Source organism: Barbatula barbatula (assembly GCF_947034865.1).
Source record: "Barbatula barbatula genome assembly, chromosome: 18".
Lineage (NCBI taxonomy): Eukaryota > Metazoa > Chordata > Actinopteri > Cypriniformes > Nemacheilidae > Barbatula > Barbatula barbatula.
The window spans coordinates 6,932,798-7,045,244 of NC_136781.1; the positions used below are offsets into that span (position 1 = coordinate 6,932,798).

A 112,447-nucleotide genomic window follows, 5' to 3' on the forward strand; every position below is an offset into this window, starting at 1 on the left:
CTTCACTGCATCACATATAAACTTTATCAAATGATCAGCTAAATCTCTAAAAAATATAATTGACAGATGCATGTACACATATGATGCACATGAATCATAGAATCGCATGGAATGATATCAAAGAAAGGAATCAATCAGGTCATGATATTCTGCTAGTGGTGTTATTGCATTCATTATGATTATGAAGGATTCTGACTCACATTATGTGACCCTCAGCTTCCTTCATGCACACGGCATGCGTGTCTGCCTATAATCTGTTGTCTCTAGAAGAGAAGCAGAGAGACTAAAAAATGACTTAAATATTCATAAAGTCATTCTTTAAATAATACATCTCCGCCTCCATTTGCACACTCCCCTGACTTTACCGTCTCCACCTGTCAAGTTACAAGGGCCCCAGTCATGATTAATTAAAACTTGAAGAAACAGTTAAATCTTCTCTGAGTATCCTGTGAAATACACTCTGCAGTCTAAACCGCAGTGCTTGGTGAAACTGAGACTATAAGCTGAGGAGATGCCATCTGCAGAACAGCTGCACATTCTGCATAAATTTGCGAATAGCAAAATGTGAATAAATTAAAACACAAATGTCTGAATAATTTTGAATGGTTTTAATTGTTTTCTTAATATTTTACCAAATATATAGTAATACGATAGTAATATGTTACGCTCGCATCCGCTATTCCAACAAAAGCACATCCCTTAAAGAAAGGCCATAAAACTCCAAATCAATCCATTCTCTGAATATGAACTTAAAATAAATGATAATGAAAATGCATTAGAAGAACAGTTAAGTCCTAAGAGTAAAACCGGGAGAAAAAATGAATTGTGACAAAATGTGTATTTAAGAACAGTACATTTAAGTGTGTCTTTGTAAAGGTGTAAGATTTTCATTCCAGCCACAAGGCTACTGACTTTCTTGGAATAACTAATTTAGTGAGCTAGATTTAGTATGTTCTTAAAGGGATAGTTCCCCCAAAATTTAATACATTACTTTGTTCTGTTAAACACAAAGAAAGATATTTAGAAAAATGTTAGCAACTGAGATTTCTGGGGTATCATTGACTTCCATAGTAGGAAAAAATACAATGGTGGTCAAAGGTGCCCTAGAACTGTTTGCATTCCTATATTCTTCAAAATATCTCAGTTTGTGTTTAACAGAACAACACAATTTAACAATATTTTTTCTACTATGGTAGTCAGTGGTGCCTCAGAAATCTCAGTAGCTAACATTTTCCAAATATCTTTCTCTGTGTTCAACCAAACAAAGAATTTAATACAGGTTTGGAACAACTGGGTGAGGGTGAGTAACTCATGACAGAATTACATTTTTTGGGTGAACTATCCCTTTAAGATTTGTACTAAATGCAGAAACGCTTTTTGCAAAAGTAGAATTACTTGCTCTTTTTGACAGACTTTTACAAAATGGCTCGGGGCATTCTTGGTTTTGGGTATTTTTGTTCAGCGAGATGTTACAGAGTGCTATGGCCTCCAGGGCTAAATGTTATGGATGAATGACAGTTTCGACATTGGGTCAATGTTAGGGGCAGCTAAATGTTCAGACTGTGCCCCGTATTGTGCTCTGACCCAGCATGGAAGAATTATGCATAGAGGGGATTCAATGATTAGTGCCCAGAGCCTATAGTGCTATATAAAATGTTTCAGGTCTGAAGTTCTGTGATGGATTTTACGAACTGCTACAATTGTTGAATAAGTGGGTTGTCAGATGAAGTCAAAAATAAGACTGTGTATTGGGGGATGTGGAGCAAAAATAAACGGCTATTTTGTGCTGTTGTTGTGTGTTGGATTGAGATCTGTATCTGTGTCTCTACAAATCATCAGTGGTGGCTGTGTTATAGCTCTTGAAGAGTGGCTGCATAAAGATGCCAATGGTTCCAGTAACACACACTAAAACAAAGATCCACAGAAACAGGCGGTCGATCACCATAGCCACATACTTCCAGTCTTCGATTATCTGTGAAAAACAGAGACAAAGACATTACATACATATCTTTTCTTTATTTGTGATACAACAAATAAATTCTAACCCTGCGAGGGCCATGTCCTGGAAAGTTTTGTTCCACCCCCCATTTTTATTGCATTAGTTCCAAACCTGTATACATTTCTTTGGTCTGCTAAACACAAAGGAAAATATTTGGAGGAATGGTTCAGCAGGACAAAGAGATTTATACAGGTTTGGAACAGCCAGAGGGCGAGTAAATGATAACAGAATTTTCCTTTTTGCGTGTTTAAGGTTAAACTCTACACAATCTTACAGGAACAAAACTAAACATCTAAACCTATATTTAGAGGTACCATATATAATTTCTGTGCAACGAGGGTCACCAAATGGAAATGTTTTCAAATGGGATACAATTAAACAACATTTTAACACTGTACAGATTTATAACACGTTGTTGAGCTGCACGACTCATCTACATATACTTTCCAAGATCAAAATTCAATTAGCAGACATTTATGTGACACCTGAATTGTAAATGCCCTCACCCCTTCATCATCATCCTCACTCTTCATCTTGTCAGCGATATATCTGACGCCCTTCACAGCCTCCTCCATATCTGCAGAGCACTTCACTGCCTTTCGCTTCCGAAACTCTGTGCTTTCACTCGGTCTCCAACCAATGTGCTTGGTAGAATCTTCATTCACAAAGAAGGTGGAATCAGTCTCATCTGCCTCCCGCTTTGTTGGTGGATCAGATAAGGAGCCATGCTGGTGCTTCCTGCTAAATTTCTTGCGTTTATTGGCCTCTCCTGGCCGCCGCATGAAAAGGAAGCCAGGCAACTGGGCCAGGAAGTAGTATTTGACCCATTTCGGCATATTGTGCGTGCTTGGGGATCGATGGTGCACATTTAGCACGCACACGCTTGTCACTATTGAGAAAGTCACCAGCACCATGGTGAACATCAAGTACTTTCCGATAAGGGGCACGGCGAGTGATGTCGGGGGTACAATTTTGGATATCAGTAAGAGGAACACAGTTAAGGCCAGAAGAACGGATATACACAGAGTCATCTTCTCCCCACAGTCTGATGGTAGGTAAAACACCAAGATGGCCAGTGAAGTGATGAGAACACAGGGGATGATCAAGTTTATGGTGTAGAACAACGGTTTGCGTCTGATGATAAAGTCGTAGGTTATATCCAAATATGTGACGTCATTAGGGTCCTCGTTTTTACGTCCAGGCAAGGAGACAATATCCCACTCTCCACTTGGCTTGAAGTCATCTCGGCTGGCAAAGTCAGACAACAAAATTAGGTCAATTTCTGTGTGATCATAAGTCCAGGAGCGGAACTTGAGTGTGCAGTTTTGCTGGTCGAAGGGAAAGTCCCGCACTTCAATTTTACAGGCACTCTTATAGATAGCTGGTGGCAGCCAGGCAACCTCACCATTATTTGATATGACCGCATTGGAATAGAAAGACACCTCGTATGTCCCGTCAGCACTAAAAATTGACAGACACGTTGTTGCATTAGAATTAAGAGAAAATAATCATATTCTGCTTGTGTGCACCAAAAAGAGAATAACAAAGGTGAAAGTCAAAGCAGATAATGTTGAAGCTCATTATGTGAAAAAAACAGCTATTTTAATCTCAGTCTCTCCGGCCATTTCCAAGATTAAGACAATAACTCTGTCCTTGGATAAGGTCAAATCCTGCCAAAATTCAGCAACAATGTATAATCTTTTTCATAAAACATATTTGGGTAGTTGACGGATAAACCACACCAAAAATCTTATGGTATTTTATACTTTAAATACTATATTAATCATATAAGATAATATATTATTAACACAAAAGAAATAAAATACCAGTATCTGATTAAAACTTACTTGTTGTACAGTACAATGTCAGGCAGCCATATATGCTGCGAGGGAAGACGAACTTTCCTGATTCCTTCATACTCCTCTGGATCCCACATCAACCGGTAATCATTCCATACCTGCAAAAATCATACACACACTTCAGAAAGCAGCTTCGTAGAGCAAAATGCAATCCAACCCCACAAGTTCCACAAATCATACCTGAGTGAGCCAACAATTTGTGGTCATAATCTGCTCCCTCTCATTCTGAAATGCAAACATCAATTTAGTCACGTACGAGCTTAGCAAGATCAAGCACTTTCATATATACAATATTCCATGCATCTTTCAGTGCAAAATACTGACCACGCTGATAAGCTGGGCAAGTGACACTTGGATTGCAATGGTGACCTGCTGGCTCTTGTTGACTGCTGGCCGGATCAGCTTGTTGTATCGATCAGGGGAGAGTAGGTAGTTCACCAACCGCTCTTCCACCTCTGCACACCATACAGCTGAAAAACAAACATTATTGAATAGACCATATTTTAGTAGAGATAGATTCAAATTTGAATAGATGTTTATTTAAAATATGGACTGGATTTATGCGATGTGAACTATATACCATCAACACATTTTAAATGTGGATGGAAAAAAGATACCAAGATGTGGTAAAAACATGAATAACAAAACCAAAAAGTTGTGTTTATGTGAACTGACATTTAGAAGAGTCTCTGAAAACCCCAGTAATACCATTTTCATGTATAGGTAAAGAACACATTATGTAAGGTGATATAATACTCTGTAATAGTTGTTTGCAAAAGTATTGCAATAATCATTTATGCTAAACCAAACAAAGACGGAAAAACAAGTTCCGGTATAAGAGAAGTACTCCGAGAGGGAGCTAAAAACTCTAGTGGTGTTTCTATGCTACTCTCTCGAAGGGACAGGAAGTCAGGACAAATGACATCATGGTGTTAACAAGAAGTGGAATGTGGGGACAAGGAGCACAGAGACAACCAGATTTAAGTTGACAGGGGAAGGACTGAGGCAGCAGTCAGCATTCATCACACAATCACCCGGCCTGAGAGTCTCTCTGCGCTCACTGAGACATACTGCATCTGACTAACAGCTCAATAAGTTTAGCTGAAACATGAGACTTAAAATTAAATATGCTCACAGGCAGAGGTAGCACAAAACTAATTTTCTTGAATTATTATTACTTAATTGTTGTTTTTTATGTGTTGTGCCACTGTAGCCACTGTTATTAAACAGTATTTATTACAGTTTATCTATTATAGATATTATTACAGAATAATGTAGTATACATTTCAAAATTAGAGCAATTATTATAATATGCAACAATATACTACAGTTTACTATAGTAAATACTGCAGTAAGTAATAGTATATAGTATGTATACTACCGTATTTACTACAGTTTTCAAACTTTTTGCTATCACACCTTAAGACACATCGTACAACTACCTATTTACAAGTATTAAATATGTTATTGTATTGCATTGCATTGCAATACAATAAAATATTTAAGTTAATGCTAGAGAATAATATACTATACATTAATCAACAGTAGTAATTCTTATAATATGCTACAATTTACTACAGTTTACTATGCAGTAAGAAGTAGTCTGTATGTATACTACAGTATTTTGTGTGGGGCTATACAAAATGAATCACAAAAACCTACATGCAATAACAATCTTAATCTAATTCTCTAAAAATGCATGTTGACGTTTCATGTCAACTTTCATTATGCTTCTTAAGGAATTAACATCCATTATCATGAATCCAGACAGTTATATAAACAGCCCCATTCATCCGTAAAACAAGATGCATGAAAGCACCAATCATCATGACCCACAGACAGTATGCTGAGGGTCAAATGAGCCTTATGCCGAATCCCTCAACAAACCCTGAGGGTATGATCATTATTTAATGGCAAGGATGAGTCAGCAGTTCAGCCCATCACTGCCCCATCAGCACACATCCCCTTTCTCAAAAGCTCTCATATTACAGCATATGAAAGCACTGTCTGAGAGTAATTCCAATAATGAAAGTTTAGTGAGCATGTCCATGAATGAACACTACACACACTCCTCATGTGGATACATACATCAGAATTCAATTCAGCTGCGAATTGACATTGAAAAATAGGCAATAAAGTGGAAATCTCACGTCAATTTCAAAATACACACTGTAAGCACAATTTAAGAATTAAAGCACAATTTAATGTGACGAATTCTGTCTACAATGATGACTAATATTTAAGGAAAACCTAAAAGCTTACTCATACAAGGCCCATCAAAATGTAGACAAAGAGTAAACATGCAAACAAAACCAACACTGGACAGACGCTTCAACCACACATACGCACACTCTCCCAACCATGGTTTGGCAGACACAAACAGCAGACATCCCAGACACACACAAACAGTTGCATGCACTAAGCTTTTCCACCTCAATGCACTTCAACCCCTTTGAATAATTCAGCAGCACTAAAATAAAACCTGCCTCATCAAACAGACAGTGCCAACACAAACACACAAGGCGCTAGTTTAACTCTAACACACACTTACACACAAGTGAATATTTTCCACCTAAGTGAGGTCTGAGTTACATAGATGAAAGCTCTTTACTGTTTTAAAGAGAAGTGCTTAATCACTGAGTATCAGCAAATGAGTGTTATCAGTGTGGCATAAATATTTGACAACAAAATTATTAAAAGCTACACTATCTGCGGTCAAGCTCTACAGCATCAAACAACTTACACATACATATACACACATTCAATAGCTGTAGCCTTACAGCTGCCTATTGGGGTGGAGTTTCAGTGCTGGAGTTTCTTCACTTCATCCTAAACTCGAACTTTTCTTTCTCTTGATTTCACATGCTCTTTTCCCTCAAGGCTTTTCCCTAAATTGCATCTTTCCGTTTGCATTTTCTTCAGCATTAAATTAACAGTGTTTGCCGATTTCAATTACAGTAAGAAAATTGATTAAAATTGACTATTTTATGGTACAATTCTGTAAAACTGTTGACAGTAATTAAGATATTTTACAGCAATATTTAATTTAAAACAATTATAATTTATCATGAAGCAACACAACAAGTCCCTGCGCGATGCATTAAAGGGCTCCTATTTTGCAAATCCGTTTTTTTATATAAAGTGTATAATGTTGATGTCTGTGTATAAAGAAACAAAACCCGAAGTTACAAACCCAAAGATCACTGCAAAGAGAGATATTCTCTTTAATAGAAATCGCTTTTTAAGGACTACAGCAAACGGCTGAAACGAACTACAGCTCTCTTTTCCTGGTAATCCATAAGTAACGATGCCCGAGAATTTGAATTACCTCCGCCCCAGGGAACTACTCTTTCTATAAAAAAGACTTAGCTTTGTTTACTGTGCTTGGCTATATGAGACCAGATTTTACTGCACTTAAGCATTTTGTTGTTTAAACTATTGTTTACCTCATTTGTAAATTACTGTAAATGTGCGTTACCTCTAAAAACACTTCTAAATCCTTTGAAGGATTTGCAAATGGCCCTGGTCAATCTGCTTGTTTTTTATCCATTTCTGTATCTTAACTGACGCTACTGTTATTACTGTTCTTGTAACCGGTCTAACAAGAAGCCCCTCCGCTATCGCAGATAGGGGCATTGCGTCCTCATCTTAGAATGAAATAAAATCACAATCACGGTCTCGAACAAGGATTTACATTTACACATGCACAGTTTCACACACTAGCAGGCCTCCATTACGTGATCAATTTGTGTGTTGAACTGATGAGGCTAAAGCAGTGGTTCTTAGCCTTGTTGGAGGTACTGAACCCCACAAGTTTCATATGCGCATTCACCGAACCCTTCTTAATTGCAAAAATAAAATATGATTTTTTTCAAATTCAAAACATAGGTATATATTTTACTGGTGCACAAAATGAACCGTGCATCAACATCACTGTGTTTTAAAGAACAAAACCATTAAAACATTTTTCCATCTTCATGCAGCTTAATGAAGTGTTCTCTTAGTTTTGCTGGTGCTAGACTAGAATTGCTCAATTTGGCATTGCAAATCATGCAGTTAGGACGCTGACTCCCATCACGTTCCATTATACACGTGAATCCATATTGTACATATTCGTCCGACCAAATTCTTTTTTTGCTCGACATATTTAGTATGAAAGGATTAAAATATTAAGAAAGAAATCACACGACATACCATCACGACAGTCACAAGTCGACTACTGGGCGCACCAAATTCCCTGCAGCACAGATAGGCCAAGCGATGTTGCGTGATCACCTGCAGCCAATGATGGCCAATCGGGGTGTGTCATCACGAATCATATGAGTTGGGTGTGTGTCTTGACCTCCACCGAACCTCTGAGACTGACTCACCGAACCCCTGGGGTTCGATCGAACCCAGGTTAAGAACCACTGGGCTAAAGCCATTGTTACTGATTATTTATTTTACTGTTTATAGCTTTAGAATATACCGGAGCACATGCAACTAATCTACCCGTTATGGTAACACACTGGGTTAGCTAGTCCATTGCATATTTCACTGGGTTAGCTAGTCCATTGCACATTTCACTGGGTTAGCTAGTCCATTGGGTATTTCACTGGGTTAGCTAGTCCATTGGGTATTTCACTGGGTTAGCTAGTCCATTGGGTATTTCGCTGGGTTAGCTAGTCCATTGGGTATTTCACTGGGTTAGCTAGTCCATTGGGTATTTCACTGGGTTAGCTAGTCCATTGGGTATTTCACTGGGTTAGCTAGTCCATTGGGTATTTCACTGGGTTAGCTAGTCCATTGGGTATTTCACTGGATTAGCTAGTCCATTGGGTATTTCACTGGGTTAGCTAGTCCATTGCGTATTTCGGAGGAAGAGGCTTCATTGAACAATCTTCATTGAGCGTTTAAGGTCAAATAAAAGGTAATGGTAAAATATTTGCCAAATGTTGCTTTTATATACAGTATACTACACACAAAAACCACAACCAGGATCAGGAAAACATGAAAAAAGGAACCCTTTAAATTATATTTCATTAACTGATTATATTTTTGTAATTCAAGTATTGATGGATTTCCATTTATTGACCAAAACATTGGCCAAACGTTCATTATGTGAATCATGACTTTATTACTCATGTGTAACTGTTCAACAGGAGGAAATACTTTAGAAATAAAATCATAAGTGTGAACAATGATCAATACTGGTAATGACAGAGCGATCAGTCAAGAGAATCCAAAACAGTTGAATGATTTCTCATTTGACCTATTTACCGCTGTTTTAACCAACAGTTATCAAAACGTCAACATTTTTTAAATATTGACAAAATCTTAAATGTTATATAAGTTGCTTTGGATAAAAGTGTTTGCTAGATGAATAAATGTAAGTGTTCTTCTATATGGTTAGCCATCAGGTTTTTACCTGCTGCAAAAACCTTGCAAGTGAATGGAAAAGCATTCACATCAACAAGCTGCTATGAAGTTGTCCATTTTTTTCTCTCCTCTGTGTGTATTCATAAACGTGTTTGATAGATCCTCCGGGCAGCTCTGCCTCACCGAGGAAAAGATCTTATCATGGATATGACCGCTTCGATGCCTCAAGAACTATAACATACGTGCACACAAGCTCACATCATGAATGCACAATATAGACTCAAAAAGTGTAAATCCTAAACATGCCCTTATACTTCAATATAAGAGCATGAATATGACCATGCCAAATGTTTACAAATCATACTTTCACAATTGTATATTATGCAGCGTAGATTACCTCCAATAAACTGAGTCTGATCAAGTCAATGATTTTCTTTTTCATTCTTATGCACAATGTAAACTGCACAATACACAATGAAGATTGTGTGGCAGCTCACAATTGTAGTGTTAATAAAACAGATCCGTATGTGAAGCTTTGAACGTTACATGATCAGCTAAATGTCCCCCAACAGATTAAATCAAGAATGCATTTCTCATCAGACCCATTAGATCAGGTTGGTTAATTTCAATACTCGTTCTCTGTGGTTGCAGACATTAAACGGTGTAAATAAAGCACAATTAGACTTGGTTTTAAACTATCTTCTGTACAACAATTGAGATTGCACACTTACCCGTTACAGTGAGCGCTACAAGACAGAGTCCTGAAGCCATCAGAGCTGCCATATCTCCTTTACGATGCCCTCCGTCAACACTTAAATGAACTGAGAGGTAAAGATCGTGCATTCAGATCCGATGACCGGGGCCTCTACATATGCATGGTCCCCATAGACTTTAGGACAACGTATCTGATTCATTAAAACAAAAGCAAGCATATGGCAACGGGAGATCCGGGTTTACTTGCTCGGTTCGTCTGAATATAAGCGAGTTTAACGCCGCAAGAGCTCTTCGGTTCCCTTTCAATGATAATAATCACCCACAAACACGAGAGTCATGATAGAGCACATTGGGCTTTTCGCATCTCTAGACGAACTGACTCGCGCGCTCTCGGGAGACCTTTCTCTTGCGCGCACGGCACATGAACTGGGAAACTTGACATTCGCGATCGCACTCAAGCCGTCTACTTGAGTAAAACGTGTTATAATATAATCTCATAGTAGTTAAAATCCTGTGTTTTAAAAAATATCCGAGCAATTTGTTTAGACATTCCCGAACATTCAATATTTTCAAAAAAATAACCAAAGCGCAAATGACGAGAGTATTGTGTTTTGTAATTGCTGGCTGAGTTGCATTTGTATAAATAAGTGTTAATAACTGTCTTGCATGGGCAATTGGTGTGCGTCGTGAGGGAGGAGAGTGTCTGTGCGTTCTGCACAATGGAGAATAAAAACAGTGTAATAAATACAGATTTCAGTTGGTTGTTTGCTTTGTCACTTTCCTGAGCATGGGAATATAAATAGCAATAGGCTATCAAGATCAGGGGTTTGATTTAGATGTCATTCAGATACATAGTCATAACATAGAGTTTGAGTTTCACTTGAAGTAACTTTGGATAAACGCATCTGTCATGCAACAATATTGAGGAGTTAGAAAATATGTGTTCCATAATAAATGCACAGTTCTTTTCTCATGTCCACACACCTTCTATTGATCAACGATTCGTTTTGTCTTTAAAATTATTAACAATGAAGAGACTCTGAAGTTTGCTGCAATTTGTGCAAGTTATAAAGAAAGTTCAGTAGCTGAACTTAAAAGATAGAAATGTTTTTCTAGTAATAGAATGTTTTCTCAATTAACTTTTAATGACCTTAATTAAGCACAAAAACCCCAAAGACACACACAAATGAATCCCTTACACTCCATCACATATAGAAATACAAAAGGGAATAACTTCACATAAAATAAAGTAAAGCAGTGGCCACTTGAGGTGAAGCAGAAACCTTGCCTTGCATTGCCGTAATTAATGTGTGCGAGAGATCAAATGAGCAATGAGAAAGTATGCATGCAATAAAGAAAAAGAGAGAGAAAGAGAGAGAGAGGGAGAGAGAGGGGTTTAAACTCAGAGACATCTATGCATACTCATACATTACTATACATGCATCCTATGTTCAAACACTCAACCATACCCAAATGTTACAGCAGTAGTGTTGGGTAAATGGCTGTTAATTTAATTTAGTTTGAGTGAAAGAGGATCTCACATAATGTTTCCCGACACATGCACAGACGCATTTTAAAGGGATAGTTCACCCAAAAATAAAACTCTACTAAATCAATAAATTGTCATCATAAACTAAAAACTACAGCTGGTCTAAGCTGCTACTGTTTTATTTAATAAGAAATCTTTTTTATTTATTATATAAGTAACATGTGACAAACCTTAAATGTGAGACAGTGACCACACTACACAATCACAATCAAACTTACATATGTACACACACATTCACTAATTTCTTTGCTAAATACAAAACGTTTCCAGTCATTATGTTCCATTTTTTATTCATTTAAGGTGTTGTGGGACTGAAGTTTACAGATTTTAAAGGCGGGATAACATGCTTTGTCATGCATTCTGACTTATTTACACTGGTTCACATGGTTAACATGGTCAACTTGTTAAAAAACGAGTTGGACGTATATGACGTAGTATTTCTGTGCTTGATACACTCCCCCAGCACAACTTGTTTAGAAAAGTCTGGATCCCTTTTCGTAACAGAGATGCTATTCCTTTTACTGGGCAATTCCCCCGGAAAAACACTCGAACGGCAAGGCATAGAAATAGCCCGTCCACGAGCAATAGGATCTAAACCATTCACCATTCTGGTGACATTCAGTTATGTTCAAAATAATAGCAGTCCAACATCACTTACAAGATCAGTCTGTTTTTAGTAGAAATTATTTTTATATGGCAGATATTTTACAAGCTATTATTTTGAACACAACTGTGTGTGCATTTAACAACCTATATTGACATATCACTCACTTCCAAGTTCTTCTGATGTCCTCTTGTGAACAAGTCTCTTGCGTCAAACTCTTTGTCTCCTTAACAACTGCACCCATCAGAGAAAACCATTCATACTTAAAAATGATGTATACAAAACACGTAACAAAAAAACAATTGGCCTACTGGAACCAGATATCTAACACAAATAATAAGATAGCATGCGAAATATGACCTTCATTTGAAAGATTACCAGAGCAAATTATGCAGGCCACAAAAAAGGTATCTAAAAATAAAATGCAGTGAAAAGAATAAAGGGACATTATGTCGTTTTGTAAAGAAGCCACTTCAAAAGTCTGTCAGGTTTGATGCGACACTTTGTTTTACACCGCCATCTTGTGGACATCTGACCAAATACTGTCCAGCAGAATTAAATTTCTCAATAAGTAATTTTGTGCTGAAAATTAGTATTGCTCCAGAAATCTTGGCGTCTTACTCGATACATTTACATTTAGGCATTAGGCAGATGCTTTTATCCAAAGCGACTTGCATGGCATTATCCTATACATTTTACATAGGTATCTGCAATACCGTGGAATCGAACGCACAACCTTGCTTCGTTAACACAATGCTCTTACCACTGAGCTAAAGGAAAGCTGTAGTACTGAGAACCAGGTCGCCAACACCTGTAAATGTGCATTTTTCCATCTTAAAAATATATCTAAACTACGTCATGCTGTCACCATCAGATGAAGAGAAGCTAATTCATGCCTTTATGACATCAAGACTAGATTACTGTGATGCACTATTAGGTGGTTGCCCTTTAGGCCCATTACAAAAACTCCAACTGGTCCAAAATGAGTTCTTACATGTACAAAAATGTATGAGCATATTAGCCCGGTTCTGTCAACCTTGCACTGGTTACCACTACTTGAGTAAACTTCTCTTGTATTTCAGTCCTTCACGTGCACTATACTCTCAGGCATCCGGTCAGTTGGTAATACCTAGAATTTCAAAATCAAATGCAGGCGGCAGATCCTTTTCCTATCTAGTGCCTAAACTTTGGTACAGTCTTCCCCGCACTGTCCGAGAGGCAAACACACTCTGTCAATTTAAAATAAATTAAAAATGTAATCTTGCATACACTACACTATCATGATATATATATATATATATATTCAGAAGGTTTTGGCCGCACTAGTTTTGGCTGCACCGGAACCAGGAACACTTCCAATAACAACTGATGCATTTGTTGCATCAAAGAGTGCACGAAGACTGACGAAAGCTGTGACGATAGAGCTGGACAAAGGAAGTGGCGACTCAGCCGCTATTAGATTATTAATGATAATTTTAAATCTAATTGTTTTTATTTTACCTTGTTGTGTAAGCACTGTCAAGCTTGTAGCTTTTGCCAGAGGGGAACTGGATCCCCTGGTTAGGCCTGGTTTCCCTCTGAGGTTTGTTTTCTCCTCCAATGGAGTTTTGGGCTGCTAGAATTGTATAGTTTTATTTTATTAACATTGCATATAGGAATTTATAGTTTGTCTGATATTTGCCCTGTGTTTTGCAACAATGAAAATTGTAAAAAGCACTATATATATAAAGCTGACTTTACTCCTGTGATACATCGCTATTGTTTTATAAACCTGCCATTCTTTAAATAATACGGGGTTAGTAGGCCTACCCTAAAAGGAAATCTCCGTTATACTAGGAAAAAATATAGGCCTACCATATTTCTATATATTAGCTACCACCACTTCAAGAACACCATTTTTAAGTTACAATAGTTTTACACAAATAAACTGCATACAAGTACATGGTGCAGTAATGCTATAGCAGAGCTACTTTCTGAATGATAAGCATTGTTATATTTACATGACATTCCAGTAAGAAAAATTTAGTAAGCCTAAGCCTACCCATGATGTCTGAAAGGTATTGTTGAAAAAAATAAAAATCGTACCACGTGCAAACAACATGATATTTCCATGGCACATGGATGGTGATCATTGCAGCAACTCTCTAAAATACGGTCCCCAGTAGCGTAAGGCCTTGACATACAAACACAAAATTTACGCTTCAGATCAGATCGTTCCGAAACACGCCACTGCGTCTTCTCTTTATTTTCTTATTCTAATATTCCCCGTTAATCAACAAGACATTTTTCTGAAGTTATTTTTATACATCTAGGTCATCCTCGGTCATCTATGAAAGAGGACTTCCTGTCGAGAAAAGCGCTCAATCTGACTCTACAGCAGCCCCCTTATCATCATCACCCCTCCGCTACCAAACAAACTCACAACAACCAACCAACACACACAACTTTTCTTCTCCAGTAGTCCCTTCACTGGAAAACCCCGTCGCCAGGCTGATCCGCTGGAAAAAAAGCAGAATGTCCCCTCCATCCGCACGGCTGCAAACCAAACCCGTGATAACATGTCTGAAGACGTTCCTCGTCTCGTACAGTTTGATTTTTTGGGTGAGTTTTCATCAGATTTGCCGTTAGCTTGCGGCGGCTATCCGCACTGCTAACTCACGCTGAACAATGGGCTCAGTCTACAAACAGCTGTTACTGTTGATACTTTTCCCTGATTTAACGTTAGACTTTATTTTTCTTCTTACAAATTAAAAACACATTTCTTAGCTTTGATGCTTAACTTAGATGATTCGAGTTAATGCTTTTGGGTTTTGCTTTTATTAGCAACAAACTTAAAAGACTTTGTAGAAGTCCTACAAATAACATTTTATTGTTACCGGCGTCGTACATTTGCCGTCAATGTTGCATAGTTGCAAATTTGCGATGTTACATTTCAATTTTAAGATGTTTCATTTCGTTTCCGGGCAAATTAATGAATTTAAAAAAAAATATTATTACAGATGCTAAGGACACTGATACGCAAAGTTTATCATACGTGGCGTTATTGCGTGCAAAGTTCAAAGCAATAGTTTTAACTTATCTAGACCATTTATTGCTATGGAATTGCACTGGGAATTTTAGCAGGCAGGAGACATATGGCCAGATGGTCATGCTCAACCCGTTGATGGAGGTAACTTGGATGTATAAAGAAAAGTGATAGTCCATGATTCCTACTCGGACATTGTATTTGAGACATTTTAAATAGTTCTTAAATGAGACATTACTAACACCCATTCAACTTTCAATTAAGATTTGTTTTAATTTCTTTTATATATAGACTTTCAAAGCTTTCCAACTGATGTCTACGTATGCAAGGGTATTATCAAGAATTGGGTTGGGCATCTTGCGACCTTGTAATTGAAGTTTCAGGCAAATCCGTAAACACCACACCTACAGAATATGTCTGAGAGATGATGATTGTAGTTCACAGGGGTGATCCTGTTGGCTGTTGGAGTATGGGGAAAGGTTAATTTGGAGTTCGACCTGCTCCTAAATTCAGACAAGGGGACCAATGCACCGTATGTCCTCATCGGGACCGGAGCCATCATCATCATCTTTGGACTGTTTGGTTGCTTCGCTACCTGCCGTGGAAGTCCATGGATGCTGAAACTGGTGAGTTCTATAAAGATATGACAATATAACTATATCTCAGAGCTGAGAGTGATAAGTATTGTTGATATGTAACATGGCGAAGAAGGATGACCTAAGTACGGTAGACATTTTGCCAAAGCACTGTGAGTCAATTGTAACAGTAACCGAAGTGGATATTTTTTTCCTACGATCTACTTGGGAAACACGGTCTTGTGTTTATAAACACATTTTAATAAATGTTTATAAACATTTCGTATTTATTGTGATCATTGGCATTTTCTCATTTGTTTTCATCTTCATTAGTATGCCATGTTCTTGATACTGGTGTTTCTTGCTGAACTAGTGGCGGGCATATCTGGATTCATTTTTAGACATGAGGTACATTTCAAATCTTTTCGTAAACATATTTGATGACATTAGCCATCTGCTGACGAAATGTATGTGTGTAAACTTTCTTTAGATTAAAGCAGTACTTCAGGATGTTTATAAAAGTGCGGAGTCAACCTACAATGGAAAGGACACAAGAAGTGAAGATCTGGACAGAGTCCAGAGAACAGTAAGCATGACTTGTTTTTTTAGTAGTAGTAAATAATATCAGAATTACACAACAAATTTTGCACCAAAGATTTTGTCTGGTTCTTCGAGAAATGCACACAAGATAAGAAGCCGTTAATAATGTAACTGTCTTTGTAGCTGCAGTGCTGTGGAGAGATGAACTACACCAGCTGGGCAAACACAGATTACTTCAAACAGGAGGGACTACCCAAAAGCTGCTGCAATGTGACTGCTGTTGTTAACTGCACTACTACAGAACTTAAGGATCTCAAGTTGGCAGCATCCGTGGTGTATCAGCAGGTAAGAGCTCTGCTGTTGCCAAACACTATTTATATTCTATAAGCAACATCTATAGTTGTAAAATAAATGTTATATATTTTTTGTAGGGCTGTTTCTCTCTAATGACTATCACAATGGAGGCCAATCTTGGAATAATTGCTGGAATTTCCTTTGGAATTGCGTTCTTTCAGGTACTTCCCAGTTTTCTTTCACGATTTGTTTGGCTTTGTTCCACAATAACCTATTCAAATGATGAAAGTTATACCTATACCTAATTTTTTCTTAATTTGATGCTGTTTCTCTTTAGCTTATTGGGATATTCCTGACATGCTGTCTTTCTCGCTATATTACCAACAACCAATATGAGATGGTGTAATGTCACTACACCACAGGTATGGGTCACTACACCACAGGTATGATATCTGGTTCCATTTAAAGATTGTATTTAATATCACAAATACTTTTGATACAAGAAGCAATGCAATGCAGAAACATTACTTACTGCCACTTCTATCTGCTTACAGGATATCAACTCGAGATTCCTGAGGAGTAATTCTGACACAAAGGGAAACCCATTTAGTTTCAGTATTTTGTATGTCTGCCTTAGTTAAACATTTCATTTTATAGAATTTCTGGCTGCTTTTTAAACATTATTTTTTGTTGGTAACTAAACTGAATGGAAAGAACCAGTTCCTACGGTAAAAGATTGTTTTGCATCATTCCGGTTTTTTTTGGGGTCTAGTGTAAATACTAAAACAAAGATTAGATATAACGAAATTTGTAGAATATGCATCTGTTTTAGCCAGTGTTAAATCTGGAAAGCACAGTTATGCCGTACATGCTGTACTTGTACAGCTTATCTGTGTTTTGTGGCAGTTAACACATGCTAAAACTTTGCATTTAGTTAAAACAGTTAAGTTTCATGCAACCTGAAAGTGAACATTTGCAACACTTGCCAAAAGGGCATTCTGTTTTATTTTAATTCAGGATGCTTTTTTTATCACCGTTTGAGCCACCAAATATGTATAACATTTGGAGTTCTGTTTCTTTAATCACCAGATCATTTTCAAGAAGTAGTTTTAATACAGAAACCTGTATGTCCATATCCATTTGAATTGATTTTGTGAAAGTAGTTGTCTGGTCTTTTTTGATGTAACAGTGTTATGAAGTGAGTTGTTTAATGTAATGACTGTAATAAGCTAAAAAGAAATGATGTAGTTTCTCTTTAACTTTGTATTTCTACAAAAATGTGATTTCAACACAAGTTGATCAGGTAACAATATTTAAATTGTACATACAAAGAAAAGGCAGAAATCTCAACACTATCAAGGCATGGGTATTAACGTGTTTAAAAACATCCATCCATTGATCCCCTTTAAATCCCAATTTTCTTCATTATCATCACTACAACATATTCATACTGCACGTACCATAAGGCAGATAGACCATCCTCTGCAATTTTTAAGCATATGGGATTGCTTTTTTGGGCATGTACACCTTTATATCTTTATAAGATAACAACAGTGTCAATAGGCTGTTCATTGTGCAAACTGTATTATTCTTTAAAAAATAAACTTGTGTTTTATATGACAAGACTTCAGACCACCAGATGGCGCAATCGGTTTGTTATAGGAAATGGTGCGCTGCATCTCACGTTCAAGCTTATAACTGCAAACACGGAACTAAGCAGTAATACGGTTATTTTATTTTAAAAGGTAGCTAAATATCATTAAATCTCGTATTGTTGACGTAAATATACGACCACAACACTGTGTAAAATCATCAGTAGGCCAAACACAATTTCAACAAGTTGCAAATCTGGGCCGGTAAACAAATAGAAGGTCTAAAAAACAAGCGCATGTAGACAGACAAGCGCTAAATAAAATGGTGACGGTCGATTGGTCAGAACGCCTGTCATTCAGCAGCAGCTCTGTACCTCATTGGACGTGCGACTCTCCTCGTCTGACGTCCACAGTATAAGTGTTGCCGGTCTCCGCCTGTATTCGCAGAAGTGAATTTTCTTCTCTGTCGCGTCGTTGAGAAGCTTTGACTACGTCACCAAACCTTTGTCGTCTGTTTAATCCGGTCCAAATACCAATATCATCCAGGTTAGTCATTTGTGTATGGTGCTTGTGGACTCTTTGTTCGGTTTTATTGCATGACCATCGCAAAGGCAGATGCGAGGCGTTTGCTTTATGTAGATATTTGCATCCGTATTGCCTTAACAACGTAATGCATTAAACTCTTAATTCGCTTTTGTGACTGTTAGCCAACGGCCTGTTTTGTGCTGCTTGTAACGCCACCGAGACTGTGCAAACTAGTACGCTCCCATCGAATGACCTGTATCGGTTAGTTCAGACTGGTTATGATATTATTCGCGTATGTATTAATCGTTAATCTTTCAACTTTGTTTTTAGCTTCGTCATGATGCAGCTCAACGACGCACACTGCAACAAACACTCGCTGCTCAACGTGATGAACCGCTTCATGGCTGCTGCCAACAACATGAACGAGACCATCATGGTGCCAAGCTTGCTACGAGACGTGCCTCTGGAAGACCACGCGAGCGAAGCCTCTGTTAGTCACAACAACAATAACGAGCCCGCCTACCCCAAACAGAGGGACATGTATGAGCACTACCTGCTCCTAAAGTCCATCAAGAATGACATGGAGTGGGGCCTGCTGAAGAGGGAGATGGGCGGCAGCTTCCTGGAGTTGACTGTGAAGCAGGAGGAGCCACAGCAGCAGATGAGTGGAGATGCTAAAGACGACCCTGACCTGGAGAGCCAGTTTCACTATCACCTTCACGGACTCTTTGGGGTTCTATCCAAACTCACGGTGCAGGCGGACCACCTCACAAATCGTTACAAGAGAGAAATCGGTGGTGGGAGCCTGTTGAGATAGGAGTGGGTTTGGTTTTGATTGTAATGTGGACAATTTTTGAACGGTTGGACTGGGAAATGGGGCAGCAGATGACTAAGGGCTTTAGATTTCTCTTTGGCATCAAAAGGGTTTTTTCATTTACGAGAGAGGTGTGACCTCTCTTGGCAGTTACGCACAAGCTCTGGTGCTTTTGTGACGGTTCCACTGCAAGTTAAAGGGCTTTGGTGGTATTAGGGGTTTTGAGTCACTTCAGTGGAGTGTATGTATTCCAGTTCGGCTTTAGTATTTGGTCCTCCGTAAGCCAGGTCAGAAAGCCCTTGATGTGATCAAGCTATGGGAGAATTGGAATGCTGGTAATTCTGTTCTTCATTTAGCCCATGCCTTTTATTGAGGGGATTTTATGTATTCATGCTGCTCCTGTGCACTCGTCCATGTGTAATGGCGTGCCTTCTACTTTCATTTCCCACATGTATGCTTGCCATGCATGGTGTCACTTTAAGATGGCCCATTATGAGTTGTAATGCCACTTGTCTTCAAATTTTGTTTGTCCTAAAAGATTTCAGATTTTATATTGTTCTGTAATATAGTGACTTATTAAATAAAGCATTAACTTAAACTTGTGCTGCACTGTCTACCTGGGTATTGCACTTCATGCAGATGCCATTTACTGTTGAGGTGGGTTTAAATATCTGCTCCTAAATTTATTAGGTGCATCACTTCAGGTTTCATGTGGAATTTGTTTTGCACTGGCAGGTTTGAGCCCGAGTATTCTATTATGTTGGGAATCTTTTCACCGTAGTGTTTGACGCACCCTGAACTGCACAAACTGGATCAAATTGAAGGTATTCTATTAGGCAACATTATGTATATGTAAAAGCGTCTTTTTTTCATAAAACGTTCAAGTCATTGATGACCTTTGAATGTATTTGTGGAAGTGTGTTGTTTGTACCCTTGGTAACATGTCACAAGGTTGTATTTGTTACTATTGATGTATTATATGAACTAACTGGACTGGGTTTTGGCCTTATCGCCAGCTGCATTCATGTCCTTCTCACACGTAAAACACCAGCGAGTTCAATTACCCGATAATGCACTCGCATAAAGTAGCCATGTTGACAAGTTTTGGTAAATAATGGTAAAATGCACAATATGTAGTGCCTTCGCTGCCCTGTAAATGGCAATATTGCTTCTGTTGCAGAAAGAAACTGCTGCAGAAAAAGTTAGATACTGTGTGTAATTGCATTAGTCATAAAAAATATAGTTGAGTAAAAAGTACATATGTAGTCAAGTACACAGTAAAAGTTTATAATATCTTAAACTAAGTTCAACAAAGTAGCCAAAAAGATACTTGAGTACAGTAAGTAATTACATTTACTCCAATACTTTACATCACTGATGTTATCAAAGCCTTTATGCCTGTACTACACTGAATGGATCAAAAGGAATTACAATTTTGTAGATTACTCCTTGTTTTTCCAAATATTTTGTTTAATTTGTAATAGTAAACTGTCATAATTGTGGTTACAGAAGCAGTTGTTATTTGAACTATGTATTTTGGTTAAAGCATAGGAAACCCTCAAGACCACACTCACTACCAGCATCAAATCAGAGACCACATATACCTTGTATCAAAAATCGCTCTTTGACTAAGGAGGGCCATTATGGTATATCGGATTTAAACCATCTGTTCATTCAAGTAAAATAGGTCAGTGTGAAGCATGCAAACCAGGCCTGGCAGCCAAAGAAACAAATCTGCATGATGCATGAGCAAACAACTAAATGACTTGCTTATAAATGTCAGTTTAAAGCGTAAATAATCAATATTCAAATTCTAGGACATGCATGACATACTTGGCATAAGGTTAAAGACTAAAATTCATAAATCAGTTTCACAGTCTGGCTAGATCACATTTTCACATGGACTACGTGTTCAGGCAATCTGAGTTGGCCGGGCACATTCAGTGTGCATGCAGGCTGTTATCTGTTTTTATGTGCCCTCCTAATGCATCTTGGCACCTATTAGGGAAAGTTGCTCAACAAATACTGTACCTATGAAAGCCATACGTGTGACAGTGGGCGTTTACTCCATATATTCTTATTTATCATTGTTGTCTTAAGGAAAATAATATGAATTTTTTGATAACTGTGCAGTGATGCCCAGGAACCAGTAGAAACTGATAAATATTTGTCCAGTAAAAATATTTTCCAGGTGAAAGATTTAGATCACTTTGCTCAACTGAGCTGTTCAAACAAAGAATTAGCATATTTGAGATGTGGGTTCCCCCCAGTCCGGAATTTCAAACAAATGGTTAAAAAAGCTATTTTCAATTATGAGTAAATTAATGTTTGTTAACATATCTTAAATGGATTGTTCACACAAACATAAAATATCTGTCATAGTTTAAAATAATAAATTTCATAATGGAAGTCAATGCAGGATCAATGTAACTTGTTACCAACATTCTTTAAAATATCTTCTTTTTGTGTTCTGCAGACATGATTTGAATGATATTAAGGTGAGTAAGTGATGAATTTTTTGTGTGTGTGTAAACTGTCCCTTTACAGATTCTTTTCTTTTTTTGAAATACAGTGACAGTCTTGCAAACATTTAAGCTGGCAACGAGCGTATACTGTATATAAGGACTGCAATGGTTGGATTATTCATCAATCCTATAATGCACAGTTTATGGTAGATTTTTTTTAACTTCACACTTATCAATTTGTACTTTGTTGTAGAATAAAACAGGAAATGGTCTTTGGGTAACGTTAACCCCACATTATATAAAAAATATCAAAAACCACTAGAGGAGACCAGTGGTGAATTTTCTTATCAGGATGGCAAACAAATTGATGTTTTAAGATGTGCAAGACATTATTCATACTGGCACAAATTAAAAATTAAAAAGAACAATGTATACTTATTATACAGAATTCTTTGAAATCCATTGAAAAGTGATGGTTGATGTCACTCTTTTGTTATGGCAGGTGCCTGACAGCAGTGAGGCTTTGGTGAGGTGATCAGCTGGTTTGGCTAAGGAGATGCTCACCCCACTCATCCGCACAATATGAAGCCTTGTGTGGTATAATGAGAGCCTGTGCGTTTCATTACAACATTACCAGTCTCCCTCTGTACGATCTCGCAGCTAAACAAGAAGCTACGTTTTTCACTATACCATTTACTTGGCATAAAAATCAACCACTGATTTGTTGCTTGATCCTGTTTCTTAAAAAGAAGACTGTGTCTGGTTGAAAGTGACTTATGGGGCAATTTCCCTCGAGTCTGCAATGTCCCTGAAAGCAATATAGAGACACGATTGCAATAAAGTAAAAGGTTGTTTTTATTGCATCTCTCGTTCTATGTAGGTGAATGCAAGATCTGAGTTTTAAGGTTATTAATAATTTCTTTACTTATTGCATTCACATATTTGTTTGCTGTTATCCAAAGTAAATTCCATTGCATTATATATACACATATCATTTGCATTTGGTATACATACATATATTTATCTCTAATCAAACTAAATTGTTTAATGAGTTTCCTTGTCCTCCTTTATGACAAGTTTCTTTAAATTGGACGCATTTTTGTAGAATATTTACACTTATTCAATCCATGATGAACAACACAGAGATGTATTTAATATATAGAGTAACAAAGTTAGACTCATACAATATCACCAAATGTGAAAAAAGTCAACTGCATTATAATTCCCCCAAACTAATCCACATGTCATGCTTATAGGGATACTCCACCCAAAACGAATGAACACGAAAAATGTTAGCAAATTACATTTGGGACATCATTAACTTCCATAGTAGGAACAATTATTGGTGGAGTATCCCTTTGATCAACCTTCAGACGGCTAGTGTGAAGTCAGTGTTTAGATTTTCTAACATCTCTTCTATTGAGCTCTTTGTGTACAGTGCAAGGCCGAAGTGCAACCTATTCAACCATCTATCACAGGAAACAAAATCTGCAGAAACTCTAGAGGTGTGTCAACACAGAGTCAGTAAAGAATGAGTGTCCCTGAAATGTCCCGGTATTGACATTGCATAGAATTTCAAGGTAGCTATCTTATCGTGTAATGTTTGCCTTGTTTAGCAGGACAACTGCAGTGTATAGTGTGAATATTAAAAAACACAAGACGTTCATATCAAACACAATCTTAAGGGCAGGGAGGTAATTCTGGCTTGGCACCAGCTATTTTGTGCATGAGCTGTGCATGCAGACTGCATATTATATGTCAGTGTGCGCCATGCAGAGCGAGTGGCTGAAAGAACGTGCGGGGCAAATGAGGTTGCATAATAGAGAAGGCGAAGTGCTCAGCTGGAGCCGTTTACAACCCAACACACAGTGTTGTCTTGGTTGCCTCCGCCCAACTCATGTAGTGCTCGTGGAGGTCTATATATACTTAGGATTATAATAGCCTTATATGTTTAGTTCGGCATGACTAAGATCGGTGTGCTCACCCATGCATTGTGAAATTGATTACTTTACAATGCAGCATTATGCATAAGAATTCGTCTTAAATCTTTGAATTATAGGAGTATATCACCTCAATTGAACAATATGTTTAATGGTCTAATGTGTCATTTTGGGGGGATCTATTGACAGAAATGCTAAATAATAGGCCTATACATAACTATGTATTTTGTATCACCTTTGAATGAGCTATTTCTAACTACATACACCCGTGGTCCCTTTGTATTCAATTCACCATGTTGTTTCTACAGTACCCGTAAACGGACAAACTGCTTTACAGAATACGTTTCGTAAATATATTATCGCACAGATGCAAAACGTGAAGACATCTTAGTCCTGTGTCAGCCACCATGCCTTGAAAGGGAGGGGTGGAGTGAGCCGTTGATTGCAATTCGCAACCTCACCGCTAGAAGCCACTAAATTTCATGCACTGAACCTTTAAGATTTTAAATCTTGATGACTGGTCTTCCCTATAAATTACCCTTAAAACACACCTCATGAATTGGCAACAATAATGTCTGCCTTTGCATATTCTTATCGCAATATTCAGGCGCGTGATCCATGCGTGATCAGCGATCCAGTCTGCCAATGACCAGTTATATGTGGCACTGGGTAAAACCAGTCCTTCTAAACTTAACTTTAAGAGTATTTCTCTCTGGCAGAGATGTGCACTGTTCAAAGTAGCATGAGATTATCTTTCCCTAAAAGCCAAGCTAAAAATATTTGGAAAGCACAGACTTAGTGACACTGATCAGTTCTCAGTCATTACTCAGCATGTGTAGATAGTTAGGCTACATTAGAAGAAGGTCAGAACCCCAAACGGTCATGCAATGAAAATAAAACCTCTATAGTAAGAACAAATGTTATGAGAATACATCTCTGCATTGTTTTAAAACACTGTTTAATAATACGGATTTAAGAATCTAGGTTTACTATGAAGGTTGAATATTAATGAACATATGAAAAGTGCCCGCTCAGGTTGTCTGGCTTTTCAACCTGTCTCCGTGCCTTATAAAAGAGGTGTTCAAATGGGAAATGCTAAAAGGGAAGTTCTTCTTGTGTTTGAGAGAAGCAAAACTGCCGGGGCCGCCCCTTTGTGAGAGTACTCTTACATAATCTCAACGTGAACAAAGACGAAAAACCCACTGACCCGTTTAGCACAGATCTTAAAGTCAGGGATGTAATCAAACTTCCGACTTTTAGATTTTTGTATCACTCAATTCTAAGTGTTATCTGCGCAGAGAGGTTCACAATTAAAAAAATATGCATTTGTTTGGCCTAGTAAAGAAGCAAATACCAAAAGGGTTTGGTGCGAAACTCTCATTTCACAACTAGCCCTTTTTGTTTCCTCGTGGTATTTAAATCACTACAGTTATTGCCATATGGTAACAGAATTACTTGAGCATGCATAACTGTCGGTATGTCACGTTGAGACTTGCCCTAGTTTTAGACCAATTGCAGTGAAGCTCCAAAAGAGCCGGCCAATAGCAGATGGCAGATCTTGTGGGTTTGGTGAAGGAGTGGCTCTGAAACCAGAGTCCATACATGATGCAATGGTGTTTGTCTCGGAGTAAGAAACAAAGTCATGAGGGTTCGTCCGGGTTAATTCAATCTACATATAATGGATGTCATGTCAGCGACCCGAGGTTCAAACTGTTATTGGATGACAATATAAATCACATTTTATAGTGATTATTGTATTCTTTAAAATGTTATGATATTTGTTTGTTTTAAAATATGATAATGTTTACAGAGGGGATTCAGTTGGTAGCAGAACCAGGCACAATAAACGGTTGTAACCTTAGTTCTTTCATACCATTGCTCTGTAAAACAACCCCAGATGTTTGCTTGCCAGGTGATTGTAGGCTCCTGGGTACCTTTAGTTGTAAGTTAAAGATTACAGAGTTGTTTACGAAAGCGATTTTTGATGGCCTGTTTTGGGGTTAAAGTAACAGTTCCGCGAAATGTAATTCTTCCGTCATTTACTCACCCTCAAGTTTTCCAAATCTGTATAGATTTGTTCTGTTGAACACAGAGAAAGATATTTGGAAGAATGATTGTAAACAAACAGTTCTTGGCCACCATTGACAACCATAGTAGGACAAAATGCTTTATACATTTATATGCTCTGTTAACCACAAATGAAGATATTTTGAAGAATGTAAAGCTGACAGTTCTGTGGCACTATTGGAATTTTCCCTACTATGGTAGGCAATGGCCAAGAACTGTTTGGTTATAAGCATTCTTCCAAATATCTTTCTCTGTATTCATCAGAACCAAGAAATGTATACAGAACTTTTATTTTTGGGTAAACGGTCACTTTAATGCTTTCAAACTCAATCTGTCTGTATATGGCTTTCATTTTTAGTGAGTTACAGTCTTTTAAGTTAAGTTATTGTTAACTCAAGCATGTCTTGCTGTAGTCTACAGTCTGCTTTGGTCTCACATTGTACTCATGGGCAACCTTAACTTATCTTACTCACAAGTATGTCTCACATCATTGCTGTACGGTGCAGTAATTCCTATTAGCTCTTTTGCATATAAAAGCCCTCCAGCCACTCAGCATTCTCTTCCATCCCAGTGGTTCAATTCAGCGCCGGGCAACCAAACTAACCAACCAACTAGTGAGACTTGAGTCAAGCTAATGCTTGCAGCAATGATTTGTGTTTAAAATACATCTGATTTAATTACATGGAGATATAGGCCTATGGACAGGAACTTATAGACATTCCAAACTAACTTAATGCATATGCTTTCAAAATCATAAATGTAAACATTTTAAAATGTTTTATTAACCAGTTTAAAAAAATCTAAACTTAACTTATTAAGCATATTGATTAACTCTTGTATATGTAAATCAGACCTGACACTTCTTGTAACGTGTATATTTTCCTGTTTTGTACACCAAATCAATTTTTTTGAACCGATAAACCTATGGCAATAAATGTGATTCTGGCATACCATACAGACAGCTGTTATCTGTTACATGTTGGGTAAACACATTCAAAGTCTGGGACAGGTTTATTGTTTAATAACTTTGTAACAGTTAAGCATGCATACGTGTTGCAGAAAACCTGACCTTTTTATCTGACCCAACATTTGCTCCTCCAGTGGCCTTACGCAGACAACTAAGTTTCAACATTATGTCTTGCTTCTTTTCCCATGAGCATTATCCGTTTCTCAACTGTGCACACAGAGTCTGTAGCTCCTACTCACGTCATCCTCGTTGAAGGACACAAAACTACAAAAATAAACTGTGACAACCAGCTACTGTATGTAAATTGAATATTTATTTTATAATAACGAAATAATTTAACAGATTTATTTAACAGAAATAAATGAAATATCCTGTTCAGCTTCAAAGGTGTGCTTTGATTAACTTCTCGGGTCACAGCGCAGTTACAGTAATGTTACTATCTAGTGCCCTCATGAGGACTATATTGCGCTCTTAGCGCAGGACAAATGAGACTGTTGGCTGCCCTACTGAGGGATCTTTGATTAAACCATTTCTATTCTGATTAGAAGCAATTTGGATTTATTTTTCTCCATTTTCTCTGTTGTTCAAGAAGACTTTTATAGATTTATAAAAAAAATATAGATTATTGAACATATTTTGTTGTATTGCAGCTGCTAGGTTATTTAAAAGAAATATGCCCCTTGAGGCCGTGTGCTATTTAAGAAATACAACAGATGACAGGCAAGACTTGACAATCATGCTTTATTCTGGTTGATTTCTTTAAAAAAAAGAATCAAATAAACAGCTTTCCTCTTTGAACAGAGATCACTTAAGCAATAAGCCTTCTTCAAAACCAAGTACTTTTTTCATGACTTTCCCTATTTCCATAAGTAGTGAAACTAAACTCTATCTTTACATCTCTCTGTCTCTTCATTTAAATATCATTTATTGGTTTCAGTTCAAACAAAACTTCATTGATTGTCAACACAAAATCTAGCTTAGCACCAGTACAATAAAACTGTACTTTAGCCTGTTAAAATACTGTTTGCAGTGTGGGAAAACAAAACAACCTCAGGATAAAGGGATCATTAATTGTACATTTCAAATAAAGCACCAACCACACAAAGCAATTTTCAATATATCATTTGTCTGATACACACAAAAAAGGTCAAATATATTAATGACTATTAAATTAAGCACATACAACGATCAGTGTAAATAAAACACACCACGCGCCACAAAGCACGCCAATATCTGCTATACCAGGAAAGAATGAGGGAAGATCGGAGAGGACTTCTTCCATATGTTGAGCACTGGAAAGTAGACTCTAGAAACGGCTCTAGAAAAAATACAAATAAAAAAGCACTCCACGGGCTTGTTTTTTAGATTACCACTTTATCAGTGGATAAAACTAAAGTAGCTGGCGATTTAAGAAATGAAGCAAGCAGCCGATTTAGTATCTGCTGCAATACAAATGAAACAGAATAAAGAGTGAAAGGCAGGTGTAATGTTCTAGGCAGAGCTGCAGTGCGATGAGTGTTGTGGTGCTGAGGTATGGAGAACTGTGGTGAGGAACATATGCTGTATGTTGGGGGGCTTCATGAGGCCGAGAGACACTCGAAGGTTTACGTAGGAACCATCTGGCCCAAAGGCATTCCTGCCACTGTTAGCTTGACATAAGCCTCTTAGCTACACGCGTTTAGTTAACCAAGATAAAAAAAGACTTGGATTACCTCCTCCTAAACGGCTCGCACACCATCAACGACAAACGAAAGTAAAAGCATGTTAATGATAAATTACATCATACATGTTCACCCTGATGTCAAGATATACATATATTTACTTATACATATAGGTTTGTTAAAAAAACAAAATTATTTAATAGTGAAAAATACCTACAGAAGTAACCTGAACGTTGCTTCCCAGTGGAGTCCGTCCTCAGCCTGAAGTGAGGCATGGCAAAGCGGCCCCTTAGGACCCTTTTTTTGTTACTGAGAGGGAAAGTGGCCTGTGGTAAGAGTGTCTGTGGGGGTATAGGACCGTTGACACTGAAGATACAAATTGCTGGTAGTGGTAACAGGCCATCAGACGCAATGGAAAGTACCCTCACAAGACTGGACGGCACCTGGCTGCTCCCCGTTCAAAGACAGGAGGGAGCGAGGAGGGAGTGTTGTTGGAGGCCAGGGATCGATGGAGGGCAGGTGTCGCTATCGACTGCATGGCCTGGCGTTGACCTCTGACTTTTCATCTTCATCTTCTCTGAGAAGCTGTATGGACGAACCCAGCAGTTCTTGTAACTCTGGCACGCAACGCACCAGCTCCACCGTCTCCTCCCCTTCGTGTTCTTCAGCCGGCCGGAGCTCATCTGGTGCTGTGCACGTCTGACTGACGGAGACCTGCTTCCACAACTCTGCCAGTGGGATGCCCGTCACCTCGAAATGAGGGTACCGAGCACGGAAAATCCGTGCAGACATTTTTAGCCGCTTTAGCACATCCGCTAGCAAGAACCAGTTACAAAAGCTGTTAAGAGAAACACAGAGTTGAGATATGGAGCAGATCATTTAGCTTGATTGATTTACTTTCAATTTGAAATGCTGCCATCATCTACCTCCCTCATCCCCTATAAACCTGAATGACTTTTCCCACATAAAAAATGTATGATGAAAACTGGCTGTCAAACTTTGTTCATATTAAATAAATACACGTACAAGTAAATACATGCTAAAACATATCTTAAACTTACAAAACGAACTAGCAGTAATAAAATGTTCCTTTGGTCTTGTCTATGGTACGAAGTAAACTTAAAAGCCATTAGTGCCCCCTTTAAAACAACATGGCCGTCACTCACCCCTGCGTCAGTGATACTTGAACGTGATAGCAGGGAAGCAGGGGTTCTGAAGAGAACTCAAAGACAAGACAGTCAGCATCAGCATCTCTCTCTTTCACCTGCACCCTCGACTTCTCCCCGCTGTCCTCCTCAGACTGAGTCAACAGAAAGTCCCAGCAAGGTTCCTGCTCTGTCTCTGTAAGACGTATTAAGACATTTATTACAACAGAGGTATCACACTTAGGTGGGGGAGGTAATTTACAATTACAATTAGGGATGTAACATCATATACCGTGGTATGGTATATCATAATACAAACACTAAGCTATGGATTGTAGGCTATGGCTATGGTGATTTTCTAATGACATAATGTCTGTTTGGTCCCATTGGTTGAGCTGCTGAAACATGTCCTGCGGTACCATTCAGTATCTGATTGTTTTCTTCAATGCTTAAGTTTTCTTTCAGGGTTTAGCTTTCTTAACTCCTTTATTAATTTAGTATTTATTTCATAAAGGAGTTTTATTTTTCATGGATCGAACAATTCAGTTTTTATGAATTTATATTTGGGTTTAATTAAACCTTGAATGTTGTCAAGATGTATGTCTACAAAAAAGTGATAATTGTTCATTATTTTTTAAATAAACCTGTTTTAATCTATATCTATATGGCAATAGTTTTGTGAATCCAGTATCTTGGATCGTATCAAATCATGAGATGGGTTTATCATTATACACCTAATTATAAAAACTATTTTGAGACAATGAATAGGATAGAATAAAAGTGATAATTTACGATGTCGGCTGTTATTTTTAATATTTATTTATTATTATTTAATATAATTTCAATAAAGTCTAAATTATTTGCAACCACTAAAAAAGAGACAAAAGAGTAGCAAAGGTCTGTCATTTTATAGCAGAATCTTTTATATTACGTTCACCTTTTGGCTGAGATCAGTTTCATGTAGCAACTTCATTGAAAGTAAAGTGCTTTACGCTTATATGTTTGAGTGTAGATCAGGGTCTAGAAGACCATTGAGGATTGACCATTTTCGTATAAGTTTGTACCAAGAAACACTCTCTTCTTACAAACAGTTAATGTTTTATAACTCTGATGAGGCATTATTAACATTTATGTTTCCAATGATTTTATAAAGGTATTGCTGTTATTACTAAGGCCTCACCATAGTGTGATTATAGTAGTTATACTGCCTTCTAGTGGACAAGTGTCACTAAATACTTGCTTTCAGCTTGACATTAAGGATACCTTGACAACACATTTGATATTTCAAAACTATCATCAAGACATTTACAGGAAAATCTTTTGCCTAAATGACATTCAATTAAAGCTGGATAAAAGCATCAAATAAATCAACCTAATGTCTTACCAAACACAGAGCTACTGTAGAAATCCCACTGTACACTTGGATCTTGATCTCTTCTGCCCTCTAAATCAGTGAAGTATTCTGTGTAAAAGTGATACAAAAACAAAGTTTAAGAAAATATTTACAGGCATCACATTTATGATCAATGATTCCTGTGACTTTTCCAGTTGTTTGTGACTCCCATAATAAAAATAAATTTAAACCACGCAAACTTAATTTGACACCATTTTCTAACCAGTATTAGATCAGAATAGAACTAGAAATATATTTACTTTAGAAATTACAATCAGGCCAGGAATAAATAATTGATTTAATTGCCATGGGAATCTAAAATAAAAACCAACATGAAGTTATATAACTGACCAGGGCCGGCCCAAGCATTTACGGGGGCCCTAAGCTAATTTTTATTTTGGGGTCCCCCTGTGCCCCAATACAATAGACTATTGTTAATGTTTGATTATTTGCATGTACACTTTAAACCTAATAACCAATCCTATTAATTGTAGCTGTGTTTGGGATGTAGGAATATCAAAAACATAAACCTTTGCAATACAATTGTAATTTGTATAGCATTTCATAATCTCATTACTTCCAATTTTAGGTGAACTGTTACTTTAAATTAGGAGCATAGAGCATTCAATGCATTTAACTATTTACAAAGATTATATTTTAAAGATCATTTTTAATTTTGTTTAACCGCAACCTATAGACACCATTTTAAAGCCACACAGCCCTTGAGGATGATTTTAATCTTTTTTTAATTAAATGTATTTACTTGATAGCCATAACATTTATTTACAATATGCACACAATTATGCTTATAAATAATAATTTATAAATAAAACGCTGAATTGACAGATTATGAATTACACGAATCACGTTAATGACATATTTTTTAATCTAAATCAGCATTTTGTCATTTGGATCAGTGAGTACTGTCGATTGTTCAATATTTCTATCGTTTAACACTAAAACGTTGTCAAATATTGAATGTTTTTAGTCATTTACAGTATGTTGTGTGTTGTACCATACTCTTTCAACTTTAAAACTGAAGTGTTTTTGCTGAACAGCTGAAGACGTGACAGTTCCGTTTTCTTTGATTTGATTGGTCACTGCTCGACTCTGTCACCAGTCACTCCCGCCTACGTTTCTTGATTGGCCACCTCACTTATTAGGATATTGCAATGTTGTGTTAAGTCCGTAATTTCAAAAAATTTGACACACATGGCCCTAAGTGATAAAATGGATGTATGTCGAGAATATATCACAAAAAAGCTGTAATTTAATCTGTTCTTGGGGCCTCCTAGTGGCGTCAAGGCCCTAACCAGCTGCTTAGTTCGCTTATAGTGAGGGCCAGCTCTGAATCTGACTAATATCACCTCAGGAAAATAATATGTTTGAAGAAAATCTTTAAATAATTAAAAGAAGCCAAGCTGAGGACAACTGGGAATTGCTGATGAAGCGTGTTTACAGAGAAGCCACAAATAACATTAAGATCATCTAATAATGAGATAATGAAACCCATATACCTTTGAGGAAAGTTTTCATCCCGGGACTCTGAGCTAGTTTAACTGCCGTCTGACCAGAGTAGGTTGCCAGCGTAGGATCGGCCCCGTGATTTAATAGCATCCAAACTGCCGGCAGATTATCAGCTGCTACTGCATCATGAATAGGGCTGCGAAAGGTTAAAACAAAATTAAATTCAACAACCTCACATGAGCTTTTGATTCTATCTGTATGGCCCTGAAACATCCATACTGTAACCCTACTCACCGCGTTCCATCCTGTGCACTGCAGTTGACATCTGCACCGTGCTTCAGCAACACCTGTACTATGTGAGTCCAGCCGCGCGCACAGGCCTCGTGCAGTGCCGTGTATCCTGCGTTGTCACGACGGTTCACCTCTCGTATGTCTTTTTCCAAGCAATATAAAACTACATCCTGAAAATGCCAAAAACACACTATTAAACAAACCAAATAATGAAAGTGAATGAAGACTGGGCTGTTCTTATATTGGTTAACTATTTCTTGAGGAATAAAACAAGACACACATGTACGACTTAGTATGAACAGTGCGGTGTGAAAGCTCTACCTGGTAACCTAGTCTAGCAGCCCTCTGTAACAGCGTCTCTCCCGCATTCTTATTCACGATCAGTCGACGGACTTCTGGAGGCACTGGACGGCTTGGAGTAGATTCAGGGATATTTGATTTCCCGGCTGTTCCTTTCTTACCAGACAGGGGTGAGGTGGACTGTTTAGGAGAAACATAAGAAGTTGCGGGTTTCTTGGGGGTCGGAACATCCGCATCTGGCATGAGTGTCCCTGTGCGTTTGCCCAAGCTGCTTTTCTTAGTCTTGAGCTGAAACAAACATAATGAGAACGTCATGCATGAAGGATGTGACATTGAGAGGACAGCAACTGGTCTGTGTTCCCACTCAACAGAAACAGCTGTTTAGTGTTTTTGGTCACCCAAAATACCACTAGGAGGCAGCAATAGCCTAACTGAAAAAGAAAAAGAATAGTATGTATGACAGTACAAATCAGTCTTAAAGTATTGCTAAAATTCAGCGTTTTCCTAAATAAAGCATAAGTGCCCTTTAATCCAAACCAGAAATGTTTCCTTTGACCAACATTATATTCATCATTTAGCAGCATTATCAATTTGATCAAAAAGGTCATTAGTACCATGATTAAGTTTTAAACTAAAATCAATTTGATACTGCAGGTGAAAAACAACCTCATCAGTTTGATAACTCTCAAACTAAATGAGTTTTCCTTCCCAAAAAAGTTGTATTTTAGACATGCTTTAAAGGGGTGATTCAACGCTGTTTCATGCATTCTGACTTATTTACAATGTTAATATTCCTCATGCTTAACCTCATCAACTTGTCAAAAAACTATTTGGACATATTACGTAGTATTTCTGTGCTTGATACAGTCCCCCAAGGTACATATAGATTTCGGGAAAAGACATTTGTACATGAAAAACCGATACGTAACAACTTTCATTTGTCGCTTATTGGTCAATTCTCCTGGAAATGTATGCCCACGGCAAGGCGAAAGAAATAGTACCTATACGTCAATCAACGAGCGATAGGAAGTGGATATAACGCTGGATTTGCAGATCGTTTGAAGCTAATAGACAAAGCGGCCCCAGCGCAAAAAAATGCCGGGCATGAACCGCACGCAGCAAGTCAAACTAAGTCATGTGTCGGTGTTTTGTTGGCAATCGGTGCATACGTGCATAATGTAAACACAAACTTATAGTGAATCAACAGTAATGAACCCCTAGTAGGTCGTCTGTTTTCGGAAATTATCGTACAGCTGTAACTATCTTTAATAAATGTGATCATACTAAATACTCTTCAAAAACAGAAAGTATGCAATACTACTCTATAGGTACTCAAGATTAATATGAGATTGGCAGAAACTGCGCGTTCAACCAGACCTTTAAGTTTTATATTGGTTTGACCAATATAATGTAATATATGGCCATGTAAATAAAATCTATAATATTCGGACAAATGTCAGTAACCAAACAGATCTCATCCCCATTGACTCCCTTAGTATTTATTTTCCCTACTATGACAGTAAATAGGGATGATATAGGTTTAGTTACTGACATTCTTCCACAGGTTTGAAAAGATGCTTTAGCTCACCTTCTTCTGATCTTCTGTATCACACAAGTGTTTACTTTTGAACTTCCTCTTTCCTGAGGGTTTGTCGTTGGGCAGTGGGGCAGGAGGACTTTCTTGAGGTCGAGTTGATCCTGAGCGTGTGAACAGTGTCCTTCTGGGGCTGATATCTGGGCTGGACACTCCGCTTGTCAGCGTGGCACTGAGACAAGGATACACACCCATCTTCTCATCTGAAACATCATAGACTGACTTAACTGATTCGCTAGATCATACTTATTTCAACCTAGACCTTTTTAACAATGGATGGACAAATGGAAAGCTCAAGGGGAGTGCTGCTACAAAACATATTTAACAAATAAAATCTGCTAAACAAAGAAAAAGTCATATACAGCCATGTAAAAAATTTATAAGAAACCATTTCCAATTTTCAAAACAGTTTTCTGAACGGACTGGACATCTGCCGTTCCCTGCGTTTTCCCAGTGGGCCACTATCGTTTTGGGCCTGAACGAACACTTTGGCTGCTCAGACAGACGTATTATAAACACAACACGAATGCAAAAGACACGTATACATGCCACCATCTCAGACACCGCCCCAATCCCCAAAGAGAGAGAGATGCACGCTTTATTAATGCAGCAAATATTTCGGCAGTGTGTGGAGCATTATAAAGTATCAGAGAAAGACACAGAACGGAACTTGCTGCGCCGGAGTAAAAATCTGAATGAACGCGCCTTTACCGGGCGGTAATTTGTGTACTTCAGACTGGAACGGGCGGTTTGAAAGTAGCCCCGCCGCTCACGACATCCTTTGACATCATACAGTGGTCATGTGCACACCGTTCCCTGTACTGAACAACTTGTATGTTCTGTGCATCCCAGCCACGAGTGCACCTTCTGAGAGAACATTCATCTATTGTGAGCAGATTTTGGAGAAGAGACGTCTACTGAAATAGTTGTCAATCAGAATTGCGTCCATGGATGTTTTTTTTAATCATTTTGCATTGTAGCCTATAATAATACAACAGTATTTGTTTATTCATATTTCATATATTTATGTTGAATGACACTTTTTAATGAAGTGTTTTGTTCTTTTCACATTCTTTCAGCAGTCAGTTATAGGCATAATGTAGGCTCAAGAAGGGAGAGAGCTCTATTTTTGTTTTCATTTATCCTACTTGTTTTGCGCAATTTTATTTTAAGTTAAGTTTTATTATATTGAAAAGCAAGACAAAATAAAAAAGCACATTTTTGACCATTCAATTCATGCAATAGTGAAATAATTGGCAAATACAAAAAGCCATGTTCGGTATTCGGCCTTCCACCAGAGTATTTCTTTTTTTTTCAGCTTCGGCCAAGAATTTTCATTTCAGTCCATCCCTATCATATTCACTTTAAAGCAAAAAAAACTGTAATATTTGCACATGTATTTAGGAAAAAATTCCCCCCAAAAAATATTTCACAGTGCTCCTGGGTGACTTTGTCACAGTCCTGAGATTTGATTAAATGAAAATTTTGAATGGTTTCCTACATTTTTAGCGACTGTATACTGTTCAGTCCCCAAAAAGAAAATATATATTTTTTAATTAAGCTATTTTCACTTGCAAATATCAAGTTAATGCAACTCAAGTGACATCTCTCAAAATCTCAATGTTTATCAAGCCTTAAACATCTCTACTCACTAGTCGTCTCACCATCTTCCACACCCAGCTTCTCCTCTCCATCTGCCACCTTATCCTTCTCTGTTATGTATTCCCCATTCTGATATTTACGATTCTTGCAGCGTTTCCTTTTCTTTATTGACGAGGCGTCTCCATCCTCACCGGGCCTGTCCTTGTCCGCATCCACCTCCTCAGGCAGAGGATTGATCCGCGGCCTGCCACGCGGCCGGCGGATTGGTACAGGGGGTGGTGGGGTAGGAGGTGGAGTAGAGGGGGCATCAACAGGGGGAGGAGTAGGTGGAGCAGCGAAGCTCCAGTCTCTGAGCAATGCTTCATCAGTTCGCCTGCGTCCTCGCCTCAGCCGAGGAGAGGCCTCCTCATGGGAGTGTGATTCCTTACTAGGCCAGCCTGTACTGCTGAAAGAACTCGAGTCTCTCTCAACCGGAGGACTTCGGCACGGACTGCTCTCAGAATCTGGGAGAAACATCCATGACAGAATTCTAGGACACCTCTGACTATTTCATTTTCTAAAATCATTACTTGGTTATGTGACAAATAGCAAAAGCATAGCATTTAACACAATTTTTATAACTCTTAGATCAAGTGGGCTGTTTCAGATTAGTTTTAGGGAATCCTCTGCCCCTCTGCCATTGGTAAAACAAACTTATAGTTCTGCCCCCACACTAACACCATTGGCTAAAACAATGTTGCTATGCTGAGCAGGTCACTTTTTTGGCAATTCAAAAAACCAATGGCTTACTTATAGTTGGTGCTGCATATTAAACTGGGGTATGTGAATGTATTTAACAAAGAATTACACACTTCACACTTAAATACAAGCTGGGTCAGTACCTATTTTGTTCAAGATGGAGTGCTCTATATTAGCTGGACTGCTTTTCCTTTTGCGAGTCTTCCCTGTGACTTTGGGAGCTGGTTCCGTTCCATCCTGCAGAATACTTTTTCCCACTCCAGTTGATGGATCTTTCTTCTGATGAAGTACAAAACACTGTAACTCATAACGTAACTCTGCATTTTGACTTTCAATAACATGCATATTATTAATTAAGATTACTGGCTCAGGAAAATCGAATTTCCTACAATCCCATCACTGGCTCATATTCCTAATGCCACCATCTCTCACCGAGCAGTTTCACTGGGTTTAGGCTCACGCAGTTCCTTTGCACAGCGGAGCTCTCGTCACAAAGTTACTCCCACAATACTGGCAGGTAAACCATTTAAATTTCCCACCAGAATACTATCCAATGTTCTGTTATGTAGCCAAACTGTGCAGGTTTCAGTACTGGAAAACCATCTGATGGTGATGAGCCAGTAGTAAGCAGACCAAGTTAAAACCGGTTCTGAGGTAAAATGAAAGAATGTTCTGCTTTAAAAAAAAAATGAGACTATGTAGACAGCATCTGTGAAGCCTGTTACAGAGAAAATTATTTTCACCTGACCCTCAGTTCATAAAAACAAAAGAGAAATGTGTTTACAGTGTACAGTAAGTAAGTGTAGCCACGAGACATACATTTAACATGACACTAGGGTGATACAATCGCTTATTAACCTTATCTGCTTAATAAAAACCTTCGCAATCAAATCCAGTTAATTTAATAATGCAAACAACATTCCCAGAAAGATTTATATCTAGAAAAAACACCCAAAGAAATTACTCATAACCAATACTAGTCTTATATTACTTAAACATCTGTATGACCTCCATTTTTCCCAAAAACGCTAATTAAGGTAGTTTTGGAAGCTTTCTGACTCCTCCTTAGATTGCAACGTAACCAATCTTCAAAGACTTCCTGATTTGGGAGTTCATTTTTTTCATTTGGGACCTTATTTTCTCTGTTTAGTTTCTTAATTACCTACCTTAATTTGTGTTTTGGGGGAAAATGGAGGTCATACATATCTTAAAGTACTTGAGGATGAGTAATTAATAACAGAATTTTCATTCTTCGTTGGAGTTATTCTTTAATGCAGAGAGAAATGGGAAACTGAGAAAATAGTTACATTTAGCAGATGATGTACGTTGCTGACACTTGCTGACACCGCAGTGGTATATAAAAGTGGCGTTCTACCGTATTTTAATGATATAATGACATGTAAACACATGAAAGTATCATTTCAAATACGGTAGAACAACACTTCTATATACCACTGCGGTAAAAAATGCAATGTATTTTTTTATAGAAAATTAACATGGAACGCTCCATATACATATATTATGTAAACACAAACTTTCTAGAGGCGATTAATCCTGACAGCCCAATAAATACTATATTGTAAGACCACCCCAAAATTGTATTATAATTAGTCATAATGTGCAGTTGAAGCAGATACACAACAAACATTGGATCTTACCTTTTTATGAGAGGAGCCTTGCTTGACGGATGGACTCTCTTTATCTTTCTGCTTCTTAGTAATTGCCACAGTCTTTTGAGTCTTCTCCTTGGCTGGCTTTTTGACTTTTTTCTGTTTGACAGCTGATGTCTTTCCTTTGGAAGGTATAACTTCTTTGGCTCCATTCATTTTTGCCTCTCCCTCTGCCTGTACAGTCGGAGGGAGACATAAGGCCTCTTCCTTAACATGTTTCTTTTCCGATGCCTTTTCCTCTTTTACCATTTCATTCTCTAACTGTTGAGCCAATTTCCTCTCCTTCCATTCTCCTTTGACACCTGAAGCACTCTTTTTACTAGGAGTACTGGATTTCATTTTTTGATTACCCTCAGATGGCAGATTTTCACTTGGTTTCATTTGTTTCTCTCTTCCTTTTTCTCTGCCAACAGAAATACTTGTGACCTCCTGTCTACTCAGAGCTGCTGTGGTATCCGTGATGGCTTGTCCGTCTATGGCTCTGAATGTTGGAGAGCCAGTGGTAAGGGTCTGCTGCAATGTTGAGTCCTGACACCGGTTCTGCAAGCTGGCGACCTCAGGCCTTTTGGATCCCACAGTAGACAGACTACAGTAGTTCTCACCAGTAAGTGCAGTGGTCTCGAGAGTTTTCTGCTTTACGATTGACTCTAGGTTGGATAAGGGGGATTTGGCTTTCTCCCACTGACTATCTTCTACTTTAGTTGCGTTTAACTGGGAATTTTGGAACAGAGATGTCTCACAATTAGGTGTATTCTTAGTCTTTGGAGTATGAGTCTGACTTGGCCTCTTTTGCAATGATGCCCCTTGGGAAACACATGGTGGTGGCCACAATGATTTAACAGGAGATGTGAACAGGGTACCTCCTTTTCCAATAGCCGACTTTTGGTGGGGTTGTGAATTAGCTGTGGCTGACAATGGATTGGATGATATAGCTTGTGCTCCAGGTGAGCGAGTACTGGTTGAGAGCTTGCCAGCTTTATTATACTGCGCACCCTTTCCAGCAAATTGTGTTTTCCTGTCTTTGCAAACAGGCTGCTCTCCTTGGTCAATGATGGATATAGTTTCCTGTTTAGCAAATGTCTGGATGTCTTCAACAAAAGCAGTGCTTTTTCCATCTTTGCTACGTAGCGTGGATGCTAGAATGGGACTTGCCACTCCGACATACGTACCAGGGAGGTTGTTCATAGACCCGGGCGATGAGACTTTGGTCCAGGATGCCGTCGGTTCCAATGCATTGTGATTTGTTAGTTTTGATTTCTGAGTTGCGCCATTTCTCTGAGTCTCTGGACGTTGGGCGTGCCTACCGGTTGAACCGAAAGATGCTGAATGACCCTTTTTTGAACCAGTCGTGCTTTTCTGATGAGATTCGACAGAATGATGTTCCGTGGAAACAGTAGGGTTGTTCTGAGCGTCTTTGATGCTTTTTGGACGTTTGGACTTTGCGGACAGATCAAGAGGCACATCTCTTGACTCAATAGGGCAGGAAACATTGTGTTCCTCAGGAGTGGACAACGCTTTGGGTTTTAAATATGCCAATGAGGTCTTTTCAGCACCTCTGTACGTTGAACCTTTTTCGACAAGGTTAAGCAGCCTGCTTTGAGTGGTGATATTCGCTAGAGCTGGGCTGCAGCAGATGGCAGCGGTGGGAGAGATAGTGTACCGGCTTGGTTGAGCCGAGCCTTGTGAGGACTGCTGTACTGGGAGGGCTATGGCTGGTGCTGCTACAGACGACATTGTGGACTTATGTTCAGCTCCACTTTGAAAGCCCTTAGTATTGGACAAAGAGACTTTAGATGCTGCAGACTGGGATTTCTTCTCAGCGCCCGGCCCTCTCCCCACTGAGAAGTGATACGGGTATGTTTTCAGCATAGGTGCCGTGCTTGAACAAGGGTTTTGCGCTGAGCAGTCTTTTTGAAACTGGCTAGCTGTAGCTTCTCTCAGCGCAGCGATCTGACCTAACGCTGGAGGCAGGGTGATCTTACAAAGAGGAGATGAAAAGTTGGAGGTGGGAAGAAAAGCAACAGGCTGACCTGGTTTGAACAGCGTGGAACACTGGAACCCTAACGGTACGCTTATCACAGGTTGGGTGGGTGCTGGTGTATTAGTCTTTTTATTTGGGTTTACACTACTGCGACTGGAGTTTATAGGCTCCTCTGCATTGACCTTTTTACCACAAGTCCACTGGTGAGCAGAGTAAATTCCAGTACTATCAACTTTGCCTTTGGAAACCTCTGTCCTGTCAGACAACAGTGCGCTAACAGGAGCAATGCTGCGAGGTTGCGATGGTGGAACTTGGGTACAGTTGCTGGCCTTGCTGGCGTCTGAGCAGGCGTCGGTTGTTTTGCAGTCTGTGGTCGTCCTTAGCTTGTTCTGCTGACTTTGAGGTACATCACCTCTGAGTTCAAGAGGCAGAGTCTGCTGTGGATTTCCCACCATGCTCTCAGACACCTGGGTAGGGGCACTGCTCTCTCTACTCACCGACCCTCCATCCCCTACATTCATTGGTGAGGGATCCACCTGGAAAGAGATAGAGAACAGAGGCTTTGACTTAGGAGGGAAAAAGAGAAATAATAAAAAAAGAGTCAGAGGGGGAACTATTACAATGAAATGTTACCTGCATAGGCGTTTTCTCAACACATTACTCAGTGTGTGTGGACAAGTGATTTTTCACGGGATTCGCCTTCAAGCATGCAGTGCTGTGGCGAAAAAAGACAAGTGGAACAATTTTGTACTTCACCAAACATGTTAATTTTGCACAAACTGAGCATTTACACATATTCCAAAACAACAACCCTGAAATTAAACCACAATATAATTTTTACTTTAAAAACGTTGTAAGTAGCCACGGCACATTTCGAAAAATAATGTTACGCTCTCTTGAGGTGGCTTTTCTTTTTTGTGATACAGTTCACGTTTGGATGGAAACCCAGCTAGTGAAACTTTAGAAATGAGGAACAAATAATATATTAATCAGATAAAAATGTTACACTGTATTGTTACATTTCAATTGATACATTTAATAATATTAAAAAAACATTTTAACTTTTAAATCAATTAAGGCACTTCTGTGAGGAAATTATAAACTAAATATAGCCTTAACCCACCTCTTATAAAATAGTCAAAAGCAACTTCATTAAGTAACATAAAAGGAAAGATACAGATTTCACTCTAAAGGTCTTTGCACATACACTTCGAAATTTTCGTATGCGTTTTTTCGTATTTGGTTCTCGTTTGTACAGTTTATCTGAATTGTTTAAAAAGGCCACTCAAAATGCTTGAAGGATGTGAAAAACGCAGAAAATCTAACCTGGCCCAAAAAATTTTATGACGGACGAAAATATTGGAGGCAGTGTGTAAATGTGATTGACACAACGTGAGGCCCCTATTTTTGAGTGGAAATTTCGGAGCAAATTTCAGACTCAGTGTGCAATGGGCTTTACATTGTACACTAATAAGAGACATCTTGTTAACACATTCATTACGTTTCTAAAAAATGTGCTTAGTTGATTAAACATTTATCTGACATTACTACAAGATGTACAAACATCAATGATAATTCCTATTAGTGCAGAACCATGCATGTTAAAACTTGTAAATTATTCTGGATCATATCATATTTTCCAAATGAGACCACTTGAAATGATTCAAGCAAACACCTCTATAATGAAACTTGGCAAAAATTAAAAGGATGATTCTGATAAAATCTTTTTGTTTCATGTGTCTCTTTCCCTGTAATTTGACAAAACTGACACTCTAACCATAAAGCCACAACATCTAGTTCTCTTGTTACACACAGTGATATGAGACAGGCTGGAAACTTCCTGTGAGTAACAGAGGTTTCCTTAGTCAAGATGTCACAATTTCCTTCAGACCATGACCTGAGTAGGAATAGAGATGATACTGACTGCGTTCAGATGCAACTACGTAAAATAATACACTGATCTACTGCTCAGTGTCCCAGTAATTTACATTTTTAATTACACATTTGCAAACACATGCTGTCCTCCTCTGCCACTGATGACACTTGGTGATATTAAGAGATGGATTTCAATTGGATGCACAAACTCACTTAAAGGGATAGTTCGCCCCAAAATTAGGAATATATTTGGTAGAAAGTCAGTAGCCGGCGCGGTTCTTGCCCCCCTTTTGATTCCCATAGTATTTATTTTCCCTACTATGGCGGTAAATGGGGGGCGAGATCTGCTCTATCACTGATATTCTTCCATTGTTGCCCTTATGTTGTTCCAATTACTTCTATTGTTTACCTCATCTCTTAGTCGCTTTGGATAAAAGCGTCTGCTAAATGACTAAATGTACATGAAAATGACATTTAACAATAAATGTAAATGATGACAGAATTTTCATTTTTGGGTGAACTATCACTTTAAAAACTCTCGTGCAAGCAACTGCTCTAACGCACACAGCTGAAGGGACAGTTTCAACTTCACCAACATTGCAGCAGAGCTCACAATGCTAATAAGATCCCAAACCTATAGAAAGGGCTGGTTGGCAGAGATCACATGTTTTCAGCCATGCAAAAGTTGATGCTTGTTTGTCTCATTACTACCTCAATGGGACAAACCACAATACATCAAGAAAACAGCAACAGTGTAGAAATAATAGAACCATAACAAACATTTGGTGTCTAAACAAACTCAACCTAACTGACAGAAGATGAAAGCGAAACATCTTCTGTCCACAGACAGACTGTGGAACACTATAAATGTTTACTTTTAATGAGGTGGTCAAGCTGGGATTGAATCTAATTCCAATGCTGCTGTGATGAGTATTCCAAAACTTGCGAAAAAACAGATAAACATGCTTATAATAGCCAAATCAATATCGAATCAGATCGAATGCTCTGAACTTAAACTGAGGTTGAAGTTGTTGCCTTCAATGTCGACACAGCACTCAAAAACCTTGTTCTTAGTTAGAAGTAAAGCTGGAAATTATTCATTTTACATAGACGATGAAATTAAGGCAAACCAAATAGTCAAAATTTCTATCACAATCGACCAACATCTTCACAACACACACACCGTTAGCTGCTCGATTCGCATCAGAATGCGGGTGAGCGCAGCAGCAGCACCATGTTGTCGATACAGGTGACAGCTGTATCTTAAAAATGATGGAAAAACTGAAACTCTCAAATAAAATGTTGAGAACTTGTCTGATGTGAAAGTGCCTGTCTCATATAGGCCTTTAAAGTCTGATGATTAGAAAGTTTATGCGAGGATTCCACGTGATGCTGCTGCTAAACAACAGAGCTGAACAACTACTTCCATAAATACTTAATCTTAATGAATTCGGACTATTAAAAGCGGAAGATTAATCGCCTAAAAATTATTTTTCTCTTTTGACTGTGGTTACCAGCCAAATGAAAGACGGAAAGGCAAAAATAAGCTTTGTCTCCTCTCTCCAGACAAGAGCTCGGCACACTCGCGATCCCCCGGTCAGACTGTCGGAGCTCCGCAGCCCGAAGCTCATATGCACAAAGGAGACAAGTCTACCGTAGATGATGCAGAATTGCCTCCATAAAGCAGTCGATGACCAGCCGATGTTTACGTTTTCACGTATCAAAATAAAGCACTTATTAAAATATTATTCCAAAGCATCGTCCAAAAAATGTTTCAACTCCGACCAGCCCACTCGTCCGTTATAGCTGGAGATACCAAAAACCCCGTATCACACAATACAAGTCTCTCAGGTGATTCGAAACGCCCCGTTTGCAGAAACGAGAGCAGCCTAAACGATAAATATCGTCACATTTCCACAGGTACAACACGACGTTTAAACCCACAAACAACACGATGTATGTCCTCTTAGCAGGGATTAGCCGAAATAGACATTTCCTTCGCACAAGCGAAGGCTACACGGCTGATACCCCGTGCGGCCACAATGTAGCCAAACTAACCGACACGTTCGTGCGGACGCATCGCGCCGGCCGACAACATTCACAGCTCAACTGGCCGAACCGTGTCAAACTCAAGTGACCGTTTATGTTTCAGTGGCGCGAGGCGAGCTATGACGTCTTTCCCGAATACCAGCTCTAGAAATGCACGGGGAGAGAAATGTCACACGCACGTTTAGGGGGACGATATCTCCTTCACGAGGAAGCATCGTACTTTGACTGTCCGCGCACGTTTCCCCTCACGGACTGTTTGGAAACTAATAGCGTCTGCGAGTTGTGAAAACGTTTCCCTGTTATTATCGTCACTTCTGCTGCATGGCACGAGGAGCGAGCGTTGCAAGGTGTACTAAACTGAAAGAGCGATTTTGAGATCCCTGCGCAGCAAAGTCTCCCCTATAAAGCAACTATGGGTCTGCATTACTCTCCTTGGAAATGTTTAGACCAGCCGTACGACACTAAATGTTTCCGAGACGGTCTGGCATCGGCCCGTGTCAGACCAGTTCCGACCACCAAAATGTTATGACATGCCACAGCCCCGGAACCGACTCCTTGGTCCGTCTAACACTGAATTATTGCAAAAGGTAATTAGCGAGCAGGATAACGATGTCAAATCGAACAAACGTGCACTAACCCGTTTGACCGACATTTGGAGGATATCTGCGCATCAAGATAAATGCTTTAATCCCTTCTTCCGTTCTTGTCGGTCGCAGTTCACTAATCTCGACGATTTTCGGTTCTGAAAGTCCGGGGGGGTTCGTACCGTTTCTCTCTGTCTCTGGTCTGGTGGGAGAGAGAGAGGGGCAGATGGAGCTGCGCTCGTTTGGGAGTTGTAGTCTTCCGACATCCACGCCCTGAGCTCGTACGTTCGGAGAAGGGAGGAGCGAGGACTGCAGGTCCCAGCACGCACCGCGGGAATCCAGCCGCTCGAGGGGAAAGGGGATCGCAACGGTGCGCTAAACTGAAAACCTGTACCCGAGTAACAAAGTGAAAATACACCCTCTCAATTAAACCCTTGCGTATCTCTGGCGCAACACGCTAGGGCCAGTGACTAACACTTGCATATTGGCATGATATCGCTGTAAAATGCACACATTTAAACTACGGCGGGCAGGCACTAAAAGAGTTGGACACGGCGTCGGTAGACAAACATCGCAGCGGAATTGATACACGGCACGCGGAGTTGAGACCATAGCTGGCGGGTGCGATGAAAACTATTCAGACAGAACCATAGACTGATATGATAGGTCCTGTATGTCCACCACAGGTCAACGACGAAGCATTTGGGAAAGATCCTCAACAGTTTAAGCACATGGACAGAGATAAGATCTGTAACATGATGGGTTAAAATGTCTGTTCCTATTTTCGAGATATACAATGCTCATCGTTTGCCTGTTTTTAGCACAATGGGAAATTTAAAAACAGTTTAAATACAGTAGAAACCTGTGGCATTCTTGCAATATTTAAAGACAATTTTAAATGAAAGCAACCAAGCCAACTGAGAAAAATGTCCACGTCTGTGTTCGTAGATGATTTGTATTAGAGAAATTCAATAAAAATAAACTGTAGACTTCCACTAACCATTCTTTCTTTTCACAGTGCTTTAGAAACCTGCTACCAACATTCACCTCCAAGTTGTATGTGTACTAAAACCAGCATTAAATGTTGCAAGCTTTCTCTGGAGCCTCAACATATGTTTGAACTGGTGGACAGAAATTCTACTCTTACTTTTAGGCAGTGGTGTAGTCTAGTTTTTTGTAGTGACTATACGCTGATGCCCCCCAGCTTACTCACCTGTCCCAGATCGACAACCAATGCGCTCCACCACAAATGCATAGAGTAGCTGGGGGGACTTGCTGGTTTGGTTAATCATGTCCAACTCAGCCAGTTAAGAGTTTAATTTACCCTTCGATGGTATATGTATACAATCCCTAAAGCACAGATTTGATCAGCTGGCAATTTTCAATGCACATTTGTGATCCATGTGAAAGTCCTTTATTTGTGATATACTGCTTCTACATAAACATATCCTGCTAAGAAAAGTATAACATAAATTATATTTCCATTAAAGTACCATTATAAACCACACATTTTTCTATTACAAAATAAAGGAAAATGTCTTGGGCATTAATGGGTGATCTATTGATTCCCATCTGCATCTATTGTGTTTTGGGCAGGGTTCTAATATTTTTTTCAGCAGGGCAACCAAAATAATGTAAAGAATGTCCTGTGAAAGTATCTTTTTTAGATACTGATTTAGTTTGATTTTTACTGACAAATGCAATGTTAAAGACTTACAATAAATCATATTGAAATAAATGGTTAAAATCAAACACTGATCCTCTTCACTTATAACTAGATTTTCAGACTAGTGTTCACACACTGGGTCACACTTATGTGTTGCGGCTATTATTGACATTGATAGTTAACTATAGTAATCAACAATGAACATTTGTGCAGTTTTATCAAGCACCGTTGCACTTATAGATTGCTGGCAGTGTCTATAGCCTGACTTTCACAAAGCTGGCCAGTTCTCTTATAATCGAAAACAATTATGAACATTGTAGTACGTTTTCTCTCCCTTTCTCCCTTATTATTGATTTACCACATAAACTAACATTTGTGAAGTTGGCTAGTTAGATACAATGTAACATCCCAACAATCCCCTTACAGATATGTAAATGATAAATATGCTCATTTTATTAAAGAGTGGTGGTTTTAAAAGTGGAGGTGAGTTATCGGCAGAAAGTATATTATACCGGCGAACCGAAAAATGCGATTGTGACCCTGAAACACTATATAGGCTGGGGACTCCACATACAGCGTAGCATGAGCCTCGTCAGGTTGATTTTCTGTAACACCGGCTGCAGCATCACCCGAAGCGGCAGTAGCTTAACGGGCAGGCCTACGAAAACACTGAAATAGTGTAATTTCACAGTGTACATAGCTTTACGCTTTTAATAAATCAAAGTGTAACAGGTCTCATCTTGCTTAAATAGGACATCTATTCTGAAAATCAAACATGGTCTCCTTTACATAGTATTCAATAGCTAATGCTCAAATATTTTATGTGTAGATCTTTTCAATCAATTCAAGAAAACGTTCTCTCCTGTTACGCATATCTAACTAATCAGTCACTTTATCAACAGCGAGGCACCTACATCTCCCTCTATCTCCCTTGTAATAGACACGATAATAGCTAAATCAGAACCATCAGCTGTCCAGTAGCCATTCACTGGCTTCTTTGATCTCAGATCTATCAAACAACAATTACTTTTTCAGTCTCAGACATTGTATCGTTAGCTACCCAGCCAAACAATCTTTATTACATCCTAATGGTCTTTCTTTCTTTTTTTTCTTTATTCAACCTTATATGAAAATATGAATTTAGGTCCGTTGCCTCACGTGTTTACGGTAGTACATTTTCACATGGGATTTTGTTTCAAAATAAATGCCAACACTACTTGTGATAATATATTACGTTGGCCTTAAATTGGCCTTTTGTGTCACCAAACAAGGCAACAGACTTACGAACACTTTTAACAGGTTAAAAAAAATAAGCACCACAGGTGGGCCAAGTTGATCAACTTCACTTAGAATGTGCATTTTTTGTGATTCAAATAATATTTATAGCCTGATCTTGTAGGTCACATCAAAGAATAACTAACCCTATCTGCCACTTCAAACCCTCACATTTCTTGCCACAGGTTTAAGTTCCATGTATGAGTTGCATTACATCTGCACTGTGATTCTATCACTGGAATATTTTACGGACTAATCGCTGACAAATCAGTGTCATTTCCCCCTCTATCATTCACATCTAAAATCGAGTCTTATTTTCCGCAACGTCAGATTATAGCCTACACTGACTCTCAAAGTTGACCAACAGACGAGCTGGCATTTGAATATGTTTGGCATCAGGGGGTTAGACGTCGACAGACACTGGCATCATGAATCAATCTGTAGATTTGCACAATGACGTTTTCATACTCTTACTAATTAGAGATAACGAGTTTTTAGGTCGGACAATTCATCAAACTGTTCTTCAGCATTGACCCTCATGAAAAAACATCCTTTGTAAACAGATGTGAATTTTCATATTTTCTGAGCTGCTGACCTATTTTTGTCGTAACTGCTCCAACGCAAACAGACCCTGTAGATTGCGATGACAGCACGGCTTCTAACAGCTTTAAAAGACTGGAAAGAGAGACAGGTTGTGACGCAAAAATGAGAGGGCACGAATTGTAAAGGTAACGTATGATTAAGGCAACTGTAATGTTTACATGGTCACAGATGCAATGTCAACGAAACCAGGACAAAACCCATCATTCCACCATCAGGCTAGAGCACTAAGGTTCCCAAGCTCGTAAAAACGAGACGTAACGGCAGGCTCATTCGCCTCCTTACCTACATTTAGGCTATCTAGATAATGGCAGGTAAGAGAGATGTTAGTGACCGGACCCTTCCTGTTACCCACGAAAGAATCGGCTATGCAAACTGATGGTAGAGCGCTCTTTGGATTCGACATCGTTTGTAATTAGCGGGCCAAAAGAAAACAAAGCATAATATGGAAATGCACGGAAAGGTCAATTGAGCTCGAAGGAAAATGAAAAGTTTGACTTACGATCCCAAATTACAACCACCATTAGCTGCTTGGAAACAGGCCCGCGATCAGACCGCAAACACACATGAAGGAACGTCACTGCTTAGGCAACTTAGTTTCAAAACACAATAAAAAGAAATGGCAAGGGAAATGCCAACAGAAAGGCCGTGGAACTTCGTCAACGATGCAAACTGAGGTGTTACGCTTCACTACATGAGCGGGGTCGTGTCGCCAGAGAACGAGAGCACACGAAGTGGGCAGGTTGAGAGGATGCACACATCAAAACTTATTGAATAGTGCATTGCGCTGTTTCATGCGTATATAAATGCGGCCCATCACTTTCGTAGGCCTTACAGCATATAATGACATTGGTCTTGTAATCGCGTGAGGGTGGGTTACGAACAACATTGTCCACATATTTTAAAATGTTTGTGAAACTACATTAATGCAACAAACCGTTTTAGACAGTTGCGCATATCCTCGTGCTATGCTATTATGACTTTAATACACTCATGTACAAGTGCAAAGTTTAGAGAGTTGACTGTCGCCCTCCATTGCGTTGTGCAATGCCCCCTTTAATGCCCCCTCGCTCGCCAGTATAGCGCCTTTGTTATTAATCGCATGGAATCGCGCCGCCTTACCTTAACGCCCCCAAACTGCTTTCCTGTGCCTTTGGACTTGACGTACTCTGCGAGGGGCATGGGGAAGTGCCTGTGCCTATGGTCTTTGTTACCGTCCAAGAGTGTGATTAAGTGGAGGATTTCACACTGTGAATTTTGGATTTCTCCTCGCGATCTTCCCTCATCGCCGCAGCAGCTGGAGAGGAAAATCGCGCACCCTGGGTCCTAAAGCCGGCTGATTCGCACAGGTGACAAGGCTCCGAAGCCGCGTGCACTAAACTCTTCTCCCTTCAAAGTCCTATCTGGTCACCACCCATACAGACAGGTGAACAGGCTTATTGGGGAAAGGGCATATTTTCCATGAGGTGAATAGTTCTATTCTAAAAATGGGGTTTTTACATTTGTTTGCTTTCATGTGTCACCCTTAATAAATATAATATTCCTGTCAAAAAGTTAGTTGTTGGTGACGTGTTTGTTTGCATGTGTTCTTGTCCTTTGCGGCAAACATGTAGCCTAAGGAACTGTACTGCAGGTTAATTCAACTGTACATCTTGTATTGAAAATTAAGAAAATGTCTCAATCTAAACATATATATTTTCTTAATATATGTATGCATATCAAATAAATCTTGTTAAAAAAATATTAATAACTCGAACAATGGCATAATCAGTTACATGAAAAATATGAACATAGTGACTAATGGTTAGAGTTGTTTTTCTGGTGCATTGAGATTGCATTCTACAGCAGGAAACAAAGGAGAGAGAGACATTAAAGGAGTATTTCAAGTCAAAAGTAATTGTTATTCCTACCATGGAAAGTCAATGTGAGGCAAGTTTTGAAGTGAACTACTCTTTTAAAGGATCCAAACACTAGTGGTGTAAATGAAATTAATTGCCATGATCCTACGAATGACTAAGGCAGTTTTTAAACTCTGGTCTAGCTCTTCTGTTTTAAATAATGTCTCAGATAGCACAATACTGTAGCCTACCTTCAACATATAAGGGGCAATAAGCGGCCTCATCCGATTTTTATTTGATTGGGAGGAGTCAAAACACCAGAAGTCTATATGCTGATAGCAAAATAACTGAAAAGGAACAGTAAAAGAACTGTGATGTGATTTTAATTAAAAGCTTTTCCATGCTTTATGCACCCAATTTGCTTGTAACAATGAACAGAATGTATTGAGTTGTTTGCATATTAAGCCCACATTATTATTCCTGAAAAGCACAGGGATATTTTCATCCCATCAGACAGATAGATAGATATATCATGTAACATAACTGCTGTAGAGTCTGGGTTGATCATGCATTGATTGCATTGATACAATTGTTTCACCAAAAGTAGCTATTTTGAGGAGCCTACAGAAAATGATCACACGGTACCGAAGAGTATGCTACACTGGCATTAACAGTCAAATACTTCAAATGAAAGCAATGAAAAGCGAACGGACTTTTTTACACCAAAATCGTACTGTGGACATAAGGTGGACAGACTGCCTCGGCTTTCTCTTGTCATAGGACAATGGTTAAGACCTTACAGGGATAACACACAAAAAAATCATTCATCGCTCACCATCAAACCCTGTAGGACTGTCTTTCTTCTGCAGAATACAGCAGATGATATGTTGAATGTTACACCGTGTACACCAGACGCGGCGCGATACAATGCGACGTGACAAAAGAAAATGTAACGCATTAGAACCATTATATTTAACCAAACAACAAAACCACGAAGGCATGGTTTGAATGAAATGACTGTAAATAAAGTATGACAGAATTTTTCTTTTTGGGTGAACTATCCCTTAAGAAGTATTGCGTTTTGGTCGAATATTTGCCTAATTATGTTAACGTTACCTCTCCTCATTAACCATTGTTTTAATAAAGCAACGTTAAAAGTGTAACTGTAGAAACCATTTTTATTTGTACTGGTTTTACGAATGATAGCCAAATGTACAGGCTAATGGATAATCGTCGTTTAAAAATCAGCTGAGGTTAGGTTACCGCAAAAACACATAGACCATTGCCAATACGTTGACTCCACTAATCACGTCTCGTCGTACTCCAAGCGGTTCCATAGTGTAGTGGTTATCACGTCTGCTTTACACGCAGAAGGTCCTGGGTTCGAGCCCCAGTGGAACCAAGAATTTTCCTGCAGGCGCGATAAATAACATTTGGCGTCTTAACAACATCGTGGCAACTAACTACCGTCATAATGTTTCCTGTTTGATTACACGTTCAAAATCCGAACAGTATTACCGAACAGTACGAATGAATGACAAGCGCTCGCGCTATTTGACGATATAGGCCGTGGATATGAGCAGATAAAGCCTATCGCGCGACCTCACTACAGTGTGCAGAAGGTGTGTCTGCATCCTGTAAGCAGATATATGAAGAGACTTGTGAAAGTCTAAATGAACACATCAACCATATTTGTGGCATTTGTTGGAATAATGAGGCAGAATGCCACGCCGTTGACCAAACTGTAAATAAAATAGTTAATGACGGTGAACATGGTAGCGGAGGCAACAACGACGAGGTCAAAATTAAGGTTTGTGCGACCCCTACTGTCAACTTTAATATATGCCGACGCAACATATTCTGGTTAATCACGTATGCCCATACAGCAATCAGTGACAGTAGACTGTAGTTAAAACAGATTTATTCAGTTATATGTGTTTATTTATCTTCTTTTTCAGCAAAGCAAATAACACTGTTACCGTTTTTCAATGCTTTTTGTGTATTAACAGCTGATTTATTTCTGACTGCACATGTCCGTGCTTGCTCATATGTGCAACCATGCATCTCATTTGGACAGTTTTGCAATTGAGAAAACATGACCATTAATTGTCATGGATCATATGACATTCTGATTAGGTCAGAACGCACATTTATTTATTGTATATATATTTGAAGCTGTAAATGTGTATTAAAGCAATTTTCTCATAATTGAGCAATATCGAGATGAACGTATGGGGCAACATGGGTTAACCTATATTTGTGAGCTTTTTAGTACATTATGATATGTCATATATTTTTTTAAATGTCCACTCACCATAGTGATAAGAAAATAAGGTGTTCAAGAGCCAATTCTGATAGTATTCGTGTTTTCTATATTATTTAAAGAAATTGACCTTCACAGAAAATGAGACTCCTTTCCTTAAATTGGTTTCATTATAGGCAGCGAAAATTTGCCTTTTAATATAATTGAAATATCTTTATTTTATATCACTGTTGGAGCTGTCCAAGGTTCTAAATGAACAAATATTACTTGATCTAAAATATATGTAAACAATAAACAACACAACCAAAATAACATTACCATGCTCTTGGTCTTGTTTCTGTTTCCTTTTAACTACACAAATGTGCAAAACCACATTAAACCACATGACAATTAGAGGCTGATAGATTCCTACAAAAGAATAAAGTCAAACTTAAATAAAAAACTTAAATGACACAGAAAATAAGAACATCCTGAGATAAATATGATTACATAACACTTTTAAAGACAAAGTTGTTACACAGCTGATTTGTTTAGGGCTGGATGTAGAACATCCTGAATGATTGTCTAATGTGTACGATATTCTTATAGATATGAACTGTTCATGCACAGATTCGATTTATGTACAGTATTAGTTATCAAGACTGTTTCGCGGCCTTAAATTGCTGTGGTAATACATTTGTCTTACAACATCCAGTGAATAATGTTTCTTTTAAAGCTATAGGTAATGCACTATATTCAAAGTCTTATAGCCTGTTCATTTAAATAATTAGAAATTCACCTATCCTGATATCATTGTAAATGTGACCTATTTAGCTCACATCAGAAATGACCAAACAAATCTTTCCCTAGCTCAAAGTCTGCAACACAGCAATGCAAATCAGCGCATTAGAAGTTCGGTGGTTGATGAATGAGGGGTTGTATTATTTCCTAAAATTGTTTATTGTGATCACTACGTTGATTACGAAATTGTTTGCCATTTCAAAAGCTAAAATGTCTATAGATCAAAACCCTGTAAAATGATGTCACATTTTTTATATACATAAATGAAAATTCCAGGAAATGCTTAGGTTAGAAAATTAAGAGCTAAATTATTGGATTTATATAGTTTGTTCAAGTATAAACTTGTAATAAACCAAAATATATTAGTTGTTATTTACTTAACATTATTATTTCTTATTGTTTCATTATTGTACTCCTGGTCGATTGGTATACCATTGTGAAGAAGAGCAGTGCATACTGTGCACAAACTAACGCTTGTGTTCTAGAAAATACAGAAAGTCGAACGAGTAGACGGTGAGTTCATTTCTACAGATCGTGGAGAAAGTATTTCACGTGTGTAGTGACTTTTATTTTGAAGGCCCGTGTGCCGCCGATTTGTATTTTTTCTTACGGTTTCCGGATTCACAGCGGTCTGTGTGGATTATTTTGTCGTGTTCATTGTGACTGGATTATTAAAGTTATGGCGAGTTTAGCAGCCGCGGCTGCAGCCGCTGCAGCTGCACGGGATCCAGCAGTAGATCGATCTTTGCGTTCAGTCTTCGGTATGAACGAGATGACTCGTTTAGTTTGTGTTTGTTATTCTGTGCTGCATTAGTTGCTAAGCTAAACACACCTAGCATGCAGAAATGTTGATCTAACATCATGATTTGTTTCTCGACAGCCAAATAATCAGTGGTTTGTAATATTTGCATCATGTTCACATTTTCACAACAATCGTCAGCTGGTTTAATGCCCATATGAACACACGAGTTAACAGAAGCTAACAGAAACGCGTGATGCCTTCCTTCATTAAGCATATGGACGGATTAGTGTTGAAGTCTGAGAATAATTTGCAGTAAGAAGTTGATCGTCGTGTAAGTCATTGAATTTAGTTTCTTATTTCTTTATTGTTTTGTTAACAGTGGGAAACATCCCATATGAGGCAACGGAGGAGCAGTTGAAGGACATCTTCTCAGAGGTTGGATTGGTCGTCAGTTTTAGGTTTGTATGGGCAGAAACATGCTGTGGTAATGCAGGGGCTTTCTGGGCTACTGTTACTGTAGGGGGTAAAGTTTCACACATAATTTTGTTAGAAAGATACAAATTAATTTGTGTCATCATTAAGGCCACGTTTACTATGGTTGTTTAGGAATGTAGATTGTGAGATGAGATGGTAAAATGCAGCCAAAATATTGTCTTCTCAGACATTTGGATTGTGTTTATGCCATCAATCTGTGTGTACTGTATAAACTGACGTTCATTCACATAATGTGCTCATGATATTTTCTATAGTACCCCTTAACCTCACATTTGAATCACACAAACCTGTGCATGTACCGGTAACTACATTTAATGGGACTGTTTAGCCAACTTTTTCACTAACGTGTGGATTATGTCATCGGCTGCTGTGTTCGACAGCAGCCACAAAGTTTCTGATGCTTACACAACTTGGTCTAAATTGGTTGCAAAATTATTTTGTATTATTGACCATTTTGCATCTGTTTATAACCATGAAATTCATCACAGATGACTACACGTACAGTTTGTAGCAGACTCTCCTCACACTCAACCCTTGGTTGAAAACCTAGAGCTGATCTAGAGAAAAATCTTTATGCAGGTTGGTGTATGACAGAGAAACGGGTAAGCCGAAGGGTTATGGATTCTGTGAGTACCAGGATCAAGAGACTGCGCTCAGTGCCATGCGTAACCTGAACGGCAGAGAATTCAGTGGAAGGGCTCTCCGTGTTGACAACGCTGCCAGTGAGAAGAATAAAGAGGAGCTGAAAAGTAAGTTTAACTTTTGAAGTATGCCATCCTTCCCAGAGGAAGCTGCTGCTTTTGTTTGATCTCTTTACATCTTGAGAAACGGCAATGACTTCAGGGATGTTGCGCGATGCATGCTCATTTCACAGGTTTGGGAACTGGTGCTCCAATTATTGAGTCCCCTTATGGTGATGGCTGCATACCAGAAGAAGCCCCGGAGTCAATCAGTAGAGCGGTGGCCAGCCTGCCCCCTGAACAGATGTTTGAGCTAATGAAACAGATGAAGGTGAATATTTTTTTCGCAATTGATAAAAGTTCTGTTGTTCAGAGTTAATGGATTTGAAATGGTAAACTAAAAGCAGTATCATTATTCTTGTTTCCCGTACAGCTTTGTGTGCAGAACAGTCCACAGGAAGCTAGGAACATGCTGTTGCAGAATCCTCAGCTAGCTTATGCCCTGCTACAGGCACAGGTCGTCATGAGGATTGTGGACCCTGAAATTGCTCTAGTAAGATCATTAAATGCAGCTGATGGAAAGCGAGTGAAAAATGGAGATTAAAGGGATTGTTCACCAAAAAATGACAATTCTGACATCGTTTTTTCACCCTCTTTTCATTTCTAACCTGTATCATTTTTTCTTCTGCAAAATACAAAAAAAAGATAGTTTGAAAATTGTTGATTACCGACACCCATTCACTTGCATTAGTTTTGTGTCCATACAACACAAGTGAATGGGTGTCGGTGGGAATTTCTTCAAAAGATCTTCTTTTGTGTTCTGCGGAAACGAGAAAGTCAAACAGGTTTGAAATGAAAACGAGGGTGAGTAAATGATGACAATTAAAAAAAATGTAAATTACTTAAAGTGTCTTAAGTATTTCTATGGAACAGAATGAGGATTAATGAACCTGCACACACATTTAAACTGTATTTGAGGTTATGTAAGGTAATCAAGTGATAAATGATCTTTTCTCAGAAAATGCTTCACCGTCCGCCTGTGGTTCAGCCCGTAAACCCAAATTCTCAGCCTGGGGCAGTGCCTATTTCTACCCAGCCCCTGCCTCAGCCCACTGCCCCTGTCTCTCAACCTCAACAGATGGTAAGCACTACAAGTTTCACCCTTTAAAATCCACAAGCCGCTTGTGCTTTTTCCTCACTGACTCTGACAATTCATTTCAAAACATTTTTATTAAAAATTAAATATGTATGTGTTTTAAAGTCAAATATTTACGTTGGAATATGCACAATTTTATGAAACTGGTATTTAAAGGGACGGTTCACCAAAAATAAATTCTGTCATCCTTTACTCACCCTAAAATTACAATGGTAGCCTTAAGTGTTTGCTTTCCTTCATTCCTCAAAAGCTTATTTTGCCTCCAACATAACAAAGATATTATAAAGCAAATTTTTCCTACTATGGTAGTTAATGGTGGCCAATAACTGTTTTCAAGCATTCTTCAAAGAAATATCTTTCTTTGTTTTCATCAGAATTTGGAACAACTTGAGGGTGAGTAAATTGTGGTATACTTTTTGGGTGAACTGTTCCTTTAAGTGTACACCTTCAGATCCAAAGCTTTTAAGATTTTGAGAAACATATGATTTTCTGTGTTTAGTATTAGTAAGTGTTGATTTGTTTTAATGCAAGTCATACACCAGTTATGACAACAAGGCTGTTGTTTTAACTGTTTTTTAAACAGTGTTGTTATTTCGGGGTTAAAGGAATAGTTCACCGAAAACGTTTGTCATTTCAAAACTGTATGGCTTTCTTTCTTCTGCTTAACACAAAGAATATATTTTGAGGAATGTTGTAACCGGACAGCGGTGGTAGCCATTGACTTCTATCGCATGGACACAAAACTAATACAAGTGAACGGCTGCCATCGCTGTCAACAATTTTTCAAAATATCTTCTTTTGTGGTCTTCGGGAGAAAGTCATACAGGTTTGACATGAAAAGGGAGTGAGTATATGATCACAGAATTAAAATTTTTGTGTGAACTATCAAAACCACATTGACACACCCAGACCTTGCCTTATATTTGTATACAGTATTAGCTTATTTAATGGGTGTCTGTTACTATATTGCAGTGTATTGCATCTGAACTCTCTAATCTGGATCTTATCATTTGTATAATTGTGTTTTGTTATAAATGTGAAGGCTCTTTAGATCTTATTGGTAGAAATGCACCGCAGTCTTTCTGTGAATAGGAACTTGTTGTGGATATTGAAGGGTCATGGACAGTTCACTGTGCTAATGAATCATCTGTGATTTACAGCCAGGCATGCATGTGAACGGAGCTCCACAAATGATGCAGCCTCCACAGATGGGAGGTGGAGTACCTGGACCAATGCCAGGACAGGGACCAATGGGACCAGCTGGTAAGCTTAGCTGTCTCTACACTGCTTCTGTGAAGGTGTATCTGTGTCCATAGCTCTTTTCCTCTGGTCCCCTCCCTTACAGGCGGGATGCAGGCTCAGATAGGAATACCACCAGGAGGTCCTGTGCCCATGGATAGGGGACCAGGTACTCACTTTAGGCAGATAGCAGGATCATGTTATTTTAGTAATAGTGTTTGGTTAAATGTGATAGTTGTGTGTGTTTTTTTTTGCATTGCATAGTACATTTACCCAAAAAAACTGCATGATTCCTACTTATTGACTGCATTTCCAAAACCCTCCACAGAGGAGTGCTATTGGCCAACAGCTATTATGAGATATTCCACATTAGGCAATATCTGTATTGTTGTTCATTCTCTTTTCAATTTCATAAGTTACTGAGAGCTTTCTTCTCATCTGCTTTGAAAGGTTTAGTCAATTATGAGTAATCCTGTATAAAATGTCTTATTTCAACCAGTTGTGCTAACATTTAAAGGTGAAATATGTGTTTTCACATGTTGATGCTATATAATAGTGAAGTTACAGTCATAGATATCTGTCTGCAGATGTCACATTCAACCACTCCACTCCAAATTTGTGAACGTGTCTGCCATGTTGGAACTGTCAACCTTTCAGTTGCTCAGTTGATCATCAACTACAATATAAATCAATGAGTTTTACAGCTTCAGGATTTAGAAACAAGAGATTAAATTTCCTGAAGAAATGGGATAATAACCTTTCACAGGTGTTTATTTTACTTAATATTCATATATGCATATAGACACACAGTGTGCTTCTCTTGACTGCTCCATCATGGCGGATGGCTTGCTTATAGCAGCTTATTGGAAAAAGTAGCTAATAAGGCATATATACATCTATTCTAACCAGCTAAACTGGTTTCTTGAAAATTTTTCACTGGTAGAAATTATAACACAAAGTAATGGCAATAGTTGAGCCTGCGTTGTGTGTTTTTCTGGTCATGATTCTCAAACAAACAGCACATTAATTTTCTTTTGGAAGAATTGGTTGTTTTTAGTTTTGTCTGGGTTTAGACCAAGTTTTTAAACCTAAGAAATGACACTTCACCTTTAAATTTTAGCATTAAAATAGCCCCCTTGATCTTTAGATATCACTATTGACACATTTAACAAAAACACACACGCACCACTTTCTTAAAGGAATAGTTCAGCTGAAAATAGAAATTGTGTCTTCATTTATTAACCCTCATGTCATTCCAAACCTTTGGATTATTACTGCTGTGGAACACAAAAGAAGATATGTTGAGATGTCGGTTGTTTGGCCAACACCGTTTTTTCCAAATGGCACCTTTTGTATTGTGCATAAGTCATTTGTATTGGAATGACATAAGGGCGAGTAAATGATGATTATTTTTAACCCATTACCATCAGTACACAAGTCTGTCCCTGGGCAACATCAGTAAGTGCTGCTCTGCACTCAGTTCTCTCTCTTTCTTTTACTCAATGCTGACGTAGGAAACCTTCAGGACTCTCCTGTAGGAGCAGCTGGGCAGGCTGCTATCGAGCGGTCTCCAGGTATCTTGGCTGTACTCTGGTCTGCTCAGAGCAGAACTGTCAACACTGTCGGCCGCTTGACACAACTCTGCAGATCAGTTTAACAGCAGCATGAATTAGTTGTTTTTTTGGTGTTTGCAATGAATAATGATGAAAATGTGGCATGAACTTGACATTGTGGACCCCCACTTGAGAGATTTTGAAATGCTGCAGACATTTGGGGCGGAACAGAAAAACCTTAAACCTGCAGTTTAGACTTATTATATAAAACCTAGTTAAAAACAAAGTAAGGAAATAATAATGAATGATGGTAATTTACCTGCCGAACAAGCACTGTCTGGATTCCTTAAACACTTTTGTTTCGGTTTTATACATTTCTTGTAATGCATCCAAATCTCAAACAATGAAGTTTTGTTATCTGTTGGGATGTGTCAGTGCAGCAGAATAGATCCAAGTATTAATGAGATGTTGAAATCGTCTTGCAGTTATCAGTGTCAGACGAAACAATTTCCTTTTGTTTGTGAAACTGAAGCTTGTTCCAATGTTCTCTTTCCTTGAGGGTCATGGAATTTTTGTATTGTGACATACCTGAAAATCGGTATTCACAATAGCCTTTGGCTGTGTAAATGGTTATACCCAAGTATGCAATGTTTGTCTAATACACTGAGATGTTTTAGTTTTTGTAATCTCTTATGCTGTTTTTCCGTGCACAGTGCCAATTGTAGACCCACGTGCACCAATGCGAGGGGCCCCACAAGGCCCTCAAGGGATCCCACCCAGAGGTCTTCTCGGCGATGGCCCAAACGACCCACGAGGCGGATCATTGGTCAATGTCACTGGAGATGTGGTGGAACCAGGGTAATGCATTCCAAAAACCTTTGTTGTTTTGCCTTTATATAAATATTCTTGGATTGCTTTGCATTGATTGGTTGATTTACTTATAGGCGTGGTTATATTGGAGGTCCTCCGCAACACCAGGGGCCACCTATGCATATGGCACCCCCAGACATGCGTGGCCCTCATGACATGAGGGGAGGACCAATAATGGGAGAGCCTAGAGGCCCTATGATGGAACAGCGTGGCCCACCCATGGAGGCAAGAGGTATTTGAAGACTTACCTGTAGTACAAAAATCCCAAAACAGATTTTTTTTCAGGCTCTGATTTTTAAATCTATTCCTTAAGGTCGTGATCCACGGGCTGTTGATGCTCGAGGTCCGATTTCAGGTCAGAGGGTTCCCATTGCGGCTGGGATGCAAGGTCCTCCCACCCACGGCATGGGACAGAGTGCACCTCCCGCAGCAAGACCAGTAAGATAAAACGTTGCAGGCTTTTGTGTCGTTGAATTCAATTTGCAGTATTTAATTCATTATTTTTGCTCACCTTAATCCTGTTTAATCTTTGTAACAGGCTCCTACATCGGATGTATCATCGCAAGACCACGAGAAGGTACTCTTGTTTTTCCCGTATACTATTGGATAGGTGGTGGTGGGCCGTTCTTTACGTCATAGCCACACACATCATGATATGTCGGATGTACATGTATCCGCGTATGCTCAAAAGAACATGTTGTCATGCTACATGTTGTATGGATTTCTCCACGCTTTAGATGCTAATCTGTCTCTTGTGTGTCTACATTCCCAGGCTGCCTTGATTATGCAGGTCCTGCAACTGACTCCAGAACAGATTGCCATGCTGCCACCAGAACAAAGACAGAGCATTCTCATACTAAAGGAGCAGATTCAAAAGACAGCAGGCGCACCGTGAGAATGTGAGTGTCAGTTTATTTCTTTAGCCAGTTTATTATGATAACAACAGGTAGGTGATTAAAAAGAATGTTGTTTTTTCAGTGGTGTAACAGATGATGACCACGTGATGGATTGATTTGTTAAATTTTGCTCATTTTATTTTAAGCTGTATTATATTTAAAAGCAAGACAAAATATAAAAAGCACTTTCTGCTTATTCAGTTTATGCAACAGGGGAAAAACTGGCTAAATAATAGAAGAAATGCGAAAAGCAATGTTCTGTGTTCGGTCTTCAGCCAAGTATTTAATTTTTATTCGGCTTTGGTCAAGAATTGTAATTTCAGTGAATCCCCAATTTTCTTTGAGAACATGTGAGGAATCTGACTGAACAACTACTTTTTGTCATTCCAGGAATGTACACAACCAAATGGGTAACCATCACCCAGCTCTGCCAGAATCGGACTCCCACAGCTGTAACTTTTTGTTGTTGTCATGTTTTGTTTATACAGTGGTATTTTCATATTTGAAGTAAAAGCAGTTTTGAATAGCAGTGGTACAAAACAAGTTTATTGCAAAACAAAGAATAAATATGTACGTTGATTTTGAAATAAACAACTGAACATTTCATCATTGCAGATGTTTTCTTTTCTGCTCTTATATATACTTTATAAACAAAAGCAAAACGACTTTGAAAAACATGAAATGCAATGGTTTTGTTCTTATGTGATAAGTTTAAGGATTGCACAACCCTACACAAAAGATTGTTGTGAAAACTACTGTAACCGTTTTGCAATTAATACAGAGGAAATGTTTTCCTCCCTTTACTTTGTGCCACGTTTGTTTTAGAACTGGACACATTTGCACAAAGGAGGCATTTTATAGACAATACATACAGGTGTAATTGTAATTTCCGTGAACCTTGGTGATTCATTTCTTACCAGGAACTCCACGCCAAACTTGATAGAGTAAAATGATTGGACTTTTGACTCTGCACTGGAATTTGTCTGTCTGGGCAATAGCATTTAATTTCATTTTTCAGTCCGTCAGTCACACAATAGCATATCATTTAGATATGAAGATTTGAGGAGGAACCCTGTCAGCTGGTGAAATTGGTCTCAAATCAGGGTATTATATTGATACCCTGAGAGTGCACAATCGGAAGAAGTCCTAGAATTCAGTTTCTTTCAAAAGTTCTCTTTGTTAAAGTAAAACTTGATCCTCCGTGGGTCCACGTCGGAATATTTGACACATTTATTCTCCAAGTCCTTTGCTAAGGCTTGTGGGCCACACAAGAATGTTCCAACCACTGACCTGAATATATTTACAATACAGTTTTAGTGTAAGCAGGAGCAAATTTTATACTTAATTTACAACCCAACAAGGAACATTCTTAGAACTTAGATTAACGTTCCCAAAAGTGTTCTTGCTGTAACGTTTAAAGACCATTTCATCAACATTGTCTTAGCTAAATGTTTTAAAACATTTGAATATGATTATTTTCACAATGTAATGGGAATGTTAGCACAACGTTTGTAGAATATTAGCTGGTAAAACTTACGAGGGGTTGTCTTTGCTAACTTCTTCAAATTCCTTATCCCAGTTCGGTCGGCCGTAACGAGTCTTCTGTTTTAGACCAGTGATGATATCTGTATCCTTATCAAAGTGCACCATTGCATGGTCTGCCTGTAAACACAAATTAAATGGCATACGTTCTCATGAGTTCTTGTTTAATTCATATGAACTTGTGTTTAAAATCACAACCGGTCAAATTTCACATACGTGGCTCTGATCCCAGCCGGTTAGGTAGAGTTTGTAGGTAAGGAAGTCTTTCATTCCCCTCTCTTCCATTTCTTTCTCAAGGACCTGGAGAAGATCTGCGAACCACTCAAAAGCGTGCGTCTCTCTACACAACCAGTAGAAGTAAATCTAAACACAATTCATAAAGAGAGAAAGATCTCAGACTTTACGTGCATCAAGCTGACTTAAAATATCTGAGGAGCAATAAGTGCCACTGTACTAAGTTTATGCACCTACACTTACATTTAGCAACGTACAAATTAGGGGAACATCTGAGTTTCAACATTTCTGAAAATCTTACCCTCTTGGTTCGCAGATTGGGGTTGGAGTCTTTAAACTTGTACCAGATGGATTTGAGAATAGATGCAAATGGTGTAACTCCAATCCCAGCACCTACAAGCATGCTGACCTCGTATTTAAACACGTCCTCACTAGCAGTTCCTAATGGGCCATCCACACTAATGCTAAAGCAAACAGTAAATGCCCACATATTAGTTCTCATTTTGAACTACGGTGCCATTTTAGGAAATCCGTTTTTTTATGTATAGTAGATGTATACTGATGTACATAAATACAGGGCAAAGGGTACTTACCTAGGTCCTTGTGCACCCTCTGGTAAATTTTCAACCATCTTGATAAGCTTTTCAGTCCAGTCTCCAGCTAAGCGGATGTGCACACTAAAGAAATCTTCTTCGGGGGCTGATGTCATGGTGAAAGGATGCCACTCTAGCTGGGAGATAGCTGGGCAATTCAGAAAAACGTACTGGCCTACCTCCATCTTGAAACCAGCCTTTACCAACTGAAGTTCTAACACTCTGGATGGGCGGATTACAATCTAGATTGCAAAAAAAGAGTGTCATTACAAATGAGTTGTTATGCTGAATAAATTCTTGGTAATCTCAAAAGTCCCTTGGAAATTTACCTTTCTATAACTGACAGGCTGCGTGTAGCGAATGAAACGTAGTATCCGTTCACAAATGTAGATTATCATTGGTCCAATTACCCACATCCAGGTCTAAAACAGGATTTTGTGATATAAATTCAAAAGAAATATAAGTTTCTTTATTTGTAATCAAGTTCTTAACTCTTACCTGAGGAAACCCTCCTGCAAACTGAGGAATTGGACATTCAGTTATTTTTCCCCAGTTCTCTGGTTGATATTCGCAGAAGGAATGATTGTGCGGCGGGTCTGTAACTTGCTGACTTCGCACAATGCGACTGCATGACAGCAAATAATATACATAATTTTAGTAATCCAGTAAAAACACATATTAAAACTGAGTTTAACCAGAACAAATCTTAAACAATTTGAAACTAATCTTACCCTGCACCATGAAAAACTAAGCCGGCGAAGAAAATAATGAAGAGGTGGTGAGTGTACCAAAAGACTTCAAAGAAACTTCGACGGATGACTTCCATAGATGAAGTGATAATGAGAATGAGGGCGAGAGTAATGATGACTCCTGTGAGACCCGCTATAGTGGTGAATACGAATAGAGTTGGAGTCTGAGGAGTACAAGGAAAGGACAGACCAAATCATTTGAAGTAGGATGAATATTAATGTTAATTTTAACTCAGACTCTTAACTGAGGCCATTCAAGGACTCACAGTAGAAGTAGACCGAATGGGATTTAGGTAGGTGGTATTCAGTTCAGTGGAGTCCCCAAGCATGGACAGATTACCCGCAACAGGTCCATATAGACCCGCTAAACTGTTGCTGTACCATTCAACATTCAGCAAATGAGCAATAGTATGAACGGCTGTGGGAAAAAAGGGTTTTAAGAGGTCACGATCAGTTTTAAACCAAATGCTTGCTGATTTTATAATCTTCGTTTTTAACAAGCAAATCATTAGCTACGTTAAAGGGATAATTCACCCAAAATAAAAAATTCTGTCAGGAATTACTCACTCTCTTATTGTTCCGAACCAGTGTACATTTCTTTGTTTGGTTGAACATAGATAAAAATGATATTTGGAAGAATGCTTGTAACCCAACAGCTCTTGTACCCCATTGACTAGCAAAGTAGGAACAATTACATTGGTAGTCGAAAGTGCTCCAGAACTGTTTGCTTTTCTTCTTTTGTGTTCATCAGAACAAAAACTATGATACTCAATGGGGTCCAAGACTGTATGGTTACAAGTATTCTTCCAAATATCTTTCTCTGTGTTCATCAAATCCAAGAAGATTTGGAATATCTCAAAGATTTTTTTGGGGGGGTGTACTATCCCTTTAAGACATTTCACAATCATTTAATAACTTTTTTTACAGAAAAACTTGAGAGAGTTTATATTAAAGAAAAAAAGGCTGGTTACTAACAGGTGTGATAACATTCACATACTGATAACTGTAACTTAACCTTCGGAATATCCACAGCGATTTCCTTATCAAAGTAGGACAAACATTTGGTTTCATTTACCTGTCATTAGGGCAATCATATAAGCAACCAGCTTGTGGAAAGTTATATTTTTGTCCAGTTGTTTCCTCATAGTTCGTCCGCAGCACTAAAACATTTACATTCATTAAACATCTGTATTCTTGCATTTAAAAGGTAAGTGGTACAAGAGGTCAGCAGTCATACATAAGATGGTGACTCACCATGAAAGAGCCACGGAGCAGAGACAGCAGGTTGCGGCATACTGGAAGCAGAATAAGCATGCAGTTGAAGTTGAGCACAGCAGCAGGAGCTCTGGCCCAGGGCAATGCGGCCTGATAGAGAATACATTAGTGCCTTCTTTAGCTTTATTGTATTTTTTCAACGCATATTTATTTAGTATTCTTTTATCTCTTATTTATTTATATTTACTGTAGTTATTTTATGATTTACATTTTCTTTCTTCAATACATCAAATAATAAACGTTTATCAATATATACGCATTAAAAATTCTACATATTTGGACAAACCCTCTACCATATCGCTTATTGCTCCCCGAACTCTTTGTAAGTCACTTTGGATAAAAGCGTCTGCTAAATGACTAAATGTAAATGTAATAAATAGCTACAATAAAACCATTAGAGACAAATAAATGGAAAAAAGAAAACTTTATGATAGAATAAATGAATAGCTTATTTCCTAAATTAGATAAAAACCATGTTTTTTATTCCAATTAATATCAATCAAACTGCAGTTGGTTTGTTTTAAATTTTGATAACTAACTAACACAATATAAACATGAAAACTGAGTTATCTCATTTTGGAAACAAACACTTTAAATAATCTATAAAACATCAAATATAAAAAACAAACAATATATTATTATTAATATATCACTCACACATATGTTTTTATAAAATGACACTTATTTATCCAATTTTCTCTTATAGACATGCATTTTCTCAAACTTACCCCTAAGAGTTCTTTAGTGTATTCAAATTGTGGTCCCAAATCATATAACATGTAATGGTAAGCAAACAGAAAGATGTTGATGCCCATCCACACCACCTACAAATTCAGGAAGATTAATAACCTGTCAACTTATTTAGCCAACACGTTTGTAATACCCTGAGGAAAAAACTCAATTGCTAAAAGAAATGAGGTCTTCACTATTTTTCACTCACCACTATAAAAGCGCTCAACCCATCATTGATGATCCAGTTGCCCATGTTCACGTTCAACGTGCCGTTTCAGAATAAGCACGAGCTCCGCGCAGATGAGCGATATATTCCTCACCTGTCAGGTTTCTGACTCCGCCCCTCTACGTCACCAGGAAGCGGGTGTGAATACACGAAAACAACTCCCAAGAGGAAACGATTTTAGTGTGTAAACTATATAAGCCTTTAGTTACTTGACGGGAAACGATTATATAAACATTGGGCTTGGCTGTTAAAACCGGGTTATGTCAATTAATAATCATTTTGCGAACAAGCAGTTCTTTCAGACAGAATGTCAAGATTAGGTCAACAGCTGAAACATTACGCATTTGGACAGTTTAAGTATTTGTGTAATTCATGTTTTGTGAAATTTTAAAGACAATTGAGTTCTCATTATTTTACACTTTGTAATATAATTTGATACGATTATAACTGATATATAATAGTATAATATAATAGTCATTTTTATTGCATTGCTCTTAAGTCGATACAAATATTTTCATTCAATTTTCACCTTTTCATGCATAGAAACTATCAAAAGCTATTTCTTGCGTTTGCATTGGTTTTAATGGAACAGTCAGATATCAACCACTACAGGGGACACTGGAGCATCATAGTGTCACCTCTTCAGATGTCCACCCAAATGGAAACTTAAAAATGTGTATTCAATTCAATTTTATTGATATAGCGCTTTTTACAATGTGGATTGTTACAAAGCAGCTTTACAGGGGAAAATAAGAAAAACTGAAAAACACAAAAAAGGTCACACAAAGCACAGTGCATAGTGTTTATAGAACAAGTTTAATTATTCTAGTAAATAGTATCTAATTAATGCAGTCTCCTGGTGGTTTATTTAGCATATTTTGGATTAATTGAAATGTGTGAATTCTTGGCTGAAAAGCTGCGTCTTTAATCTAGATTTAAGTGTGCGAGTGTGTCTGACCTCCGAATATCAGGAAGGCTATACCAGAGTTAAGGTGCTACGCACGAGAAAGCTCGGCCCCCCTTTGGTGGATTTAGTTATTTTAGTTGTTATCAAAAGTCCTGAGTTTTGAGATCTTAGAGAGCGTGATGGGTTGTAGTATGATAGAAGCTCTGTTAGGTAGGTAGGGGCTAAACCCTTTAAGGCTTTATAAATGATTAAAAGAACTTTAAAGTCAATAAGATACTTCATGGGTAGCCAGTGAAGGGCTGATAACATTGGTGTTATGTGATCGTATTTCCTCAAATGCATGAAAACGCATCTCTGCGTCAGCAAAACATATGATATATTTCGTCATTTGGAAACAGGTGGAAAAACACTGTTTTTGTGACATTTGAGATGTGATTTCGAAATGACAGGTAGCTTTCTAATATAACGCAAAGATCTCTTATTGTATTTGTTGGGTTAACAGTACATCCTTCAACTTGCTGGTTATAATCCGAAATATTTAATTTACGTGTCTTTGGTCCGATAAGTAATATTTCTGTTTTATTCTAATTTAAAATAAGGAAATTACAAGTATTCCATTGTTTTATATCTTCGATGCAATCTGCCAATTTGGATAGCTGGGAGGAATCATCTGGTCTTGATGAGATATATATATATATAGCGGAGAATCATCTGCATAACAATGGAAGTTAATTCCATGTTTTTAACAATGTTTCCAATGGGTAGCATTAATATGGAGAATAGCAAGGGTCCTATAAAAAGTGAAAAAAAGCCCTAAAAGCAATACAAACAAAGGACGCTAATCCTGACTGAGGTTTTATAATTCATACATGAAAGGGTTAATATGTAAATGTTACATGAGATTCACCGAAATATCCACAGCATGAATTGTGAGACGAAATTGATAAATGTAAGCTTTGCTTTTATTCATATATTCCAAACCAGTAGTAAAGAAAGACATCAAGACTCAAGACACAGGTAAACATATTCCCACACAAAATAAACAACCTGACTGTTTTTTCAGCTGAAAGTTAAGAGCACGGTTTATTTTAATATTATATTTAGCCACAATCTCAAAATGTCTCTCAATACTAAGGCAAAAGCATTCCAGAGTTAAGTTAGCAAGTTAAAGCTCTGCCAATTAAAAATAAAAAACATGGGTCTCGAGGCAAATTCAGAAAATCTTTAAAGGCTCTCTGGCTTTTCAAGTCTTGTTTTTTCCCTAAAAGGAGTAGTGCAATGGGTGCCAGAAATAGCTTCTTTCAGCTAGGCACGCTTGGCACATTTCCCACACACCTGGTCTACAGACTGGCCATGCAACTGTCCACTAAAGCCAGCCTTTGTGAAACATTATCAACAGAACACATTCTTTGGACTTCGGATCAGCGCTCCACAATTAATAAATGATGAGCTACTCTCTCTACACCACTGTTACATATCTCCTTGAGGAGCGTTCCAAACAACATAAAAGATTCCTGAAGCTTTTAAGACCTTATAAAATCAAATGTTTCTTCACAAAGTACAGTAGAGAGTCACTATGATACACCTGAGTCAGGATATGTGCAAATACGACTAGCATGGACCAAAACAGCGGTGCGGGAACATAACACACATTTCATGCTGCATCCAAAATATCATCCACAATATCTGTCTCTCTATCTGTTAGATGGCTAGTGAGGTCAGGATGGGCCGGGTCCTGAGAAGCAACTTCAGGGTCGGTAGGTGGCAGCGGTTGCCTTTTCTTCCAGCAGCACGCACATTGAAGACAGTCCTCGACGTTGTAATGGAAGAGTCTGCGGCATGGATGGCAAAACTGATGGAAGACTAGCATGAAAAGCACGGCTAGGCTATAGCACACGATGAGTTGTACCACTAGCAACGGCGTGCACACGTATTCATAAAAGTCTGTTTTGAATTGGTACCACAAGATGATGAGAGTCAGGTTCTCCACGAAACGCAGGGTGTAGTAAATTGCCAGGCGTCTCCAGCGGGGCTGTTTCTCTACAAGGTCATAGTCTGAGAGGTCCAGCTGCACGGCCGACCAACAGAAAATATTGATGCAGGCGTAGAGAAACGTGACCATGCAGAGGACCACAGTGGTGCCCAGCTTGCTGAAATTCGTCTCTACGTTCTCAGGCAACGATGCCCTCCTTGCCCAAAACTCCACCCAGGGTTGGAAAAAGAAGACAAACAGGTTGATCAGGCCCACTAGGACCACCCAGAGTGTAAACACTGTGCTGAAGAGCACCAGGGTCGTGATCCGTGTGGCGATCTCTAACCCCCTCCAGAGGATCATGCACAGGTAGGCAATGGGTTTCATTCTCACTTTGTAGTCATCATATTTGATCTGTATGGCCAGCACACTACACACTAATGCCCCGTATGTGATGGATATCAAGGATATGATCATCAGAGCGACTGTAAAAAGAAAGTGTGTAAGATTTTGTGAAAACAATAAAAGGAAATATCTTGAAATACAGCATACTTACATCGTGCAGGAAGGATGTATTTTTCCTGTATGGTGGCATAGAGCTGTAGTGTAAGCTGAGGGGTGGACCCCAGAAAGGCCTGGATGACAGCTGTGCGTTTGAAGGCATTGCGGTGGACGGCCAACTTGCGCTCGGAGTGTCCGATCTCCCATTCTAAAGCTGGGCCCAAACCTGTCCCGTGCTTTAGCTTTATCTTTCTTGAAATGGTGACATATGGCTCCTCTTTCCTTCCTACCTGACAGTAAACAATCAGAGCTTCAATGCACCTAAAAGGGAGGAAACAAAGAGGAATCAGTCAGATGAGTAAGAAGATTGGAATTAAAGGTGCGCAAGTATGATGACCATTTTACTTTTTCAGTCAACTGTCTCTGTAACGGAGTTCACTTGTCAATTTAAGAAAAGAAAGCACATTTTTCTCTCATGAAACAAATTGTTTTACGACAGTAACCACAGTTTAACAATGGTATTTGTAGTAAAACCACAGTACACACATTTTTTACATCGTCTTACTATAATACCCATATTTCAACCATGAGAGTTGTATTACAACTATGGAAGGCTTTCACGATTATGAACTTAATAAATCATTGCGATTATGACGATTAATTGTCTGTTTCAGGGCTTTGACATTTATTGATTTTTATGGTATATATATAAGTTTATGTGTTTGTTAGTCTGCCAAATGAATAAATGTAAATGTACATTCGACGAGTATTATCATACTAAAGTTACAATATATACAAGGGCTGTGCACTTAATCGAAAATGAACCGTAATCGTAAATTTTGGCCTTCATCAATTACAAAGAAAAAAAAAAAGAAATTAAATTGAGCAAGGATCCTCTCTTCTTGTAGTATAAATCCAAGGGCACACCATTCCTTCATAGTGGTTCAGCAGTGATATTTCTTTGCTTAAGTTTTTTATTTTCAGATAAATTCAATGTTGTTTTAAAGGTTAATGAGTAATCGTGTTAAATAATCAGGATCTCAATATTGACCAAAATAATCGCGATTATAATTTGTGCCATAATCGAGCAGCCCTGACACTAAAATATGCACCTTGCAGGCACTGCAGCTCCCCCTTGTGTTTTCTATAGAGATGTGCAATAATCACCCAGACATAAAAAAAATTGATTTCTCACTCTCGTGTTATTTCAAATCTGTATGACTTTCTCTCCTTTGCAGAACACAAGAGATATTTTGAAGAACATTGTAAAACAACTTTGGCCCCAGCCAGCTACTGTCTTCCATTGTATACACACAGTGGACGCATTTCTTAAAATATCTTCTTTTGTGTTCCACAGAACAAAAGAGTCATGTACAGTTTTTAATGACAATGCATCGAATAAATGATTTTTGGGTAAACTATCCCTATAAGGGTTATCTGACATATCCTCAGCTTCCACAAGGTGGCACTACCATCTAAGAAATGTAACCATTCCAAACCAGTTTACCAACATACGTTTTTCAGAAACATGAGAAGCGTGTCAGTCAGAACCCAATCCATTGTTCATTAAAGATATGTTCAATGCGAAGTCAAACATGAGTTAATGTTGTTAATAAAATAAATATTGCATAGCAAAAATCACCTTTGAATATTGTCATGTTGTCTTATTGTATTTTAATCCTTAACTTGTGCCTTTCCTAAAATGTTAAATGGATCCAATTCATGTTCAGTAAAAATATCTAGTATTGTAAAGTACTATGCAACTGACCAATATCGGTATCAGAATCGAACGATAGTTGTTTGTTAAAATCGGTATAAGCCAAAAGAAATCCTATCGGTGCATCCCTACCTTTTACTACTCTGCTGCAAACAAATGTGCGTTTTATATTAGTCCATATACAGCCACACATTTATGTGCAGTCTTTTACTCCCTCACATTTAGAGCTTCTTTGTGTTGAGCTAAAACACTCAAAACATTGCTTTAAAGCAGGGGTGTCAAACATACGGCCCGCGGGCCGTATCCGGCCCGATAAGGCGTCCAATACGGCCCGAGGGAAGATTTGAAAAATAATACAAATATGAAATAAAAGTTTATTATTATTTTAATTAATTTAAAGTTTATTAATACAAGCAGGTTTTCGCTGCCATATTATGTTTTGTTTTATTACATTTTTTATTTTATCATTGATCATTTAATTGGGCTTCTGCCGGAACCCCTAACAAGCATGCGCATTCTAAAGCGCCGCCTACATTTCGAAAACAAAGTTGGCTAAGTTGTGCGGCAAGGACTAGTGATTTTAAAATGTCCAAATAAAGAAAACTGACGGAAGAAGACGTATTTCTTCTGTCAGTTCAACGGTAGGCCGGTATGTTTAATCTGCTCACAAGCCGTGGCTGTGCAAAACGAGTAGAATATTAAACGTCACACACGCAGAGAAATATGATAAATTCACTGGACAACTTCGAAAAGTCAATAATTTAACTTTAGCCTCGGAAAAAAGCAGTCAATGATCACAAAAACAACAGGGACTGATGAAGCTGTAACGCTATTTGATTGCCAACGAAATCGCAACGGGATCAAAGTCGTTTTCAGAGGGAGAATTCATCAAGAATCGGTAATGAACATTAACAAGTCCAACCTGCGCTCTCGACTCACAAACAGACAGCTAAATGACATCATGAGATTGATGTGGTTGAAGAAAAGAGATGTCAGGAATTAAAATCATAATGCAGATGTGATCTAGATCTTTTGTTGTTAAAGGGAATTTCTAGTATATATTTAATGTTCATATCCAAAGTGAAGTTGTACTACTGTACTAATTGTTAAATATGTTAAGGCAGTTTTTCCTATTAGTGAATTATATTGTATAGCTTGTATGGTTCATATTTAATGTGACCGTCTGTACACAAATAGAGTCTGTTGCATTTTTGTCATTACTAGTTTAAAAAGTATCTGACAAAAAATATTCATATTCAAAGGAAAGGGTTTTGATTGCCTTTACCTAAACAAAATAGTTTTTTCAAAGAGGAATAAGAGTGTTATTGAACCGTTCTGAGGATTTATTAAATGCACCTTTTACAGAACAGTATGTCTTTCTAGTTTTTTTGCTAATTCATTTGTAATTTGGTGCAATATTGTTTAAAAAAGGTGCTTCGGCCCGCACATTGTCACTTTTCTCTCCATCCGGCCCTTACCCTAAAATGAGTTTGACACCCCTGCTTTAAAGGCTTCATGTAAAACCTAAAATTACAATCCCATTATTACATAACACTTGGAATGTGCTACTCACAAAAGAAAAACACTTATGACAGTGCCATAGGCAAAGTAATATTCAAATGGCCAGTTTACAGTGAAATGATGAAATCACATGCGGTTGCAAAGTCACTGTACTGCTGGTTATAGTTGTTGCTACTACTCAACTGCAGTATCAGGTGCTTTACGAAGCACTAAAATTAGTCATTCAATATGTACTGCTATTGTATGGAATCCTGTTATCCTAGAAGAAAGTCATGTGTTTGGAACATGATACAACTGAACATTTGTTTAAGGTTGCATTGGAATCACAATGAAATCACTTTAAACATCTTTGAGTGATGATAGTGGAAGAGTAAATGCAGTTATAAAATCGCCATAATAAATGTAACCCAAAGCATTCACAGGTATTATTCAAATAAGAAGCTCTTTGGAGTAGGTTATAATTTGGCACAATCTGAATTAAACAATGTGAGAGCTTTCTGGCTTGGCCTGAGTTGCACAAAGCAACCAGATCCAGTTAAATGTTATTTACAGCATCATACACATTCTCCTAAGCAACAACTAGGCAACTACGTCCTGTCATTTCAAAGACACGATAAAGGTGGCTATTTTGATCTTGATATGTGATGCCTGCCAACGGATAAAGCTTTTTTTCCATCTACTGCGATCAATACACAACCTTGGTGTATGCAGCCAAACCAAGATGTTATGTAGTAACAATCTGAAAAATGTGAACATGAATCCACAGATTAATTGGAATTCATTTAAATATGCCAACATTATCATTTGTCAATTAATAAAGAATCATCATTTAATCACACTTCATAGTCAAGAGTCTTTGTGAGATAATATTGGACAGGATGGAGTTTTGCCGAGGAAAAATACATTTCCTGTAATTGACCAGAGTTTGACATTGTGTAAGAGATTTATAATGTCGTTACTCACCCTTAACCCCCAGTTTCTCTTTACAATGTACTGCTAACTTACTGACCTCAGCACAAGGAGTTACATTACATACTGGGACTCCAAATTCCTCCAGCATATTTTAGACTGGGCCAAAAGTGTGGAAACAGATGTCTTGTTGCATACAGCGTATGCAGAACATCAGTAAAATCATTTTAAAAGAAAATAACAAACAATTTACAAAACAAATACTTTTCAAATACTGTTTTTGATGCGAAACTTGATCTTAATGTTTTGTCTGCAGCTGGTGAGAGATAAACTATGTGTTCTCAGAAAGAACACGTGCCAAGCAAATTAATGTAAACTAGCTAGCACACAACTACTACAAGTGTACATTTAAATGTACAGCCCTTATGTTACTACACCTACACGAAAAACCAACTGTAGTGCAGCGATGGATGAATGAATGGGTTGATATTGAACTTGATATTGATTTATGCTGTACAGCCAACAGCCTATCAAAATATCTGAATACGTTTCAAACATGACTGCGGCCTAGATAGTGTTTGTGCTTAAATGACCACGCACAAATCCCTAAAGTACAGTGTAGTTTGTACTGAGGGTACAATGACATCTGAATACAGAGTGTGTGCTACACCTGTCGTTTTCAAATCCAAACTACAAGACTTTGTTTTCCACTCACATTCAATTCCTTATCTCCACAAACTCCGCCTTTCGACCAGGAAAATATGTTTGCTCAACAAGACTGAACACATTTTGAAATTCAACACATGGGCGCCAGAAGGAATGGGAGTATCCAAGTGTCTACTGGGAGACTTCCAAAGTACTCACTAATACTGTGAATACTGTGTACTTTGAACTCATATCCTCACAGTGTATTCTGAAATTATATGAGGATGAAGAACAAAACTACAACTGCTGGAAACATGTTGTGAAATAAACTATTACAAGATCTCTCTGGCATTTGGGTGGTGTACACCGAGGGGGAAATTTCCACAGTGCTTAAAATGCTCAAAGATTTCATTCATAACAAATAAGAAAACATTACTGTTCAACTTTATAGGTATGCACATGATCTGTCAAAGGTCTAGGTCTTTGGACTTATCCGTTCATAAAATTAAAAATGTTCAGGTTTTAGAACAACTTTTTATTTGCTATCTGCATTGGCCAACTCTTCCATTGAATTATCAAATTACATTAAAATAGTCCAAACCAATTATCAATATTGTAAGAAAAATGTCATTAGAAAATCAATTATTTAATTGATATTAAATTTCTAATGTTAGACTATAGCTGTTTAACACACAAGCATACATAAAATAGATTGTACTACATAGTCAACTATACTAGAATGTTTCCATTTTGCATTTTTCTAAATTGATAAATGTATTTTTGCAATGCAAATTATCTTCATAACAGAATTTTCTAGTTTAGTTAATTATGGCACTTCATTCTTTCTTCATACTCTTTAATGTTAAAATGCACTTATTCTGACAAGTACGCAAAGCCGGATTCATTTTATCTCCTTATTAAAACCTGATAATGTTTTAACTAGACCATCTTGTGTACAACACGGAAACAGAGTTATCATGGTCACTAAATTTGTTTACGATCAGTGGCCTTGATTTAATGCAAAAACCAAAACATTTCCTTCATTAAATGTACCAAAACATCTAAAACCACAGGTTTAAACAGCCCTGAAAAAGACGAAAGATCATTTTAGTGATACAAAAACTATGAATATAATGGTTATAATGGGAATGGTATTGGTTCCCATTTATTTAGTGAATGGAACCAATTCAACACCCTTAAAGGAATTGTCATTAAAATTTATGTCGAAAGTGAACAATTTACTCACCCTTGTCGTCATCAAAGATGTTTAAGTATTGTTTTCTTTAGTCAAAAAGAAATTAAGGTTTTTGATGAAAACATTCCAGGATTATTCACCATATAGTGGACTTAAATAGACTCCAAACGGTTGAAGTTAAAAATGACAGTTTCAGTGCAACTTCAAAGGGCTTTAAATGATACCAGACGATGAATGAGGGTCTTATCTAGCGAAATGATCTGTCCTTTTCTAAAAAAGGTAAAAATGTGTATGCTCTATAAACACAAATGCTCACCTTGCTCTGTTCTGCTAAGCGCGATCACGGCTTCACGTATTACGTAATTACGTTGAAAAGGTCACGTATTCAATTGTCTTTGTGTCAGTTTTTTGTATAAAATGGTCATTTCGTGTGCGTATCCTATATTCCGCTTACGTTAAGCGTGACCCTTTTAAATCGTGAACGCGCTTCTCAGAGCAAGGCGAGCATTTGTGTTTATAAAGCATATCATTATTTTTTTATTACAGATCATTTCGCAAGACAAGACCCTTATTCATCGTCTGGAATCGTTTAAAGCTGCACTGAAACTGTAATTTTGACCTTCAACCTTTTGGAGTCCGTTGAAGTCCACTATATGGAGAATAATCCTGGGAATGTTTTCATTAAAAGCTTCATTTCTTTTCGACTAAAGGAAAAAATACATCTTGGATGACAACAGGTGTGAGTAAATGATCATGAAAATGTATGTTGAAAGTTAACCATCCCTTTAAACCCAAAAGACGTTTTTAACCTTTTTGAATTATTATTGTACAGTAACCACGCGCGCACACACGCAATGTTGAACTGCAGCTGTTTGTCAATATTTTGGTCATGTGATCGTCACTGTCATACCTTATGATAGGCCCCAACTGAAGCAGATGCATGAAGAGCACAAGCGGACGGTCTTTCCCGAGATCTCGGTGCACAAACGTCAGGGTGAGCTGGGTCAGCACCGACGGCACCAGCATGAATGTGATGCTCAGTCCCATCCACACGACGTCGTCCGACTTGTGGTACTTACTGCTGAGCACCGCTGCGCAGATGAACTCCGCGCAGTACAGGACTGTCGTCCACACCACGCTAAAGGGAGGCTGGATCTTGCTGTGGTTGATCGCCGTCGTGAAACCGTTCTCCTTAACGGCGGACTTCTGCTGCGCCGACACCTCCGTGATGTCGTGATCGTTCGTTGTGTTGTTTTCCATCTTACATAAGAATATCGCACTTCATGTCATGCACCCAACGTCTTTATAAGCGGTCGCCTACATAGTGCACTCGCGTTTCATACGCGCATTGCCACATACGCGCACTTTAAAGACAAATCTGTGAAGTTGAATCTGACAAGCATAATGGAGCCGAATCAGCACCGATCCAGCCACCTAAGTGCACAAACACAGATGAGTTTGAGAAATACTGATTTAGGGGAGTAAACCGCAAGATAAATCATCGAATGATTTGGTCGACTCACCTCGCGATGCGTTTAAAGCAAGTATCTGAATACCGCGATGTCACAGACAAGCCGTCGCGTCGTTTCCATTGCGTTAGAATTTAGTTAAATAAGCAGCAGACAAGCCAGGTGTGTCCTAGCAGCCAGGCAGCGACGGAAGCCTTCGATGTGTGCTTGTGTCCCAGTGGTCCTAGCGCACACCGGATGTGGGCGTTACCTATTTGTGTGTGTCGGGAGGGGTTTATAAATGCCACATAGAAACTAATCTCTTTTTCCCAGATGCATTTTTACTACACATGATATTTTTCTGTGAAATATTTAGGACAGGAGAACGGGGTTAAACACACGATTTGAAACCTTGACACCCCTCTTGCTTTGTGTTAGTGTTTGATTCTTTAGTGCCCCCACTGTAAAATGATTATTGTCAAATTAACAGTAATTTACTAGCAACAATTATCCAGTAGCTGCCGTATACTATACCACAGTAAAATGACTGTACAAATAAAGTACAGCATTTTACTGTTGTCTTTACCTTGCTGAAAAACAGTATTTTTATTTAAGTTCAGTGTGTTATTTAAAAGTGCCGTACAATATTTTAATGTCACAGGATTGTTACTGTATTTTTTACTCTACTGTAAATACACTACTGTATAACCTGCAGTACATGTATTATATATCATAATACCTCTGCTGTTTTAGCTGCTGATATAAAATAGGAGAAGAAAGACACTTGAAGAATTCTGAAAAATAGAATTTTAACAATGCAGTACTACTACTAATAGAATTCATAATAAAAACAGTAGAATTAAATTTGTAAACGTAGATGTTGGAACCAGGTGGGAAGAGTAGTGGTTCAGGACACATGGAACAGGGGCAACAGCTGTAACATCAGGGGCAACAGTGATAATTCTCCAAGAAACAAAACACAAAAAACTTTAATCACGAACTAGCCCTATGTCACTAATAAAAGATCACAGAGTAGTGAATATGTGCTTTTATGTCTAAACTAAAACTAAAGCTACCAATGCCTTATGTATAGTAAAGTAGGAAAATGACCTAAGCTCTGATGTTAAAATGTTCAATAAAACCAAATAAAGCATGCATAGAAAATTCTTCAAATAAAATTCGAGATTTGTTGTTGTTTTGTGCATTCAGGTTAGATTGCTCTATTTAAATTTACAGTAGGCCTAATTTTTTCCCAGAATGCAATGGAAAATTACAGTACACAGCGTAAACAGTGGAAAATAATTGAGATTACAGAATACTGTTACAAAAACAAAATCTACAGTAACAAACTGTAAACAGCTGTTACAGCAAGAAACTTCTGAATAAACAGTAATAATATTGAACAACAAAAATCGTTTAGAGTGCAGTGGACGTGGGTGAGGCCCCTCAAGGTGTAGTGTGTTTTAAAACATTATTTCGTTCCCCGCCCTAATGAACAATGGGCATGGGTGAAACCCCCTAAGGGTTAATGAAGCCCCATCTTTGTATTAGACATTTCTTTCCACAGTACGCTTATTTAACCTTAAAATGTACATACCCTAACCAGTTGATTGCTTGAGGCAGTTTCAGTAAACACCCTGTTGTGCTTTGTATAAACTGTTGACTGTAAAGAAATAAATGAGATTGATACAACCACACTTTGGTGTCAGTGTCTCTGAAAAGATCTCCCAAAACATCTTGACTACTGAATATTGAAGGATAATCTGAAAACAAAAGATACGAATGTCAAAATCTAACACTGTGCAAACGCACATCTGTCTGGTTTCACATTTGTATACTGTCATTGTAAATAAAGCACTGCCTCAATGTCAGCTGTTTGGATTACTTGAAATGCAAACAGCCAAACTGAATATCACCATCAAGACACTTTCAAATTAATCTTTCACACAGATAAAACAGAAAAAACAATAACATCTGCTGCATAAAACACCGGCGAATTCTTATTATTCTTCTGTCATGCCTAGACTTGAGTTAGCTTTTCATTTGAATGTGTTTAATACAAAGGAGAGACACTGGTGCTGTTGTTTCTGCTCTGCAATCCCCACCCCCACAGACTCATTGTCCCAAACTGTGCTATTGCCTACCATCAAACTGACAGCATGATCTGTAAAGGCCTGATCCACTGTAGGGATGGGTCAATGTGGTCACTGAGCTATTTCCATTTGTGTCATGGCCAGCTGACAGGGGGCTGTGTTTACCGTTCTGCGTGAGTGTAGTCAGCAGATAAGAAAGCACCTGATTGGTTAGTGGTTACACCAGTAATGACTTAATCAGATCAGACTCGAGAGAGAAGAAAAGAGGATGTTGCATTTCTTTTGTTTTGGGATGGCCTTACATCCGGTTTCTAAAACTGGATCTTCGATTATTTGATCTGTCATAGAAGTATGCAAATATAAACATACACAGGGCATGCCTTAAAGGGATAGTTCAGCTTTTACTTAACCTCATGTCGTTCCAAACCTGCAGAACACAAACGATATTTTGAAGAACACTGGTAATTGAAAAACCCTGGCCCACGTTGACTTCCACTGTATGGACACAAAACCACAAAGATATTTCTCAAAATATTTTATTTTGTGTTTCACAGAAAGAAAGAGTCCTATACATATTTTAAGTGACCTGATTTTGTGGGCGCACTATCCCTTTAAGTGTGACAATCTAGTGTCTCTCGAAATCAAATGTCAAAAGACTAAACGGATAAATATAACTTCTATTGAAATTTAGAGACCTCTGGTGGTCAGAAGTATACCACCCACACATCAGAAGTCTAGAGAGGATTACATTTATGTTACTTCTGTTAATTTGACATGAGATGAAATGGAGACGAGAAATTTAAGGTGTGGTTTGTTACTGTCAAGGACCCGACATTGACTCCAGTGGGCAAGTGCTTATAGGCTCAAAATGTTCAAAAAACATATATGAGGCTGTGTCATTTAAAATGAATACGGGATCTGATATGTTTATGATAACCAGAAGGTTGGTGTAATACTATGATGCCATGCCATCTACAGTAACATGCAAGCAACAGGGCTGTAAATATTTTTCTCAAGCAGATATCCATTGAGTTGTCTTATAATTTAACTAGAAAAAATTTTAACATGTACAATGGCACTAGTTTAAAATAACTACATTTAAAAATACCTAAGAGACCACAGCCAGCGTCCAGGAGAGATCTTACATGATTAGTTGAATGGCTTTGGTGACATTTCGTCCCTAGCTCCTCCCATATGAGGTGACAGGATTAGAGGAATAAGTAGAGCCCAATTAGTTTTAATAGCTGCCCTGTGCAAAATGTCTCTGGAGAAACAAACAACAACACACGCATGGACGCTGACATACTACTGTAAGTAATTATTAGTATTTTGTGAGATTATGTGATTATGCAGCGGAATTATCTAAACCTAAGAAGGTCTGTTTTTAATGTGTGTGTAATATCTGGCTTAACATATCATATTGACTTATTTTTCTTTCTTGGTATCGGGGAAGGCGTTTTAAATCTGATTTACATACTTACCTGCCATTGGGACAGCTGAAGTTTTGAAATGTAGCAATAATCCTGCTTTAATATGTTGTAATTTGTTTTACAGTACTTGTTTTAAAATACAGAACATTATTGTAATTGATAAGCAGGCTGTCATCATACATTCTAGTAAAAATGCAAATGTGTTTAAGAATAAGAACAAAGCAGTTGCTATTCTTCAAAGGCGTGTAGGGCTGAACAGATGCACAAAGAGATCACTTGCATCTCAGACACCTGTAAATGTAATTAGACTACTGCGTGTCTACACCAGAAAAGCAGCTGCTCCTTAAGCATGATTGGGTTTTGTGGCCAGTTGGCACAATCTGTGTCAGCAACGTTTGAATTCTGAAATTCCAAGTTAAATAATTTTTTTCTTGTAACTAGACACATATTTACGCACTGTTGAGTGTCTGTTCGTAGGTCACCTGAAGCATTGCAGGTAGCCTACTACATCTAATATACAGTCAAACCAAAAAAGATTCAGACATCAGAATTTCTTCACAATGTTAAAGACTGTCCCTCTGGGGATGTCTAATCTTTTTGCTATATTTCTGATTGAAATACCTTCCTTGCAGAATTGGTCTACATTTTCTCTCAAACCGAACTAGTTAATATTTACTGGTCTTGGCCATCCTTCTGTTGGACTGTCTCACAAATGAATTTGGTTACAGATGATACCAATTTATAGATAATGCCTTAACTTTGTTCTTTAGCAATTAAAGGAAAAACGCGTAAGCACAACAAGGTTGTGTTGGAAAAAATTTTGGTCCCAAATTCGTATCAATTTTACTGGCATTCCACTGTATGAAGAAATATAGGTTATAAAATGTCACAGTTTACTTTATTTTGCTATCCTTACTTACTTAAATGACCTACGGGTCCGGTTTCACAGACAAGGCCTAAGGCTAGACCCAGACTAAAATTAATGATTGACCTGTCTTGACTGAATATACAGTAACTTACCCAGAAATATCTTGAAAAACATTAGTGCCATTGTTTTGTCTCAAGATGCACATCATTAATGTATTCTTCTAAGGCATTTTTATAAAAGCGACATTAATATCTTAATTCAACCAAGGCATAGACCTGTTTTAAACTAAGCCGTGTCTGTGAAACCGGGCCATGGTGTCCTGCGCCTTGTAATGTCTTCTCATAAGGGCACTAAATCCCTTTCCCGCTCATTCTCCTCCACAACTCCTTCCTGGTGGAACATTCTTCCCAATGCGGTCTGGTCAACCACATCTCTCACAACCTTCAAAAAACGTCGTGCACTAACCCTCTACTCTCAACAGGTAGTGGTCTAGCTTTTGTTGAAACTATACTATGTATTAGCACCTATTGTACTATTGCTCTTTGTATGACATATCGCTTATTGCTCCCTGAACTCTTTGTAAGACGCTTTGGATAAAAGCGTCTGCTAAATGACTAAATGTAAATGCACCCACTAGTAAATTGGTATTATCTTGCTTTGGGCTGCACCTACAGGTGTGCTGTGGGTACGGTGGAAATAATCAGCCGGATTGGCTGGTGTGCCCGTGTCTTTTAATGCAGCTTGGATTCTTTCACAGGGAGCTACTATCATCTTAGAACTCCTGGCGGGGAACATTTATGGACTTAATATATGAAGGGGAACGTTTAGTCTTCTTGTTGTCCTTTGAAGTTCGGACTCGTCAATCTTGAAATGGCTTAGCGGCTAAAATTGTGATTTGGAAATTTAAATAAAATCAATGTTGCACTGCCTCTCTTTGGCCCCTCCTTTTTTTGTTACTCTTCCCTTCGAGGGCGTAACAGTTGTCTGAATAAATGTAGGTATCGAATGTAGATGACAGCAGTCAAAAACAAGACCCTAATTCTCAAATGTTAATGCTTGGACAAGACAGAACAGAGGTTTACATGTATCCTAAGGCCACAAGGTCACATAACTGTTTGTTCTCAGGTACATGTTAAGGAGACGATGGTGCTCTCCTTCTCAGCTCAACATGTTCAATCTCATGAGCAACTGCTGCAGTTGGGTCTCCAAACTCCAGCAACCCCTGAGGTACAAATCCACAATTGTTGCCTGTTTTGAACAAAATTGGATGCCTCTCGTATATAACTATCCTTCGTTTTCTTTTTCACCAGGAAGGTCACAGTGTTAGTGGTTGGCTTGGACAAGGCTGGAAAAACATCTTGCGTCAGAGGGATGATGAGAGGTGATTTGACTTGTTATAAATATTCTAAACATATTTAGATGCAAACTATATTGTAATACATTCAGTTTTTTATGTTATGCCTCTTTGTCCAGTGCCTCCTGGAGAATTGAGTCCCACTCATGGATGTGTCCGCACTGAGCTGACTGTGGAGAACTACCTGGTTAACATACTAGACATGGGTGGAGCTTCTGAGGTTCGAGGGTCCTGGAGAGAGCATTATAGTGAAGCTCACGGGATCATCTTTGTGATCGACTCCAGCGACAGACAACGAATGAAAGATGTCAGAGAAGCTTTGGTGGACTTGCTGAAGCACCCAAGAGTGGCTGGGAAACCTCTATTAGTGTGAGATATACTGCATGTACAGCTAAATAAATTATTAAATGAATCACTTAAGTATTATCAAGGTGAAAATAGCTTTCCAGATTTTTTTTACTTTTACACATTAGCAATTTGTTAGTTTCAATTTATTTTGATCATCTTCATAACAGGCTTGCCAATAAGCAGGACAAAATGAACGCTTTGCTGGGAAATGAGCTTATTGAGATTCTGTCCCTTGAGAGGCTAGTTAACCAGAGCCGGTCCCTCTGCCACATTGTGAGTACTGCAGTTCAAAAACATTTCTGACACATAAACCGAGAATTAACCGAGAAACCTCAAGAAGTACGATAATTCTCATTTTGTAAGTATTGAGTAATTACCGTATCCCTAATGAATGCTAACAGATTCATGTATTTGTATTGTTTTATATCTAAATGTGTAGGAACCATGTTCTGCCTTATTGGACCTGCGTCGCTGGTCAGACAGCAAGACCCTGCGAGGTCTCAGATGGTTACTGCGAGCTGTGTGTCTGGACTACCCAGACCTCTGTGCCCGTGTGATGAGGGATGGAAAGCGACCGATTGGCCCAGAGGATAAAGACCGGAGAGGAAAAACAGAGAAGAACTGCAACAAACCTAAAATGGAGAGGTGAGGACTGGGTTTATCTTAACAGAGGATACAGTATAAAAATGATTACTTATGCTGTTCTCTCATGCTTAATGTCTTATTTATGCAATGCATAGTAATTTATTTTATCTTCAGAACACGATCAAGCAAAATGGATGTTCGTCAAGAACAGCACACAGAAAAAGTGACAAAAAATGGGACGCTGCAACCAATCAGAAATATTCTGAATCAGGTTACACATGCTTAATGTTTATCTCAACATCATTAATATCACTGAAATTTCAACATCACTTTGTTGTTATACAGTTACTGTACTTGTTGATTTACATTGTGTGGCATTATTATAGGAAAACTCTTTTAAAAAGAATCTAAAGAAAAAGAAGGTGAAGATTAAGATTAAAAAGAGGAGTCCAAGCCAAGGAGTTGTGAAGGAAGAGGTCGAGGAGACTGAAGCAAATGAAGCAGAACAGGACCAAAACGCTATCAAGGAAAGATCAAGCAATGTAAACGTGAAATATGGAAAGCTGAAACTCAAAGCCAAAGTGAAAGAGGAGACTTTGGTTTCACCAGAATCCCCCCAAAATGAGGTCCCCAAAACCCCTAAAGGTGCTGAGACTGAAACTTCTGTGTCAATGAAAACAATTTAGTATTGCATCCTCTAACCTCTGAAGCATTTATTACAGAAAAAGAGGAAAGAAAAAGGAAGAAGATGGTTAAAGGAAAACGAAAGAACAAGATCAACACAGAGGAAGTTCCAGCTGCTTATCTGCAGCCAGTTGATCTTTCAACCACTTTCGGTAAGCATCAGTGGACTCAAAACAAAAGATTTGATCGCGGCGACTTTTGGGGTAAAGTTAGGCATTGTTGGGAAATTTAAAAAAATTATATTTTACTTACTATCAATTTCTTTTTTTATTTAAACTACTCAAATTATAAGCATTTGCTCAATGCCATCCTTGATCTGTAGAAAAGTAGAAGAATAATGAAAGCATTTGGTTTGCCTGTTCTCTGATAGACCTTTACAGAAAAGCAATTTCGGCTCTCAAAGCCCGTCAGGAACAGGAGGTAGCAGGGCGGTGAAGAGAATGGATCATCATTGCAGATCTGTGCAGCAATGGACGACTTCCAAACATTCTAAACCATTTTTAATCTCCTGGTGATGAACTCATTACTGGTTTGTAATGGTAAGCAGTGTGGAGTCATGTTTTGTAAAACATGTAAGCAGTTTCGTTTTGGCATCCGTGCAGGAATTGCTGGCATAAAAATTTTTAGTTTTTGGAAAATAAATGAGTTTTGCATGTCAGTTGCAAATCAATTTGATAAATTAACAGAATAGCTATGGTAAATAATAAAATGTGTTCACTTTGATTTTTGAAGTTATTTTTATAAAAAATGTAAACAATCTGTCTTTTTACTTTTTATAGGTCTATGGTTGTTTTATATAGAAAACGAAATGCTTATTTAAGTGCACAAACACAACATGTTCCCTGATATTTCCTTGTAAATCAATAAAAGATTATTTGTACTGTTGTGTGTTGAGTGGTACTGCACAGCGACAGCGCACTCTAGCGGTTTCTGGTACTGTAACGGGATGACAGGCGGCCATATTTGACTCCATTCATTTGAAGCCCTTCCCCCCTCAGCATCTTCAGCAGCAGGACTGAGATAAAGCTGTAGTGGGACAGCGGATGCCAGTCGAAGGGAGACTTTACCGAAGATGGCTTCGCCTAGAACAATAACCATCGTCGCCCTGTCCTTTGCACTGGGTCTCTTTTTCGTGTTCATGGGCACAATTAAACTCACTCCGAGATTAAGCAAAGATGCATATGGTGAAATGGTAAGTGGTCGTTGTTTTGCAGCACCGACATTTATCATCTGCAGCAACGGAGGAAACGGCGTTGTTTTAAGGCGCTAATGACGGGGATTATTTTCTGTAAAAGGTCTGCCTGGATATTTTATATTGTAGATGTAGGCTACGCTATTTATCGCATATGCTAAGACCTTAGTCTATGTAACTTCATTTTCAATTTCTAAATAAGTTGCTTATCATTTAAACCAAAATGAAACATTTTAACCTTTATGGTATAAAATGTAATACGGGCTTGGAACGCTGATCGAAAAATAATTGAATCAGCCGAACAGTGAATGATGTGCACTGGCGCAGCATGGTTTCAATATAACACAAATAGGTCGGTTTTGACATCACTATGCAAGCCTTAATTTTTCTAGAGAAGAACCGAAATCCGATATTGTGCGAGTTTAAACACGCAACGTTGCTTTATGAAGCATTTTGTGTTTAGGCAATGGCGGCGCTTTCCAGCAATCTCTTATCTGCAGGTGTAGCTGCTGCTGTGCTGATGTCATCATGTCATACATTACAAGATTCTACCTTTTAATGTTAAATGCACCCCTGCTTGCACGTACACAAATAACGGCATGTGTGATTTTAAGGGTGATGATTATGAGGCCTGGTTCTGAGTGGGATAGGGGTTGTTGTTTCATTTATCGATTTTACATGTAACTTAATATTACTGCATCTAGCTCTGCCTCGCTGCACTGGAATGCAACTGAATGTTCGTGACTTTAATTGATTCTATTGTACATGTCCTTGTTCACTTTTCAGAAAAGAGCATATAAGAGTTATGCCAAGGCCCTTCCTGCACTGAAAAAGATGGGCATTTCTTCTGTGCTGCTACGCAAGATCATCGGTACCCTTGAGGTGGCATGTGGAGTGGTTCTGACCCTTGTACCAGGAAGACCAAAAGACGTGGCAAACTTTATTCTGCTTCTGGTCATGCTGGCTGTGCTTTTCTTTCACCAGCTGGTTGGAGACCCCCTAAAACGCTATGCCCATGCCCTGGTATTTGGTATTTTGCTTACTTGCCGGCTGCTTATAGCTCGTCAGGGCGAGGACAGGCCCGAGAGAGAGGAGAGACGAGAGGAGCAGATCAATGCCCAGGAAAAGAACAAAGTCAAAATCTCTTAGCTCCACAATTTTAAACAGAGCACCTGGCAACAGATCCCTATGTGTTTCTCTGGATAGTAAAGACAGACGGTAGTCCCAAAAGGTGATTTCTGTCATTCACCTTCATGTCAGCAGCCCAAAAATGTGTTCTTAATTTACTCTTACCTCATGTCTTCTGACCAAACACAAAGCTTCACCTTGGACAATCACCATTGTGGCAACTGTTCTGGCTGCGGTAACTTCTGCAGCAGACGATTACACTACTGCAATTTTCCGCTGTATTTGTTATGCCCTTTGTAGAACAATATTCTAAACTGTTTCTACACCGGACGCAACCGGACCTACATGACACACGTCTTTTTCTAATGGGATTGTTGCATTGCGCCACATCCAGTGTGGACAAAAATTTTAATTATAATGGGATCCAATGCGTTCTATTGTGTTTTGTTGTGTCGCATCCCGCTGCGTCCAGTGTTGACACGATGTTAAGTCACCATGAAATCTGAAGTCACTGTGTTTTACACAGTGTTGCAGTGATTTTTATAAATGATTTATCCGTGCACACCATTATTGATTTGCACTTGTAATCTTTAGTCAACAACATGAAGCTCATATCACCCTCTCGACAACAACACCTAACCACATGACGTGAGCTACAAAAAAGAGGTACTATACTGACTGTCCAATGGCCAGGCATTTTTAGCCCTCCCCTCCAGGTCCAACCCACAACAAACCAATCAAAAAGGGAAAGGCAAAATAAAATCTCGTCCTACATTTTTTTTTCTAATTTCAGAAGCCGTTTCACTCGGATATACGTCACTATACGGAAAAAAAGTCAAACCCAACTTCCGTTTCATGGTGACCGTAAGATTATACTGTGATACAGATAACTGCAAATGATTATTTATTTGTGTTTTTATTATTGTTTGACCTATTGTAGATTGAAACTATTCAAAACTGTCAGTTTGGAATACATTAAACTTGATGATCCTTTATATTTGTTTGTTGATACTAAAAAATTTAACTCTTACCAATGGATATCTAATAATGCCTTTAAAGGTCAAATAAGGAAAGTTAAATGGATTTTATTTGTCAGTTTCACCTCACCCTTTGAATCAGATGGTAGGCGTTTAACGTATTCTCAAACCAAGTCCTTAATATTGTTTATCTGTTATTTATGTTTTACTTAATATTATTGCTGTATCTGTTGTTTTCTATGTTAAAATGCGAGAATTTCAGAAGTTGGTCTTTGTTTCTTACCAAATTTGTTTTTCTAGCTGTACAATAAAAAAATGTCTGTTGAACCTAATGGTTTCTTACTCCTTTTAAAATCTACAACTACATGGTTTGTTTTATCTTTATAATAATTTGTTGCATTTGCCTGACTATGGAAATTAGATCAAATATTTTTCTCTGTTGTTTTGTCAATTGTTTTTAATTTTGGTATTCTGTTTGGCTGTATTACTCAGGATGCAGTGAACTATTTAAAGATTAAATCAAATATGACCTCATTTAAAAAAAAAACATAAAACAGTGAAGTGTTTGCATTTGTATGCATCCAACATTTCTGATAAATTAAATGCAAACAAATAAGCAATATTATTTTACAATTAGGAGAAATGTCAGTAGTTAAAAGAATTAAACCTAAACGATATTTGTCTCTAAACATACACATATTGTACAAACCCTAATGTAAAAGTTAATTTAGAAAAACCGAAAGCGACCAACTCGTTTCATTAAAAGATTATATTATTATTAAGATGCTGCATTCGTAGTACACCTAATTGATAAAAATGCACCACTGTACATGGCCGCTCGAACGAAGAGTGATCACCGGACATTTGCAATGCAACGTGTTTTTAAAGTCCAAAATTTGAGTTTCTAAAATACCGTTTCTGCTACAGTTGATGTCTGATCTAAACGTTGATCTGAAATATTTTGTTTAATTTAATCGCTATTTAGTAGATACGGTTTGGCCTGGCTGGTGAGGAGACTTTACTGAAAGGGACTTTGGTATAGCTAATGCCCCCCCTTCTTGTCACAACCAATGCCTTCCTGTTAGTACCGGAAGTGAACCAGTGCGCATGTCTAAACGGTCGCGGGAGGTTTGGCGTTTGGTTTGAATGGTGTTTCGTAGAGAGTGAGACGGACGCTCGAAAACACAATAAATAATATTATGTAGCACAAACAATGGCCGAATTATCTAACCTGACCGGATTAGCGCCAGATCAGTCCGGGGAAACAGATTCAACCGTATCCACTGCAAGCAACCGGAGTTTACGTTTAGCGGAAAAAGAAAAGAAGAAAGGCGAGGCGGATCCATTTGGGCTTGCTGTAAAGTATCTTTCCCGGGGTGAGTAAAATACCAATACAAAACAAACTCTCAAAATAAACAACATCCAAATGCAGCAGCGTACGATAGTTTAGACTTTTAGTACTTTTTAATCTTACTTTGCACAACAACAATATACCATCTGACATGGCGACCAAGTTAGCTTATTTATTCGTGTGTTTATATAAAGTAAAAAATTGTTAGTTAACTGTTTTGTACATAAGGTTTTACATGCAAACAATTGTTTCACTACTGGGAAAAGCAATTAAAACTAAAACAATGCGTTTTATTGTTATAATGTCAATCGAGTTGGTTTTAATGGTATAAATTACTGATGTAAATGGGCTTTGGGGGGGGGGGTGTTGTGTGATGAATAGGAACCATTAGAACCGCATTAAAAGGATAGGTCACCCAAATATGCAAATTCTGTTATCATTTCAAACTTGTATGACTTGCTTTTTCCCTGCAGAACACAAAATAAGATATTTTGATGAAGTTTGGTAATCTAACGGGTACCGCTTTTGTTCGGTTACCAACATTCTTTAAAATATCATCTTTTGTGTTCTGTAGAAGAAAGAAAGCCATACAGGATTGAGATGACAAGAGGGCAAGTACATGACAGAATTGAACATTTTGGGGTAAACTATCCCTTTAAATCCTATGGCTGAAAAATGCAAGTTAAATACACTAGCCTATGTAACTGAACTTTGTAATGGTTTCAATGGAAAACAACTGAAGGTTCACCATGGTATTTGCGGTCCATTAAAACTTGTAGAGTTTTTTCCAGAATGGCTGTAGGCATTTTTGTGTATTTAACAGTGGAAGCTGGCACTGTGGTCCGAGGGAATGATGAGCTGGAGAGAAGCCTGGTGGTGGTGGAGACGGTGGCTCTCAGTAATGGTCTCCATCCAGATGTCATCGCAGTGCTTCTAGATTTGGCTTTAAGCCTCAATGCAGGTAAAGTCATTTACTTTTGTTTCATCATAAGAAACATACTAAAGAGCTCATGATTAAACATAACAATTGTTGCATAAAACGTTTTTGCTGTTTTTAACTGATCAGTTGCTTCAAATCGATTCAACAGGAACTGCCAATTGCACTCGTGTGCTTAAATTTCTGATTCCTGCCACAGTGGTGCCACAGGAGGCCATTGTGAGAGGGGTGTCATGGCTCTGTGCAGGGAAAATGCCAATGAACGCACAGGTAAGGAACTGTTGGTTGTCTGGTTACTGTCCACATGGATATTACTCAATTTTGTTATATTTACATCGCTGCAAATCGATCTGATTCTCTAAATATCTTATAGGTTTTTTTTGTCCGTTGGGTACTCACTGTGTTTGACTTGATTGACTGCAAAGACCACTTGAGGTCAATTTATGGCTTCATTTTCAGCTTTGTGACTGAAGAAAATCTGGTATGTTTGTCTTATCAACTGTTCTTTGCTAGTTCTGATTTTAAGGGATAGTCTACCCCAAAAAATGAAAATTTTGTCATCATTTAATCACCCTCAAGCTTTTCCAAACCTGTATTAATTTATTTGTTATGATGAACACAAAGAAGACATTTCTGGGACATCACTGACTACCATAGTAGGAAAATGATTGTATCATTTTGTGTTCTGTTGAACACAAAATTAGATATTTTGAAGAATTTAGGAAAGCAAGTAGCTCTTAGGCACCTTTTGATTACCATTAACATTTTTCTTACCTTTGTTCCAAATATCTTTCTTTGAGTTAAAATGTATTGCCATAGAAACTGCTGTATATATTTTTGACTTAAGTGTTGAATTAATCATTGTATTATTTTCTCTTTTTAGTGCCCTTTCATCTGTCACTTGTTGTATCTTTTAACCATGAGGGAACATGGTAGGTTGTTAACTGGCTAAGTGGCTTAATTTGTGTATGTTTGTGAATGCCGCAACATCGTATCTACATGCAAAGCTCCACATTACACTTACATCTGTTTCTTTCTTTCACAGTCCATGCATACAGAGTGAGGAAACTCCTGGACATTCAGGCCAAAATGGTACAAATGTGATTTGTAACAATAGATTCAAACCATATGATCCCCTTTATTATAAATGAAATGGATGTATAAAATGGTTAAAAACATTTAATATGTGAATAACTGTGTCAGGTTTGCCTTCATGGTACTGTTTTTTCACTGTTGTAGGGCAGACAGCCTTTTCTCACACAACTTCTGGCACTCTATAAAGTGTTCCGGCCAGACTTAGTGACGGTCTCTGTTCCATCGAGAGTAAGGGTTAGTATTTATTTTTCTTTTCTCTGACAATTTTGGTTCTGTGTCTGGTGTTTCAGGCTGTGTTTTCGAAGATTGCAATTTTCTCTTCCTTTTTCCCCTTGAAGACTGGTTTTAAGAATTACAACGCTCCCTGGAAAGTGGCTCTGAGTGCTGTGCAAAGGAAAAACAAGGGTGCTGTTCTGGTTGACCAGAGCCTGAGTCTGGATGTGAAAGAGAAACCATTATCCAGAAAGAGGGTATGATGTCATCAGTGAAATCTTAGGAATGTAGTTTCTCTTACAAACTAAATGTAGTTTTTGTTATTAAACATGACTCTCGCCATTAACATAGAAGCCATGGGGTCTGATTTGGCATAACCAAAAAGACAAGAAAATAAAAGAAATAATGTCATGACCAAGTCTTAAGACCGTTCAAATGTATTCAGTTTTATTTTAATTGCCTTTTAAAATGGCTTTTATGTGGCATTACATAAGTAAAGTGAATTTTAGCAACATTGACTCCGCTGTGCAGATTCAGCTTAGAAAATTATTCTCGCTTTCTGGTGTCCATAGAAACTGCATCACCTGGAAATACCTCCCTTAAGCTCAGTTTTCGATAGCAACGCCAAAAGGAAGGTCTTTGGGCTGCAGGAGCTCCGTTCTTTCAAACAGCTGCTGGAGAACATTGATAATATAGAGGTAATGCACACAAAATGATTTCCTATTTCACACAATGTTTTACAACAAACTGCTCTGTAAGATTCAGTGCTGTGCCGGGCATGAAAACTTTTTATCACTTTAAAGACACGACAGGGTTTGAAATTGAGAGTTCTAGAAAACCATAATAGCTAAACCTCTATAGCCAGATAGTGGCACTTAAAGTTTAACCAATACTGTTAACCTATATTTTCTACTCCCTATAAAGTCTCATTGATTGCTGATTGAAACTATGAAAACCACTTTCAAATGAATATATTTGAGCTAACAGAGTAATAGCTTATATTTTCTACGTATATTTATCTTTTTGTTCTGGTCTGATTTTTACATTTAAAAGCGCTGCATTATTGTGGAATTGCCACTTGGTGGCGCTAAGCTTTTACAAAACTGATTACAAAAAATGGGCTATAATGTTAACTTATAATGGCATGCAACAATAATATTTTTCTCCATTATAATTTTTTCAGAGCAGCTGAATTATTCATGAATGTAAATGGATAATTTTTTTTGGTTGGCATAACATTTTTAGTTCTTATTTTTTTATTTTCCTAAGATGTCAAGTATGTTTAATACTGTTCACACTATAAGTACCAAACAGTATAAGGCCTAAAATGTTGACAACATCCAAAAGCACCTAACAAATGGTTTATGTTTAACAAATCCATAGACCTTAATAAATCCCTTTAAAGATTTGTTGACATTTTCGCTTTCTTTCTACACAAAGTTGAAAAGAGAGTCAGAGTGTGCTAACAACATGTTTAAGGTGATTCTGGAGGTCTGCAAGAGGAAAGGATAGAGGAAGCAGCATGTGAAATGAGTCATTTGAAAAAGAATCTGTCACGGCCGTAGGGAAGCATCATTGATTCTTTCTCTCTGTGGCACCCCTATCATTAGAACCAGTCGTTTCTCAGATGAATGATGCGTTTTCTCTTTAGTAACAGCAAGACTCAACCATGTTCGTTGTCAATCTGTCACAAAGTTAAATTAGTTTATTATTCACTAATTCCCATATTGAGAAGCATCTGTTTATAGAGTGTCATAAATTACAGTGTTAGACCATCTAGTCATCGGAGAGAATGGTTGAATTGTGGGTATATCTTAACTGTTTGTAAGCTGTGAATTTCAGCACTGGACTCAAAGGAGCCAAAGAATGGCGGAATTCATTTATTTTGCCTGCAGTTGTTTTGACAGCTCTTTGGTTATGATATAGTGTGTCTGTGTAGCACAAATGCAAATTGGTAGTGTTTCATTGCTTGAGGTTTTTAATGTTTTTCAGCTGCCTGCCCAGATGGGTTCTCTGCTCGGATCAGCCTTGTCTCTGCACTACCTGGACTGTGTGCAGGATGAGTCCGCCTTCCTGCGCCTTAACTTTTGGCTCGGGCACTCGTTGCAAGAGGGTACATTTCTTATAATGCAATGCCAAACATTTTCAGATGAATCATAGCAAATTCCCCAGTGTCTCCCTGCTTGTCAACATACAGTCGACATTTTCTCACGTGCAGAACCACAACGTGGTTATATTTCGTGTTTTGCGCAGAGTTTTTACTGTGTCCTGTGGATGGGAGTTCTGACAACACTTCTGAAGCCTGTCGTTTCCTGAGCACCATCCTCTCCTCACAGCAGTTCCTACAGGTAACACAATCTAGTAGAAGACAAACAATACCCAATCGGAAATTAACATTGGTAGCCTCAAGGTTGGAACTTCAATATGAGAAATATTTGGCAGTGTATTCCATAAAAGCCTAGCACATCTATCAATCTGTTTTTTGGCTTGCTTCGTTACACCACTTGTGGATTTCTCCAATCGACATGCTGACACTTTCTGTATGTGCGTTGTTCTCAGGAGGGTTTCTCCAGCACTGAGAGTTTTCTTTATAAGTTCCTGAGTGTGTGGGACGGCTGTCTGCTCCGGCCGCAGATTCTGGATCTTCTCAGTGACATTCCCTTAATGCCGAGCTTCTGTGAGTGTCCCACGTAGTTCTGATGTCCCGCATACACTGCTGTTGAATACATTTCAAGTTATATATTATCAATCATGATAGTTAGCAACGCATTTGCACTTGTCCACTTTAATAAGAATCAGTTATCACTTCAAATTCTGTCAAATTTTTGTTGCTTCATACAGAGACTGTAATCTAAATATATTTCTTCTTTTGTGTGCAGACATGAGGAAACTCCTTTTCGAGCCATTGAAGCAGCTCTATTTTAGCTCCACCGTGTTTTTCAAGGTTTTAATGCATTTTTTATTCCTCCCATTTGCTTTTCTTTTTATTCCTCTCGGTTTCGTCGTGGTTGTGTCAGACCCGAGCGGTGCATTGCAGCATGAGCCAGTTTGTGTCAACGAATGCTTAAACAATTCAGACATGAGTGAATTAGTCCGCCGCATCTTTAGACCTCCTGTGATGATGTTGGAGTGGTGTTTTGATTAAGCTTGCAGTGGTTGAAAGCAGGTTTGATTTTCCTTTAGCCCCTATCTGAATGTGCCGTTTTACATTGTCCTCCACAGTGTAGTGTCATCGAGTGTCTGAACAACATGCTGGTGAAGTGGCTGACATGGCATTCAGTCAGCGTGGTGAAGGGCGGCTTGGACATCAGCCTCAACAGCAATAGCACCATGTGAGTACCCAGAAGCATTGGAAGGTTTCACTCAAAATGTTTAGTCAAACGTGCAAATTGATAAGTTAAAGGACCAGTCAGTGAAATCTAGCGGCGAGGTTGCAAATTGCAACCAACGGCTCACTCCACCCCTCCACACAGGGCTAAGATGTCATTACATTTTCACTTCTTTGCTGAAGGACATAACTTTTACGAAACTTGCTCTGAAGAAAAGTTTGTCCGTTTAGGGCTATTGTATAAACAAATTCCATGTAAGGGGACCCGCGGCGTATGTAGTTTATTCTAAGGTAATAAAACATAAGGCTTCATTATGTAAGGTCTCTAACACCTCTGAACACATAGTTATGTATATTAGATTGCATTTCTGTCAATAGATTAGGGATGCACAGATATGTTAATTTTCGCCAATAAAGATAAACAGTAATTCTTGAACATTGGAAGCCGATAGCCGATATATTGATCGATATACAAATATATGATTTTCTGAGACTGAACATACTATTTTTCCCCTGAAAATCATGTATCAAGCCTACTTTACACCAGTTGAAGATTCTTTTCTGGTAAAATATTTATTAAATAAACAAATTAAATACGTTCTTTCAGAGCAACCCAGAAATGTGTTCTCAATAGCCACAAGTCTAACAGGTCTCACGTCTGAAGAAGTTTAACCAGAGGAAACTATTAATAATTTATCGACTACTATAATATATCGGCCTAAATTTTATTATCAGCTGATACTATTAACATTAGAAATGACCATATTATCGATATGGCCGATAATTTATCGTGCATCCCAGCAATAAATCCTCCTTAATCTTACACATTGGTCCTTTAATTTTTGTGGTCATGTCCACAATTTATGGATAATTTGATTTAATTTAACTTTTATTGTTTTTTGATTAATGTAACCAGGATTATATCAGTGTTAGTTAAAATGATAATATTATTAATAATAACCTCCAAATATGCTTTTTATAAGTAATTTAGATCAAACCCTTCTAGCGTTATGTCTAGCTGACATATTCACTCAAAGAAATTGTCAGCTTTCTCTTTAATGCACCTTACTGTGTGTTCACTCTGTCCAAAAAAATTATTATACAGAAATAATCCCCCAAAATGTGACCACACTTAAATTATTGTATTTTAAAAGCCTCGCCTGAGGTTTACAATGGCACATTTCTTTATATTTTACATTTAAAAGAGATCTATGAACTGCACCTGTGGTCGGGCTCCATCTGAACCTCGTTCACACTGAAAGTGCTCTGTGGAATGAGGCGTAATGAAGTACGTGTTCTTTCCTCCCTTGCCTGGCGTGCATTGCTTCTCCCTCACTGGTGATTTGGTTATTTTTTTATTTCATTACTGATGTGCACAACTGAAGGAGAAATTACGATCAAGGGCAAAACCCTGTTTGACTGCCAAGGTCACTGCGATATGCCCATTATTTATTTTTGCTTTGGGTCTCTGTGCTGCAAGAATTGTGAGGGTGCCACAAAGCGTAGCAGAAAGGCACATCTGGTGTATAGTAGGTGTTATTTAAAGGCAATTCATACTTCTCTGAAAATATAGCACAATCTACAAGGACAACAAATTTTTGTAACACTCAAAAAAGTGAAATGAGTTATGCTTTTTTCTTCCTAGGGCTATGACCCTGTCTGGGTTCATGGACTCTGTCATGGAACTGGTGCGTTTTGTGGGATTGCTGGCATCTGAGGGACTCCGTCTGGAGAACTGCCATGTGCTACTGCTCAACCAGACACTTGCCTTCTATGAGACGGTACACTCAGCTATGATTAACTTAATTAACACAATGTTCTTGGCAACATGACATCAGCCGAAGTGTCTGCCTGCATTTCACTAAGATTTGTGTGTGAGTTGATTTGCCTGATATGGTTAAATCTCTTGGTGCTAATGAAGGCCTTCTTTCTGTCATGTTGTAGGTATGTGACATGTTTTTAAAGTTCAGCTTACCCTTGATCATCATGCTCCCGGCGGGTGTTTTCTACCCAGCGCTCTTTGCAACAGACTCTGTCAGTGTGGATCGACTAGGTTACATCATGTACAGGTACGATATGTGAGCTTTAGTAAGCCTTTTTTTTGTTAAACGTGCCATTCAGAACATTCTCTGCTTTAAAAATTAAAATGATCAGGCTAATGCAAGGCATCTCAAGAAATTGTTCTGGGTGAATGAGCCGGGTGAAAGCAAGATATTCTTGACTCTGCTCACCTGTTTGGTTCTGGCCGAGCTGAGCCCGAACTTTCAAATGCTTTATTTTGCCATGGCACGATGCCTGTAAGCAATAGATGAAATGAAGTATGAAGATCCTTTCATCTGCTTCGGCACACAAGCCTTTGTACTGTGCCATTGAAAAGACTTAATATCAATCCTATACTGGTGAATTACCATTTATTCCTGTGTTTTGGAAGATGAAGAGAAATATATATATATATATATATATATTTTGCTGCTAGCGTGATAAACTATGATGTTTAGTATAGTATATAAAGTTGTAGATGATACCACTAGGAAACTATTGTTGCACTTTTTTGGCTATACATACATTTATTTTTCAACAATTATACACGATGCTGGCTGCCGGCAAAGCTTCAATTGTAAACTAATTTTTCATTCGTTTTTAAATAATGTGTGGAAACTAGTGGTCATCACTTAAATTTGATTATACCTCAAAGAATATTTGTTTGTAATTGCTAGATCTGCAAAATGTATCAACCTCATGGAGAATTTCCTCGAATCAGATTATTTTCAAGTTCTCAGTATGTCTGACATTAAGAAACTGTTTTATTCTTTCCTTCTTTTGATCAAACTAAATTAACCTAATATTTCCATTCCTCAGGTACAGGAAGAATCTGACCTTGGCTAAGAGACAGGAGAAACAGAGAGAGGTAATGAGGAAATTGTCATTACACGAGTACACAGCAAAGTCATGAAAAGCCTACCGAGTCTATATAAGGGTTTAGTTTATAAATAATTTATTCACAGTGGGTAAATTATAAAGTCCATCAAGCTGTGCTCCAAGAACATATGATAAAGCACCTAGAGGCTGTTTGCGTATTCCTCTCTCTTTCCAAATTTCTGTTGGGGATGAAATGTGTAATTTATGTTGAATCCAGTAGGGAGAAGGTGGCATTGATACAGTACATCTGGAAAGTATTCACTGTGTTCACTTTTTGTGAAATGTTTGCAAATTTATTAAAAATAAAAAAGCACATGTACAGAATTATTCAAAGCCTTTGCCATGACACTCAAACATTGAGCTCAGGTGCCTCCTGTTTCCACTGATCTTCCTTGAGATGTTTCTACAACTTGATTGGAGTGCACCTGTGGTAAATTCAGTTGATTGGACATGATTTGGAAAGGCACACACCCGTCTATATAAGGTCCCACAGTTAACAGTGCATGTCAGAGCACAAACCAAGCCATGAAATCCAAGGAATTGTCTGTAGACCTCTGAGACAGGATTGTGTCGAGGCACAGATACATTTCTGCAGCATTGAAGGTCCCAATGAGCACAGTGGCCTCAATCATCCGTAAATGGAAGTTTGGAACCATCAGGACTGTTCCTAGAGCTGGCCAAACTGAGCAATCGGGGGAGAAGAACCCAATGGTCACTCTGACAGAGTGTCATGTCTGGAGGAAACCAGACGAATGGGAGAAACTGCCCAAAAATAGGTGTGACAAGCTTGTAGCATCACACTCAAAAAGACTTGAGGCTGTAATTGGTGTCAAAGGTGCTTCAACCAAGGTGCTTATTGAGCAAAGGCTGTGCATACTTATGTACATTTGCAAAGATTTCAAACAAACTTCTTTCACATTGTCATTATGGGGTATATTTTGTAGAAGTTTGAGGAAAATAATGAATTGAATCTATTTTGGAATAAGGCTGTAACATGACAAAATGTGGAAAAAGTGAAGCGCTGTGACTACTTTCCGGATGCATTGTATATGGGTGTGGCCTGATTATCAAGCCCTTCAGTCATGTCCACAGTGCAGCCTATAATAATTTGAATTTAGCGTGTATATGCTAAAAGAGTTTATTAAGGCAAAATACATGTCAAATATACAGGCTAAATTATATGATATGGCTTTAGATCCCTTGATCGACAGATATTGTTTTACTCCTACTTAGTCATTTTAACATGCATCTACATCACATTACAGCAAACATTTCACATAAGCCGAAATACATACAAGGAGTTCAATCGAAATCTTCAAGCCATGGTGAACTCCATGTGGAACTCTTCATGGTGCCTTCCTGGCTCGGACCTTGAGGTGGACAAGGATCTAATAGCTCTTAGCAAAGTGGCCGAACCTTGGTGCTGCTTTGACCTCATCCACCACCCAGCGCTTTTCAGCTACGCCATCGAATTTCACCAGAAGGTAAGCACTCGTGACATTGAACGCCACAAGATCTCACGGTGGTACACATATGCTTAAGTGTCATTTCATTTGGAGCAAAGGAATGAAATTCAGCTGTGCAAACTAATTGGATGAGTATATTACATTATGTGAAAAGCCTTGTGTCACTAAAGCGGAAAGCGATGCCTTCACTTTTTGCTAATAACTTTCAGGATTAGGCAATGAGATAAATGTGGTTTTAATGTATATTTTATGGAGGATCCATTAATACAGAATCACATTTTATAATTCATGGAAGCTGTTTGAGACAGGAGTTTTTATCATCTTTAATAATACAAGTACCTTCTTTGGACCGACTGTATTTTACTGAGATTTTAAACAGATGGAGAACAATTGAATATTTATGTGTTCTCTTTATCAGTGTTGGCCAGAGAGGAAGGATGTCGATCTTGGTTCCATAAAGGTAATGAAGCTGCTTTTTTTAAAGGTACCTGTAATTTCAAAACATCCTGCTATAATATACCAAACAGTAACCGTATTTGTCATGTTTACAGGCTGGAAAGTACTGGAACTGGTATATGGAGTTTCTCTTTAATCAAGGCTTTGATGGCCTCAACAACTTTATTCAGACAAACACAGGCCACAGCTCTTCTTCTTTGAGTAGTCGAGATGACAGACAGCCCACTAGTCAGCCTTGATGCTGGCAGGACGTCCAAACGTCAGTGGGCCTAATCTCGGTTTCAATGAACGTGTATATATTTCATTATCACTCTCAGAGACTATGTTACCAGTGTAAGTGTAAATACTTTGTAAATGTACATTCTTTTTCATGAAAACCATTTAGTTCTTTGTGCTTCGTGTAGTGTTGTAGATATTTTTGCCAAACATTTTTTTCTGTGCCCAAAAACTGATTTTTTTTATAATTGTTGAAGAATAATCATGGTTAAAGTTTTGTTTATAGACTGTTTTTGCAAGACGTAAACAACAATTGTCAAGAAACACGTCCTCTTTGATTTAAAAAAAAAATATTTTCATGAACATAACGAAAGCTTGGATGTTCTTTTAACATTTCTCTTCAGTCCTAAAAGTGTTTTACTGTTGGTAGTGTTCTGGACCACTGTTGTTTGTCTTGGAAAATGGTCTATACACAGCTTTACTGACATTTAAAATACAACATTCATTATTTATTTTATATAGATTTCAAATGGATGCTCATTGTCAAAGTTTAACACACAGTCTTTCCTTTTGTTAGCCAAATGCAGCTTGTATATGACCAATCTTGGATTAAAACGGCTCCTTTTTCCAATCTACCATGAGGTTAAGCAGTCTGCTGCAGACGTTTGCCAGTTCTCTTTAATTGAAAGATCCATCTGTTTGGCCATTAGATTTCAAGTTCTAAACCTGACTTGTTTGTACTGTAAATAATTGGCTGATAGTTATTGCACCTAAACTGTTTTTTATGATACCACTATATATAATGGTTTTGAGAATCAAAAAGAAAGATTAATCTATCAAGCATGTTAAGAAAAATTGTACATCACTACTTGGTGTTGTCTAATCTCCTATGAATGAACTGTATTGTTAAAATCGGTCGTTTATCTTGGGTAGCTTGTATAAACCAGACGCATCATCAACCAGTTCTGGTTGGTGCTTAAAGACCTCAACCTGGGTTTGTTACAAATGACATACATTTCTATAAAAGAAAATACTATACAGATTACACCTTAACAAAAATCCATTATATTCCAAAGAACACTGTAAACACAGCCCATGTAACTTGGTTTAAATAACCTCTTGAAAATTTCAGCATCCAGGCAAGAGCAAACCTATGTACGGGTGTACATTTTACGCCCTGTCTCGGGAATGTGAGCGCCTTCAACTCTGCGTAAGTCTTTGCGTTCACACGGACTCCGGAGATGCCTCACATCGACGTACAGCATCTCATCCTAGCCGTTCTATTTTCAACCCGATGGCGTCACGATGCAAACTTCATTTGGAGTGAACGAAGAACACTCGCACGTCTCCGGGATTACAAGTGACGCTATCGCGAACTGAAGCAGAAGCGGGACGTAAAACGACGAATCGTTAAAGAGCAAAACTACGCAAACGCACGCGACTCACCTTTCTCGGCTGATGTCCTTGTTAATTTATGAGGGATTTTCCGTTCGTCGCCGGCTGCCCGTTCATCACTCCGCGCTCATCCCGTCGCTTTCTCTCCGGCTGATCGTTCTCGTGAAATCTGAAGTGCTTCACTCGCGTTTGACAGAAAAAAGGTGAGCCTTTATTGCATATGACAAGTTTGAAGCACAGCGACCGGTAGAGAGGTTTAAATTGTTAACCCCGCGAGTTATTATTAATGCAAACGGGCTTTAATACGAGTTCCAAACCTTTGATCCTTGTACAGATTTATGTCACGCCAGTTTACCTTATTTAACCGACAAGAATCTTTTGTGCAAGTAACGTTGCATTATTTTACGGCGTCGGAGACTTGATCAGCTGATATTAAAACCCATGCAATGTATTTCTCCGAAGGCTCGGTAAGGACCGGTGGAAATAAATCCGTGTTAGTTTGCTCCTCTACTTCGTAATTATGGATTATTCAGCATCTTGACCCTCGCCTCTTTTAAAGCAAGACATAGAAGGTAACGTCACAAAACGTGCCTGCTTTTGACGTTTGTATCAATCTTATCCATACATTTCCACATCATGCGACAGTTGACGGTTCTTCTAAGGCTCTGTCGTGGGTTGTCCTTTGATGCTCTTAGAAACGCCGACAGCCTTTGGAGCCGGTGGCTGTTCATGCTGAACAGTATCTGAAAAAAAGTGTCAAGGCTTATTTGAATGGTGATATAGGCTTATGATGTCCACGGTAGTGGAGGAGGGAAGAGGTGTGACACTGCTTCCCGCTGAAGTGATCAAGAGTCATCAGCCTTAGTTATCAGCTCATCCTGTTTGTTATGCTCAAGAGTCATTCAGCGTTTTTGGCAATTCATGATGTACCCTCTTTATTCACATCGGAGAAATGGATCTCTTTTGTTAAACCAGCAACATCAATTCATTTCAAGTTTTTTGTCACTGTTCTATATTTTTTACAGATCATGTTAATTCCCTCCCTTGTAAGTGTTTTATTGAATGTGTAATAAAATGTTGTTATCTGATGGCATAAAACAAACCATTTACTGAGGAACACCCTGTTCTATAACTACAATGTTTTGTGCACGTTTTGGAAATGCTGCGACAGGAACATTTATTGGTGCAATGTTCACCAACGTGTGTTACTAGATTTCTAAAATTGTAACTAATTTTCTCTGTGATTTGTTTTCCTCTGTTTATTGTCTGCATGCTTTTGGACAGCTTTGTTTATTTGTTCAGACAGAGCCTTGTACACAAAGCAGTATCACGAGAAGTGTACCTTAGTAGCGTGATCTAAAAATGTCAGGAGTTATTGCAGACACCTTGAGCACCCTGTGGTAATGCAGATTCACAGTGAGAAAAACTTTTAGGGTCATATTTAAAGTGTATTTCGAAGCTTCTACTTATAGCTGCACAATCCAAAGTGGTTTAAATAGTGCATTTCCTGAAAGAGATGCCAGATCCTGGAAAGCGACAAAGAATAGATTCAGTTATTTATTAAAACACATAATGCTGACTGTTAGGAGTGTTTGTCTGGTATACATGTTACAGTGAATATGTTTTGCTGTTGTGATGTTTTGCCTGCAGTGCTACAGTCTCTCTTTTTGCCAAGGTTTTGATTTGGTATGTAAACCAGTACTCAAGAAAATGCCAAATCTGGGTCTGAACTTCAGAGTTGAAAAGTCACATTCTCGTTCATCGGAGTCACTCTGACTGACCGCAGCGTCATCAGTGGGGTCATCTTCAGCAGTGCCCGAATAAAGCATTTTAGTGTTGTGTCAAGGTAATGTAAGAAATGTCTATGTAATGGAACGTCTCAGGGGAGTTGTGGCTGTGATGAGCGCCTTTCTGTGCTTTCCATTGGCCTTGAGACACTTCCTGCTCTCTGCTAGTGATAAACAGGCCAATACTTTTGGAATTCCGTTTCATCATTCCATCATCCTCGTACTGCGTTGAAAAGGATGTCCTGGCAGAGAGAAAGGACAAAGAAAGAGAATAGAAAAGCAATTTTCTGACTATAAATCCAACCACCTAGGGTACCTGACCCCAGCAGAAGGCCATTATTTAGACTTGGGTAACCAATGCTCTCCTATTAACATTGAATGGGCTAGTGTCTGCTGCCTGTCTGCTGCGGCACATTTATGTGTTTTATTTACTGCCATGTACTGCAGGGCCTCATGCTCAGGGCTTCTGAAAATCAGCGTAGGCTTGCCGTAATGTGGATTGATAAGGTGATAAGGTGCCTACCTCCACTGGATTTAGGATGCTAAATTGCAAAAGTGATGCCATAAGCATGTGGTCTTGTTTTCAAGCTTGTCTGTGCGTGTTCGGAAAGGGAGAGAGAGAAAAATAATAAAGTTGTATGTTTGATGCAACACAATCACAGGAATTCGAAAATGTTTTACAAGGTGACTAATTCTTATAAATTCATACTATCTTATTCGTTTTAGTACAATTTGCTTTTGCACCAGTGATGTTAGGTTTAGGGGTGTGGTTAGGGAAGTGGCTTTCAATGTTGCTTTTTCTCATATTTGTATGTTTTTTTTGTATAATTCAAATCTTACAAATTCCCCTGAGAGGCTGGTTTGAACTTACCAGCTAGGGTTGCGATTAACTGTTGTTTACAAAGGCATATTTAAATAATGAATAAAAATAAGTGACCTAAAGATTAATTGCTGATCTTAAATACGTAACGTATCACATAATAACAGTTTGTTGGTTTTGGTAATAACATTTGTAAAATATAGTACATTTGTGTAAAATATAAAATAGCTTTTATCTTTGTAATTATCGTAATTTTATAGCAATTCCAAATTTTGGGCAGCAAAGGAGTGCAGGGCTCCAGACTTTCCTGCCGGTGCGACAAGTGTTTCTTAATGGTTGCACTGGTGTGACTGCCGAAATGATCAGTATACAATTTTAGAAACGTTATATAGCGCAAGTGGAGCATTCAGTCACTCATTTTCGTCTCCCCTCCTTCAACCGTTTTCTTATCTATCAGTGCACCCACCCCCAAAGATGTAAGAGGCGCATTTAATGCTATAATGAAGTGGAAGGACTGACAGAACAGACAAGTGAACCGCTCAATCTTGCAACTTAATAATAATATTTTGCCACCTACAGAATACAAGAATTTCCCCAGCTAAGGTACAAGACAGCAAAGATAACAAAACGTGTTACGTGTATTGTATGCAGTGTGAAGAGCATGCAGGTTTAAATTTTAAGCACTTTATTATTGTATACGAAAATGTTATACATCATGAAAATTTATTTTTATTATTGAGTCGCTATTGATAAAAGCCAAACATGTGTATCAATGCAGCATACGAAAATGTTATACATCACGAAAATTAATTTTTATTATTGAGTCGCTATTGATAAAAGCCAAACATGTGTATCAATGCAGCTTTTATGAAGAAAAATCACTAAAAGCCTTCAGGTGTCGCGAGTTGTTTGAGATACTCGTGTGCGAAAGGAGTCAGAGTACTAAACTGAGTTCTCTTTCTCGCCTTCTTACTCTAGAAAGTGGCTGCAGCATAATAAAGATCTCTGTTTATAATGTTCATCAAACAACAAAGGACGGCCCAAAAGCACTCACTGATATTAAAGGAACTGTAACTGTGTTTTCTCATGAGTTGTTCACAACAAATGAAGGAAAAAAGTAGCATTGATTTGGTGACTGCACTTGAATTGGTCAGTCAGCTCGTACGTTTGTTTACATCCGCTTGTTTAAAGAGGGAGGCACTGCTGTATCAGAATGATATACTTGTGCACTAAAAGATTTGATGCATTCAAGAAGGTCTATATTGCTGACTCTTCTGTGGCTTAGTGAGAAATGGCAGTATTTCTTTATCCATCATCCTGGGGTGCATTGATGTATATACCTTTGCTCTCCTGTTTTGTCAGACATGCTGGCACGCCGTGGGAGATTGGAGAAGAATGCAGTGTAAACTCTCTGAATAAATATTTATAGTTCCTCATTTCTTTAACATTGACAAGGGGCAGGTTGAAATTGGAAGTGCTAAGTGGGAATGCACAACAAAATTTGGTGCTAGCTGTGTTTTGATTGTGAAAAGCTTAAGTATACTTAGGCCCGATTTCACATACAGGTGAATTCACATATTAGGTTTGTGCGGCAAACACGTCATGGGGCTTGTCCCTATTGGACGCCGGCGCTTCAACTGAGCCACTTTGCTCGGATGAACCAATTTAACAATGTCTTAAGTATTTTTCTGGACCTTGGCAAAATTTGACACCATGGTGTCTATGAGGAGGCCTGGAAATCTCTCGGATGTCACCTAAATATCTTTATTTGTGCTCCGAAGACGGCGAAAGTTCTCTAAACACCATGTGGGTGAGAAAAAAAATCAGATTTTTGGCTGAACTTCCCCTTTGAAGATATTTCAGGTAAAACCGTTCAAATTGTTTTTGTCTCGTACTAGTTTCAAGCCTTATTTGTGAAACCAGGCATTAATGTTATACTAGAAAGTACCTATTTTGAAACCTGCCATCTTTGCTCATCAAACCAGTTATTTTTAAACATATGACCTGAGTCGAAAATACCTTTTGGCAAATTATTCTGGAGCAGATTGGCTAAAGTCAGCACAAGAAACTACATAGTCCCAAACCCTCAAGAAGCAATTGTAACTATCTTGTCTTTGGTGTTCTGATGAGTTCATTCACCAACAGCAACTTTCCACCCAATTATACATCAGTGGTTGGGAGAACAGTGTTAGACAGGCAATGGTGGGGCTTTTAGAGCTGGTTTATCAGAGATCGCAGCACTCTCCTCTCTCAGCTGGCTGCATGATATTGTTACAGGCTGTGACTCAAACTCAAACCATGACTTACAATCAATAACATTATTGCATTAGAGCAGCCTACTGCAGTGCATTCCTTTTAATTTCTCCTAATGGCCCTATGCATTCAGCAACGTTCTGTGTTTGCCTATCTCTGCAGAATATATTTTTTTGAAAATAAAGTAGGTAGTATTTACATTTACATTTATTCTTTTGGCTGACGCTGAAAGAAAGATTTTCTTTTAGTCAAATACATGTGGAACAGGTATGTTTTGAAATGATTTCATAATGAGGAGGTGCACAGAACATGCAGCTGCTCTAGAAACTGAGCTAAAAGACACTTTTTTATTTTCAAAGCCGTGAAATGCTTGCTCCCAAAGAGAGGTTGTTTGGGCATGTTGGATGGAGTTTAAAAATCAATAGCTTAATAGATCGACCCCGTACGTGTCATGAAGTATCGGAGAGATGAAGAAAGAAATACTTTAGAAAGTCAGAATAGACTATAACTCCGAACTTAGTTTGGTAATATGCATTCAACACACTTCTTAGGCTGATACAGCCCTGAAACCAGGGAAGAGATTGTTTATCAAGGTCCACAGACCTAACACTGCTTAGTCCAGCTTTATGATTTATCAAGCTGAAAAGGTTAATCTGTCTGACTGTAATTAATTCTGTCTGACTTTATTGAGGGTATGCATAGGAGAATGTTTTTCATTAGTGGCACATACTTTCTTTGTTTCCCAGGCTGGAGTGGGAGGGGAGAGGTAGCATTCTTTAAAAAGAGATGGTTTTAGATCTTTTCCTATCAAGATGTTTATCATTCTTGGACGTGGAAGGCTAATAGACCCCCTACAGGCGAGAAGTAATTCTTTCATCTCTAATTAGCATGTGTGAAACCTGTTGTTCCCGAAGTGACTCGCCTGTCAACCTTGCAAACCCAGTGATTTGTTTTTTGCATCAGGTGTGATGCCATATGAAGGGCAAGCATTATTTTAGGAATTAAAGCCTGATTATATTGAGCTTTACAGTTTCAGTGCAGTTATGTCTCTGCCCCCATTTTCTTGCACTGATACATGAAGAATAAATGCTAGAGTATTGACAGTTTGCCGACAGCGTCTGGTTTTTCTTTGTTATTGTTGGGTTATTAATACAGTCTATTTGCTAGCCATTTCTCAAGGGAGCTGTAAAATCTAAGGCACTGTTCGGATCAGAGGACCATATTGTATTCTATGTAATTTCATCAGTGTTTCACTACTATAGAATCTAGCAAAAGCTTTTTGCAATGCCATTAACCAAACAGATCTCATTCCCCATTAACTTCTTTATTTTGTATTCCCATTTGTTTTTTACCTTGCACCCTCACAAACAGCAGGAGGTCCATTTACAAGCCTTACCATCGGGCTTAATTACTCGCTCACCAGACGGACTTGAAAATGAACCAAAACCTCAAACAAAAATACCAAAAACATATACGGTTGGCTCCTGTAGATTCAACCTAAGTTCTGCAGAGCTGTCTCAAAGATCAAAACAGACTCACACTTAAACACTTTTGACAATAACTGAGCATGACAATCAACTTTAGACTCCCGTATAAATGTCAATCCATTTCAGACACCACGGAGCAGTTTCAATTATCACACACACAAATCCATTGCATAACCCTAATAGAGTTAATGAACCTCTTAATTTTAGGCACCACAGAGCTGGTCCAAACGTCCAACACTCGCATGCGAATCCTTCGCATACCCAGAATGTGTGACATGATATATGATACGTTTAAATCTATAAAATGTATGTATTGTGAAGCAACATTGTTTTGACAAACAAAAAAATCCAATATAACCGCGTTGGAAATAATTTAAACGAGAATAAAAAAAGAAGGTATATCAATATAGCCTTAACATTTTCTAGATATTTGAATCCCTTGCGTTAACTCCCACCGTAATGAGACACAGGTGAAAACAATAAGTTAAGTGGTGATTGATTAAACAGATGACAGATTTGATTGGTCAGCCATGTAAATTAGCAAGTGATTTTGTACAAAAGGCACACTCTGTCTCAAAGTGGTTGTCAACTTTTGCAGTTAAACTGGTAATTTCATTTTTAACTGAATTGAGGTGGTTTAGTGGCACGCAGAAGTGGTGTTGAATAGAATATTGCCCTTGTGATGCTGGGGCTTAGGGATCTTTTACTTTTTGGCTTGACTGTGGTGACAGCAAGCTGTTTAAGGATTGGTCATGCTGTTTTTTCTGGAATGGGTTCTTCTCATGACCCCATTGCCAACAGAACACTTAACTTTGGCAAGCTTATTATTGGCAGTGGCATATCCAATGATTCTGCTGCGAGACCAGGAGAACAGTCAAATGAATACTGGTCTGCTAAACATGGTATGTAAAATGTTTAAATCGCAGGTTTATTTAAATGGACAACTTGTTGACTTGTCTTTAACTTATTTAAGTACAATTCCAACTTGCTGAGGCTAAGCTGAAACGCTTGGGTCCTTCTGTGTACTGTGGTAATGATGCTATGACCCTGCGTGTTCCTGGCCCAAGAATACCCCACTTCCTGGTTGATAGAGGTAAGCCTATACAACCTTTTGGTTTCCTTTTCACATTTTATATGGTCTGTTTTGGTATGGGTTCTTATAAATAGGAGTGGGGTCTCCAGTGCCTGTGTCTGAAATCCCAGCCAGCTGTGGTATCTCTGTGAAGAGGGTTCGTCGGGATGTTTCGTTTTCTGTTCCTTTCCGTGGCTGCCCTGTCCGACAACAGGTCTGTGCATAAGCCTTCAGTGCGCTTTCAGTGCTAGACATTACTTTTGCAGTTTTGTGCAAATGGGTCTTAATCTTTTCTCTCTGACAGAGTGGAGATTATATTCTTTCTCTGATTATAATGGGGGCACCAGTACAGGCGTCATGCCCTGTGAGTTCTCCCCTTTCTACGGTTACTGCTTCCCTTCCTACAGTTTCTTGCTTCCCAACTGCCATGGTTATCTCGCTTGGGCTCACGGCTGATACTGTTAAGCTCAAAGGTAGTTTTTTTTTAATTGAGTGAATTTAACCTTGACGGGTTCTTGAGGATCTCCCCCCTCCTTGTAGTTGATGGATCATGGCGGCCTCTTCTGTTCGAGCACTCTAAATGTGGGTTCACATTGGATTCTGTTCATGGTGCGCTGGTGGTTACAGCACCATATACTGGACACTGTTGGGTAATAAAGGTAAGATGCGACAGTCCTGTAAACTACACAATTTTCTTTGCTGCTCTTTTTGTACTTCACGAACAGAAGTGTTTCTATATCTGTTTCATATTATAAAAGCCTATATTAATAAGATTGTCCTTGTCAGGATTCGAAAAGGCATCTCCCTTTACTATTTCTTGACCGTGAAGTGATTCTTTCCTGCCCATTGACACTGCCGACGAGACCCGGGCCAACCCGACCGACGAGACCCGGGCCAACCCGACCGACGAGACCCGGGCCAACCCGACCGACGAGACCCGGGCCAACCCGACCGACGAGACCCGGGCCAACCCGACCGACGAGACCCGGGCCAACCCGACCGACGAGACCCGGGCCAACCCGACCGACGAGACCCGGGCCAACCCGACCGACGAGACCCGGGCCAACCCGACCGACGAGACCCGGGCCAACCCGACCGACGAGACCCGGGCCAACCCGACCGACGAGACCCGGGCCAACCCGACCGACGAGACCCGGGCCAACCCGACCGACGAGACCCGGGCCAACCCGACCGACGAGACCCGGGCCAACCCGACCGACGAGACCCGGGCCAACCCGACCGACGAGACCCGGGCCAACCCGACCGACGAGACCCGGGCCAACCCGACCGACGAGACCCGGGCCAACCCGACCGACGAGACCCGGGCCAACCCGACCGACGAGACCCGGGCCAACCCGACCGACGAGACCCGGGCCAACCCGACCGACGAGACCCGGGCCAACCCGACCGACGAGACCCGGGCCAACCCGACCGACGAGACCCGGGCCAACCCGACCGACGAGACCCGGGCCAACCCGACCGACGAGACCCGGGCCAACCCGACCGACGAGACCCGGGCCAACCCGACCGACGAGACCCGGGCCAACCCGACCGACGAGACCCGGGCCAACCCGACCGACGAGACCCGGGCCAACCCGACCGACGAGACCCGGGCCAACCCGACCGACGAGACCCGGGCCAACCCGACCGACGAGACCCGGGCCAACCCGACCGACGAGACCCGGGCCAACCCGACCGACGAGACCCGGGCCAACCCGACCGACGAGACCCGGGCCAACCCGACCGACGAGACCCGGGCCAACCCGACCGACGAGACCCGGGCCAACCCGACCGACGAGACCCGGGCCAACCCGACCGACGAGACCCGGGCCAACCCGACCGACGAGACCCGGGCCAACCCGACCGACGAGACCCGGGCCAACCCGACCGACGAGACCCGGGCCAACCCGACCGACGAGACCCGGGCCAACCCGACCGACGAGACCCGGGCCAACCCGACCGACGAGACCCGGGCCAACCCGACCGACGAGACCCGGGCCAACCCGACCGACGAGACCCGGGCCAACCCGACCGACGAGACCCGGGCCAACCCGACCGACGAGACCCGGGCCAACCCGACCGACGAGACCCGGGCCAACCCGACCGACGAGACCCGGGCCAACCCGACCGACGAGACCCGGGCCAACCCGACCGACGAGACCCGGGCCAACCCGACCGACGAGACCCGGGCCAACCCGACCGACGAGACCCGGGCCAACCCGACCGACGAGACCCGGGCCAACCCGACCGACGAGACCCGGGCCAACCCGACCGACGAGACCCGGGCCAACCCGACCGACGAGACCCGGGCCAACCCGACCGACGAGACCCGGGCCAACCCGACCGACGAGACCCGGGCCAACCCGACCGACGAGACCCGGGCCAACCCGACCGACGAGACCCGGGCCAACCCGACCGACGAGACCCGGGCCAACCCGACCGACGAGACCCGGGCCAACCCGACCGACGAGACCCGGGCCAACCCGACCGACGAGACCCGGGCCAACCCGACCGACGAGACCCGGGCCAACCCGACCGACGAGACCCGGGCCAACCCGACCGACGAGACCCGGGCCAACCCGACCGACGAGACCCGGGCCAACCCGACCGACGAGACCCGGGCCAACCCGACCGACGAGACCCGGGCCAACCCGACCGACGAGACCCGGGCCAACCCGACCGACGAGACCCGGGCCAACCCGACCGACGAGACCCGGGCCAACCCGACCGACGAGACCCGGGCCAACCCGACCGACGAGACCCGGGCCAACCCGACCGACGAGACCCGGGCCAACCCGACCGACGAGACCCGGGCCAACCCGACCGACGAGACCCGGGCCAACCCGACCGACGAGACCCGGGCCAACCCGACCGACGAGACCCGGGCCAACCCGACCGACGAGACCCGGGCCAACCCGACCGACGAGACCCGGGCCAACCCGACCGACGAGACCCGGGCCAACCCGACCGACGAGACCCGGGCCAACCCGACCGACGAGACCCGGGCCAACCCGACCGACGAGACCCGGGCCAACCCGACCGACGAGACCCGGGCCAACCCGACCGACGAGACCCGGGCCAACCCGACCGACGAGACCCGGGCCAACCCGACCGACGAGACCCGGGCCAACCCGACCGACGAGACCCGGGCCAACCCGACCGACGAGACCCGGGCCAACCCGACCGACGAGACCCGGGCCAACCCGACCGACGAGACCCGGGCCAACCCGACCGACGAGACCCGGGCCAACCCGACCGACGAGACCCGGGCCAACCCGACCGACGAGACCCGGGCCAACCCGACCGACGAGACCCGGGCCAACCCGACCGACGAGACCCGGGCCAACCCGACCGACGAGACCCGGGCCAACCCGACCGACGAGACCCGGGCCAACCCGACCGACGAGACCCGGGCCAACCCGACCGACGAGACCCGGGCCAACCCGACCGACGAGACCCGGGCCAACCCGACCGACGAGACCCGGGCCAACCCGACCGACGAGACCCGGGCCAACCCGACCGACGAGACCCGGGCCA

The 112,447-nt window shown here is 39.2% G+C and overlaps 10 protein-coding genes across 16 annotated transcripts; 6 read left to right on the top strand and 4 right to left on the bottom strand.

Annotated features, from left to right (window-relative positions):
• Positions 1 to 588: 588 nt before the first annotated feature.
• chrnb5b (cholinergic receptor, nicotinic, beta 5b) lies at positions 589 to 10,358 on the bottom strand. The gene is made up of 6 exons (XM_079479267.1): positions 9,948 to 10,358; positions 4,183 to 4,328; positions 4,039 to 4,083; positions 3,847 to 3,956; positions 2,506 to 3,460; positions 589 to 1,972 (listed from the first exon to the last, which is right to left on the bottom strand). The coding sequence occupies exons 1-6, from the start codon at positions 10,057 to 10,059 to the stop codon at positions 1,826 to 1,828; spliced, it is 1,515 nt and encodes a 504-aa protein (XP_079335393.1). The 5' UTR covers positions 10,060 to 10,358; the 3' UTR covers positions 589 to 1,825.
• Positions 10,359 to 14,184: 3,826 nt separating this feature from the next.
• Positions 14,185 to 18,152, top strand: tspan6 (tetraspanin 6). Its single transcript, XM_079479704.1, has 8 exons — positions 14,185 to 14,684; positions 15,546 to 15,734; positions 16,017 to 16,091; positions 16,174 to 16,269; positions 16,407 to 16,568; positions 16,655 to 16,738; positions 16,855 to 16,960; positions 17,072 to 18,152. The coding sequence occupies exons 1-7, from the start codon at positions 14,598 to 14,600 to the stop codon at positions 16,921 to 16,923; spliced, it is 762 nt and encodes a 253-aa protein (XP_079335830.1). The 5' UTR covers positions 14,185 to 14,597; the 3' UTR covers positions 16,924 to 16,960; positions 17,072 to 18,152.
• A 302-nt stretch (positions 18,153 to 18,454) lies between these two features.
• mid1ip1l (MID1 interacting protein 1, like) lies at positions 18,455 to 22,213 on the top strand. Its single transcript, XM_079479929.1, has 3 exons — positions 18,455 to 18,655; positions 18,965 to 21,540; positions 21,859 to 22,213. The coding sequence occupies exon 2, from the start codon at positions 18,972 to 18,974 to the stop codon at positions 19,449 to 19,451; it is 480 nt and encodes a 159-aa protein (XP_079336055.1). The 5' UTR covers positions 18,455 to 18,655; positions 18,965 to 18,971; the 3' UTR covers positions 19,452 to 21,540; positions 21,859 to 22,213.
• A 5,396-nt stretch (positions 22,214 to 27,609) lies between these two features.
• Positions 27,610 to 50,190, bottom strand: bcorl1 (BCL6 corepressor-like 1). 2 transcript variants are annotated; one of them, XM_079480011.1, is made up of 12 exons: positions 49,901 to 50,190; positions 41,363 to 41,444; positions 38,737 to 41,265; positions 37,222 to 37,357; positions 36,391 to 36,843; positions 34,733 to 34,941; positions 33,166 to 33,432; positions 32,848 to 33,014; positions 32,604 to 32,749; positions 31,078 to 31,155; positions 29,715 to 29,889; positions 27,610 to 29,386 (listed from the first exon to the last, which is right to left on the bottom strand). In XM_079480011.1, the coding sequence occupies exons 2-12, from the start codon at positions 41,366 to 41,368 to the stop codon at positions 29,074 to 29,076; spliced, it is 4,479 nt and encodes a 1,492-aa protein (XP_079336137.1). In that variant the 5' UTR covers positions 41,369 to 41,444; positions 49,901 to 50,190; the 3' UTR covers positions 27,610 to 29,073. The 2 variants fall into 2 exon arrangements, with proteins under 2 accessions (XP_079336137.1, XP_079336138.1); XM_079480012.1 differs by lacking the exon at positions 49,901 to 50,190 and adding an exon at positions 45,291 to 45,495.
• Positions 50,191 to 54,199: 4,009 nt separating this feature from the next.
• Positions 54,200 to 61,895, top strand: cstf2 (cleavage stimulation factor, 3' pre-RNA, subunit 2). 3 transcript variants are annotated; one of them, XM_079479675.1, is made up of 15 exons: positions 54,200 to 54,420; positions 54,781 to 54,859; positions 55,476 to 55,645; positions 55,771 to 55,907; positions 56,010 to 56,129; positions 56,595 to 56,717; positions 57,893 to 57,995; positions 58,078 to 58,140; positions 59,486 to 59,545; positions 60,238 to 60,382; positions 60,469 to 60,626; positions 60,708 to 60,832; positions 60,933 to 60,971; positions 61,167 to 61,293; positions 61,681 to 61,895. In XM_079479675.1, the coding sequence occupies exons 1-14, from the start codon at positions 54,339 to 54,341 to the stop codon at positions 61,287 to 61,289; spliced, it is 1,527 nt and encodes a 508-aa protein (XP_079335801.1). In that variant the 5' UTR covers positions 54,200 to 54,338; the 3' UTR covers positions 61,290 to 61,293; positions 61,681 to 61,895. The 3 variants fall into 3 exon arrangements, with proteins under 3 accessions (XP_079335801.1, XP_079335802.1, XP_079335803.1); XM_079479676.1 differs by lacking the exon at positions 59,486 to 59,545 and having other exon boundaries at positions 54,239 to 54,420; XM_079479677.1 differs by lacking the exons at positions 58,078 to 58,140; positions 59,486 to 59,545 and having other exon boundaries at positions 54,241 to 54,420.
• nox1 (NADPH oxidase 1) lies at positions 61,812 to 66,711 on the bottom strand. Of its 2 annotated transcripts, none has more exons than XM_079479673.1 (13): positions 66,624 to 66,711; positions 66,412 to 66,507; positions 65,663 to 65,773; positions 65,484 to 65,568; positions 64,675 to 64,826; positions 64,391 to 64,572; positions 64,158 to 64,284; positions 63,989 to 64,081; positions 63,660 to 63,901; positions 63,368 to 63,530; positions 63,049 to 63,195; positions 62,828 to 62,952; positions 61,812 to 62,580 (listed from the first exon to the last, which is right to left on the bottom strand). In XM_079479673.1, the coding sequence occupies exons 1-13, from the start codon at positions 66,666 to 66,668 to the stop codon at positions 62,454 to 62,456; spliced, it is 1,695 nt and encodes a 564-aa protein (XP_079335799.1). In that variant the 5' UTR covers positions 66,669 to 66,711; the 3' UTR covers positions 61,812 to 62,453. The 2 variants fall into 2 exon arrangements, with proteins under 2 accessions (XP_079335799.1, XP_079335800.1); XM_079479674.1 differs by having other exon boundaries at positions 61,816 to 62,580; positions 65,663 to 65,703; positions 66,624 to 66,696.
• Positions 66,712 to 68,363: 1,652 nt separating this feature from the next.
• Positions 68,364 to 79,685, bottom strand: xkrx (XK related X-linked). Its single transcript, XM_079480010.1, has 6 exons — positions 79,601 to 79,685; positions 78,833 to 79,219; positions 77,532 to 78,792; positions 76,919 to 77,442; positions 70,077 to 70,342; positions 68,364 to 70,005 (listed from the first exon to the last, which is right to left on the bottom strand). The coding sequence occupies exons 4-6, from the start codon at positions 77,266 to 77,268 to the stop codon at positions 69,203 to 69,205; spliced, it is 1,419 nt and encodes a 472-aa protein (XP_079336136.1). The 5' UTR covers positions 77,269 to 77,442; positions 77,532 to 78,792; positions 78,833 to 79,219; positions 79,601 to 79,685; the 3' UTR covers positions 68,364 to 69,202.
• A 1,078-nt stretch (positions 79,686 to 80,763) lies between these two features.
• On the top strand, positions 80,764 to 85,697 carry arl13a (ADP-ribosylation factor-like 13A). 3 transcript variants are annotated; one of them, XR_013787960.1, is made up of 11 exons: positions 80,802 to 80,859; positions 82,973 to 83,074; positions 83,158 to 83,228; positions 83,321 to 83,570; positions 83,717 to 83,822; positions 83,989 to 84,194; positions 84,309 to 84,405; positions 84,521 to 84,779; positions 84,857 to 84,970; positions 85,189 to 85,357; positions 85,598 to 85,697. XR_013787960.1 is itself a non-coding variant. In XM_079480536.1 (10 exons), exons 2-10 carry the CDS (start codon positions 82,977 to 82,979, stop codon positions 85,251 to 85,253), a joined length of 1,266 nt encoding a protein of 421 aa, XP_079336662.1. In that variant the 5' UTR covers positions 80,764 to 82,328; positions 82,973 to 82,976; the 3' UTR covers positions 85,254 to 85,697. The 3 variants fall into 3 exon arrangements, 2 of the variants coding, with proteins under 2 accessions (XP_079336662.1, XP_079336661.1); XM_079480536.1 differs by having other exon boundaries at positions 80,764 to 82,328; positions 85,189 to 85,697; XM_079480535.1 differs by having other exon boundaries at positions 85,189 to 85,697.
• A 193-nt stretch (positions 85,698 to 85,890) lies between these two features.
• Positions 85,891 to 88,439, top strand: tmem35 (transmembrane protein 35; the record flags this gene model as incomplete). Its single annotated transcript, XM_079479240.1, has 2 exons — positions 85,891 to 86,010; positions 86,797 to 88,439. 2 exons carry the CDS (start codon positions 85,891 to 85,893, stop codon positions 87,157 to 87,159), a joined length of 483 nt encoding a protein of 160 aa, XP_079335366.1. The 3' UTR covers positions 87,160 to 88,439.
• A 666-nt stretch (positions 88,440 to 89,105) lies between these two features.
• cenpi (centromere protein I) lies at positions 89,106 to 101,252 on the top strand. The gene is made up of 20 exons (XM_079480175.1): positions 89,106 to 89,491; positions 90,290 to 90,427; positions 90,555 to 90,673; positions 90,777 to 90,884; positions 91,287 to 91,335; positions 91,449 to 91,495; positions 91,643 to 91,732; positions 91,837 to 91,968; positions 92,284 to 92,409; positions 93,704 to 93,824; positions 93,965 to 94,059; positions 94,271 to 94,388; positions 94,591 to 94,655; positions 94,934 to 95,043; positions 96,685 to 96,820; positions 96,984 to 97,108; positions 97,899 to 97,947; positions 99,224 to 99,442; positions 99,843 to 99,884; positions 99,976 to 101,252. The coding sequence occupies exons 1-20, from the start codon at positions 89,329 to 89,331 to the stop codon at positions 100,117 to 100,119; spliced, it is 2,196 nt and encodes a 731-aa protein (XP_079336301.1). The 5' UTR covers positions 89,106 to 89,328; the 3' UTR covers positions 100,120 to 101,252.
• The last annotated feature ends 11,195 nt before the right edge of the window (positions 101,253 to 112,447 follow it).

Coding starts and splice junctions, on each gene's coding strand:
- chrnb5b (XM_079479267.1), bottom strand. CDS start 10,059: ATGCACGATCTTTACCTCTCAGTTCATTTAAGTGTTGACGGAGGGCAT. Junction 4,084..4,182: donor TTGCCCAGCTTATCAGCGTG/GTCAGTATTTTG, acceptor TTTGCATTTCAG/AATGAGAGGGAGCAGATTAT. Junction 3,461..3,846: donor GACATTGTACTGTACAACAA/GTAAGTTTTAAT, acceptor GTCAATTTTTAG/TGCTGACGGGACATACGAGG.
- tspan6 (XM_079479704.1), top strand. CDS start 14,598: ATGTCCCCTCCATCCGCACGGCTGCAAACCAAACCCGTGATAACATGT. Junction 14,685..15,545: donor CGTACAGTTTGATTTTTTGG/GTGAGTTTTCAT, acceptor TGATGATTGTAG/TTCACAGGGGTGATCCTGTT. Junction 16,739..16,854: donor TTGGAATTGCGTTCTTTCAG/GTACTTCCCAGT, acceptor GTTTCTCTTTAG/CTTATTGGGATATTCCTGAC.
- mid1ip1l (XM_079479929.1), top strand. CDS start 18,972: ATGATGCAGCTCAACGACGCACACTGCAACAAACACTCGCTGCTCAAC.
- bcorl1 (XM_079480011.1), bottom strand. Junction 37,358..38,736: donor AAGGCTCCTCTCATAAAAAG/GTAAGATCCAAT, acceptor GTACTTCATCAG/AAGAAAGATCCATCAACTGG. Junction 33,433..34,732: donor ATACAGAAGATCAGAAGAAG/GTGAGCTAAAGC, acceptor TGTTTGTTTCAG/CTCAAGACTAAGAAAAGCAG.
- cstf2 (XM_079479675.1), top strand. CDS start 54,339: ATGGCGAGTTTAGCAGCCGCGGCTGCAGCCGCTGCAGCTGCACGGGAT. Junction 59,546..60,237: donor TGCTATCGAGCGGTCTCCAG/GTATCTTGGCTG, acceptor TTCCGTGCACAG/TGCCAATTGTAGACCCACGT. Junction 60,627..60,707: donor CCCACCCATGGAGGCAAGAG/GTATTTGAAGAC, acceptor CTATTCCTTAAG/GTCGTGATCCACGGGCTGTT.
- nox1 (XM_079479673.1), bottom strand. CDS start 66,668: ATGGGCAACTGGATCATCAATGATGGGTTGAGCGCTTTTATAGTG. Junction 65,774..66,411: donor ACACTAAAGAACTCTTAGGG/GTAAGTTTGAGA, acceptor ATTCTCTATCAG/GCCGCATTGCCCTGGGCCAG. Junction 64,285..64,390: donor TTAGTTTTTCATGGTGCAGG/GTAAGATTAGTT, acceptor GCTGTCATGCAG/TCGCATTGTGCGAAGTCAGC.
- xkrx (XM_079480010.1), bottom strand. CDS start 77,268: ATGGAAAACAACACAACGAACGATCACGACATCACGGAGGTGTCGGCG. Junction 70,343..76,918: donor CAGTTGGGGCCTATCATAAG/GTATGACAGTGA, acceptor CCTCCCTTTTAG/GTGCATTGAAGCTCTGATTG. Junction 70,006..70,076: donor ATACATCCTTCCTGCACGAT/GTAAGTATGCTG, acceptor TTCTTTTTACAG/TCGCTCTGATGATCATATCC.
- arl13a (XM_079480535.1), top strand. CDS start 80,840: ATGGACGCTGACATACTACT. Junction 83,075..83,157: donor AAACTCCAGCAACCCCTGAG/GTACAAATCCAC, acceptor CTTTTTCACCAG/GAAGGTCACAGTGTTAGTGG. Junction 83,823..83,988: donor GCCGGTCCCTCTGCCACATT/GTGAGTACTGCA, acceptor CTAAATGTGTAG/GAACCATGTTCTGCCTTATT.
- cenpi (XM_079480175.1), top strand. CDS start 89,329: ATGGCCGAATTATCTAACCTGACCGGATTAGCGCCAGATCAGTCCGGG. Junction 95,044..96,684: donor CTCAACAGCAATAGCACCAT/GTGAGTACCCAG, acceptor TTTTCTTCCTAG/GGCTATGACCCTGTCTGGGT. Junction 99,885..99,975: donor TCGATCTTGGTTCCATAAAG/GTAATGAAGCTG, acceptor TCATGTTTACAG/GCTGGAAAGTACTGGAACTG.